General features: G+C 37.9%; 3 protein-coding genes and 1 long non-coding RNA gene across 9 annotated transcripts in view; 1 reads left to right on the top strand and 3 right to left on the bottom strand.

Moving 5' to 3' along the window:
• Positions 1–14,558, top strand: part of nbeaa (neurobeachin a) — a 270,715-nt gene extending 256,157 nt beyond the window's left edge. Inside the window, exons 40-45 of the mRNA XM_041260057.1 lie at positions 1–45; positions 610–780; positions 7,807–7,908; positions 8,898–9,094; positions 11,937–12,088; positions 13,926–14,558. The exon at positions 1–45 is cut by the window's left edge and continues 111 nt beyond it. Coding sequence (XP_041115991.1) covers positions 1–45; positions 610–780; positions 7,807–7,908; positions 8,898–9,094; positions 11,937–12,088; positions 13,926–14,016 — 758 coding nt within the window. The 3' untranslated portion in view covers positions 14,017–14,558. The remainder of the gene's footprint in view (positions 46–609; positions 781–7,806; positions 7,909–8,897; positions 9,095–11,936; positions 12,089–13,925) is intronic.
• Positions 14,559–26,187: 11,629 nt separating this feature from the next.
• Positions 26,188–120,981, bottom strand: dclk1a (doublecortin-like kinase 1a). 6 transcript variants are annotated; one of them, XM_041260296.1, is made up of 18 exons: positions 120,725–120,980; positions 119,266–119,661; positions 114,372–114,718; positions 71,228–71,327; positions 65,001–65,117; positions 48,577–48,671; positions 38,304–38,391; positions 37,880–37,991; positions 37,253–37,310; positions 36,906–37,025; positions 36,448–36,594; positions 34,835–34,968; positions 34,660–34,737; positions 34,030–34,126; positions 33,592–33,672; positions 33,027–33,140; positions 28,939–29,012; positions 26,934–27,076 (listed from the first exon to the last, which is right to left on the bottom strand). In XM_041260296.1, exons 2-18 carry the CDS (start codon positions 119,642–119,644, stop codon positions 27,019–27,021), a joined length of 2,199 nt encoding a protein of 732 aa, XP_041116230.1. In that variant the 5' UTR covers positions 119,645–119,661; positions 120,725–120,980; the 3' UTR covers positions 26,934–27,018. The 6 variants fall into 6 exon arrangements, with proteins under 6 accessions (XP_041116229.1, XP_041116228.1, XP_041116231.1 ...); XM_041260295.1 differs by lacking the exon at positions 28,939–29,012 and having other exon boundaries at positions 26,188–27,076; positions 37,880–37,988; positions 120,725–120,981; XM_041260294.1 differs by lacking the exon at positions 28,939–29,012 and having other exon boundaries at positions 26,188–27,076.
• A 6,519-nt stretch (positions 120,982–127,500) lies between these two features.
• On the bottom strand, positions 127,501–133,929 carry LOC121320448. The gene is made up of 5 exons (XR_005950849.1): positions 133,707–133,929; positions 132,961–133,025; positions 132,777–132,875; positions 127,801–132,279; positions 127,501–127,714 (listed from the first exon to the last, which is right to left on the bottom strand). It is a non-coding gene; the product is annotated as an uncharacterized LOC121320448 (long non-coding RNA).
• Positions 133,930–137,616: 3,687 nt separating this feature from the next.
• ccdc169 (coiled-coil domain containing 169) overlaps positions 137,617–144,179 on the bottom strand; it is a 9,967-nt gene continuing 3,404 nt past the window's right edge. The window contains exons 5-8 of the mRNA XM_041258908.1: positions 140,777–140,875; positions 140,424–140,477; positions 139,157–139,233; positions 137,617–138,630 (exon numbers count right to left, since the gene is read on the bottom strand). Coding sequence (XP_041114842.1) covers positions 138,528–138,630; positions 139,157–139,233; positions 140,424–140,477; positions 140,777–140,875 — 333 coding nt within the window. The 3' untranslated portion in view covers positions 137,617–138,527. The remainder of the gene's footprint in view (positions 138,631–139,156; positions 139,234–140,423; positions 140,478–140,776; positions 140,876–144,179) is intronic.

The raw sequence follows: 144,179 nt of genomic DNA, 5'->3' as shown, positions 1-144,179 counted from the left end.
GTGGCTTCTGGGACAAGAGCTTTAGAGTTTACTCCACAGAAACAGGTACAGTATCAATAGGGTTGATACTGTTTGTCTTGAGGGAGAAATCTATCTATAAGTTGAATACTGCTGAGATTTTTATTGGGACAAGGATGCTTAAAATTGTAAAGCACTTGTTGAAGAATGTAAAGATATTAGCCCTAGGCTCATTACCCTGTCCAATTTTAAGCATCATCTACCCACTGTCACTCCCCTGTATTAGCCCCTGTGCTTTTTGTTAATGTGTATGTACTCTATGCTGTTCTTTACATATTCAATTTACAATTATGCTACATACTTCCATATCGTAACAGAGAAAATAAACATGATTCCACTGTTAAGGTTCTTTACCTGTGAATATGTAGTTTAGAGTTTAAAATTATGGATAAAATAATAAACAACAAATCAGAAAATAATGAGGTTAGCTCAAGAACATTTCAGATATGCGTTAATTATGTAGGATGCTGAAAATTTGGTCACATAAATGTTATGTTACTAATACACTGGTATGCTTTAGAAATAATGCTTTCCCTAATACATAAATGGTAGTAGAGTTTTTACACAGTGAGACTCCTTTTTCTCCTGCAGGGAAACTGACTCAAATAGTGTTCGGTCACTGGGATGTAGTGACATGTCTGGCTCGGTCCGAGTCCTATATTGGGGGCGACTGCTACATAGTGTCGGGGTCCCGGGACGCCACCCTGCTGCTGTGGTACTGGAGCGGACGACACCACATCATCGGAGACAATCCCAATAACAGTGAGTGGGCAAAGCGCAAAGAATACCTGCAGCCTATACATACTGGTAATGCATGGGTCATGCATGGCTATTTTGCCAGCATTCTAAAGCAAATGCAGCTCAACATTGTATTCTCAGTGTTGCATAACAGTGAGGCAGAAATACAGCCCTCCACTAACTGGCAGATGCTTGTTTCCGCTGTATTTTTTAATATATATATATGCGCAGACGATTATTAAAGAAACATATTACTGAGGCAAGTGTTGTTAGGGCCCTCATTTAGTTTCTTTTCTATTGATGGATTTATTTACACATACGGTAAGTGTAGACGTCAAATCACAAATCTTGATCGTTATTATTTGTGTTCCTCAGCATTTGTTTGCTTCTGGTGTACCTTAGACATCCCAAGTAAGACCACAGTCAAATCTTGTGCATACGCAAAAACTTTAATGTCACATAGCTATAGATCCAGCTTCAAGGCTGACTTCCACTCTTATAGTAAACGATGGTAAGTAAAGCAGATGTCTGAGCAGCTTTTAACTTGGTTTTGTACTGGTTGACGAACCATCTACAAACATTTTCCCCTACAGCCCCCAATGCGATTGTCATGTACCTGATCATCTCAAAATGGTCCTGCATTTCTGACAAGAAATCCATAAACTGTATTTGTTTTGTTTATTTGATATTACTGCAAGCTGAGCAGGTTATGAATATAGTAGGACCTGTCATAACTGATTTAGTTGGATCCAGGGGACCATCAGATATGTAAAAATGATGCATCTCAGATGTCAGGCGCATCCGTGTGTCTAAAACACCAAAGTACGGTACTGTACTGCATTACTCTGTACAAAAGAAGAAACAATTAAAATTATTGCAAAGCAAAGCACTGTAATACAGTATTTGTCAATTTACAAAATTGCATTCCAGAAACAGTTCTTACCATGCTTTCGCAGTCTGTGCCAAAGCAACTGTGTGCGTGTTAACCCGAGATAAAAACAACAGGAAGAAAGTGTGCACACAATTACATACTGGCTTTGGAGGCTGGCAAAACAAATCTTGTTTCAGCGTTTTAACGGTACAGTTTGCCCTTGCCGCCTTGTTTTCTTTTATTTAACATGGTTAAACTGGGCTGTTACGTGAAGTGACAGCATGTAAGCAGTTAAACTGAATTCCCAAACGCTGTCTTTTTTTAATGTTTTTTTTTAATATTTTTTTTTTTTTTTTTTTTTTTATCTACAACTGAATCCGTTCCGTCCTGCTAAGAGCTGAATTTACTGTTTTAGACCCATAATAAATGTGCATTGATCAGTTTCCATCAGTTTCGTTCGGTTGGCAACAGCATGTGTAAATGACACCTGGCAGAGGTCTATCAGTTAATAGAGGGTATCGTATCTTACAGGATTGGATATGATAGGTTCTACTGTATCTTGATAAAAAAATATATATATATATATAGTACCCAAAGCGCAGGCTAAAGGAAAATATTGTATCAATTTAGGCAGAAACAAACTACTAGACTTGCTGCTCAGTCCAGCTAGTATTCTAAAAGCGTGCAGTTCTGAGGGGGAAAAAAACGGTGGTGGGGTGGAGGGTCCATGTGTCAGATATTACAAGTAAACCAGTTTAGTTGCGAGAATTTTATAATTAACTTTGAAGCCGCTAAGACAGTTAATTAAGAATTTCAGCTTGGTTGCACCCAATTAGCAAAGGGGAGATTCACTCTCGTTAGCAGTTGTGCAAAACAGAATCTCTTGATTTTCTCAGAGATACAGTCTATCACCCAGTTCAAGGAGACAAAGGATCCAAACATTCCGCACAACGAAAGAAAGCAGGGAAGTAGACTGATGGACAGGGGGCTTTCTTTCTATTACTGACTAAATCTCTGGAGCTGCAGCTTAGGTGAGCTGGTGTCTTGATCAGCCGCATCTAGTCTAAATTGAGTATTGCAGTTGCTAACCACAAAGAAGTATAAAGTTAGTCTAGTCTGTCTTTAAAAATGTCACTGAGCAAGCCTAGAATTTCCGATTTAAGTGGTTTCCACGCCTCATAGCTTGAGAGCCATACATATTAATTTAAGGTACTTTGTGAAAATCATACCACTCATTTTGTGCTAGAATATGGGTGTGATAGCTTCTTCTAAATTGCAACATCTGTTTCAGAGAAAAAATTTTTGGACGGGAGCAATACTGTATTTTGCAAAGCCAGCACACTCTAGTGGCCATTTATTGCAGCTTTTATATAAATCTACAGATGTTTCTGAATGATGTTGTCCTTATTTATTTGCTGTCTGTTTTAAATAGTATTTGCCAAATAATAGAAGACTGTGTGTGTGTGTGTGCGTGTGCGTGTGGGTGTGCGTGTGTGTGTGTGTATATATATATATATATATATATATATATACATTTTTTTTACTATTTAGATGTTTCAACTGACGCCTTAAGCTTCGCTTAGGTATGAGCGACAATCAGATACCAAATACAGTAAGTAATTGCATGATATCACAATATCATGTAACATGTTCAGAAGTAATTGTTCTCAATAACAAATTATTCCAAGACTTCTAAGGCTATTTATTTGCATTTACATGTAACTAAAGTTTTTGTTTAGACTATACAGTCTATCACAGAAGCTGAAAAAGAGCAATTCAAAGCAAATATGTGGTTAAACGCTTTAGCTGAGTAGATTGTTCCAGTAGATTATTAAAAGTATGATGTATTTATACTGAAGTGATGCTAGACAGATTGATCAGCAAGGTACATCTTTTTTTTGTTATTATTATTAATCTCTTTCCTAAGCCGTTAAAATTGGCTCAGAACCTTTAAACGAAAGGTTAAGGTAGATGTGATTGTATGATTTGAGTCGGGCGTACATTAGGTGGGTCTTTTTCAATATTTTATTACCTTTGATCCGTGTTTTTGTGTTCGCCAAAAATTCAGTGACTGTTAATGCAGAAGGCTTGCCCTTAACCAAAGCAATTCCCCTTCCACTAACTCTTCTTCGCATGTTAAAAAATGAATTTGCACAGTCTAATTAGAGTGGCTGGGCGAGGGGCCCCCTGGGGCCCGGACTGATTGAATCTTTTGTCAGATAGGTGAGCTGGTCTTGGCTGCCAATCCCCAGGAGGGCCTTGGTGCAATATATTCTATTCAGCACAGCGACTGGTGTTCTTTAAAGGTATCAGTGCTATTCAGGAGCTGTCTCTAGAGCCTGTAACTTCATTGATTGGGGACTTCACCTGACGTCTCTCGTTACTCAGCCTCCAGCAGGATGCAAGCCTGGGCCTGAGGGATCTCAGAGGTCTCTCTTCCACTGGGTTGTTCTTAATGTCCTGTTTAAGCAGTACGCCTGTTCAAGCCTGCGCCATGAACAAGCAATCCTTTGGGATATCAGCATATGCAGTGCTAGCCATGAATAGTGCCTCAATTAACATTTACCTTCAAAATACAGTTTCTCATTTCCCATTAAAAAGAGTGTGGACCCTTTGCATTCATTGCGTCAGTCTGTCAAACTCTATATAGTGAATCCAATAACAGCCTTGATTTTACTTCACTTTATCATACTTTGCCTTGTTTAGATGTTTCAGATTGCATTTGCCTATAACCCGATAAACTTGTTTTTATCCAAATATTTTTCACGTTTGAGATATTGTGCGATTATTATCCGATTTTTAATACAGTTCAAATCATTTCACTTCTTATCCCTTAAAGATCACTGTGCAATCAGGCTGAAATATAGTATCTAAAACCTGTTTGGTACACTTTCTTAAACAGTACAGAAAACGCGTGTACACTTTTGTCTAAACCTAAATAATAAAATCGTGAACTCTGTAATCTAATAGATCTAATCTAATCTCTTAACATGTGAGCGAAATCAGCCTTTTAACATTTGAAAATACGTTCAACAAGTGTAGCAACTGAATTAACATTACCTCACCACTTGGGTGCAGAAAGAAGTCCACACCATGTGTTGCTGTACATGTGACATTTACAGTATGAACAGCAAGGGTTCCACTTTACAAAGCCTCACATCCTTAATGAAAATGTTCACATTTCGGTGGTTGAATGTCCAGGTTCATTTCCCTGCATATAACCTTTTAACCCTTACTTCATTCATCATGTGACAGTGAAGAAATAATCCATTTGGTTTGGACTAATTGCTGTGATTCCTGACATTTCCTTGACAGATACCTGGTTCTGCTGTGGACGTATATTACACAGTGTCCATACAGCATCCCACCCACTTCTAGCACAACTATATATCGGCACAGTTTTTGTTTCTGTGTAAAAACAATATATCTGGAATTCACTTCATGCATTTCACTTGGCATGTGTCTCTTCTGTGTGTCTATCCTAAGGTGTCACAAAGCTTATGTAGTAGTTCTGTTTTCTTCTTTGTTGAAAAATATTCATGAATCCAGTTTAAATCCCCAAAGCAATGCACAAAATATATGTAATTGGCTCTATATGTAACAAGTGAAATATTAACAAATATTCAACAAAAAAAAAAATCAATTAAAAGAATACTCCTGTGGTTTATATAAAGGGCATTTAAACAGTGTGGTGAAGACTTATACGATGTACTTCTGTTTTTGAAGGATTCTACCTTGGCCCTCTTCCCTTTTACAAATAGACATATGTACAAGACTGTTGTTGTCGCACTGTTTCATAAATAATAAGTAATGCACTTGTACTTTTAAACAAGATTGGTTTGAGACGGGTTAAAATATAAAAATAGTTGAGTTCCCTTTAGAACAGTACAAGAAATGGAACGCTTAGCGGTTGTTTCAGATGCATTCAGGTATTGAGCTCCAAATCCTTGACAAACAGGAAATCTTTTTTTTTTTTTTTTCGCCTGAAAGAAAAACAATGGGGCTACAAATTTTGTGCTGTTGCAAATACTTAAAAGACGCAGAAGTAGTTTAGAATCATTCGTTGGACTCAAAAAATGGGGCTGACAAACAGGAAATCTTTTTTTTTTTTTTTTTTTCGCCTGAAAGAAAAACAATGGGGCTGCAAATTTTGTGCTGTCGCAAATACTTAAAAGACGCAGAAGTAGTTTAGAATCATTCGTTGGACTCAAAAAATACAGTGCTACGTGTCATTTCTTTTTCCTAAGGTGACATTCAACAACACTTTCCAGTGGGGTGTTCACTCTATACTCTTTCTATTCCATTTGAAGCGTATGAAATGTTAAGACAGGGGAGTGTTTGGGCCATGTCCTGTCTGAAAGCATGATTGAATACCACAATAGAACAAGAATAACACGTGTCAGAAAGCAGCACTGTGTTTTTGATTGAATCCACAGCTCCGTAATGTTTACACAGACTGGTCCAAAACTACCGTTACTAAACGGTACTAAAAAGCCATGGCATGGATATATATATGTGTGTGTGTGTGTGTGTGTGTATATATATATATATATATATATATATATATATATATATATATATATATATATATATATATATAGACACAGTACCAGTACAAGTCTGCGAAACCGGCGATTAACTGGCCCTGAAATACAAGCTCAGCTAAATGCTACTAGAAGTACAGATGTATCAACATCAACTGTTCAGAGGAGATTGCGTGAAGCTGGCCTAACTGGAAGAATTGCTGTAAAGACATCATTGTTAAGAGTGCAGAATAATAGGAAGAGACATGCCTGGGCCAAAAATCACAGAAACTGGACATTTGAAGAGTGGAAGTCGGTCTTATGGACCGATGAATAAAAATTTGAAATATTTGGGTAAGGCACAGAGACGGTGAGCGCATGAGTTCTGCATGTGTGGTTCCCACTGTCAAGCATGGAGGAAGCAGTGTCATGGTCTGGGGTTGCTTTGCTGGTGACAGAGTTGGTGATCTTTACCAAGTCTATGGCAAGCTCAACCAGCACGGTTATCATAGCATAGTTCAGAGGCATGCCATTCAATCAAGATTACGGCTTGTTTGGCAGTGGATAATGACCCGAAACACACCTCAAAGTTGTGCAAGAACTATCTGGCGAAGAAGGAAAGTGAAGGACAACTCAATCAAATGACCTGGCCTGCCCAGTCTCCAGTCCTCAATCCCATAGAACTTGTATGGGACGAACTGGACAGAAGAGTCAAAACAAAGCTACCCACAAGTGCCCTACATCTCTGGGAATTGCTGCAGAAGAGCTGGGAAGAAATGTCGGGTGATTTCCTGCTGAAACTTGTTAACTGAATGCCTCGTGTTTGAGGCTGTTATTAAGGCAAAGGGTGGCTATTTTGAGGACTCCAAGATTTAGAGACAATTTTCAATTTTCTTGAACATTGCTTTGATACTTCTTATGTTTTGTATATTGTAACGTGTTTCCAGCAAGTGTACTCAGACTTTTGACTGACTGTGTGTGTGTGTGTGTGTGTGTGTGTGTGTGTGTCTATATATACATACGTGTAAACCTGCTTATACTGACCACTCAATGGGCTGTACAAGTGTCTTTGAATTAACCCAAGGAATATGTTACTTGGATGTTCACCAAATTTCTCACATTACAGAGGTGATTCTATTACAGTGGTGGTCTTCAAAAAAGGTTTGATTGTAGAGACCATTTAACATGGGGGATTATACTGCAGAGAGAGACAGCGATCCCTTCAGTACAAGTGGTTGTTATCCCTGAGGTCTAAAGGCTATTTTACAGTTTGACTTTTTTAAAGTGTAGAATTTTTTATGGGAGGTAGCTTTGGACCAATTGGGAAACAGAATCCGTGTCCGTAGAGGTATATAAGAAAACATTTAACCCTCGATGTACCCCCTCATCGGCGACTTTTGACGTTGCCAGGTAGCAACTTTTGCCATCCAACGCATCGACCCAGTTTTGACGCCACTGCCAGGCAGCCCAGAAAGATGACTTCTGACAGCCCTTATCTGTTCCGCCACTGTGAGTAGCTGTTATTTCTAGGGGAAAAGGCACTTTTTTGTTATTGTTGCAGCACTTTGTAAAGGGGAAAGGGCTTTTCCTCTGCCCCTCGGGTGGGTTTTATTGACTGCTTTAATCCTAAACTATTTCTCCTGCTTTGTGTTGCAGGTGACTACCCTGCACCGAGAGCCGTCCTGACAGGTCACGATCATGAGGTGGTCTGTGTGTCTGTTTGCGCAGAGCTGGGCCTGGTCATCAGCGGAGCCAAAGGTCAGGAGAGTTTCTCCCCAGAGCTTGTGATCCTGTAGCAATATTAACATGCTGCTTGAATGGGTGCTGCTTTTTATTTCCCAGAGTTCAATTGTAATTTTAATGTGTCATTCTTGAAGAAAAGGGCACCTTTTTAATTTTGTCCTGGTCTGGCCTCAACAGCTGTTCCACTTCAGAGGCATTCAGTCTTTATAAAAACAAATCATATTATTATAATTGCCAAATAAAATAAATGGTTCAATAAAAGGACATAATTTGCATCAATATACGGTATACAAAAAACGGATCATGTCCTGTCAAAGGCAATATTCTTTTCAAAGCCCCACAGCAATTTTGATCCAGTTCTTTCAAATGTGTTTATCACATTCTCGTCAGACTGATAACCTCTCTTCTCAGTTTTGGCCAAAATCCATTTTATGGCCCAGAGGTGGTGACAAGAGAAGTCTATCTGAAAGGACACCCATAAAGGCTGTTACCCCATCAATAAATAATGATGAAAACAGCAAGCATTACACAGCAGGCACTGCAACGCATGGCTGCGAAACCAGTTCAAAACAAGTGCTAGTACCACCCACATGATTTTTTATTGACATGTCCTTGTGTTTCCCTGCTAAGTGGTGGTTCTTTGAATGTAGGATACAAGTGTCGGGCCCTGCACAAACTCCATTACTGCTACTTAGAGACAAAACTGTAGGTTGTTGGGGAGCTTTGGAATGCTGTGCAATACACTGCTCAAAAATCTAAATTTTCCTTTAGAAATATTCCGCGTATGTCCCTTACTTCACATGTCCCTTTATATTATACTATACTAACAATCCTAAAAAAACATATTTGTAATGTATAACACCAGCAATAACTTAATTTAAAAGTCTGTAGTTATCATTCTTGATGCGATTTATAAGCAACCGTGTGTATGTAAGTGTGAGGCATCTTGCCAATGTCTAAGTTCTGCAGGGCTAAGAAAAGTGTTGCCTCTTTGTCATTCACAGAGGGGCCATGCTTGGTGCACACCATTACAGGAGACCTCCTCAGAGCCTTGGAGGGGCCAGAGAACTGCCTCTGCCCACGTCTCATTTCAGTGTCCAGCGAGGGCCACTGTATCATCTGCTATGAACGGGGAAGGTTCTGCAATTTCAGCATCAATGGAAAACTCTTGGCGCAGATGGAGATCAATGATTCCACCAGGGTAGGTGCCTCTCATTGGTCCCAGACAGTGTAGATGAGCGACTGTATTAAGGCAGAATGACAGTGACTTGCATTCATTAAGTTATTAAGAAATATTTCATTTATCTATCAATTAATCATTGTAATATCACTCAGTGGCAAATGTGTTTACCCAATATAATAATTCTATGTTAGTCCCTACTTTGCTATTCTAGTACGTACCTAAAAAATGATTTCCATTACATGAAAGTAGATGTTAAACTTCATGCTGATTTGAACTCAGCTCTCGCCAAGATAAGCACCAACTAAGACGTAGCTTTACAGTAAACTAATGTGATCCATCTGCATCTCCATCTATTTGCGTTGCTTTCCATCTGATGATGTAGATATCCTTTAGTTGGTGTTGTTTGCTGTAGTGTAATGCTGGCTCCAGGGATCAGCTCATTTTGCCTCCCCAGCGCATCAGCACACACAACGTCTGCGATGCTGGCTCCGGGGATCAACCCAATGCGGTCTCCCCAGCGCATCAGCATGACAACTGTCTGGATTGAGCTAAGTAGGGTACATCTCTGGGGTCTTCAAGTGGGCACCTTCCGTCCTTGGTATTTCGTCAGCTAGCACGACACCTCAAGAGGGCTCAACAGTGATTCTGGCATCCCAGCATCACCCCCCTTCATCCCCCACTGAGCTCAGCCCAGCTTACTTACTTAGTCCTTGGCTAAGACCCACCTTACATCATGTCAAAATGTGCCTTAATGTTGCAGGTGCTGAACACAAAGGACATGAGGGATCCTCACCCACCCAGAGGTTTAGGTTCTGTGGTGATGGGAGAACATCATATGTTGATCTGATGAGGAAACTGATCCTGCTCTGTTCCATTGTCCATAGGTCTTGCCAGCCGATCTTGTGTTGTTCCACACTTTCCCATCTCATCCATTCTTCCTGCTTGGCCTGGGACACTCTTGATCCTCTCCTCCTGCTTTTGCACCTCATTGACTACCAGCTTCCTCCGTAGAGCTGGGGTTGCCTTGTGCCACGTAGGAGGAGCTGAACTAAGACCAAGACCTCCTTTTCCATGTTGAACTTGCCCCATAATATCTCCGATTCGAAGGGCAGCCTTACCATCTTCCACAGCTTTCTTTGCCGCCCATTTTCTTCCAGTTTTCAACACAGGTGCTGCCTCCCTTACACATTTGTCGTGTGAATCTACTAATGTCATTTCCAGTCGGACTTTGGCGCACTTAAACTCATCGGTTAGAGCAGAGATTGGTAGCTGCAGTATTCCTTTACCATAGTCCCACTCTGATGAGGCAGCATGGAACTCCTAACCATTTCCTGACGTATGAACTGATTAAAGTTTCCAGCCTCTCAACTGTTGTCAAGGAAACCTCGTACTCAGTCAGTGGCCACAGCAGTCTTGGCAGTAGACCAAACTGAAAACACCAGAGTTTCAGTTTGCCCAGTAAAGCGCTGCTGTCTATGCTCTTCAACCCTTCCACTGCTTGTTGTCTAACTTCTCCCACACAAATTGTGTCCTTTAGATCCCCGTTGTACCATCTCCCTAGACTTTTCACTGACTTCTCGGACACTTGGTATTGCCTCCCCATTAATGTAGAACCAATTTACCTTTAATTAAAGAGATGCTCCTTGATTTAGTGAGCTTGAATTGCATTCATGCCCATTCAATGTTATTGTTTAATTTGCCCAATAACCAATAAGTGCAGGCTACTGTTGTAGTCAGTGTTATCATGTCATCCATGTATGCTCGAATTGGTGGTAGTCGCATTCCAGAAGCCAAGCGCTCTCCTCCCACTACCCATTTTGATGCCCTAAGAATTACTTCCATTGCCATGATAAAAGCCAGTGGAGAAATGGTACATCCTGCCATTATTCCAACTTCTAAACATTGCCATGTAGTGCTGAATTCTCAAGTTGAAAAACTAAATTGCAAATCTCCAAAGTAGGCTTTCACTAAATTTGTTATTGTTATCGATACACTAAAAAAATCAAATGCTGCCCAAAGAAGTTCATGTGGCACTGAACCATTTGCATTAGCCAAATCCAGGAATGTCACATGGAGCTGCTCCTTCTCCTTTTTTGCTGATATAAAATGTACTAAATAAAATGTTCAGTAACCCTCTGAAAGAAGAGCCAAGTCCTGCTGATTTACTAATTAATGCATTACGGGACCACACATACACAACTTTAAAACCTTTAGTCCCATTTACTAATGTAGGCTAATGCTGCTTTTAAAGTGGAGAAGCATTATAATACAGATGAAATGAGCTAGTTATCGGATTATTCTAATAATCGTTGCAGCAGTCATTTTGATATGTCTGGACTGCTGTAAGTTGCAAAGTTCTAGTGTAGCAGGATAGCGTCAGAAATAAGGCTCCGAGTCAAGGAAGTTGCAGTTCAAGTGCGTGTGCGCACTTTTAATCAGCAATGAACAAACACACATAAATAAACAGGCACAAGGGCCAAAATAAAATGTTAAACAAAACAGTATTATGTATTATAGTTTGGGCATGTGGTCACTCCCCAATTACCACTCAGTTACCTAATTGGGGAATGACCACACCTGTGATTGTTGGCAGAGACAGATTTAACCCCATCCTTGCCAGCCTTACATTCACACACACACACACACACACACACACACACACACACACACACACACACACACACACACACTATTTACATTAAGGGCTTTCACCCTGCCACATCTAGTCTAACAGTCAATTGCATACTAAAAGGACAGGGCAGTGCATTGTTACTGTGAGAACCCTAAACTTAACCTAAAGCATTATTATCATGTTGTGGTCAAGTGTTTAAAACGTGCTCTGGATGTGTTCTGTTGTCAGGCCATACTCCTAAGCAGTGATGGACAGAACCTGGTTACAGGAGGTGACAATGGAGTGGTGGAGGTGTGGCAAGCCTGTGACTTCAAACAGCTATATATATACCCTGGCTGCGACGCTGGCATCAGGGCAATGGACTTATCACATGATCAAAGGTAAGTCCTTCAGTAATTGTTGTCTGGCTCGTCAATGCAGTCACACTCACATGCATACTCAAAAACCCTTCCAACATCGTGTAGATTATATTCCCAGACATGCCTAACGTGTGTGTGTGTGTGTGTGTATGTATGTATGTATGTATATATATATATATTAGTTGGTTACCCAATGTGTTACTACTGCTAATGTGTTGGAAAAGCAGTGTATTTTGAATCACTGAAAACAATATGTGTATTGCTTAGGTGTGTTTATTTATAGAATTTGGCTGATACGTGACCCTGTTTTAATGTGATGGATGTCATTCATCAAGACATTGAACATAAGTTGTCATTAGTTTTAGTTTTAGCACCTAGAATGAAGCATGAAGCCCTTCTCTGACTGTGCTCTGTAAAGAAGTGTGGCTTTTTAATGTATTTTTTCTCACACAAATTGCACAGTAGTTAAAATAAATATGCAAGTTTAATGCAGCACTTAATTCGATTTGTAAGCCATCACTGTTCCCTTCCTACCCCAGTGAACTTTAGACTCTGTTGTTTCCCCTGATAGAATGTGTAATGCCGTGCAAACAGTACAGAAGCCATTTGTTTCTTTTCTCCACTGTCAGTCTCTGGTTGACCTCGGAAATGGTGACTTTCTGACACTGGCAAAAGCTTATGCTCCAAATCGCTTCAACCACTATAACAATCAGTCAGTGGTTTACAAATAAAATGCAGTTCTCACTTCATTCCTGATGGAGGGCGCATTATTTTTCTATTTATCAAAAAAAAAAAATGCGTATATACAGAAATACAAGAAGCTTTTGATTTAAGATGAGAGAAAGCAGTAACTATAGAATTATGCGTAATTGGGATATGTGACTTTCATGCAATTTGATTGGCTCTTGTAATGCTGGAGTTTGCATATTACATATTACGGTAAAATTCAACATTTTGGGAAATATTAAGATTTTCTGGTAAATGTCGACATTTACCAAGCAAAACGGTAAATATCCGAAGTAAACATGATAATGCTTTACTTCAGGAGTGACCAAGTGTTTTTGTGTAATGACCGAATGTCTCGCTTTCGCTCATTGTAAGACTTCAGGAGTCCTGTGTAACTACAAGTGCCACAAGTCTACCATGCTGTACATTTATTTAGACATAAGTACATTTATCTAAAAGTGTGCTTTTCTGTTGAAAAAAAAACAAAAACTAATGTCCTAAATGATTTCATTTGCATTTAACAGAATGTTCTTTTTCATCACACTGCTACATATTTGGAGTACAGTTTCCATCAACTCCATTGTGAACTGTTTTATATGCAAATTTACCAGAATGTTGGTTATTCTACATAAGTGTTATATTGTTCAGTATCATGTTGAACCTGTTTAAATTCTTCAATTGCGCATTACTGAAAGCTCATTCATGATTATTTTCTTAATGGAAAATGCTGTGCAGAAATACGTATATTCTTTGACATTAATGATTATTTTGTTAATTGGCAATTTATATGTAGGAATAAATACATTCTTCAATGACCTGACATACCTGCATTTATCAATAAACTTCCATAAATCATAAGAATAACCGGTCAGATTTTTCTTCATCATTTCAGACATTTACCACCTTACTTTGTAAATGTTGACAGTTTACTGTTTGTAAATTATATATATATATATATATATATATATATATATATATATATATATATATATATATATATATATATATATATTATATATATAGTGAACTGTTATTCACTTTTTTTGTCATTTTGTATTAATTTAATTTAATTGCATTGTTTATGAATTTGCCTCGAATTCATTTTCTCCTTCCTCTCTTGTGTCTTCTGCAGGACTCTGATAACTGGAATGGCTTCTGGGAGCATTGTCGCTTTTAACATTGATTTTAACCGATGGCACTATGAACATCAGAACAGATACTGAATGCAGACTAAAGACTGGCTGCCGTGGGAATGTGAGGTGCTGCAGGGAGCGTCCAGTCTAGACAAGAGAACAACATCATAGAGACTTCCTCGCCCTCTGATGTACATTCCATTACACTAGCAATAGCAGTCCACTGTAGTCAGAAACCTTTCTATTTTGTGTTTTCTTTCACGCCTGAGCACCAGCTGCTACCAAGCTAGCTTGTATCATGTAAATTCATGAAAATCGAAATGGATTCTGCAAGTCATATTTCATATTTCCAATGCCTTTTATATTGAGGAGGGGTGGAAACTTGCGTTGTAAAGACCTTGGAAGATAAAAAAAAAAAAAAAAGTGTCCAGTTAAAAAAGAAAGAAAATGAATACATGAATAAATAAATAAACAAAACGATAATTATTTTAGATTTAACTTTTCGTCGTAATTTCAGTCATATTTTTCAAGCTGTGAAAAAAAAATATCCCATTTGATACTTTGTACACCCGTTGCAAAGCTTACCTTAAAGGGATACTTTTGTAAAAGTAAAACCTTGTATAAAAAAAAAATGTTTCTTATCCAGATGTGGCGTTTCATTAGGCATGTATTGTACATCTGGTGTGTCAGTGGAACAGATGCATTTACAAAGCTTCAAAAAACATCTTGATGGTGGGTATGGAAGTTGGCTTGCTTTAAATGAATGAGCCACAAAGGGGTCTTACAAACAGTTCCACCATTTTCACCCAAGGGTATTGAGAAGTGATTTTTACTTCCATGTATATGCCTGTCCATTTCACACTTATCATTTAGGACTCAGTGTAAAGATGATTTATATTCAATTATGATCATATTTCTTTTTACCGGAAGTGTAGTTGGGAAAGCTCATTTCTGTGCTTTTATGGTAAAACAACAAACTTTTTGAACGCAGTTGGTTTCCTGATCAAATGATTTGAAAAGGAAACGAAGCTCATTGTGAAATTCCCATCACAGATATCCTCTTGGTCATACCGAGGCACAGGTTATTTCTTCATAATTGAATGTATTGTAAAGGTGGGTGGTTACTACAGGTTTTACCTGCACACTAATTGGTTCAGACAACACACCCAGAGGTGAACTATCTAAAGTCCTTCCTGTTTGTATATTTGGTGACTGTTTTGTCATAGATGTACATATTGTGTTGGTAGGGTTATGAGGCATGTAACAGGGATGTCATTTTCTCAAGACAAAAAAAAAAAATACACTTGCCGTCATTTATTTAAGATTAATTAATGGAATCTTTGTATTGGCACTTCTCACCAGAAACATATCATTATTTATTGCTGTGATTACTTATTTGTCACCCACCTTGTATTAGTAAATTTTAGCACTGAATTCTTTATTCATTGTTGTTTGTATTTAAAGACTATGAATCACGGGGGGGAGCCAGTGTAATGATTAAGTTGTACAACCACAAGTCAGTGAGCAATATCATGAGTTTGTAGTTTAGATTTGGGGGTATATTTAGGCATCTGGAACAAACAATTAAAAAAATTAAATCTTAAAAAAAGAAAAAACAGGTTCTGTCATCTGGAAATATTTTAGATATATACAGTCCTAAAGCTATTGTAATCATGTTTTATTGCAAAGATGTAAAATATGCCAGATGTGTGTGAGTTGGAATTTAAAAAGAGAAATAAAATATGCAAAGAATTCAGTGATTGGCCTTTTTCTTTGTCCATGCCATTTGCACAGGTTACATATCAAGTGTAGCTACTATCAGGTGCTGGAATTGGACATTTTGCATGCAATCAGTAGTGTGTTTCTAGAGGTGTATACTTGTACTGTATTCCTTGAATTTATTTTTCATAATGGTTTTACTTTTGTAATGTATTTATTTTTTAATCGTCAGCGTTTATAAGAGATTTAATTTAAAAGAAGGCAATTCTAGGTGAAAATCCTGCCATAATATTGAGTCAAATTGTGTTTTTTTTTCTGTTATATTGTTTTGTTTTGTTTTCTAAGCATTTCTATATGATTTTTAAGTTATCTGGACTGTTTTTTGTTTGTTTGTTTGTTTGTTTTTTCTGATGTGTTATGTGTTCGAAGTTTATAAAAAAAATTACGTTTCAGAACATCCTTGTTGGAAACAATTTAATTTATAATTTTGCAGATATAATCAACCTAGAACTGTAAAATAAAATAAAATGGTTTATTTTTCCTTTTTTTGTCATCTTTATGATAAAACCCTGTTGGTGAGGTTTTAGTTTTTTTGATTATTATTATTTTGTAATCTAAACACTGGTGTAACCTGAAACTATGTAAGATCTGTATATAACAAAACCAGAGACCCAGATTTAGCCTGCAACTCTGTTTACTGCAGGTGCAGAGTGGGATACGTTTGCTGTGGTTGCCAGGTCCTGGTCATCCTCTATCAGAAGCAGTGGACACATTGGATTAACCACTGCACATACGTTATTTCAAACCACATTTATCTACAGGTGACATATTTTTAAAGGTCACCATGACAGGATGGAGTTAAAGATACATATTTGTTTTTACACTCAACAGTCTATTTGGATGCAGTTGGATAGATAATTAGTAATCTAAGATACATTTTTTTAAGCAGTTATCTCACTCCCCATCTAGATTGTCACTGACAGACAGCCGGACATAAATTGAGCATTAAAAATTGTTTGTCGCCCTGTTAATCCACTGAATGTGAGTATGTACCATTCAGGTCTTCATTGCATCAAATCCTTGGCCTCTCTTTTTACAGACTGCATTTATTCTAAATCATGTTGTGGTTTTTGTGAGAGACTACACTAATCTACATAGTTCTGGTCTATTCTGCACAATTTAAGAATTAGGGGAGGGGTGCTGGGGGTGCGGCAGCACCCCTGGCTTTACATGGTTTCCACGGGTTACAGTTTAGTTCAATGGCTTTCATCACTTCCACTATAAAACTTGTTCCAGCGCTTCTGAATTAGGGTCAGAATATTTGTCATGGGGTAATAACTCCTGGGATTGTAGTTTAGCCTTGATGACTTGCAACAACCCTGCAATGTAACTAGTGAATACAGTGTACTTCAGGCGTATGAACGGGGGCAGGAACTACAGACTACTGTACAGCTCATTGGTAACCACTGCGGCCATAATTGGGGTTTTATCTACAACTGCATTAAATGATAACTCACAACACTAAAGAATGTGTTAAAATGCTTCATGTGTATTAATGATAATTGGATGCATGTTGTGATGCAGTAGGACTAGTCTAGGGTGACTAGTCCTATTTGTCTGTTTTCCATCAAAGGTGACGGTGTCCTGACATTTTGCTCAAAAATCTTTAGCCCAGACACAAGGCAGAGCAGCGAGAGGTTGCAAGCATCCAAATCCACCAGGTTAAACCACATCAACAATGTCCATCCTGACGCAGTAAGTTGAAAAAGAAAGAAAAAAAAAATACGAAAACATAAATGTATTTTTAATGATTTAATTGTGTATTATTATTGTTTATTCTTAGTAATAATAAACTCAATATAAAAGCAGCAATACGTATATAACACAATATGGCTACTTAAACTAATTATCCACAATTATTCCCCCCCCACTTAGGCAGGAAAAGCACTGCTTCCATACTTCACATGTAGAACATTCAACTGTTCTGCTCATATTAACCCATACAAATAAGCAAAGAATACAGTAACTGTAAGAAACCCTTGAGAGATAAATAATGAAAAAAGTTTGATATAGCTTGCCTGGTCTGGAACAACAGGTGTGAATAATGTAGAGATGTAAAGGGAACCTGTATTAACATGTGCACTACACTGCTGCCCAGGAATGTATTCAAATTAGCTAGTTGCCTGAAAAAGATACTAAGTAAGAGATTGGCTATTTAAATAAACATTAAAATAGCCAATATTTAAATGGTTTAATTAGTCTTATCAATTATTTAACAATGTGTCCTGAATTTGAGCTTTGAAAGCCTGGTCACCCTAATGACTCCCGTCAGGTTTATATAAAAGGTTAAGGCTCACCATTGGTTGCACATTATTTAGGTTGGGTGGATAGCAGATTTGGGACAAATATATTTATATTTGAGATTTCATTCATAAATATTTTGTCCACACTCAAATATTTATTAGAAAATATTTTAATATAAAACTAAATAGATGTTCATATAAAACTAATGTGTTCACATCATTGTTATTATTATTTGTTTATTTCCAGACGCCTTTATCAAAAGTGACTTCCAGAGACTAGGGTGTGTGAACTACGCATCAGCTGCAGAATCACTTAACAACGTCTAACCCTCATCATCTCATTGTAACACATTTATAAATATATTTGAAAAAAGTATATTTATAAATTCACAACAACAGTATTTTAAATATTAAATTATTTAGAATCATATCAAATAAATTTGAAATATTTAAATAAAATCACTATTTATCCTAGGTCTGGTGGATAGAGTACAGCTTCTCATAGTCTTTGTTGTGACTGCCTAACACAAATGACACTGGCCAGTGCTTTAATTTAGCAAGTGCTTTTTCTGCAAGCTTTGGTTAGAACACACAGCTGAGGGGACTCACAGTTTAAGTTATTCTCAAGTTATCCCCTTGCCTTAAGAGCCTTGCATACTCATTCAGTCTCATAAAGATAGTTAAAAATAAGATCAAGCTTGAAACGTGAACATAACCGTATTGCATTGTTATTTCCCTCAATGCCTACTGCATATTATAATGCCACATTTTAAATGGGGTTGTATTATTTCTCCTGAAGGGAATATATGCACACTACTTCACAGTTAGACATTTTGCAGATTGCATGTTTTTGCCCAGCTATTTTCTGACAGCATTGATTTTATACTTGTATATAGCATGGAATGCAAGACCAGCTCCAATTTTCGCAAGTCTCACCCCATGATACACAATATAGAAATGGCTCAGCCCCGTTAGCATAAACTACCAATGGTGATGAGTATGCTTAATAACAATCATGGTCAGCAGATGGCAGCAAGGAGCAATCATCGTTCTCAGAAAAAACAAAGCTATTCCTTTCAGTATATTCTTCCCCAAAGAATACAATTTCAGTGGATGTTTAGTTTTAATAAAGCATTTAAAATGACTCTATCTTGTTCAATGGCTGCTGCAACTTTATTAAGTCCAGAATGAAGAGCAGCTGCAGGTGCTGATAGTGCTCACTGAGATGCCTAGTTGACTGGTGCCAATCAAAGGTTCTCAAAGCATTTGCCCCACATGATTGCTTCCTGTCGGTTGCAGTGGGCGCATGTTTTAGCAAGATATCTTCATTGATTTAATTCTGAGTGAGGTATAATGGTGATTTGAAAGATTAAGTAGCTTCAAATGTCATGTGTGTTACTGTCCTCATACATGTTATGATGTTTGAGATCATTTTTATAGGTGTTCAGGTGATTTGCTTATGTTCAGTTCTAGTTGCTTGCCATAGACACATGTAACCAAGGCTAGATCAGCCCAGTTGTCTTTGTGTAAAGAGCCCCAGCACCTAGTGTGCGATAATACTGTATTCCTTATTGATCGTGTTGCTATAGCAATATAAACAGGGCTTCTGATTTTTGGTGTTTTCAACCAAGTGTTCTACTCTCCTTTAAAATTTCAGTTCATACCTGTTAAGCCATTCGTGTATCTCAATCACTTTATCGTAAAATTGATTTAATTTGTTGGGTTTTTTTCTGTGAAACAACTAAATGGGCTTTTAAATCACAAGTCTTCTCGTAAAGATCTGGCCACTCATCTGAAACAGGATCTGGATAGCCTTAGATTAGAACATACATCCCTGTTATTTCTCTTATCCTACAATAATATAGTGTGTGTGTGCTTCTCTGTTGTGTTTATGTGTATATTAATTACCGTGATTTATTCCAGAGTGTAAGCACTGTTTTTAATGAAGGTGCATTTGAGAAACATTGTGCTAGTGGTGTATGAGAGTGGATGAATGCATTCGCATTGGATGAAAAGATGATTAAATAAGTACCAGTACAGAATATCACACTCTTTACACAGAACACTTGTAATAATGTGTGTCCAGCATAAATACTTTATTTTTCATTACAGCGTTAATACAGATTTGTCACTTATTAACAATTGCAATCTCGTTTGTACATTCACCACATAAACACGCATTGCAACTGAGTAGATTCTCTAGCGTTCTGCACAGGCAGGCAAGGAAGAAGGGAGGCAACACACTGAAATCAGTTCCAAATCACTGCACATCACCCAGTCAATACTACCCTAACTGTCAAGCATGGTGGTGGCAGCATCATGTTATGGGGATGCTTCTCTTCAGCAGGGACTGGGGAGAATGGATGGTGCAAAGTACAGGTGAATCCTTGAGGAAAACCTGTTTGAGTCAGCCAAGACTCTGAAACTGGGGAGGAAATTCACATTTCAGCGGGACAATCACCCGAAGTACAAAGCCAAAGCCACACTGGAGTGGTTGAACAAGAAGAAAATTAAAGTTCTTGAGTGGCTCAGCAAAAGTTCTGACTTGAGTGCAATCTAAAATTTATGGTGAGACTTGAAGATCGCAGTTATAGGCATAACTGGGAACTTGCCTGTCAAATGAATTAAAAAAAGCAATACTGTTCTCACATATCTGGGGACTTCTCCAGGACGATAATCAATAGGATGGAGTTGACTTGGGAACTATAGGATTATATAAAAGGAATAGGTGATTTCTTTTTTAAATGTTTGTTTTTATGCAATATAGTATACAAGGGCATTTCCAGGCAAGATACTGATAGGACATGTCCAGCTGAACTCCGTGTGAAACTGAAGTGGTGACATCTATTGGTGAAAGGGAGATATTGCTTTTAATATGCACAGTATAAGTGAATAGGAAATACTGTGGGCTCTGGAACGATGTATTATTTGCTGCCTTAAAGCCAGTCCTTTACCAGCTACAACCTTACCAGAAAATGTTTTATTAGCATGGGCCATTTAAAATAATTAGATATCAGTCACAAATTACTATTGTGTGTGTGCACTGCAGAAAACACTTTTCAATTTTTACACATTTATGGTTTTCCTTTTCTTGTTCCATTGGTACATACCTGTGACGCATAACAAGTGTCGCATAACACAAAAGCATGTAAGTATATTGCATATAACTAGGTGCAGTTTGCATATTTGTACAGCCAGCTATCACCTGCTGCTTCCTATTCATGTCTGCAAGTCTGAAAATAACCTACTCAAAAACAAAACGAAATATACAGGGAGAAAAATATAGGTCACCCTTTATTTTAGGCTTACTAACATTAACAAATGTTCATTTTATAATAGAGACAAATAATAAACCCTGTCTTGATGTCTCCAAAACAGTCAAAAACAGAACCCATTGTTTTATAGCTTGGGCCTTGGGGCAGCCAACCAGAGCTGTCCCTTATTTTCCTATTGACATAGACGGGTGCTCTGCACCGCCACCTGCTGTTTTCGTCACATTGTTAACACAATTATGTTTTACGTTCATTATATCAATCTGGAAACATTTAGATCAATCATATCATTTTTCATACAAATTCCCCTTGAAAACAACAAAATATAGAACTTTAAACAGCAATAAACAAATAGCTGAATGACAGAATTGCAAACATTCATTGAAGAAGGAGTGTTTAATCCTTCAGCTATGTTGATAACGTGCTTACCTAATGGTCATATCGACCAAAAACATAATGTTTGTGTGCTTAATACTAAACATAGACAACATTTTACAAGCATCTACATTATATAGGTATATTTAGTCTATTATCGTCCTCAAGAATTATACATTCATTTTGGAATCAAAACCATTTACAGCAGATTCAAACCGATTTTACCTGTGTTAGAAACGGAGATGAAGGAACCGATTCCTTGGGCAATGGCTTCTATCTCTTAAATTGCAGGCAGTCTGAGAAATGTTCTGTAATCATAGTCTGTGGTATGGTTGAATGCCACATGTCCATCTGTACCATGAAAAACTCAACCTGCAGTCTTCAACCCAGTATGAAACCAGACATTACACAAGAATCAAAGCACCCCTGTATTTGTAAAATCACTATTTATGAATTATTTCATCAACCTCCATAATTTCTGTGGGTTTATTTTCTGCCTACACGCCTTCATGTGCTGCCTTTTTCTGTAGTGCAAAATGTAAAACCTGCCACTCCCATGCTTCGCAATAGAACCTCATTAAGTACATTTGCACCACCTGTGAAAGTTGAAGAGATTGACGAAGACACAGTTGTGACATAAATCCTAGATATACAACGTAAATAAGCACGACAATCGAATCAGAGGTTTCCCAATTGATTTGAAGTTAAGTGATGCATATAGTATGTGGTAGAGCTTTTGTGATTGTCATGATGCAGTTTGGCTTATGCCTTGTGTGGATATGGTATGCTGTCTTATTTTATTGAACTTTATTGATGTCAACTTAGATAATCGCTTTTTGAGTGAACACAGCTATGGGCTCCTTTGCTTAATGAGAATAAATAACTGTGAAGAGGATTTTAAACACCAGGCTCAAATTAATATATCGTCTGGCTCTGATACTGGTATTTCAGCCAATTAAACATTAAAGCGCCTGTGTGCAGCAACATCCCAATTAAGACTAAGACCAATCCCTTTAATGGATAGCCTGTGGAATATGTGTTTTCCTTGTATATATTGCCTCATGCAGGCATGACTGCTTATCATACAAATCGACATGCAAAGGATTTGCAGTTATCTAGTTGGAAAAGCACACAATGCCATTCCATGATCAAATGTTATTGTTCCATAGAACAGTACAAGCTATGCAGGAACCAGCAACCACGCACAACACAAAGGGGTAGCAGAACCACTGTACAAAAGAGCCAGAGCTACAGAGCATTTAACCTCAACTTACCTGCAGTGGTCTGAATCTGTACCCATTGCACTTGATAAACTTCAGTTGAGGAAAATGTAACACCCTTCTTAGTTAGTAAGGTCCTCGTCTGTCTCACCATTGTATTTTCACCTAGAGCTGCTCTTCAGTTTAAGTTGCCTGCCATAGGCTTAGCAGGCTAGATCAGCCAAAGTGTGTCACCCTTACCCTGAAGGGACCAAGCCCTTAGGGGGTAGTTCAGCTTTGATACATCCATCCAATTCTTGGCCTCTCTGAGAAACAGCAAAGCACCCCATCAGTGCCACCTGTGTTGATGGTTCTTATGATGTAGATTGTCCACTAGGAACTGGACTAAAGTCTTTGTCCTAATACTGTTGCCACCAGATTTACTTCTGATCATCACCTGGCTGGATGGTGATAAATATCCCAAAGCCAATCAGCTGGTGTTTAGTGTATATGCAAACTAGTTTTAAGCAACACTCTCACCTTGTGTAACCAAATAGGCTTTTACAGCTCAGAGCATGTACTGCAGCACGTTTAACAAACACAAAACACAATCATTTTGTTTTTGAATAAATTGTTTATTCACAGGTTTGGCTTGTTAACTGCTGAATGCACCACATGAAGTCCGATGATTGCTACTGAAAAGCAATGACTTTTTACATGACTGAACTTGCACTTTTCCCTCTAACACCATGTCGCTGGTTTTAACAATGAGACTATTTTGTTCTACAATGCCAACAACATTAAAAATCAAAGATGTTCAAATACATGAATCTCTCTTGACTTCAAAGGTGTTCACAATCAATATAAGTAGTCTAACATAACAATTTAGCATTGATAAACTAGGTGAATATCAAAGAGACAATCTATATCTTAGTATGCCCTTCGTCCAATACTGCTCGTTCCAGTGAATTGTGGGTAGACAGTCCACGTCACCTAAGCCACCAATGAAATCCTAATGTCAAGTATTGAAAAATGTTTTCTTCATAACATATTGAATTTATTAAACAGTATACCTATTGTCAAACACCATTACTGATAAATATTTTATTTAATAACATTCATTGAAAATGTAAGCCTGAAGTATTTTAATTTAAGAATTTGGTTAAGGAAATGTTGTAGACAATCACATAAAAAAAAGAGAAAAAAAAGATTTTTTAGAACTGATGCACATTAATAAAAGCATTTTGTGACTACAAGTAGCAAAGGCTGGCTATGTAGAGAAGCAGATAGATACACCAGGACTGTAATTACATGCTTTTGTGCTTTTCTGTTAACCCTTTGAGAACTGCAGTCACTTTATGCAAATTCTTTTGTATTTGGTTTATCCACAAGAAAGTCTTTAGTTCTGTAACACACACACACATATATATATATATATATATATATATATATATATATATATATATATATAATACACAGACTATATATTGCCAAGTACAGTAAATGTTATGCAACCTGATTTTCCTGGATACCACTGCAGTAGTAGTTGACGTTATCTGGGATACAGCACAGCGGTGTTCATAGTCTATAGACCTACTGTAACCTTTTGCAGTTTCTAATTCACCTTTGATAGTTCTACTCTAAGAGCTTGTGGGTTTACACTATCTTTGATACATATAACAAATTTGCACTAAAGACCAGTTTTTATACAATTTGTATAAAAACCAACAACAACCACAGGGGAATAACAGGATAAAGAGGGTTAAGGTTTCTACTGCTCTGATATGAAGCCACCTAGACCGTAATTCATTTTGAGCCATCAGTGTTTAAAAAGCATTTCACCTAAGTATTTGACCAGAGCCTTAATAATTCAGCGCCCTGTTAAGGTTTAGGAACATCTCTGGGTATGGGCTACATTTATTTCAGTGCATGTTTTACACTACAGAGCTACTTGAGTGGGCTATTTAAAAGCATCAGAAATTGACCCAGATATCCAGGATTGAGGTCTACACAGTAACACTACAGCTCTTCAGAATCAAGACATCAGCTCCAGAGTTGTATGTAAAATGAACGCACTCTACCTAAATAAATACATAAATTGAACACTGTGTACGCAATTATTTCCAGCACCTTAACTAAGGCACCCTCACTCTAGAGAGGGAGTCCTCATGAAGGCAGAGTTTGGCACAACGCGGTGTGAGTGTTGTATCTGGGCGTTTGAATGGTTTTTGAATTTTTGTTAAAAGATAACTGATCCGTTAAGTTCTGCTGAATACCCTCTGCCTAGTTTCATTCAGCAGCTGCAATCTGTGATGCAGAAAATAAATGAATTAATAGATAGGTAAATAAATACGGCTCAGTACTCAGAGGGTTAACTTGTGCTAGAACGAAATATTGTGCACATTCTGTACCATTGCAGCAATTCCCTAGCTTGAAGAACAAATAAATAAAAAGAAAAATCGAAAAAAATATTCACCATTTCCAATTTCTTTTCTCCAAATTGCCTCACCCTTTAAGGTTTGATTTAAACATAAAAAAAGCAATATACAGTACGGTACCACTAACACTTTATTAAAACAATAACAGTTCTACTTGTGCACAGATCTGCATTGTGCATAACCTTCTTTCATAAAAAATACAGCTATCCTACGACAATGCAGCATAAACCTGGCATCATCTTATCTAAATAAAAAATATCATACAAAAAGATGAAAAAACATTCTTACTTGTGCACTGATCTGCAGTTTACATAACCTCCTCATGTTGTTGTTGCATATATCCACTAACCATACAACATGAAGTTAATCCTTCCCTCTTAAATGTGAAAGAACAGTTGTAAACAGACATAGCAAAGTGCTACCAGAGTATACCTATGCAGATGTCCTTGCCAGTTAGAGAAAGGTATGACTACCAGGATTTAATTTGGGTAACTGCCAGTTTGCAGAGTGCAAATTGTTGGCTAATGTGGCTAGTTAACTTCTGTCTGAGATTTGGGTGTGTAGCAGTGTGGCAGGGTGGCAGTGTGACAGGGTGGTAGCCCTGCCGATGCACATGTGTTGGGGTGGGGAAATTTGGGCTGGCAGGGAGGAGGCTACATTTCTCCCTGTCAAAACATCCACAGGTGTATAAAACAGGTGTTCATGGGTGTTAGAGGAGGTTAGTAGGATTCATGTTGGTGATAGAGGTAGAGGTGGAGGTAGAGGTAGAGGTAGAGGTGGAGGTCTATGGTCTGTGTTCCGTGCTGTGCTGTCCCGTCTTGTGTGTGTGTCACTTTTGTGTTTCTGCACTCCAATCGAGAACAACGTTTTTACATCACATACTTTCTGTAGACTTTATCATTTACAGATTCGTGTTTCTGCAAAATCGGAACAATTCACATAAAAAAAAAAAAAAAAAAAAAAAACACATTAAAAAAGGCTACGTGATGATCATTATTGCATTATATTTTGTAAGCCAAAGCTGACGAATCTTTAGGAATTATACATGTATTTAATTCATTCAAGCTCATTTGCATAATTTACTTGCTTGGCATGCATTTTGAATGTCAAACAATTCATTTCGTCATCCATTTAGAATCCAATTTGAATACAAAAAATAAAGTAATTGTGTTTTTATTTTTATTTTATTTAATGCCGTCTTAAAATTCCAAATGCTGCTTAGCTCGGAACCAATTATCTCCTGGCATTCACACTGTCCATTAAATGATCTCTCCAATTGGTTATACCCAAAACTAACCATTTGTATTTATACAAACACCACCTGCTGGACATGTAATACATAACCACCTATTGAAATTAGTATGCTCAAGAGCATTTTACTACACAGACCATAATTGCAGATCTGCCAAGTCACATCTACAGATTGGTTTGAATGCATCCAATCTAACTGGAACGAGTAAAGGATTAACTTCTATTGGAACATTGCCTCTAGTCTCCACTGCAGATCATTCATTCAATACAGCAGCTCCAACCTGACCAATACATGTAATTAAGTATAAAGCTTTGCACAGCTGTAGCTGCTCAAACATAACTTAAAACATACATACACAAAAAAATAATAATAATTTAGTGCTCAAAGGGTCAGGCAACTGGGTTTGTTTAACAGGGGAGTGTTAAAAAGGTGAGTTCGGTGAGCGGACGGTCTCCGACGAGCTGGGGGAGTAGTCTTCCGATTCCGAGTTGAGCTCTGCTGTGGCGGTGGTGTGCTGTGCCCCGTACATCTTCCTCACATCCTGGTTGCGTCTTCGTCTGAAAACCTGCCCCTCCTTATCAAGAGCGGTGGTCTAGCAGGGGCATGAAATAAGAGACGTCAACATGTTAGTTTTGTGCTGTTTGCACGTGGAAGAGGGTGAAAGTGCTGGGGTAGGGTTAAGAGGATTGCTGCTTTTTCATGTATTATGCCTCTATTACAAAATGAGGAATGTGTGGGGATTAGATCAGTTCTTACCAGCTAGCTTCCAACCTATTGTGATAGTATGGGCATTTTACTATTATTATCATTACTGGAAGTAGTATTTAATACTTTGTACTTGGAAGCGCTGGATGGACAGCACTGGTCTACACCCTTTCCATTACACTTTTGTGGTCAACTTTCAAACCTGACTTTTTTGCTCTTTCAACCATCAAGAAATAAAATATAGCCTCCCTAAAATGTGCTTGAAAGAAACTATTTCTCACAGAGGGAACAGCTGCTGCACCTATGAATGAGCACTCAAATGAGAAGCAGTATAAAAGTGTTCACTCAGTGTCGAGCTCCCAAGCATTCTTGGTCTAAATTTTAAAGCTACGCTGAGGAACTCTTTAGCACGACTCTTAGATTATAAGAAAGAGTTCATATTTGTTAACGTCAGTATCAATTGAAAATTACATTACAGAAAAAGAAAGATAAGTTATGTACATTACAAACTCTGTAACATGCACCTCCCTCAGCAATGACTTAAGTTATATATTATGGTGTCAATACCATTTAAATGAAGTGTACCATGACCTACATCCACAGCAAGTGGAACTGTGTGTCACTGTTAGCATTTATTACATTAAGGCATTCACTTCTGAACAAGTAAACAGCTGGACCTGGCTACCACTATAGTGTGTAATTAGGAAGCTGGTGGTGTTTTTTTTTTTCTTTTCTTGTTTTTGTATAATTTTATCAAAGCCTAAAATTACCACTAAGAACTAAAACGACAGGACGTTTGGATACAAAGTTTTTACCTCAAAGATTGAAATGATTGCTGGAATCTACAATTTCTCTAAGCTGTGTTCACATGGTTGGGCCAATTTTAACTGAAATACAATACCTGAGCAGTACGTTAACATATAATCCAATGCACATTGGTAGTGAGAATGATATTAAATTCAAAGCAGTGCACAGCGGTGGAAAGCATTATAAGCTGAACATCACACAACAAGTATACGTGTTAGAAATAAGAAGTATGTTTCAGCTGCCTGTGAATTGTGAAGTTGTTGTACAATATGCCAAGTAGACACTGTGCTTTGAGAGTGTTGAGGTCCCGACAATAAATGTCAGTTTTGATTCATGTATCAGAACAGACGAGACAATAGCGAGGAACTGTTGTCTTCTCCTAGAAACATTTAGTACTGACCCTCAACACAAGAACAATGTAACAGTGTGGCAAAGCAAACCTACTGAAGGGAAGAGAGTGAAAAGGGGCAATAAAAACACAGCGTACCGGGTTCACAGGTGTTAAGAATACATCACCTTTGAAAGTAGCCACACTTGTTTCTTCAAGAAATTATACTGAGATAAATACTTTCCCTTTGGCTTCGAAAGACAGCATATACACCAGAAAATGTAAAAAATTTAAATATTGACAAACTGAATTCAGTACCGTAGAATGCATTTGTATACTATATTACATACATAACGCCCTTTTACATATAAAAGGAAATAAAAACATGAACTGAGCGTGTGAGATGAAGGAAGCTGGCAATGTCATAGTGAATAATGGGGTGAGGAGGGGAAATGAAGGGCGTCTCATTATGCTTTAAATGAAGCTGATCAAGCACCATATGGACTGGGTAACAAATCAAAAAGCATGTTTGTCCACTGAAGAAAATTGGTTAATGGAGACTGCCAGCACGTTGCCATGGAAACACTGACTGTTGGCACTGCACCATCTCATACCTTATCCAATACATTCCTGGTTGTTGGTAGTAGTCCAATGACCCTGATCTCTTGATGGTAAACCCGTGGTCCAGCTGAGCAGAGAGAAATGGGCAACTCAGTGGATCGCCTTTTCTTGTATTCAAGTAATTACCCCATTAAGACACATGAGCAATCTGTTACTAATTAATTGGAAGACGTTTTTGCAATCTAGAAAGGCAGTCTATCCTGTGTTCTTACAATGTGTAAAAAATCCTAATAAAATAAGTGATAAATGCAATTTATAAAACAATTACCAAACCAAGCATCCCTTACTGCTATCTGAGACCCACTAGTTCAAGGGTAGTTCAATGAAACTGTTGGGTTAGTAGTCTGGGTAGACAAGTAAATGTGTTTTAATGGAGGTTGTACTTTAATGGAGTGTTTAACTTAACAACTTTCCCAGCTAAAAACCTCTTATCTCATTAACAGTTTAAACCAGGGGTCTCCAACCCTGGTCCTGGAGAGCTACAGGGTCTTCTGGTTTTCATTTCAACCAAGCCCTCAGTTACTTAACTGAAACAATTATTGTTTTAATTAGTCAAAATGAACATGTCTTCCAGATCTTTAGCCACTGATGACGTAAAGACACCTATAAAACCTGCAGGATCGGGGCTGTCCAGGACCAAGATTGGAGACCCCTGGTGTAAACCATACTTCAAAAAAACATGCAGTTTTACGCTTTACAATCAAATCTGCTTTGAATAAGTTAAAGTTTTCTCAGAACACTCTGGCAGATGAGCTCTGAAGCTCAAAATTGATAAGCCCTGATTATATATATATAGAGAGAGATATATATAGAGAGACAGATAGATGTAGATAGATATATGCATCAACAAGCTGTTATAATTATGTATCACTGTCATCTTCCAGAATTATGTAAAGTTACTGAAGTTGTGGTACCTGGACTTCTGTTACTAAAGGATTCTGGTCAGAATAGTTTATGTCATGAGGTCATCTTCTAAAAAATGATGAGAATTCCTATGTAAACCAGATTAAAAAAGAATCTAGATCTCTTGTAGTGGAAGATATGTCTGATAATTTCACGAAGTCTGCCAAAACTGTTTGAATAGCATTTGGTTTTTCCTGGATTATGAATTTAAAAGTTGAACCGTGTCCATGGTGTCCTGTACCGTATTGGTTTCGTGACTTTGTACATTTGATCTACTGTTCATGTTAATGTTAAGGGCTTATACAGTATAAAGATTCCCTAACGTATCAAATCTCTCAAATGCTGTAGATATTCAGATATTCTGAAGACTGTACAGTACGTTAATTGACAGATAATCAATATATACTGTAGGTATGTTGTAACCATGAAATAGGAATAAAGTGACACAAATGTGATATCATTTGTAGTTAAACTATCAAGTTAGAGGTACATTTTACCTACAGCACATGCCAGTGGGTTTCTGTCGGTTTTACACAATTGCTACCATGTGCAGAAAACTGCAGTCCTCACTTCTTTTGAGAATGTGGTTCTAGAAAATGTGATAATAATACACTATGACATTTATGCCTGTGTTTTTTGATTGCTTAATACGGTATTCTTACTTAAACTAGCAAACATTTAATTACTAGAAAATCAATCCAAACCAAAAAACCCAGTGGAATTGAAAGCAAGCATTTGGTTTGTAATGTTGTCTGCTTTCCAAATGCTGTATTATTTAATTATTAATAGACTTCAGCTAATATTACCCGGAAAGGAAGAGGCATTTGTTTTAAAGCAACTGGCGTGTGCTGCATACTAATTTGTTAACAGTTCACAACTAGTGTTCAATTAGCATGCTTTACTTCAGGGAGAACATGACCCTTTGTTTTTTCTGCATCACTGAGTATCTTTTAGTTTTTCCACAGTGGAATTAACTGCTCAGAAGGATTCTTCTAAATAGAGGCTGAGCAGTCACTGACCCCCTGTTGTGATGGGCTGGGGTCATTTACAGGATGGATTTATTGGGGAAAAAAGCCTCTAATTTAAAAATAAACGCATTTCTTTCAAGTTTAATTCCAGGAATTACTGGAGTTTACTACTTATTTGTGGAAGCCAATGTGGATTTGTGTTGTACTTGCATATCCAATTGACAGTGTTATTTCTATAATCTGCACCCTTTCAACGGGGTTGCTTTCAACAATGTATTTTTTTAAATATGTATCTGGTGGTTTAGCTGGAAGTCATTAGTTATACTGCAATAACCCTAACATCTGCCCATGCAAGTGCCTGTGTGTCACATTTGAGAAAGCGAAACACAAAAAACACATATTCTAAACTCAAACAGATAAGTATCTATATTATTTTTTCCTACCAAAAAAAAAAAAAAAATCTAAAAGATGTTCTCTCTTCAGCTACTCACACAACTGTGTTACACTTTGCACAGCTCATTGGTGCCCCCTGGTGGCGGATGCTAAAATGACTTGCACTAATTAAATAGCACTGATATAACTGCATTAATTGGAGTGATATTTCTCACAGCATTCATTTGTTTAGAGGTGCAGTTTATTAATTTCTATTCAGACCGGGGTCTGGCTTTTTAATTGTACCTACAACAACTATAATACTAACTCTAAAAGACTAGTAGTGCTTTATTATTTTTGCTTCTGATGTTTCAGCTACTAAAAGGGTGTTCTGCTACTTAGGACTGAGGTTAAGTCATCTGTCAGTTAATTTTTTAATTAAGTATGATTTATTTGTTAACAAAATATGTTTCTCATTTGTAAACAGCGGTAATTTAATTCCACTAAACGTTATGAAGGTGTTTTGAAGTAGCTACCGAACCATCCATAGCATGATTCAATATTTATTTTCACTCCAAAAGCAATAAATATATGTTTAGAATTTATTTTAATAATCACAAGTGCTATTTTTATTCCACCTTTTGTTCAATACCAATGAAAAAAAAAACTGAAAAAGTGACACGTTTAAAAATGTAAATAGGCTGTTGTTTTTTTTTAAAAAAAAAAGTTTGTAGAGTTTGGATTTGCGATGAGTCCTAGACAACAGTGCTGACAGTCCTTTCAAAATAAAAATAATAATAATACAAAAAACAAACAAAGAAAGCGAAACTGTAGCATTCAAAAGGCAGTTCTTAAAAAGGAAGATGGCTGTATTGACAATGATGCTCAACTGGAGAGTGGTAAGGTCAACATGAATACGTAACTACTTGTAATGTTCAAGTCAATGGAATACTGAGCCCATCCTCTCATTTGCTTCATGATGTTGAGTAGAGATAGTTTGTATTTGAATGGGCGTGATAAATATTTTGTGATAAATTATTATGTAATACTTTTCAATAAAACAGCTGAGATGACATGTGAGTGTAGGTCGAGACGACTAATATTTGCATTCTTAATTCTTAAATCCGTACTTTCAATTGTGTAAACTCTGAATTCACTGTGAGGAATAAAAAAAACAACAAACAGTGCAGTGCACTTTAAATCCTCACTTAAAATACTTACCCATTGCCTTTAGGTGACTGAAACTCAAACAGTGATAACATACCCAGGCTGTCCTAATTCTAACCACTCACAACTTGAGAAAGACCTGTACATTTTTTAATGTATCCTTAGCAAGACTGCTATAATTTCATTGATAATAATATACCATAGCAACCACCAGCATAGTTATTTAACATTCCTCACTGTATTTAAGTTGCCAGTATGCTATAATACTGTCAAATTATGTGCATACAAATAACATTTGTTTTGTGCCATAGAAATAAAATGAACTTCTTTACATGAATAGCATGCAAATAAAATGCATGTAACCCACCATGTTAATGTGGGGTTTTGCTTAAAGTTGGAGTGATCTTCCGCCATATTTTATTTTAATCTTGTAATCTCAAAATTGTATTCTTCACTGAAAATAAGCGCAACATACTTTATGACCTATGTAATTTTTTTGTTCAGTGACAAAATTCAGCTAATCCAGACACAGGAGTTCACAACACACCATCTGCTTTGGCAAATTTTATGTATCCACCCATGTATATGGTAGTTAGAAACCACTGCCTTTTGATAGAGAGAGATGTATAACATCAATGGTGTTGCTTTCAGTAGATAGATCAGATGCTTACTGTTATAACAGATACTCCAGCTGTCGTGCTATTGGGTTTGGGGCCTGGGTTGAAGTGTTTCTTGATCTTTCCAGCTACTGAGAGTTGGTGTTCGTTCTCTGGCATCCCATCATCCTGAAAAGACACAAAACAAAGGCAAAGACACTTAGGATCTTCATTATTTTATTTTATTAGATTAAAAAAAACATTTTCAGATGTATTTGTGTTTTTTGCAAACAGGTGTCTATTTCCCTCTATTACTGAATGATAACCCCCAGGATATACCGTACTGTACCTCAACTTTTTTAACCACAACATTACAGTATGTGAACCTGCCTGATGCACTGAATGCATGCCTGCCATAGGACTCCCTTGGGTCTTAAACCCTGCCAGGTACAGACGGGGATTGCATTAATCACACACTGGTCATGAATTTTGGAGACATTAAAGGTTTGCTGACATAAGGGGGTTTAACAGTAGAATACAGGAGAAAATCTGTCCCAGGAGATGTCTGGGAGAAGGGTCCAAAATACGGGAGACTCCCAGTGAATAAGGGAGAGTTGACAGGTCTGATAATGCCACTTACATTGACCCAAGGATGGTCCAGAACCTGCAATGCAGAATACCGCTGGTCCACCTCCACCTGCAGCATCAAAGTGATTAGCTCCTGGAAAGTAAAACAATACAGGTTACAGCAGTTACTGCAGTTCACTTCAAGCACTTTAAAGCCTAGATCAGTAATTAGATCAGGTATTTGTTCCAAACACATTTTGAATTGTTTAATTGAATAAATTAAACCTGTCCCTTTGCTGGTCTAAATCATAATTTAAAAAAAAAATAAAACAGTTGCCCCAGCAACCAAAAACTGTTCATCTGCTGTTGAAATTATTTCCCAAATTGAAGAGTTGCTTGCAAAATTTTCACACAGGACCATCTTAAATGACATCGTCATAAGCAATACCATTTTCTATATAGTAAAACGTGGTGAGGTAACAAGGCAGTAAAATGAACGTAGTAAACTCACCTTGGCTGAGTCTGAAATGTGGTCCCAGTATGGAGAGGGAAAATCTAGCTGCCCCATTAAAATCTGGTCAAAGAGGACCTCCTGGTCCTCACTGCTCCTGTATAGCAATTGCACAAAACATGCAGCATTTGTTAATACATTATTATTATTATTATTATTATTATTATTATTATTATTATTATTATTTACTTTACTTTTATTTAATATTGCAACATAACACCATCTTATTGTATTAAAAAAAGTTACTGTGTCCAAAATACTGCATTAGTACTGTAGTTTCTTCATCTCCACCAAATGTACATATTAAACAGTGGCGACTGATCGAAAACGGAACTTGTTGACTCAATCAGACAGAAGTGCATTTTAATTTAGTATCCACACCACTACCATCATCTACTAGATGGAGACATGTGGCATTGTCCAGCAATAAAGACACAGATCATTAAAAAAAAAACGCTCTGCAGAAATGATATTAATATAAATCAGTATCTTCTTGTTTAAAGCCTGCCACTCAATGTACTGCACACTGTGCTCTATTCCCAAAGCTTTAACTTGTGACTTATTTAAAGTGTCTATTTCGACATTGGGATTCCTGTACTGAATACAGGCTCTAGGTGATTTGGTACATACCCCCGGAATGGAGGGAAGCCACAGAGCAGGATGTAGGAGATCACTCCTGCAGCCCAGAGGTCCACCTTCAGGCCGTACCTAACAGGAGAAGACAACCGGGAGTTTTGAGAAGGAGGCTGTTTTTCACATTACGATTCACGGTGTGACGCTATCTTTTAAAGCTTTCCTGACTTACCCAGTCTCTGCAATGATCTCTGGTGCTACATATGTTGGGGTTCCACAAACTGTGTACAGAGGTCCATCAACGAGTGTGGCCAGGCCAAAATCACCAAGCTTTAGGGATTTGCTACCGTCTTGGTGTTCATAAACCTGGAATACAGAAGCAGAACGCTTAGGGGGAGGAAAAAACATAAACCCTCAAGGAAATGCGAGCAGCAGGTTTTTTTAGACACCTTGCTCAGTTTAACATCAAATAACTATAGACATATATCATTGTAATTGGTAGGCTTTTTTGAACTGCCTCTGTAGCTGCAAAAAAGCTTGATTATTTTGTACAGTGGTTAAGATACTTGCTTGGAGTGTGTGGTCCCTAGCTGTGATTACCTCTCTAATATAGTAGGAGCCATAGCTAGTCTGCCTATTAGGGAAGGTTATAAAGTTGACAGTTGTCTGTCACCCCGAGATAATGCATATATTTGTAGAGGTTTAGCAGAAGGAAGGGTTGCTTGCAAGCAGTGCTTGTGTTATGGTAAAGGGTAAGGTAGGAGGAAGATACTGCTTTAATTAAACAAAAAGTACAATTTTGTGGTAATCAGGTAGAGGGCGCTAGACCTGGTTTTGCTGCTGCTAGATGCTAGAAGGTTCTGTTATGCAACCACTGCACAGTATAAAACCTTGTTTTTTGCCAGCTTGTGGTTTGAAAAATGTAATAGCAGTAAACAATGTATTTTGGGACAGCTGTGATGCCGTAGAGTGACAGAGTGATATGTATAAAAACAAACCAGGGGATGAAAAATTACAGAAAATTACTTCCAGAAAAGTTTTTGTGAATTCAAATTTCAGAAAAAATTAAAAAGCAGACATTTAAATCAAATGGTTAACCTTCTAGAGACATATGTACCAGTTTTATGTTTTCAATACTACAGGGATTGTGTTCACATGACCTGGTCTCATGCGTTTATTCACGTGTCCTATCCAGTCATATTGGAGAAGTGTATTGTTTCCTCCCTGCCTCTGCAATATGATTTGATGTGTGTGTGATTGCACAGTAAAATGTGGGAGCCAATGGAACGTGAGAAAATCCACTCTACTGTATTTGACATACACTTTAATCTTCACATAAATACACTGATTTCCATATACTGCCGATTTAAATATGCATTGCATTTTACGTTGTTGCGTGTAATATAATAACTCAGTCACAGCCATTCCATAGGACTAAAAGCAAACAAAAATTGGAATCATTTTTAGCATCTGCCCTTTGTGTGAACTCAAAACTCAAGCTTCCTAATGTGGCTTTATAATGAATACAGCAAGTTAGACAATCCAGATTAAAGCATTTCAGAAGGCTCTGTATTACTGTTGCTAAGGAGACAGTGAATAAGCACAAACTCCTAGGCGCCAGCTACACGGAGCATTTCGAATCAGAAATAGGCAGCTCTGTGTTTGCAGCTGGCATCAAACTTGCCCACCCAGCACAGCGGAACAGATAAAGCAAAAATGATACTGTTATGCAATAATGCAGTTTATGTCCTGGAAGAAGAGAAGACAAATTGCTTGTAGTCCAGATGGCAATTTGTTTAACAATTGGCTAGAACTTTTTGTTTTAATGAGCAACCCAGTACTTACCAGAAGGTTTTCAGGTTTGATGTCTCTGTGGACAATGTTAAGGCTGTGCAGGTATTTGATTGCGCTGACCAGATTGTACAGCATTCCACTGGCATCTCGCTCTGTGTATTTGTTAGTGGAAGTAATGGCATCGAAGAGATCGCCTCCCTGAGGAAAGAGAGACATCAAATCAACTCCCTCACGAGAAGTGCAGACCTAAAGGTGAAACTGATGATCTGTGTTTATGTACATCTACAGCTATGGCCAAAAGTTTTGCACCCTTTAGAATTAACACATTTTGTTTCAGAAAGTTGAATGAAATGTGCTAAATAGCACAGTACAATAGGAAAAAAAATTCTTATAGGATATTAGATGGCATTAGGCTGCTTGAAACTAACTTTCATGACCCTAACTATTTTTAGGACGACCAATGAGGTAAATAGCAATGCAAAATGAATGGTGTGTTATGGAATACTCACCTTGACAAGTTCCATGACGAGGTAAAGCTCAGTGTATGTGTCCATCTCCTCAATTAATAGAACAATATTTGGATGTTTTACCCTTCTGAGAATAGAAACTTCATTTTGTATCATGTGTTCCTGTCACAAACCAGAAAGAACAATTTTTAGAACAATATTGATTTAAGGGACTTAAGCATAAACCTGTCACAAACAAAGACTGAAACTCATTGGGTAGCACTACAGGACCAGTTACCATGGTTACAATATTGAACAAAGGGTTAAAGTACAGGTTTAAAACAAGTACATATTTAACTAATAAAGTGAATGTGCCACAATGGATATAGAGTGCATTTTAATCGACTTACTTTGCCTCTGCACTTGCTTTTGTTGATAATTTTCAAAGCATATTCTCTGCCAGTTGACCTGTTAAACAAATTAAATAAATTATATGTTTAAAAATACATTATATATATTTGAACTTTTTTCAATAATGAAACTTTTTTGAATAAATCTACCCTATTAACTTGAAATGTAATTAAACAATGAATCAGAAATATCTAAGGACTAGGGGGCTTGGTAGTGGCTTGGTAGCTGTTAACCTCAGACCCTTCCGACACACTTGGCCATGGTAAATTGACATCAGTGCAAGCACATGTCATCTTGAGTTATCAAAGAGGCACAGAATTGAAGTTTCCAAACCTCACTGAGCAGTTTTATGAAATGCAGTTGGAGCAGGAACCTGTTAGCTTTTATTACAATCACAGTCAAAAACATCCAGTTCCTGGTTTTAAAAAGTACTTGCTCTTTTTAATTCAATTTCTAGAAGACATCCCTACAATGTTTCTGGCAGGGAGGGGTAATAAAGAACAGCACGATTAAAATTCGGTCCCACCAAGGTAGGCATGAATTACAGGGGTGATTAGTATCTGGGAATGAAAATGTTGTACCTCCTCAGAACTTCTACAGGCCTTACAATTTCCTTTCAAACTCACCTCTCTACACATTCTCGTACTATTGCGAAATTGCCATCTCCTATTGTCCTTCCCACCTTGTATCTCTCTGCAATCGAGGCTGGAACTTGGGGACCTTCCTCCATCACTTCTACTGGAGAAAGCACAGATAATGTTACGATTCAATACCACCACAAGGGCTGTGAATTTATTCCATCTTTGAACAAATTGCCACATAAGGGTTAAAGTTAGTCTGCAATCTATACTTTGTAATAAATATTTCTCTTTTTTCTTTAGATACATTCTGACTCTTCCATGTGGAGAACAATGACCGGTCAATCTGATCTTGAACATCAATATCTCCTTACTGTTACTCTCCCCTGTGACTTGAAACTGACTCATAGATGATACTGTTGATCCGATCAGGGGAAAAGAAAGACTGCAGATGCATATCTGGTTGCCTTACCTTCACTCCCTGGTCCATCGTTTTCATCCATTGAGCTACAGACCTTCGTAGATGCTAAAGATATTGAGGAACCGCTGTGCTGAGAACTCTGGGTAAATTTAGGCAGATGGAATGGAAAGAAGGAGAGAGAGAGAGAGAGAGAGAGAGAGAGATTTTACTGGGTGGTCGAAAAAACATTATTTCCAAGGCCCATCACTTATTTTGTTTTAAAGTTGCAGTATTATGGTTGATTCTATATCATTTCACACCTTCCTGTATTACTGCTGAGTTTAGCTTTTCAGTTTTTCCAATTCCATTCCATGTTGGTCCACACATGTTTGAGTGTGCCGTCCTTCCACTTCTTTACTAAAACTGTGGGACAGGTGAGCGACCACGAGTTAAATGTACAAAAGAAATATTAAAAAAAAAAAAAAAAAAAACTGTTTCTGTTTTTTTAATTACAAACTTTAATTGCAACCCAAAGATGAGTTCTTACCAGAATTTAAACATGAGCCTACTTAAAAAGATGCAATGTCTTTGATTTGGCAGGTGCCTTTAATTACACTGTGCATGCTGAGTATTAGGAAATCTTGGTGTTGTTCAAACTCAGAGACAAGCCTTTGAAGTGACATCCATTACTAAGTAAGAAGGGTTGTTTTTTCTAAGGGACCTTCTTCTCTTGTTGCATTTACACTGCCACCTTGGACATAAGTCGTCCAACTGATCGCGGAGATTCTTATCATTTTTCACGTAGCATTGTGCCCTGAGCTGGCTTAGGTCTGAATGCGCATGCATACCATCTAAAGGGACCACTGAAGGGATGACTAGTTTTCCAAACTATAAAGGCGAAAGAGGCAGAGTGGTATTACAAACAAACAACAGTGTTGTGTTCATATTGCAGGGACTCTTCTTAAAAAATACATACTTGCTGTCTACGAGAAAAAAGGTTATTCGTTCAGACAGCGTTTGACACAGCATAGCGGTTCATGACCCATTTGTTATGTGAAGGATTTCACCTTGAGTAAGATAAGTAAATTTGCTGTTTATTACTGTAATAATAAATACCTTTTTGCTTTCAAAAGAACTCTATTCTGTTTCTTCACCAATATTATCTCACCTTGAACATATACAGTACTTTATTTTTAGTTAAAATAGGCTAAGCAGCCACGGGAATACTGGAGAAAAAACATTTACTGTATACAATTGCAGATAACAAATTTTATTTTTTCAAATTAGCCTTGTTACAAATACTATTACTACAAATGAATAAATACTACTACTACTACTACTACTACTAATAATAATAATAATAATAATAATAATAATAATAATAATAATAATAATAATAATAATAATAATGTTATATTAGTACACTATCTAAATTGTTTGTAATTACTAAAAACATATAGTTTCTTTTTTAAAAAACTAAATGACAGGGACCACAAATTATTTAAACAATCTATATTTAAAACTTAGAAACTAACATGTAAAATACAATTGTGTAAAAGATCAACTACAATCAAAAAGTTCAGAGGGGGTTGTACAGGTCTTTCTTTCTGTTTAGATTCCATGGGGGAGGAGCCAAGCGGCACTCACATCGTGCAAGAACCGTCCTAAAGTCGGGTGGGTTTTTTGGACGCATCTAAGCTGGTGCTGAGCCACGTCTTTAGTTGCCCACTTTTAGAACAGCTGAGAGTCGGTCGCGTGCGTTTACACTGCAGAAAAAAGACCTGAGATGGCCCAGAGCAGTCCTAAAAACGGCCAAAGTAAACACACCATCTCAAAACTAAACTGTCTGAGCTGAAAGATATTTTCAGCTTCATAAGTAGGGATATGTAGTGTGACAGCGGTGGCTTTCCAAACGTAGGTTTGGATATTATTGAAAAACAGAATGTGATCATTGATTTATGGCTGCCATTTTTATGTCTTATTCTCGAGAAATCAGCTACCCACTATCACATGATCTTCAACACGTGCTATGATTTTGTACTAGAAGTAAATGTTTTGTTTGGTAAAACTTGTACACAACGCTGCCAGGAATTGACTTTGATATATGTGTACAGGTATACAATATTACAGCAATTTGCATACAAGTGATGGTTTTTAAGGTAATGGAATTCAAAAATAGATAACTTTATATTTTCTGAAGAGCTTTATTTACCGAGTCAAAAAATGCAAAATATGTCCTTCCACTTATGAGGAAGTAACAGAAACAGTCATCTTCTGAGACTGAACTGCGGGGCTGTCAGAAATTTTAAATAAAGGATAACTTTTAAATTGTTAGAAGTGCCATTACAGACTGTTGCCTAGCAACATGAACAGAAAAGGAAAATTATCCCTATTTGAACTTTTGCCATCAGTTATCCTGATAAAATTTAATTAGGCAGTGTTGTCCCTGTTGTATAATTATACAGGTGCTGTTTTACTGTTTATCATTGCTTTCATTCTTCAGATAAATGATTCAGGTCCCTCCAGGCTCTTCGGGAATTGAGAGTATTCTTTGAAACGAGTGTAAAACCATATTACACAGCAAACTTTTGGAAACATTGTAAAAATGCTTTCAGTGGGGACCAGCTGCTTTCGTTATTAAATCAGGAGCAACGTCAATGAAGTAAGGTAGACCTACAGTATACAGGGGAATTTGAGAGGAAGAACATTAACTACAGGTTAACTACAGTACTGTTAACAAATGTTCTAATAACAGGCTCCCGAGTGGCGCATGCAATAAAGGCACTCTGCATGGAGTGCAGGATGTGATCTATATCGCAGGTTCAAATCCAGGCTATGTCACTGCCAACCGTGACCAGGGGTTCCTAGGGGGCAGCGCACAACTGGCCAAGCACCACCCAAGTAGGGAGGGCTTAGATCAGCAGGGGAATCCACAGCTTCACCGCAAACCAGCAACCCCTGTGGACAATAGGGCGCCTGTGGTTCTGCAGTGGAGCCACCAGATCTGAGTTGTCCTCTGGCACTATAGGTCTGGTGGCCTCACTGTGGATCCACAGTGTGAAAAATGACAGCTTGGCAGGAGCATGTTTCAGGGGTTGCTGTTGTGAACTGGGATAAAAATAACAATTGGGCATTCCAAATTGGGGAGAAAACCAGGGTTAAAAAAACATTGACGATGACTGAATTAAAAAACTATATATATATGTGGGTATTTGTGCCTTTTCTTTAACTCGCCTGTATGTATTAGCTGGTTTTAAGTAGGCCATGTATCATATTACATTCTCTCTTGTCTTTTACAAGAAGGTCAGTTCATACTCTGCATCTATAACTTTAAGCAAACTCTGAATCAGTATCCTGTCAAGCCCCTGGACCTTGTTTTTATTGTCCAGAACCTGGTGGAAACTGTTCTTGATGAAGCATGCTTTCAAAGGACTATCCTCACCCCTTTATTGCAAGAACTTTGGGAGAATGATTGATTCTCAATGTAGAGTGAGTGGGCACCCATGACTCCAAAGACAGCGTCACTGTCAAAGCGTTTTACCCCAGTGTGCAATTTGAACCAATTTGTGTCCAGCTTGTTTCTTACTTTGAAACAGCTTCAATAAACAGGGTTAACCTTTACGTAATGCTCTTCAATGGAAATTCTGTGGTGTTACAATGTCAATGCAACAGTTCCCTATTAGGGGTAACAATACCACACGTGGTATCGTCTGGCACTGTGTCAGAACCTGCAGTACTTGGTACGTATATATTTTTTTATATTAAACTGTTGAAAAGACTGAGAACCTGCCAAATTCAGGACTGTGGTAAATGTGGTGCATTCTTGAATGAAGGCCACAGCGCTGAAGTTCTTGAGACTGTGTGGGCCAATGTACAATATGCTTTTGCACATGCTTTTTATTTGACAGACAGAATGCAGATGATGATTAAGTGCAACAGTTTTTTCTACAACACAAATCTGGTTTATTACATTACATAATTTCATGTCCTTGCTCTAGTTCACATTCAACAGCGTTTTACTGTCACTGGGGGAGGTAAAATATTGTTTCCATGGAAACCATTTGATCCTGCATTTCTAGTAATATCTTTGCATAGGAGAGCACTGGTTCAGTTAGGCTTGATAGCATATTCATTGCAGAATATTTATTCCAAAAAACAAAAAAGGGGGACTGTGCATACTTGCCTTTCAATGTCAGTTGTGACCATTTTGGACCCAGAATGTGAATCTGGCTTGTTTAACATTGTTTACATGAAATTGATCATGTTGTGATACATTCAGCTCATAGGCAGTATTATTCTGTAACTTAGAGAAACAGTATTCAATACAGCATATTAACATAACCTCCACAATCACCAAACAAAGCTATTATAGTACCTAGGTCACGAGGCACTGAATAGCTCTAACCCAGTCAGAGAGTGATTCCAATGTGAAAGGAGATGCTGCAAAACTGTAATCAAATAGGCAATTACTAACACATTTGCTATCAGTCACTAAGCAAAGCAAAGCTTAGTATGGACATTGAACTTTCCTCAACAGAGGCTTGTGGCACCTAGGCAGGCAATACAGTGATTTACTCCTGTCCCAAACTTGAGGATTTTTTATTTCACTTGAACTGTATCAATACTCTCCACAAATTAAAATGCAGAAATAAGTAGACTGTTTTGTAGAATTTGTAGGTAGCTAAAGAAATCATGAACTGATTTAGTATATTCCTTTATACTGTATATATGAAATATATGAATGGTTCTTTGCTTGAATGAATGTGGTCTTTGAGGCATTTGAGAAGCTCAGGGAGGGTCTCACGAGATCACTCTGTTCTTTACTACAACATTTCTGTCAGAAAAACGCCTGCGCTCAAATAAATGACAGGAGTGTGTGAAATATGAAATCAAATCACTTTTTTTAAAAAGAAAGTTAGGAAATCTATGAAAAACAGCCTTTACGTGTAATACTTCACTTCAGTTTTTTTGTTTTGTTTTTTGTAACCACCAACAACCTGCTTTGACATGTTAGTGTAAAAGGCTTTGAAAATGACCTTCTATTCTCCATGGTTACTATTCCCAGACACAAGCTCCTCTATAACTTGATGACCCCAAATGGAGCTGATGGAGAGGGTGTGACACATTTAAAGTATGATAAGTAGGCGAATATTTAAGATGGGTGCAGCAAGGGAAGGAAATATGAGCTGGGTTTTAAAGTGGCTTTCATGGAAAAATTTAACCAAAAGGACACCTTCATATTAAAATAGACTATTGCAAAACAGACTAATATAGAAGGAGATAGTAAAATGTGTAATTTAGGAACATAGTTGGAAGGGATAATGACTGAGTCACCAGGTATAAAGAAATAGATTAATCCAAAATACCAAGAAACACTGGATTTGTTGCACCTTAATACACAAACTCTGGTAAATTATTTAGCCTTTATTACACGACAGTTCAGTGTAAAACGTAAACATTGCCAAAACATTTATGGTAAAAAAATGACATGACTTAATGTAAAATATGACCACTAAATAACACAATGAAATGTACATAATATGAAATGCATAGTTTTTTTTAGTTTTTTTATCACCGCTAAATTCATTAAAGAAGTTACAGTTTTCAAATTCTGAAAGTCATATAATACAATTACTTTTATAGAGATAAAAAGAAAAAGCAACCTACTGTATTGTTTTAACTGGGCAGATACTTGACACCGATCCTGCATTTATTTCAAATTAAAGTATATATCTGGGTCACATTGTACTTCGCGCAGCAAAGATTCAGGACAGCCTTCAACTGTGCCCAGCACCATTCAGTTTAGAGTTGTTCAATATTCAGATAATCTTGAAACCCTAAGCCTAAGGACGTATTATAAGATGGATGCTTACCATGATTCAGTGGCATTTGACAGAACCAGGTAGTACACCAAATTATGACTGCTGGGTATTTAGAAATCAACTAGGAAAGACTACAATAAAAATGGCTTCCATTTTCCTAGTGCACAGCGTTTTAAAATAATTTGTTGAAGCTGACTGTTCAAATCAGTTCATGACTATATTCAACATAGTCCAACCCATGTAAGCGGTTCCATGGTAGCACCAGCATAAAAAGGATACCACTGACCTAAGTGCCTGTAATCGGCCAGGAAAGCTGCTCTGTAGGCTCAAAACACTAGTAACTAGCTCACACTAAGTGACCCAATGCAAGTGAATCCCATGCATCCACATGGCCACTCTGCTGGAAAGCTTGGGATTTGACCAGTAAGGCAGCAAACAACAGGCCACAGTCACAAAACGCATGGGTCGAGGCTCAGCAGGAAATAAACAAATATTATATATAAATTGTAAATAAACTGTACAGAGTCTAAGCTTAAAATGGTTATTACATCAAATCTCAACTCTGCATTCAGTGCTGGACTCCCTAAAATATTTTTCAATGGCAATGGAATGACACAATGATGGCAATGCAATAGTTCCATACCAAGTGCAATGGGATAATAATTGTGTGAGCTGTTGGAGGAATGGTACCACAGTCAAACAGTTTGATTTTATTTTAACATTGGTACCACAATGGTAAGAAATACCAACACACACCTGTAATCTATTGCAGTACCATGGTAATACAATATTACCAGTGTGCTTCTTTATCAGGTACAAATCCATTGAGTTGATATAGCAGTTTAATGCTGAGGCCTTATTTTGGTCAAGGTGTAGCATAACTTTTAAAAGGTAAATTATAGGCTCTACTTTTAAAGTGCTCCGACTTGGCACCTTGGTTCATTTAGGAAACTTTAATCAATCACATTTGAAATGAAAAATGAACAAATACACAAGTTTAAAGAGCACGTCATGAAAACATTTAAGATAACTATGGTATACTCTTATATAGTCATATTTGTTTTAGATATTCATCGTAAATTCTATTGTATATTAATCAAAATAGGACACTGTATTAAACTTCTTATTGCTGCCTGATTCATGGCTTTACTATAGTAGCCATACACGAAATACTGTGCAATATAAGAGGATGCCGTATTATGCCAATATTTTTTTTATAGACATATAATTGTCGATGCAGAAAATGAAAGCAGCAAACTAAGAAATTAGGAATGAAAAATAATAAAGATGTTTGAACACATTTTGAAAAATGTTGCTTATTATTGTTTTGTGCAGTGATGTATCCTGGGTATTGGAAGGTATAATGCATGCCTTTTGGGGCAATGCACTGCCTGCAGGGGTAGACAGAATGAATTCAGTTCACTCAGGCACTTGCTGTCACAGTTTTCAGTGTGCTGCTTTTACCAGTAATGAATGTTTAATAAACACAACAAACAAAGGGACATCTTGAGAAGATAGCACAGCACGCAAACCAACATGGAGAGAAGAAGCAAATGGATGCACACCAGGAAAAGAACAAATATATTCAAGGGACAATGAAGAAAGGATGCAAGCAAAATGGCAAATTTACAAAATAAATCTGTCCAGACTTTAAAATGGTGATGCAAATCTTACAAGCAAATTGCAGGTGAATGAATGGTCATTTATAGCTTGACATACAATGAACCAAATGTTTTTCAGTATCCTTGCTCAAAAATGCAACCACCAAGCTAATTCTAAGTGCATGAATACAGTGACAAAAGTAAAGTTATGAAACCTGTTGCAGTCAAAAGTCATTAATGAGAACTGAAAAGGCTGGACAGTGTTAATGATTTCATAAGGATAAGCGTCAAGTGTGAAACTGAATAAAGAAATCATACTTGAGTACCAAAGAAATGTGGTGTTGAAAATCAAACTATTCAGAATAGCAAAATTACTGTTAGTAGGACATTAAATTGAACGTAATGATAATTGTACGGTTTTTAATATTACCATTAGTACTTAATAACAAGCACAGCATCCACACAGGAAACTACAGCCTTGCTGGCTAGTGTATACTGAAAACTAATACAGGTTAGAGCTGTTAGCCTTGTAGCACGTCAACCATTTGTCATTAAACAAACCATCAACATTACTTCCGTTTTTCTTTTTTTTTATTTATTTATTTTTTATGTGGAGTCTCCTACTGAATCCAAACCATCCGCAGAAAGAGGGAGGTACAGGTCCTGTAAGATGAACTGCAGTAGTTTTGTTCACTCTTTTTTTCTCTAAAACAAAATCTACTTGGTTCTTATCATTTTGGTGACATTTTCTTAAATAAACCACGCGCCTAAATATAGGTTTTTTATCAAACCTTTGTTAGTCTATAGCTGATACAGTATTAGAAGTTTACAAACTAATATATATATACATATTTGTACTCAGGCAATAACATCTGTAAGCATCAATAATTACTACAGTGGGAAAAGCCCTACACATAATTAGAGGGGGCAGGGCCCCGCATGTAAATAAATGTGTTGTGTTTATTGTATTATTATTTAAAAGATAGGTATTGTTTAGATTAAGTGTGGTCTGGCAGAGGCTGTGTTATTAGTTTGTCTCTGCCAGACAGCTTGTGAGACTGTGTGTTCGACCAGACAGATATTAAAAAAACCATCTCCAGGTTAATTGCTTAATTGATTGCTAATCCGGAGATGGTTTTGCTGGTCAGGGTGGTGTTCAAGGAGGTGGAACGTGAGTGAGAGCGACAAAAACGAAACAGAAATTAAAAAAATTAAAGTCAGTAAAAGGATTATAGGATCAGTGAAGGCGACTGCCCAGCCTGACCTATGTTTTTGTTTTATGTGGTGCAAGATTTATTTTTGTTCAACCTTTTATTTTGCTCTGTGAGCAGTGTTTTTGTTTAAAATTATTCTGCCACAGTACTATACATTTGTTAGAATTTCTTTGGAACAATCAACACTAAAAATATGAGGATTTGATTTTACCTTATAGCATAAGGAATACATGTACACCGTACTTCAAATAGCACAGCTGTATTTCCAGAGAAAGTTTCTTATGACATGATAAACCATGGGGGTGAAGGTAGATGGAATTGAATAAAAATAATATTAATATTAATTAGAAGAAGAAGAAGAAGAAGAAGAAGAAGAAGAAGAAGAAGAAGAAGAAGAAGAAGAAGAAGAAGAAGAAGAAGAAGAATTCTGACTATACCTTTCCTTCCTCACTAAAGTACACAGCTATGTGGCCACTGTTATGAAGGGGGTGTAAAACTCCTACTCTGACCTTTATTTCCAATCCTTTGCCAAACACCATCATTGTTTGGAAAGGAGGTAGGCAGCTATTGCTGCAAGCTCTTCACTGATAATGAGTCGACTAACAATGTAGGAGAGTGTTTTGTGTCTGGGCCGCCCACACCAGTGCTGCTGTTAGGATCAATGAATGGCAGGATACACCTCTCTCTCTCTCTCTCTCTCTCTCTCTCTCTCTCTCTCTCTCTCTCTCTCTCTCTCTCTCTCTCTCTCTCTCTCTCTCTCTCTCTCTCTCTCTCTCTCTCTCTCTCTCTCTCTCTCTCTCTCTCTCTCTCTCTCTCTCTCTCTCTCTCTCTCTCTCTCTCTCTCTCTCTCTCTCTCATACCAAGAACACTGTCAAGGAATGCACTTCATTTACTACCCCTCCCACTCCCTGACTGCTGAAAACAATACCTGTGTTGGGGTTGGCATGTCCATATGACTCACTCAATACCTGAAATGTCTCTGCCTGTTACATGTTTGCAAGATGTCACGGTGTCGTATATAATAATTAAACCAACATTTTCCTTCAATATCTATGTAATCGATCTTTTAATATAATATACAGTGCTTTTAGTTAGCTAGATAACACACTGGGCTGACTGAGGCTGCAACTATGAGGATTACTTTACTGTTGCAGCTTTGTTTTTGTTTTGGCAAAGAAAAAAACACCATTTGCAATTAATTAGCAATTGTCATAATTAGTTCAACCCAATTTCAGCCTGTATCTTAATGTACTTCAGGAATAACTGTTGGTTTCTTTAACAGCAGTCTAGAAACCTATATATATACAGACACTATTATACATACAATTCCATCTCTACCACATTGCTGTAGTCTCAGATTCCACAATACCCTGGTAGTAATGACAAAATAATAAAATAAGTTAAAAAAAATAATAAAATAAATGTCAAACTGGGTAATGTAGTACTGGCGACAACTAACACTTTAAAATAGAAACCAATGGAGATGTACAATTGCATATGGAATAGTGAGGTAGTACAGGAGAGGTTAGCCCTGAAGCGACAGCATACCAAGCATGTTAAGATTGTGATGCCACCCCCTGCTTTTGCAAGATTGATGCTATCATGACAATTCTAAGACTTTCACCAAAGAGAATCTGAAAGTTAACAACAGTAGAATCTGCTCTAGGTTTTAAGGCGATTGTAAGACATGATTGAATATATCACTTACCCTGTGTTTGCGCAGGCTCCCCGGGCTGGTAGGTGATGGACTTGGGGACTTTCCAGACCGTGGGGTAGACAGCTGGCTGCCAGGAGTCCCATTGACTGGAAAAAGAAAGTCAAGACAACTTATTAAGGGTGTGCTTATATCATTCCAAATGACATTGCTGTTACTGTTATTATGTAGATCTCATCTTGAGAGAAAACACCCACATGCTTGTCTGCTGTACCTCAGCAAACGATCTTCAACAGCAATGCAGAGACACTGTAGTGTTAATGCAATGGATGTGTACTATGGAGGAAGGATAGCTATAACGGCATTATGGTTGTTAATGTATTTTTCAGTGGAATACACTAGAATTAAAGTATAATGGTATCCCCAATAGTATTTTCTAAACCTCTGTCACACACCTTTACAGAACATCTTCTGAATTGAAACCATATCACATTCAAATATAGTTTTATTTATTATGTAATGTATTTCTAATCAACTACAACCAAAAGATTGTCCAATTCTAACCAACTATAACTACATGACAAACAGGCACTTTCAAAATAAACTAACGATCACTTTATAAAGATAGGACAGTCTGTGATTAAATCTGAGTAGGGGGTTACATTACTAAGAATAATGAGGCATTTGTCACTAAAAATAAAACTATTCCAGTGTTGTAAACTACTGGAAATGGCTATCCTAGAAGCCTGTTACATTGGACATGTCTTCTAGTGATTTACAATTGCTCTCCCTTGTGATGCATATTGCACATTTGTAAAAGGAGGCTCGGTATACATAAACAAGTCTGATATCAATGGAACACTCAGCAGTGTTGAAGATAAATGTTTTTTTTTTTTTTTTTTTTTTTAACTACAGTTTCATTTCAGGGAATACAAATTCATTCACTTTAACGCCAGCTTCCAAACAGTGCAATCTGAATCATAGCTTTAAAAATGGTACAATAACATCTTTCAGTCTGTCAATACTAAACAGTGGCGGGCAATCTAGGATGCTGGAATGCTGTACAATTGAAATTAGATGCCCTGATACAATTAATTAAGGTTCTATTGGTAGACATATGCTCAATAATTTCTTTCAGTAACTAGTTATTTCAAAACAATACCACGTATTGCTAATTACTAGATACAATTCAGGAAATACACAATGCAAGAAATGTCTCCAACATAAATTATTTGGAAACAAGTAATAAATTATCACACACATAATCAACGCTAACACGGAGTGCTTATCAAACAACTGATTTCAGAACATGATTGAACTGAATAATACATATCCATCAATACATGATACACTATCCTAAGTATTCTTTTCTGTTTTGTCTACAAGATGAATGTAAATGCTTACCTTCTATGTATTGTAACATGTGAGCAGTGAAACCAAACACAGTCTCAGTAAAGCCCTGTTCCTTTTGAACTGCCAGCAGTGCTAGTACAGAATAGTGAATTAACAGAGAGAGATGAGCTGCTGGCAAGATGTAGTGAATGGTAGGCTGCTATCATAGGCAGAGGTCTTTTCTGCGTATGTTTGACGTGATAGGACTAGCAGTGGGAGGTGCAGGTGCAGTCTTTGGGTAACATCAAAAGGTGTCAAATAAATGTATTGCAGTTACTAGGGATTACTATGCAATGCAGCCCCCATTCCAATTAGAGGAAACAAAGCATTCTGAATAATTTCATATGCATAACTGGGATTCATAATTGGGTGCGATGGGGGACCAAATACCAAATGAGTCATGCAAAAATCAGGATGCCAATCATCCATAAAAAACTGAAAAATCCGAGCAAGCTGTCCCAATGCATGAAGCCACCCCCCAGCATAGCCCATTAACAAATATTTTTGAATTACTTTTCTATAGTAAAGGAACAGATGCGTTATTTAAATACATAAACATATCATTCAAACACCTATATAATACAGCCTCTTTGATCATAACACATTGATATACTGTGTAGATCATTCAATCTGTGTAACCTTTTCGAGTGTAATGTTTTGTCTGTGAAATAAGACGTGCCTAATTGACGAGTGGTTAGACTCTTGGCACATTCCGTTCCGACTTTATAGAAATCAGTCCAATTTAAATCTTTTTTAATAAAGTAAATAAACGTTTATACATCTTTTCAATAGAATGTGCAATCATTTGCAGATAGTAATGACTTGGTTGCTACAGTCTAAATCACAGGAACACTGTTTTTCACCATAAAGTTTTATTAACAGACAGATGGACAGATGTCGTCATATTCTGAAATGCAAGCTTATGCTAAATCATGTCTAATGTCAGAGCAAGTGTCACCAGCCTTAAAAAAGTAGATCAATTAGACCAATTGGCTTAATGTTAAGTGGCCTTCTACTGCTTTAAGATCGAAAGTTTTCACAATCATATTTGTGCAGTGCAAACCCCTGAACAGTTGCAAACCTGTGGTCTTCCTCATCTGACCATATTTATGTGCCCAGCAAGTGAGAGACACAAGTACCTAGTTATGTGCAACAGCTAAACTGCCCTACAGCACAAACATTATCAAAAGCAGTGCTTCTGTATCCAAGACTGCACAAATTACTGATGTTTCACAAGGAGCAGTTGAATTCTTGAAAACGCTAATCTACATATTGACAGAAATAGGAGTATATGGGACAGGCAGAGTTGAAACGTCAGATATCAAAGCTAGATCAAAGCCAGTAAAGGCAGATTAAGAGTATAATAGCTCAATAACGAGCAGCAGAACCTATAATATAAATAGTTGGAGCACAGCCTCATCCTTCGGAGCATCCCTGTGCCGCCTGTTAAAAAACTAAGAATAAAATCTGTGACGTGTTCATTCCAGTGAATAAAAAATATTAGGCAGACAAGCATCGTATACTCCCCTCCCTCTAGATGAGGCTAGGAGTGAGGTGGTAGTGGTTGGGGAGAGAGGTGGTAATTCGAAAGCAGGACTGAGTTTGCGACGTAGATTTATATACCTTATAGTTTGATGGAAACTTGCTGGTAATTGCCTTGTAGATTTGACCAATAAATGAATGATGTACTAGGAGCTTGTATTAATGATACTATAGATTTCCTGCCTGAAAGCCTTGCAAGCTTCATATTAATTATTTGTGTTGGGCAAAAATAAATAAATAAATAAAGAAAAGTTGTATGTGCCAGCTAAGAAGATAATTACACACAAGTACACTTCTGCTATTGTCTTTAAGGACACAAATGTTCTTTGTATTAACAACCTGTGGAATGAGTGAGAAGGGATTTGCTGTCAGAACTCCTGCAACCACTTTGCGACTTTCATTTATAAATCAAACAATTTATGATTCTTATATTATTTTCTATATAAAATTATCTACTTGCCATTCTTAAATGGCTATTTCACACACGGGAACCATTGCTTCCCCTCAAGCCACACTGGAGGGATAACGTGTGAAGAGGTCACTGGGCCCCCGATTATTGGGACATCCGCCTGGCAGAGGTTACACACACTTTCCATGGATCAGTTCAGGAATCAATTAACACGGCTTTATGGCTGGTGATTCAAAACGTAACCGAAACAGCTATTATCCTCGGCACTCTTAAACAGGAGGTCGCTGATATTGCTTCCTCCTTGAGAAAGCTAACTGCCAGGCAGGATATCACCAGAGCTGATCTTCGCCAACGCTCGTATCTTAAAGCTATGCAGGGTAAGATAGCGGACCCTGAGGACAGAAATTGTCGCTGTAACGTAAGACTGGTGGGGCTTCCTGAAAGGGCTAGAAGCGATGACCCCATCCATTTTCTTCAGCAGAAATTTCCATCTTGGTATCCGACCCTGAAATCCTCTGAGGCCACCCTTTTCTGGAGTTAAATAGAGTGCATCGCGTATTCGGAGGTGGCCCTCGGGATTCCAATAAACCAAGCACCATGATATTTAAGTGCCTTCGTTATACTGATCGATGACGACTCCTCCATGCTGCTCGGAAATCTGCTCCAATCATCATCAACTAACTTTGCTCCGGATTACTACTTTTCGTACCTTCATGGTATGGAAGAGGAAACATCTTACTCCTTCTGTGACTGGTGACCTTTCAGGTCTGCACATTTAGACTTGTTGTATCTTGACATTGATCTAGTCATTCTGGAAGGTCCTCAAAGGGGTAGCTACACTGCAGAGGGTTTGATAACCCCATTAAGAATACTACTGCTGTTCATTATTAATAATTTCGATACGTGGCTGTGTTACTTTCCACGATCTTTATTACTATCTCTGGCATTAATTTTATAGTTGGTGACAATCTCTACTCTAATTAGTTCCCTAAATATTAAATACATGGGTTACTAGATTATATGCATGTTGTTTACAAGATGGTTTAGCTCCCGACAAGCCCCATCAGGGTAGTCTGGTTCACAATGACAATTGTTCGATTATTTGGGGGGGTGGGGAGGGAGGCTGGGGAGGTGGAAGCAGGGAAGGGGAGATTTGGTGGTAGATAGGGAGTGGAATCCATGAATGAGAGGGAATACAGATGTTAACTTGAGATTTATGACATGCAGTGTGCCCCCTCTGGCTCTCTTCTTTATCATTCTAAATTTGTGTAACCCCGCTCCCTTCTCAGTTTATTTTGCTGTGTTTTTCTCATTACTATGCTGCTGTCCTATAGGATATTGCTATATGATGAGTGCTGAGTCAGTGGTCTTTCTCCATATGGTCTTTCTTTGTATTTGTGTGACACTTTTTTTTAAACTGTAATGTCTCCCCCATTTCCCTATTCCCAAAGGGTGGGGAAAAGAAAAGAAAAAAATCAATAAAAATAATTATTCACAATTTTTTTTTTTTTTAATTAAACAGTGCATATTAAAACATAGTTAAAAACACAAGGATTCTAGCTGATGAAAATGGGTTGTTAGCAGTACCAATTACAGAGAGAGATCAAAAAATACATAATGATATATTCAACAGAAAATATTATGAAAAAAAGTTGTTGCAAACCAAAGGTAACTGCATCTGTTCAGGTAATCTATTTCCTTGGGTTACAAGGTAACACATGGTGTTCCAGTACTGGAAATAACAAACAATGCGAAGGACATATTTCACATATTTCAGCTACCTCTGCATGAGTCATTTCTAAACAAATACATATTCTACCACGAAGGCTCTTCTGCAGTGCTATGGCATCTAGGGAAATTGATGTGTTAGTACTGCAAGTTTCCTTTATTGATTGCAATATTCAAAAGTTACATAAACACACACACACACACAGAGCCTAAACATTATCATTAGACACAATAATGTAGCACCTAGTTATAAATAGAAATCAGATAATGATCAGTTGCCTAATCTTCTGGGAGAAAGCTCGGGTACAGCGATGGTGTGTCGTCAGGAGAGGACTCAGGCTTTTCTCTTACATATCTTACATAAAACTGTGTGCGTGTGAAGTTAAACTTTGTGTGCTCTCTGTTTTCTTAACAATATTTTAACACTAGCAATTTCTTTGCATGTCAGCAATGTTGTTTCAGACACAGAACATCTCTCCCTTCTACACAAGGTCAAATGTACCCCACTTTATCAATTCCTTGTTCGTCTGGATAGTGAGTGACAAAATATCGTAAATTATAGTAAAAACATTATCACATGTGACTGTGTGGTTAATGAAGGTAAAATAAATATTGTGTCCACTTGAGGCCTTGAGCCCCCTGCAGAACACCTGGAAAAGGTCAGCTTTGCCTTTCTGACAGTTATTATTTTGGCAAATATTTCTCCCAACATCCAATTCTAAATGATGCACACATGTCATTTAACTTTTAATGCAATTTTCTTCTCCTTAAATTTACCTATGAAATGATGACAATATATATGGTAGGTAAGATTTGGTGCATTATTTTGTTAGCTAGAGTATTCCCAGCTGTGCCTCTGAGCCAACTTGTGCCCGTAGACCAGTGTTGTCCCTCTGATACAATACTTAAATACAAGCAGAGGAACCAGTCATTACAATCTACTGCTATGTGCCCTCTGGCTCTGCTTTTGTGCCAACTGACAAAACGATATTATAATTTCATTATGTCATTTTACTTTACATTTTGCAGTTAGTGAGCAAAGATGTAATTGCGTTGACATTATGAGAAATATACACGTGCCTGCGGACAGAAATCCTTGAGGTCCACTGTATTGGGCCATCATTGCTGAAATTCAACAACCCTACTGCAATAGCAGAATATGGAAAAGAGGCATGCTGATATTTCTGTTCCACTTTGACAAATGTTTAATGTTGCACAATGTTAGAGAATCTGAACTGCAGATAACAGAAACATGTTTCAGTCCAGTTCCAAAACATTAGCTGTGTTTGTACTGCTAGGACCACGTTTTGGGACTGTTCTCAGTAAAAGGCTGTTTCAGTAACTGCCCTCAATCAGGTTTCTGTGCATTAGTACAAGCTGTTTTTGCGCAGGGGTTTATAATGACAGCATTTCTGAGTCATTCTGCTGGTGGAACAGAAGTCATCTGTGCACCTCAGCACAAGCAGTGGAAAATAGCTTTCCCAGGTGGGAAATGGATACAGCTGTAAATTAGGATAAAATAGGATACAGCAAGGGAAGTAACAGCTAGGTAAGACTGACCCAGCACTGTGGATTTTCTGAGACTGTGCAAGAATGTTCCGTTTGATCAGATTTTGCTGTGCTCATTAAAGGTATCCACAGACCAGCAACAACAATGCGATTTAAAACTTTTCACCACTTGTGATGAATCTTGATAAGGATTTCCTTTACTTAAGTTATTGAGAAAAGCAGAATGTTTTTATTTCTGACGCTTTTACTTTTGTTTTGCAATTCTGTGCTTATATAAAAAAAATACATCATTAGCATAGCTGTTCAGTGTGAAGGATGTGCTTGCTTTTTTCCAGAAGTCTTTTCTTGGAATCGATGCTAGAGGGCCCTCAGATTAGTTGGTATGTCCATATAAAGAAAAAAAACGTATGCATGTATGTGACAGGACGGCTGAGATTGGTGACGTCAAGGCCAGAAGCAGGAATTTAAACACACAGGCAGTACTCCGGTGCAAGGCGCACTGCGGCGCTATGTTTAATTTAACAAAAATAAATAAAATATTTTAACAAAAAGAAAACACTACTCACAGAGCAAAAATAAATAAGATAAACAAAAACAGGTCTCGCACACAAAATCCAAACAAACAAAGACGATCTGGAGCTTCCAGCACTCGTAGCAGTTTTGTTTTTACTTTCGGTTTCGTTTTGTTTAGCTTTGGAGGTGGAAACAGCAGGTAATCTCCTTCTGCTGGTGGAGGTGGGAACAACAGGCAGTCTTCCTCTACCAGTGGATTGAGTCTGGTCTGTGGGCTTCCCATTCTTGGGCTGTGGACGCTTGCCCCCGCCCCCCCTTGAGCTTTGGCTGCACCGGCTCCCCCCTCTTGAGCTGTGGACGCACTGGCTCCCCCCTTCTGGGCGCTGGACGCTCGGGCTCCTCCCTTTGGAGTAGGACGTTCGGGCTCCTCCCACTTGGGCGAAGGACGGTCGGGCTTCCCCCTCTTGGGTTTTGATGGGAAAAACCAGCAGCCAAAACCATTCAGGTGCACCTGACACTGTCCCTTCCGAATAGGCCTCCCAGAAGTGTGGGACTTCATAGGGGCAGTCCTCCCGTTCATGACCGTGCTCTCTGCACACAACACACAGGGGGGCCCCTTCAGTCCTCCACTGCTCCTGTTGTGTTGCCCAGTTCGGTGGTCCCCGTCGGGTTGGATCCCGTGACCACCTCCTCCTCTTTCCCTGTTCCTTCCATCACACCTCCTGCAGCTGCTGCTTCTTTTGCTTCCTTCACATCCTCCAAAAAATAATTTCACCTTTAGTACATGCTCCGAGTCCAGGAGGCGCTGGCAATCCTACGCTGGACACCACGTGTGACAGGGTGGCTGAGTGGTAGTGACGTCAGGCCAGAAGCAGGAACTGAAACACAGGTAGGAACTGGGGTGCAAAACGCACTGCGGCACAAAAATCCAAAAAAACAAATACCGTTTGGAGCTTCCAGCACTTGTAGCAGTTTTGTTTTTACTTTCGGTTTCGTTTTGTTTAGCTTTGCTTTCCTTCTCCCGTCTCTCTCTCACACACAACACTCCTCCGATCAACCCACCCGGAAAACAGAGAGCAGCAGGCTTATATATTGGTGACCACCTCCCAATTAGCAACAAATTAATCACTTAATTAACTCGGGAGATGGTCACCTTCTGCACAAGGTTTTGTGTCATGCTGCCAAACAATAAATTAACACACAGTTTTGCCGTCACATTTATAAATACGATATTCCTAATAATACGAAATACATAGAAATTATACACTACACACGGGGGGGGGGGGGGGGGGGGGGGGGTGTGTAACCCGTTCTAAAACAAATAAACAAACATTTGTGCAGTGCTTTTCTCCTGCCCTGCCACAACGTATCTAATTAATTTCAAGAAATGTATGAATTTGCACCTTCTTTGTGTACAATAAACTGTTGTGTAAAAACAATAGGAAAATATTATTAAAAAGGTTATTTAAAGGACATTTCAAATGGATTAATTTTTCCCATATAGCAGGGCTACAAAATTCTTACCTTAAACTATATGGCTTATGCACTGCCGTTACAGATTCTGTCCCCTGTCGGTGAGATGAGGTTAAAAGCTCTATAACTATGAATGCAGAAAATCCCTTTTGCATAGTGGTTAAGAAGCTTGCAGTGTGCGGGTCGCCGTCGCACCCAGCCTCCGCCTTGTTACAAACACAGCCCATCAAACTTAGCGGATGTTAATATTTTTGATCTGAGAACTTAATTTGATTCATCTTGATTTGTATTCTTTGGCTATGCTACATGCTTTCATCTCATTCACTTTGATTACACAGTCTACAGTGGCTTGCAAAAGTATTGACCCCCCTTGGCATTTCTCCTATTTTGTTGCCTTACAACCTGGAATTAAAATGGATTTTTGGGGGGTTTGTATCATTTGATTTACACAACATGCCTACCACTTTGAAGATGCAAAATATTTTTTATTTTGAAACAAACAAGAAATAAGACAAAAAAACAGAAAACTTGAGTGTGCATAAGTATTCACCCCCCCCCAAAGTCAATACTTTGTAGAGCCACCTTTTGCAGCGATTACAGCTGCAAGTCTCTTGGGGTATGTATCTATAAGCTTGGCACATCTAGCCACTGGGATATTTGCCCATTCTTCAAGGCAAAACTGCTCCAGCTCCTTCAACTTGGATGGTTTCCGCTAGTGTACAGCAATCTTTAAGTCATACCACAGATTCTCAATTGGATTGAGGTCTGGGCTTTGACTAGGCCATTCCAAGACATTTAAATGTTTCCCCTTAAACCACTCAAGTGTTGCTTTAGCAGTATGCTTAGGGTCATTGTCCTGCTGGAAGGTGAACCTCCGTCCCAGTCTCAAATCTCTGGAAGACTGAAACAGGTTTCCCGCAAGAATTTCCCTGTATTTAGCGCCATCCATCACTCCTTCAACTCTGACCAGTTTCCCAGTCCCTGCCGATGAAAAACACCCCCAAAGCATGATGGTGCCACCACCATGCTTCACTGTGGGGATGGTGTTCTCGGGGTGATGAGAGGTGTTGGGTTTGCGCAAGACAAAGTGTTTTCCTTGATGGCCAAAAAGCTAAATTTTAGTCTCATCTGACCAGAGTACCTTCTTCCATATGTTTGGGGAGTCTCCCACCTGCCTTTTGGCGAACACCAAACGTGTTTGCTTATTTTTTTCTTTATGCAATGGCTTTTTTCTGGCCACTCTTCCGTAAAGCCCAGCTCTGTGGAGTGTACGGCTTAAAGTGGTCCTATGGACAGATACTTCAATCTCCGCTGTGGAGCTTTGCAGCTCCTTCTTGTTAACTTTGGTCTCTTTGTTGCCTCTCTGATTAATGCCCTCCTTGCCTGGTCCGTGAGTTTTGGTGGGCGTCCCTCTCTTGCCAGGTTTGTTGTGGTGCCATGTTCTTTCCATTTTTTAATAATGGCTTTAATGGTGCTCCGTGGGATGTTCAAAGTTTCAGATATTTTTTTATAACCCAACCCTGATCTGTACTTCTCCACAACTTTGTCCCTGACCTGTTTGGAGAGCTCCTTGGTCTTCATGGTGCCGCTTGCTTGGTGGCGCCCCTTGCTTAGTGGTGTTGCAGACTCTGGGGCCTTTCAGAACAGGTGTATATATACTGAGATCATGTGACAGATCATGTGACACTTAGATTGCACACAGGTGGACTTTATTTAACTAATTACGTGACTTCTGAAGGTAATTGGTTGCACCAGATCTTATTTAGAGGCTTAATAGCAAAGGGGGTGAATACATATGCACGCACCACTTTTCTGTTATTTATTTTTTAGAATTTTTTAAACAAGTCATTTTTTTCATTTCACTTCACCAATTTGAACTATTTTGTGTATGTCCATTACATGAAATCCAAATAAAAATCAATTTTAATTCCAGGTTGTAAGGCAACAATATAGGAAAAATGCCAAGGGGGGGTCAATACTTTCGCAAGCCACTGTAGATGCGTCCTCAGATACCCCATTACCAGATCTATCTGTCAACCTGTACTCTTTTCAATATGCTTAGAATTAAGCCTTTTGTTCATGGCCAGGAACTGCAGCACTTTTACCCTGGTAACTGGACCAGGGTTTGTTAACATCATTACTTTGTGTTCATATGTTTGTGTTCACATTAATCCTATCTACGTGACTTACAGTGAATTATCTTTTATGATTATTTTATGATAGCAATGAATAATTGGATCCTCTGCCACAGCTTGTAATTCCATCTAACAGCAAGCGCTAGATTACTAGAAATGTAATTAACAATATCCTTGAGATATTGAGAAAGTGTTGAAAAATGAGTTTTGTGAGGCCTAGTGGATTACAACTATAAAAAAATAAAAGTAATAACATGGATTTTCTCTCTGTTTCTTTAGCACTGAGTCATAGCATTTACTTCTTTTTTTTTTTTTTGGAAACTAAGAAACAAATACCCTGAGAGACCTTAAGGGAAGAGAAGTGATGAAAAAAGAGCAAAGGCACAAGGCTCAGCAATCACATAAAAGCAGTAAACCGTCTTAATGAAGCCCTACTATAGCAGTAGCAGGGGGTTTGGGCTATTGTACAGAATACCAAGTCCATGTGTTGACCGGTGCATGCAGATCCTCAAGTCATTGAAGAGGTAAGGTCACTCTCAGCAGCTGCCTTAGGGATCTTTAGACTGTCGCTTTTTGAATGTATCAGAGTGAAAAGAAAGACTGTCGTGGCCCCTCTATAGCTGTGTTGTTTAGGTCGAGGGGGAAGCTGCACTTAACACTAGTCCCAAAACCAGTACTTTGAGGATCCACGACATTCAGTCTCTAGAACCTAGTTAAGGTATGGGGAGTAGCCCACACTGCTGCATTGCATAAGTCCTTTACAGATGCACCCTGGAATAAACCCAATAAGTTGCAAGGCTCTTGGTAGAATGAGCAGTGACGCATTCCATAGGGCAGTTCATATGCAGTCCAAAACTGTCATCCTGTCAACATAGTACGCCAGGGCCTGAACATAGTATATAGAGACTGGTTGACAAGAAGGCAGGATTGGTGCGGAGTGTGACCATTGTCATGGCCTCTGTAACAATTAAGCAGGCTTTTGCAACAGAGAATGCCTGCATCTCACTCACCTGCTTTGATAGCAAACTAGAAAGCTGATTTAAATGATACACATTTCAGCTCAGCTAAATGTAGGGGTTCAAATGGAGGCTTTATGAGTGCATTAAGCACCATTTTTAGCCTCCAGTGAGGAACAATATCCTTCATAGGTGGCTGAAGCTGCCGAGCCCCTTTAAAAAATTGTCCCACCAGGAAGTGAGCTCAAAAGTGAGGGGGATTTCCCAATGTCAAACAGATCCTGCAAAAAATTGCAGTATTACTGCCATGGGACAAATTGTGGGGTTGAACCCACGAGGCAGACACCACGCCGGAAAGACACCCCACTTGTACCCATACTGGGAACGTGTGAACGCTGCTCTGACATTCTGCAGGGTGTCAATAACCGTTTGAAACCCCCAGATGGCTCAAATGCAGCCTTTCAGGGGTCATGGGTCGGGATGCCATAAGATCTCCTGTGCCTGACTGAGCAAGTCGTGGCATGTCGGCAGTCTCCACGACTGGCTGCTCAGGAGCTGCATCAGGGTTGAAAACCAGATCCTCCTGGGCCAATAGGGGGGCTACTAGGAGCACCTTGGCCCAGTCCTGCCTGATTTTCTACAGACACAGCAGGAGCAGTGTGAGCGGTGGGAAGGCATATAACGGATGCCTCGGCCACATAGCCGAAACTATGCACCCTGGGGGGAGAGCACAAAGTCAGCCAACCCTGGGAAGGAGCGATTCGAGCCACTGGCTTCATGCGGGGCACAGGGCCGCAGCTGGATAGAATTAGCAACAGGCTGTAGTGCACACAAATACACGTAAATAGAAAAAAGCTATTACAGTGATTCGCATAATATCACAAACAAAATGTGTAAAAAACACATAAACTGTGAAATATATTCAGATACTGTATAAGCAACAATTGTACTTATCTGAACAAGGCTCTCTGTCAGGTCAGTCTTGAAAGGAAAAAACGGCGCTGAGACCTGTGAGCACAGACCTGTTGTTCCCTTAGGGACGGGGCCACGACTGCGTCACAGGTTCAAAGAGCAGCTTTGGTATTCAGGATTCAGGATTCAGGACACTTGTTTTGCACACGTTTGTGTAAATAGTTCCTGAAATCCCTGATGCCTTTCTAATGCAAATATAATCTATATAAATATTCTACATAAAATCTGCACCTCCCTGCTGTCATGAAGTGCAACACATCAGATTCGACATACTTCAATAGAGACGGCACAGTAGTTGTTACATTAGGTTTGGTAGGTATTAATTAAATTACTGGTAAACAGGCTATTAATAACAACATATAAACAGATGTGCAGCTTCAGTTCCTAACAGGAATCAGAGAGAAAGGCACTTAACTTTGCTGTTCAAATGCCATTCGTTTAATACATCACTCAGAGATTCCGATGCTGTGTGACTGAGGCGTTTGCACTGTGACCTGTCTGCGGTTAATATGAGGCTATGCACCCAACGAAGTGGCCGGGATCGAGGAAAAAAAGTACCGGAGCGATGCTCTGGTCCCTCCGGCCTCACCACACCACTGGCCATAGACCCTCATCAATTCAAGTGTTTACAATGTCTGTAATAATCCTCATTCTCAAGTTGTTTTAGTCTGGATCAGATGCTATATAAAAATGAATCATGGATTTCTCTACAATTCTGGCGCAGATGATTCTGACGCAGATGCTTTATACGCTTGAGCCTAACTGGGATTAAACACAAAATTGATGACTGCTGCTGCTTGCTCCCTTTAGTGTTTCATTCCTACACTCTCAGTAGTGTGTGGTTTTCACACTATTAAATTCCAGAGCACGCAGGGCTAAACCTGTGATTGCGTGAGCAGCAATGTGGCTCTGAAACACCATGACTGCACAGTCTCCTTAAAACAGAAATGGCATGACATGTTTTAAAAATGGTACAACGTATATCTGAATGACAAACATTCTGAATGGATTTTTAAAATGCTATGAGTCCTATAGTTCGTGTATGTATATTTATTATAGCAAATCTACAACAGATAAAATTGAATTTAATTAAAACGCTGCAAGATATGTTCACTTCTCATCTAAAACAATCCCTCATATGTTCATAGCTTTATTTAATAAACCATGTATCTGTCAACCTTCCTAATCTGTTTATATACAGTATATATAACATTTTCAAACTGCCTTAAGCATATTAATGTTAGATATTTTATTATTGTACCACTGTTTGTAATTATGTGACTCTCATATCTTAGCTAATGTAACATAATAAAAGCTAATGTTAAAATAATTCTCATTGATTTCAAATCTATGATCTTACTGCATGTATATTTAGGGTGACCACATTTTCAATGCTCCAAACCAGGACACACTGTTAAATAACTGATAAGACTAATTAAATCATTCAAATATAGGCTATTTTAATGTTTGCTTAAATAGCCATCCTCTCACTTAGTAATATCTTTAAGCAGCTAGCTAATTTCAGTACATTACATGTATAATTTGTGGCTAATTTAGTTTAAGTAGCCATGTTGTGTTACACGTATTGCTTAATTTTATATTGAGTTCAATAATAATAATAATAATAATAATAATAATAATAATAATAATAATAATAATAATAATAATAATAAATCAGGCTCTATTTATTGATGTTGTTGGTGTGGTTTAACCTGGTGGATTGGGATGCTTGCAACCTCTCGCTGCTCTGCCTAGTGTCTGGGCTCAATCCAGACAGGACTGAAACTACCGTATTACACACAGATTCATAGCGAATATAAACTAAATGACAACGCCTGGCACACTGAGGAATAAGCACGTACACCTGTGTTAAACATTTTATAAAAATAACCCCGGTACCTTGTTTTTTTTAATTGTATTTTATTTTCCCTGCAGGTGCCATCAACTAAAAGCGGTTGTTTATGTTATTTTGACAAAAGCTGAGATATTTAGAGTGTGTTGAGCTACAAGAAGTGTCTGAAAACCGGAACTTTTATAGATTTTGAGCAAAATATCGGGACACCGGGACCTTTCATGGAAGAGCGGGACTGTCCCGGCTAAACCGGGACGTCTGGTCACCCAATGTATATTTTAATTACACACCGTTTGTATCAGAGAAACTAAAGGAAATGTGAGCGCAAATATACCAGTTAACATGTAGAGGTTAAAATAATAATCCATTTTCAATCTGTGCTGCAACTATACCCTTTGGGTTGTCTCTAGCCATATTTAAATCCAAATGCAAAGAAAGATGAAGCAGACATTATAGATAGTAAAGTACATATATTACCCCAGCTCAATAGGGTATATCTTTTTTTATTAATATTTTTCAGTGAAGTGGAGGAAAATAGCTGCTCATTTAAGCTCAAAATAAAAAAATATATATATATATTTACTGCAGAAGTAGGACGCACTTTCCATTTAGCAAAATGCTAATGGGTACCTGCATAACAAACATGGAATATTTGCAGCCATAATTTTGCAGCAGTATTACTTCTTGTACCACAGCTCAACTTCAATATGCTGCAACACAGATGAATGTGTGTACCATTCTGAATTAAACTATAGTTATTGTAGCAAATGTCATCTATACTAGATATGTCATGTGTCCATCGTGTCCGCAATCAAAGCCATTTTTTTATTCTATTCTGCAATAACAATGAAAATGTAACTCAATTGCACACAAGAGAATAAATGGGATTCTGTAAGGCAGAGCTTCTGGAACACAGCAGACACCAAACTTGTTAGGCCCAGCACTGTTTGATCAGGAAGTGACAACCATATATGGACACTATTTGAGCTTGTTCCATACAAAAGCACCTTCCTGGTTTCTATGACAACCATGATGTGTTTTTCTTGCATAAGTACTCAGCACTCCACTTCTTTTGACAGCAATTCTCACAGGGGGGCAAATACTTTTTTTTTTAAATTTAAAATGTAAAGCTTTTGCTCAGATTTGGGTTTTAGGGGGCTTGCTAATTAAAATGATTGAATTAAATATATTAATTTGGTGCTTACTATGAAACTGATATGGGTAAACTAGGTATACAAAAAAAAAGCCCCTGAACACTACACAGTTTCATTACATATTTGATTTTCAATAACAGTATTCTTCAAATGAGCCCTTCAGATTTTGGTTTACCAGATTTAGGTTAAACATGATTCTAATGTGTCTGTACTTGGTAAATGGTAGCAAAGGGACACGGGTATAATTACTTTGAACCAACATACAGTACACTACTACTGTATGCCAATGCATCAACATAGTAACAAGACACTGGTATTACAATGGTATTCCAAAGATATCACTTTTCTGACACTGTTAACATGTTTAGGGGCCTACACTTCGACAGGGTCTAAACAAACTTAATTGCGTTCGCTCTACTAAAACCTGCTGTTCAGGACACAGATAGAAGTAGGAGAAAACAGGCTGAAAAGCATTAAACCTGGGAAGAGGCTATTCAAAGTAGGCCATTAATTAATTCTGACTGAAAGGGCCGACTTCTGCCAATGGAAAATTACAGCACTTCCCCATCTGGAATGCATGGTATGGCACTTAAAGCTTAACAAGCTATGAAAGGAAATGAAACGTTTATTTAAATAACGCTTTTGTCATTCTTTAATGATATTTCAACACCAGGTGAATGCATTTCGCCGCAGCATTAACACTTTGTCTAAAGCTGTTTTTTTACATTTCTAATGAGATTCCTGGTGTTCATTAAACACACATTTTAAAAGTAGATTTATCATTTTTAAAAAAGGACAAAAAACTAAGACATTCATATAAGTCCAAGCGTTAATGTTTCTTACCTGAGCCAGTAGAAGCTGGGGACTTGCTACGTCTTGAGGAGCCCGGGCTCTTAGCAGTACTCCTGCCTGGCACCATCGCTATTTTATTGTATGAAGTAGATTTCACCACTCTACATTCTGTAAAAGAAGAAAGATAAATCATTTGAGTTTACCCTTGGGTAAGAACAGTAGAAGGACAAACCCTCCAAACCTCCAATGATGGGACCGGATAAGTGTGAGCTACTGCAATTCTTTGATTCAGATCAAACAGTCAACTTAACTCCTGATTGAATATTTCTGCCACACACCCGCGGCTAGTTAAAGCAATACCTTCACGGAACACTTTAAACTCTACACATGGCCGAAGTGAAGAGAACAGGTAAGATCAACAGCCCACATTCCAAAGCCTCCTGACACTGGATGCATTTCTTAGCTTGAGGAGTCACAGCGAAAGGCAACAAAAAAGAACTGCTGGTCTGGTGCCATTTCCACATGAAAGACGCGCTCCAAAGCGACTGGGCTGAGCCAGCGGAAAATTGAAACACATTTTATACAAATGCTTGCGGTGCTAGAAAGATTAGCAGGTTTTTTTTTTCATTTGGCAACAGTAGAGTTAGACTGATCCATGCTATATATATATATATTATTATATATATTATAGATATATATATATATATATATATATATATATATATATTTGGTGATCAATTGCGATCGATAACGGTAGTGTTTGCTATTGCAGTTTGGTGATCAATTGCGATCACTTTAGTTACACAGTTACAGTTAACTTCTAAGAGGCTGTCTGCTAGTTACGTCTTGTATTAGAAACAAATGCAGTGTTTTAAGCAAATATTTGTTGAAGCAAAACCCTGGACTGCTGGGGGTATGAAAAACCACTGCACTAAATCACAGCTCATAAAGAAAGATGAAACAAGATTCAGGTTCATCATTATACATTTCTTTCAGACTGGGAGAAGAGGAAACGCAAGGATGTGTTTCTTTATCCTGACAAATTTAAACATCTTTCATTTTCCTTTTTTTACAAAGACACAAAACAAATGGGTCTATTTTAATGGTCTAAACCATGTGGCTCAAAATACTGTCGCCACTGAACTCATGAACCTGACGAAGACACGCACGTCTATGTTGAAATATTGACCACCCTACCCTGTCAGAGGGTTCATTTGTTCAATGTTATAATTACCAGTAACCTGGCTGAAACAGAGGCCTGGACAGGAAGAACCAAGGTAACTTAATGTGCATTATTCATCTGTGCCAATTAACTCTCTACTATTTCTCATTTCATCATGAGTAAATCTGTTATTTTATGAGTAATGATCAATCAAGATCAAAGCAGAGATCAGATTTTTTGCAGTATCTGTACAAATTGTGCAGTCCATTAGTGTCTGTTTTTTTATATTTAGATTAATGAGGAAACTGCATCTTAAGTTAAGTCGTATCCTTCTATAAATTGGCTCCCTACTTTTCCAACTGCTGCAAGACTGGCTAGATGATTTAAGGGTTTAAGGGATTTAGGGATTTAAGGGTTACCTAGCAAAGTCTTTGCTGTGCACATGTAAAAATGTCAAGTACTGAATTGAAGCACAATGCTCTAAAATGTTGCCATCTTTACTGCTTCCAGGTAAGTCTACTGAACATGCAACAATCTTTGCAACGATTCCTTAAGAAATAGCAGACAGATCAAAACGGTAAACAAGCTGACTACAACCGTCATCTTTGTGGAAGAAGGTGTAGCCTTAGGAGTTGGGAACCAATCGAATCCCTCGACAACTCCTTGACCCAATTAGAGACCACCATTAATTATACTGAATTTTTTAAAGAAGCAATCCCCTGTTTACTACTGTACTCGGATCATTAAGCGCAGAACACGGTTTCATGCAACTGTCACTTAAGACAAGCAATTAACTTAAATTAGTGAACCACTGCTGTCAATGACATATTCAGGAGCACAGTGCCTCTGACAACTAAAGTAAAGCTGTGCATTGCAGGTTAATGGGAGTACACCAGGACACACAATAAATTAGGACAATTAAAATCGATTCTCAAAACATACAGCTAGCAGATCCAAAAGAAATGCATCAAGTAACTTTTTTCATTAAAATGCCAGGCCTAGAAAACACCAGCAATATACTTTATTTTCAGTAACATGGTCATACTTGAAAGCCATCTGATTATGAGGTATTTAATTTGTACCGCACACAAACTTCACAGGATTATCTGCACGTCAACTGTTGCTTCTGAATGATCAATGGAAACAAAGCATTTTAAATGCCTGCATTAGAAACAAACATTAACGTCACAGTGATCTGCCGTGCTAATTTATGTAGGCGGAATGATATTTTAAAGCTCTGCATAAAAACCAAAACATTTTGGAAGACTATTGTGGCTGTTCTTTCATGGCATGAAAGTATGCAAGCTTGGAAGATTTGTAGTTACGTAAATGTAAGATTAAAAAGGTATTGAACAACAGCAACATTAGTCCTAGAGCTAATTCAACCTGGAATAACTTTTGGATTGCTCTAAATAAAAAGTCCTAATACATTTATCTGTTTATTGCTGAACACATCATTAAAGAATGTGCTCTTCTAGAAAACATTGTGTTGCCTTTTTAGTGTAATATGGAAGTCTAATTTTTATATAACAGACTGGTTAACCCTAATGGAGTGTCCTTGTTCTCTTGCTTTTTTGACTCAAGGTCAGCAGTACTTCTTAGTGGCTCTTTTAATTAGCCCCAGGTTTTGTTGCAACTACGCCCTTAATTAATGAACTGAACCGTCCTTGTGCATCTACGCCCTTAATTACTGAACTGAACAATCCTAGTTCAATTACGCCCTTAATTACTGAACAGTCCTTGTGCAACTAATTGTTGAATTGAGAAGTCCTGGGCCTTATTCCAATATGTCAACAGTCCACGACTTTGTGTCCTTAACTATGACATTCGACCACCAACCCCCTGACCTACTGTAATCATAAATCAATAAATCATTTATTTCTACCTATTAGACCCAGAATGGTACTGCACTATAGGAACATATCTGCTAACCCCTTTTCTGGGTTGATGGTCACATTCTAAAAAGGTAAACCGCAATATTTCCTCTGTCTTACAACACACTGTTCTGTATCGGGCACACCATTCTGGCTTATATAAAAATATTAGGGCTTGCTTTCTTTTGGTGGTTATGAGTGTAGTGAAAATAGGGTCAACTGGGTCAAGTACTGTAGCCCACCAGTGGAGCTTCATAGATTCTATAAAAAAAGTAAATCAGTAATATATTTATTGATATTATGGCCTTCAGTTGCCATAATATCAATATCAATAAGGAAGAAAAAACTCATTTAACTTCCTTATGAGTGTTACAGAACACCAGGCAGTGGTTACAAAAAGCCCTGTCTGGTGTTGTATGTATCTTATCAATATATTTTTAAACACAATACCAGTTTTGACTCATGACTTTGATATTTGAAATCATGGGTCATTGTAACAGGGAGAGATCTGTGCTGACTCTGCTGGCGTGTTCACGGGCTGCAGGAAGAGGGCGGCAGTCGCCCAACAACCGCCTGTGAGTCATGGCAGTGAGACGGGGAGGTGGGAAAGTGTGTGTGTGGACTTTCCCCCTTTCTGAATGGCTGAGAGGCGGGTCTTTGATGATTGTTGGTCCTATAAAATAACGCTCTGTTGTTTCCTCAGGTCTGCCCACTTAGACGCGCTAAGAGTGCGGAAGCTTTGATTCGGGACCAGGAATCAGCCGGGAGAAAAATAAAGAATCACAGTGAGACAGAGAGAGAGAGCGGAGAATCCTTGGGCAGACCCCGGCGTGTTGTGAAAGAGCAGGCTAGATAGCCGATAGAGTAGGACGGTGATCCGGGTCGTGCGGGTAGCGACGACCGGGATAACGCTGCCGAGTGCAGCACCTTTTATTTGTAGTTTTATTACTGTTTTATTTTCCCTTGTTCTTTTCGCCTTCTGTTCCAGCTGTGGTATTTCTGTGGTGCTGTGGCCACGTGTGGAAGGGGTGTGGGTAATTCACTGACTAGGAGACAGACAGGTGTACTTGAAAACACCACACAGGTGCCCAGTTTTATTTTAGATCAGTTCTTGTTTTTCTCCGGTAGAGGGCACTGTTGACTGTGGGCTGCCTATCAACGATGATAGACAGCACCACGGAAATACCACAGCTGGTACACAAACAGCAAATGCACTCGCAGGTGCTCAAAGAAATAATAATGAAAACAGAAGGCGAAAAGAACAAGGGAAAATAAAACAGTAATAAAACTACAAATAAAAGGTGCTGCACTCGGCAGCGTTATCCCGGTCGCCGCTACCCGCACGACCCGGATCACCGTCCTACTCTATCGGCTATCTAGCCTGCTCTTTCACAACACGCCGGGGTCTGCCCAAGGATTCTCCGCTCTCTCTCTCTGTCTCACTGTGATTCTTTATTTTTCTCCCGGCTGATTCCTGGTCCCGAATCAAAGCTTCCGCACTCTTAGCGCGTCTAAGTGGGCAGACCTGAGGAAACAACAGAGCGTTATTTTATAGGACCGACAATCACCCAAGACCCGCCTCTCAGCCATTCAGAGAGGGGGAAAGTCCACACACACACTTTCCCACCTCCCCGTGTCACTGCCATGACTCACAGGCGGTTGTTGGGTGACTGCCGCCCTCTTCCTGCAGCCCGTGAACACGCCAGCAGAGTCAGCACAGATCTCTCCCTGTTACAGTCATCAATTGTCTAAGGAATATATTTCTCAACTTTTACTTGTGAGACTGTGCACCAGGAGAAAGAAAAGCATCATAGTGTATACATGAGTGCGTTCACTCTCTCCTGGACAAAGCTCTTGAGTAAAAAATTAGAAAGGTATTTCCAGCTGATTTGTAAACAGGATTATGTTTAAATATACAGCTGTGATATGGGCAACAATGGATGGAGCAAAGGTAAAGTAATGCATTTCTTTTAAAAACTTTAGGGTGGTCTGTAACACTTACTACAGAGTAAGGCGATGTCCCTTCCTTACTGATATAATAACACCATCACAATAATCAGTGCACTCACAGAAATGGTTTAGTTTCTCATAAGCCTTGCCATATATTTTGATTGAGAGTTTGAAGTTCTAGATGTTTTGTAACACTGTAATTTAAACTAAGCTGTATGCAGGACATGCATATCCACTGTTGCTACTGACAGGTGTAGTTGTTCAAGAGGAGGCAAGGTGAGAAGGTGAGGACGGATGAGAAAGAGCTTTAAGATGCTTTCTTCTAAAGAGCCATATGGTGCGAGAAAAGGGGGCGGACAAGAGCAAAGTTCTGAAGAACAAAGTGTCCCTCTGCAACATCGCTCAGTCATGAAGAATTCAGGCGTGGGAAGACAGCTGTTTGAGAGCTTGCCAATAAGTGTTTATTGCAGAGACAGCAGGTGTGCCCACTGTACTCTCAGGCCTGGTTACAGGAAGCAACTGAAACACACATTTATCAAAAAACTGAACTGAATTTATAATGAAACTATTACACCAATTTTTTTGAAAATTAGTTTTTTTTTTCTTTTTTAAAAATGTGGTAGTCGTAACGGTTTTCTCCCCAGTTTGGAATGCCCTGTTGTTATTTGTATCCCGGTTCACTGCTGCAACCCCCTGGCGACTTGGGAAACGGAGGCTAGAACACGCGTCCTCCGAAACGCGCTCCTGCCAATCCATCATTTTTCACGCTGCAGATCCAAAGCGAGGCCACCAGACCTATAGTGCCGGAGGACAACTCAGATCCGATGGCTCCACTGCAGAACAGCGGGTGCACTATCGGCCACAGGGGTCGCTGGTGCGCAGTGAACCGTGGATTCCCCTGCCGACCTAAGCACTACCTACCCGGGCGGTGCTAGGCCAATTGTGCCCGCCCCCGAGGAACCCTGGTCAGGGTTGGCAATAACATAGCCTCGATTCGAACCTGCGATCTCCAGGCTATAGGGTGCATCCTGCACTCCAAGCGAAGCGCCTTTACTGGATGTGCCACTCGGCAGCCCTACAACAAAATTAGATTTTAGTTTGAAAGAATGTGTTTTATATTGTAGGTTTCCCACCGAAACATTCCCAATTTTAAAATTGTCATCACTCCCAAATTCTAATTGTGGATTGCTCCCAATTTATAATTTTATATGCAAAAAATAATGTTATATAATTTGGGAGTGAGGAAAACTAATAATTTGGGAGCTCTCCCAGATGTATACAGACAGGCTTACCACTTTCATCAAGAAGGAAGTCATCCTGATAGCGGAACTTCTCTGGTCCGCACGCAATAAAAATATCGTCTTCTCCAAAGAAATCCTGAAGGCACAACACCTGGAGAAAGACAGAGATAGAGCCTGATCTATTAACAAGTTTTGTAACATACAGCAATGTGCAGGGTGGCTCACCTTTCCACCAGTAACAACACACAACTTTATCAAAAATGCAGTAAAGAGTAATTCTTACCACTCAAAAGAAAATAAAATCTAAAAACAAATCTAATCGAAGGGAATATATAAAACAGTGTTTACATACATAGACCCTGTGATCTATGACTTAAACTGGGTACAGCCTTGCTTTCAACAAAAGACGAACTCAGTTTTTTTTATTGTATTGATTTATTTGACAGACGCCTTTACAGGGCAGTAGAGGGTTACAATGCAAGACTAACATTTAAATACAGTACAGTTTACAATAAGGGCAAAGAATGCTACTAAAATACAATATGAAATATGATGCAACAAGTTAGGATAACAGCAAGTTACATCTACAATGACATATTGCTAGAGGACTAGTGCAACAGCTGAAGATCCAGTGAGGCAGTGCATAGGTCAGGCAAGTCCAGTGCACAGTAGGAGGGTTAGATCAAGATATAAAACAGACAGCAGTTTAAAAACTCATTGGAAAGGTGTTACTTGCAAGATCAAAATAAAATTATAGTGGACTGAGAGGTGGTGTGTACAAATATGTTATGCAGTTTCTGCCTGTGCTTTGTGGGTTCAAAATATATAATTGCTTTCTAGGTCAAGTATATAGTTGCAACCTAGTTTTCTCCACATCGCCAACCGCACTGGCTACATAGCTGGTTCAACACTGTTTCTGTATCGCTCTTGAACCACTGAACTCCAGCTGTGACGATAGTATGACAAGTGCCCCTGCCCTTCAAAAGCTAAAAGTGGATAATAAATCATTTTTTTAATCCGTTTAAATGTAGCTTTACATATTACATATTTTTACAGTTTTTGCATCTTTAAATTACGTAATGCATTTGAATTTACCAGGCAACAATTACCAGTAATTACCATGGTTAAAATATACATTAGAAACTGGATAAGAGATTTCCTTTAACCTGATTGGTCAATGAGGTCCCTAACCACTGGTAAAGTGTGGTACCTTGAATGTTATCATTCAATCTCTGTTCCAATTTATGTATTTTACCTTTTTTTCTGCTTGATGAAAGAAAATCTGTCTTCTACAGCAGGCACTGTGCGCTCTTCTGTAACAAAGCCAGAAGGCTTTGAATAAACTTCATGAGCACACTGTGAACAAGTTACTGAACAAACTGAACAATCAGCATTTAGGCTACTAGATACTTTTAAGTACTATTTTTTGTCGCTAATAAATTCTAGGCTCTAACGGTAATTTAAGTATTGAAACTTACACAAATACACGAACCTAAACCAATAGCCAATGCAGATACTAGTTATTTGCCAGTTTCCAGTGATACAGCCTGGAGCATCTCTTCAGCGCATGCTAGTCAAAAGTACCACCTGGTCAATGTCATGGACATCAACACATTTACAATGCATGGTTTATATAACCATGGAAATATGAACTCACTGCCACAAGGCAAGAGGTTTTCTTGTACCCATAATCAAACTTGATGAAGCCAATATCTCAAAGCATTAGGTCTTTATCATCAGCAAACCCAAATGTCACGTTACCCCCCAATATACTTTAGCAGCCAACTTAGGTCACAGGTGAAAGTGAAGGGTGCTATTAGATTTTGCCCAAGCAGTTTCTATAACACTGAAAATTTTAAGTTGCCAGCTAAAATTAATTTAGACGTAGTAGGTGTGCGGGCAGTCCTGGGGTTTGCAAATTCACAAAAACTCTCCTTACGGGATAAAACAGAGTCCTCTAGTTAATAACAGTGAGTTATGGGTAAATGCAATTCTGTAGCTTTATTTAATTACAGAATGAGCTATAATGCGTTGTATTTTCTGTGCTGTATATACACTATTTAATTAATTGTTTGAAAGTATAGATGAGGTAGTTCTATTGCAGCCTGGGTCTGTTACAAGATCCAGGTGCTGTACTCAGCTAAGCATTTGCTGAATGCAACAGGAAATAAACCTCAGAAAAATAAACTAGAAACTTAGAAACTGTCAAAGTACAATTAGTTTAGGGGACTTCTTATATTTGTTCTTTGTCAGGTCAATACATCTTCAGAACTGTAATTGTACATTGAAGGACAACAGCTTATCCCACGTTTGATGTCACACAGTAGCTTGTGGTCAGTTAGTCATTCAGAGGAACTGGAACAAGATTCCTGTCCTTTTCTGTGCATAAGCTTCATTTGTATGGAAAGACACATGCCTGGAGCAACAGTAGGAATGGCTCCAGTTCTTTTTAAGTTTCTGTGGTGAAGTGCTGTTCTTTTGTGCAAGACTAATATCTCCATGGCAATGCAGACATGAACAAAATTACTTTAATGCCTCTCTGTAAAAAAAAGTTATTTTGATAATGATTCTCTTTTAAAGCAGAGTGCTTAGGGGAAATGGAAAATGTTCTGATTTGAAGGATTCAGTTTTCTAAACTGTGCTGATGTCATTTTAGCAGTAGCATCCAATGGACACAAAACATCTTGATTCTCCCCAAGGGCTAGATTTTTTCTCAAGCTGCGTAAGAAGCTTCAGGTTTTGAAATTGACAAATTCTAACAATAACCAAGTAGTAAAGTTAACAGGATAGCACAGCATTTACTTGAGAAATAATAGAGGTATCACAACGCCTGAGAAGGTATTTGATTAGAACTGTACATTTACAAGTTTGTTGATCAACTACTTTGTTTTTCTTGACAGGATTCAGGTTTTAGTTTAACACTGAAATGTAAATTTGATATAGAGACTGGTGAATAGATACCACATTCGTGTACTCTAAATAAGCTTCATCACAGTTTCAGAAGCAGTAGTCTAGTCACTATGTGTAAAAACATGTGACAAGCCATATAGAAGTACAAAGGACAGAGCCTCTTTGTACCTCAGATTCTGATAATATATTAACTTCTGATAAAGAATTCCTTAGAGAGTTGAATCACAATAAGTGGTTCTTTACAGATAAAAAAGGTAGTGTGACATACCGATATACAGACATACAAAACTAGCACAACTTCGACAGATGTCTGTCATTAAAACAACCTTCTGGTTTGCGTATTACTTATTTTTTAACATTAGGACCTCAGTACATCTAGTTCTGCATATTACAGCACACCTGTCCTACTTAAAATGAGTAAAGACTTTGATAAATCTGTGCCTTACTGAAAGTGGCCAAGTTCATTCCTACAAGGTGAAAAGCAGGTGCGAGTGTTCACCACCTCCAGTACAACCCCGATTTCAGGGCCAGGGTGATCACTCAGGCACATAAAGGCACCTGCAATAATGGTCAATTGAGAGTCTGCAAAATGAGGTGCTTAATATGTCTTGGTGGGGACCAAGTGTTTCTGCAACGATAAGCACATAGAGTTGCTTCAGGGAACTTGAGCAGTGGGTTCAATATCTGCAGTAAAACCTGTTCAAGACTTTTATGGTAACGTTACTGTATAATGGAAAAAATATATATTTACAAACACACGTTTGAATTATTGAAGGATCAACCAACTCGTAACTTTGGTTTCAACTTAGACATACAAGGGATACAAACAAGTATAATAAAACGTTGTCTCTCTTGTATGTCTAATTAAAAAGATCCAAAGACATTTCTGCAGCAATCACTCATAGCAATAAATTGTTGGCCCAATGTTGTCAGGAGTGACGAGTGTGGCAAACAGCTATATTATTCAGTCGCTTCTGAGTCATGGAATTACGAAGCCATGACTTTAGTCTTCAAAGAGCCCTGAAGCTCCACTCAGATCACAGCCAGGATCTAGGATTGGACCCCTTTAGTACAATCAGCCCCTGATGTAGCGTTAAAAATATTTGGTAAAACGTTACAAACAGTGAGTTTTTGGAACATTGATAAAGTTTCATAATGAAATATGAATAGAGATGCAAGACCCCAGGTTTGATTTGTTTATTCTTTGTGGGAAATTAATAAAACAAAGACCTGATGTGCAACTGCATAACCTGCCTCCATCCTGTTTATGCTGTCACACTGTATCACGATATAAAAACCAGCAGCTTTTGCTGACTGGTGTTTTTGAAGGAAAGTGGAGAGAAGAGAGTGAGAGAGCAAAGAGACAGTATTAAAGAAAAGTAAACAATTGCTACTCCTGCTGGAGATACAGCAGCACAATGCTTGTTTTGTTTTATATATCAATATATTTGTTTTGGCCATCGTGCCTTTTGTTTTGTTTCTATAATTTAATAAAAACGAGTGCATTTGCATCTCAACCCACAGTACTGGTGCTTGTGTCTTCCTGGTCTGACATAATCACCCAGCCACCCAACTCACACGGCCCCAGATCAGACCCGTTTTTTGATCTCAATAGTTAATTGCTGTTTCCGCTGGGTCCTTATTGTGAAATCTGCATTGACTTGTGATTATACGAATACACTACTGAGAAATAAAGTTTTAGCACTCGGGCAATGTGAGGGGACAGTCCCTTGTCGTTGAGAAAGAGATGTCTGCCACGTCCCCTGTGTAAATTACTGAACGTCTATCTCTGAAACACCCCTAAAAGAAACTTTTTGTATATTGTGAGAGCAATAAATAAAACAGAACAACATTTCCCTTTTTATATAAATGTGTCATTATTATTGTTATTATTATTTATTATTATTATTATGGCTACAACATATAATAGCTGTCGCTTTGAGTAGCGTATGCACAGATTAAACACAATCTTTTATATTTTATTTTGCTTATATTTAAGTTGTTATTCTTCAGGACCTCATGTCTTGTAAACTTAACCTCTTACTAAATAATCAGCACATGCTTACATAAACATGATTCTAAGAACGTTTATCGTTACCTGTCATTTTAGAAAAAAGCTTGCCCATGTGTCTCCTCCACTGACATTTGGCAGTATCGGAACGACAGGTTAATTTTATTGCAGTGAGCAGGTAAATCTTGATTCTTGCAGTCCTTTGAAAACAAGTCAGTGTTATTTTTAGCACTTTGATGTTTGGAATTTATTTATTTATATTACACTGAAAATACATGAAGGATTCGCTCAGGTAACCCAACAGGAGGCGGGTCTCTCCAAAACGGGAAAACCAGAGGACAGCAAAGCACAGCACGGAAACTTCTTCAAGTACAATTTCATGCAGAACACTATGATACTGGATATTTAAATGCGGAAAAAACAGTTTAATGTTTCATATCCTTTTTGCTCTCAAGCCACTGACTATATTTTAAACAGTGGTAAAACAGTGGGGTTCAGCTCTGTGACAGGAAACATGTAGGTGCTACTTATGTAACCATCTGCAGCATACATTAATATTTTAACATCATTTACTGCAGATCTGTATCAGCTAATTGAAATTAACCACACACTCAGAATTCTAATTTAAATGAAAAAAATCTTGTGCCCAACAGAGAACCATAAAGTTTTTTTTTCAGATTAATAAGCAATAATCTTATAACAATACAGGAAATGAATGTTCTGTAAAGAAATTATTATTATCAATCTTCATTGTATGTAGTTTGGTTAATGAGCTGGCAATAGAGTTCACTGTTTTGGAGATTCTTATTCAACTGGTTCCACAATGTCTTCATTGTTTTTTAAATCCCCCTTTTTAAATTTGCTACTAGAGCTAAAACAGAGCTTCAAGATTGAATCGTCGATACTTTTTCACATTTTCTAATTTCTAATTTGTCTTACTAGCACCAAAGATACAGCACAGTTGGGCAGCCTTCAACTCCATTTTCACCCACAGGTATTAGAATACTCTCTGTGCTGGATAGAGGAAACAGTTAACTGCCCCACCATTTCACTGAAGCAAGTGTTTAAGTGGAGTTCTAAACTAGAAAATAACTATTAGGTAAGGACAAATGGAGGACTAGAAAAGATGTTTATAAGGCCCAGTTCTGATGCAAGTGTAAAAAAGGCATAATGAGACAAACAGTACAAAACAGTTTACTTGAAGGAAGAGCAAATGTTAACCTATTAAGTATGGTTCAGGGGGTGGAGCTAGGCCCCCTGCACCCTATCATCTTCTTCCATCAATTAAATCTACTCTAATGCTTAGCCACCTGCAAGTAGTTGTCCTGCATTTTTTCGTTTCCTCCTCCCTCCTCCTCCTCTTCTAGAATCTGAACCACCTTTGCGTCGGTCTCCTCTGGGGGGTTAGCGATTCCACCTCCTCCAACCCTTTGTTAAGCGTCGCTTCATTTACCTCATGGAGGAGGGTTCTCCATGAGTCAGAGGGGACCCCCAGCCAAACCCCTCCTTTATCATGCATGATCCCTTGTCTTCTTCTCTTTCAGGTTCTGATGCCTCTATCTATGTGAGGGCCCCCAAGTGGTGGAACCCCTCTTGTTTGTCAGGTCTCATCAAAGACGATGACCCCTCTCCTGTTTGTACGGTCTCCTCAGCGATGGAACCCCCCTTCTATAATGTTGGGCTTTTGAAGAGGCGGAACACCCCGCTCTATATGTTCTAACATCCACTTTGTTTTCTTTCCGGTTCGCGAGCCTCTTCGTATGTCTGGTAACCTCAAAGATGGTGCCCCCCTGTTTGTCAGGTGTCCTCAGCGATGGAACGCCCCCTACTGCATATGCTGGGCCGCTGAAGAGTCGGAAAGTCTTTTACATGTTAATATTACTAATCAATAATAATTATTTCTGGTTCACGAGCCTCTTTGTATGTCGGGTCATCTTAGAGACAGTGACCTCTCTTCGGATGTCGGGTCATCTCACAGACGGTGACCCCCCCCCCCCTCCTGTTTGTCGGGTCTCCTCAATGACGGAACCCCCTTTAAATGCGTAAGGACTTCAAAGGACAGAGCCTCTCTCTACATGTTCTATTTGTTACTAAACATTACAGCAGGTGGCCCCATGAATTACATTATTGTATTTGTAGTTTCTTGCCTGTACAGGTTTATACTATCAAAAAAGTGTTACACTTCAACATTTGCTTTTATTTTAAAATAGGGCTCTAGTGGTGTACTGTACTTACTACGGTGTAACTGATAATGTGGTCACAATCCGCCATGTTAATACATACCCAGATAGCAAACAACGTTGGGTCATTGTTATTGTGCTATCTGGGTAAATATGTGTAATGTTTTACTGAACCTTTTTACTACAGCAGATACAAAAAATAGACAATAGATGACAGATTGTGTATCCATAGAAACAAGCCTTTCCACTTTTGCGATTTCACAACTGGTGCAGGAAGAGCCCATATGGCAAGTCTGTGGAAGTCCAACGAAGGTATCAAAATAATATTACATTTCTGATAAAAATGTAAAAATTGGTACTGCTTACTACTGCTGTACTACCAACGAGACCTTGCTGTTGGAGCACAATGTCAAACATGCACAACAAGTCATGAACAGGCTGACATTTTAATGCAAATCACTGTTCCATGAGAAACTTTGCTAATACCTCATGTCAACACACGGTGGCGCTGTTACTCAATATCTGCCAGACTATTTTTCCACTTTGCAGTCTACATAACACAGCTGATTCTATACAAAGAACAGAATTGTATTATTTACTGTATTAAGTAGAAAGTCAAACACGATTTACCAATGCCCTTACTACTGTACAGTAGCTGCTAATGTGCAATCGTACAGATTCTATGCTTACGCAGCTAAACTTGCTTCAATAGGGCGTGTTATGTTTTTTTTTGGTGTTTACGGAACTGCAAATACCTCTCAAGAAGAATCCTCAATGGTTAAAGGATGTAGATAAGTAAGATTTTCCTCAGAGACCATAATTCCAGGCTATCGCCCACAGTACACACAGTTCTCAGTTACTTATTGAGCCATTAGCCCTCTGGCACATTATTTATAATTCGTTGGCTGTGAGTAGATGTGTGTAACTTACTAATATACTGCAGCAGGCTAGTAAACTGTGTCACAGCCGATGTTAAAAATAAAAAAGAAAGCAGAAGAAAACTCAAGGGAAAAAGATATTTCACAGCCTCAACTTTCCTGGTGGTAAGAGAAACACATTTCCATTTCCAAAAGAATTTATAGTCTGGCGTGCATTGTTATAGTTTCCTGGAGACATAAAATAAACTAACCAAGGAGACAGCTGGTTTCCAGCAGTCGTTATTTTTGATGTCGTACAGGTGCAGAGTTCAAAATTTACAAAGTATGTGTCAGATAACATTATTTTTGGAGCACCTGGCAACCAAACACACATTCAAAACAATTACATGTACTGTCCTCTTCTAAAGAAGCTCAGATATGTAAAAATCTAGCTAGTTACCAATCAACAAGGCTCTTCTTTGTGCTGCACTCTGTTTTGACACAGGGCCACTGTATATTTTACATGGTAATGTTAAGTTACCCAGTAGGATGGTGTCACATTGTTAGTCTCAGACACTACAGTGGGAAGGTGGCATATGCACAGTAGCACAAAAATAGGAGCAGCACCTTAACTGGCAAGATATACTCTGTTTTCCCCTATTTAAACATCCAACATACAGGCCTTTTATTCCCAGAACTTCAATATTCTTCATACTTTCAAACTCTGAAGATCTAAATGTTGGTGGGCCTGCTGAAAAATAACTGCTGGTGAGCCTGTCCAGCTAAGAGTTGGAAACTGGAACACCCAGCTGCTATTAAAAATCTCAGTCAAGGTTTACAGAAATAGATTTATGAGTTTGGAACTTGGTGATTTATTTTTAATTAACCTATTTTTGCTTAGGATTACGGTAGCTTTATCAGCTCTTCAACCAGCACAAAGTCTCCTTCCAGTGCTGGTCTTTCCAAGAGTTTCCATGAGAGGAACACCTTATTATACATACATGGCATTCGATTTTTGGAATTCCCTTTCGACACTTTTCTATAAAAATACAAAGATTCACTGTAGAGGACCCTGTGGATCAGTGTGGCTTAACAATAATGATGTTAGTAGTCTCAGTGGTTTGTTGACTGAATAATTGACAAATCTGCATTTTTTTCTTGGTTTATTTCCACAGTAACTCTGAGGTTTAGCAGACTTTCCCCATGCGGCATGCAGTTGTGTGTTTTTTGCAATTTACCACAGGTATTTGTTTCATCATACTAATCTGTGTGGTTCTTTACTAAACCTACATTATGCTTTCACTATTACTTAATTACACTTTTCAGTCTCTTTACAGTAACATAAAGGCATATGTGACAAAGACCGCTGTAGTGGGTGACGTCCGACCCGGAACAATAACACAAGACAGACAGAGACGTGGATGTTTGGTGAAGCTGAGCTGTGCTCAGCATTTAATAAACAAGAGATTTAAACAAAACAGCACACGGTACTTGACGGCAAACAAAACAGACAAACAAAACGACAAAACAGTAAACGAAACACACTAACAAACGGCAGACGTACAGACAAACACGGTGAGTGAAATTATGATCTATTTTACTTAATGCTTTTGCTTTCTCCTCTCCACACCCATTCTCCACTCACTGAACACACAACCCTGAGTGAGTGAAAACATGCAGCTTTTATGCAGCTGTACCGAGACTCGATTGCTAATCAATCATTCAATTGGAGTCTCGGTACAAATGCACATGAATTAATAAAGTGCAATTCCCCGTGCTCACATATTATTACATTTTACCTGCACGTGAAGTGCTGTGTAATCCTTGTGCCTAAATACAAATATACACTTTAAACATTTGTGTTACACAGACCCATTTATATCCTGTGTACCAATGACTATACACCATCATTAACACACTACACGTAAAATACAACACAAATAAATAGCCCAGGGGTGGGGCACTTTGCCACACATACTACAGTTAATTTGTATAAGGGAATGAAGTTTCAAAATGTATATAAGACAAAAGATATATAAACTATAGTAAAGTTAGCAGGTGGCAACTCAGTGTTTTTTATGGTAAATTTGACCCACTTTGAAACTTATCATCCAACTGCTTTTCAGCAGGGTTGTGGACACTTCTTCTGCTTTTCAACATATTTTGTGAAAGGCTTGATGACTCAGAGATGACTACATGGGCATTCGCTAGTATGCATGCCTATAAATGGTTTTCCTAATGTAGGTCTGACAAAAACAGTATAGAGAAAGAGCCACTGTAGCAACAGTTTACATGATGTGGGTACAGCTAGTTTGTTGGTTACAAGTTGATTCATTTACAGTAACAGTAATTTTCTCCTACTCTTCTGTTGCTAGTACAGTATGTCTTTAGAGGAAGTGAAGTCATTGTGCTTTGGAGCATGAGATCACTGTGTCCCTTTATCTTATTTCGCTTTTTTTGTTATTTTATAAGAGCTGGAAATATTACCTGCTACCAAGAGGTTAATGCATTCTCTATATCAGCTATATTTTTTAATTAAGACAACAGTATAATTACACACAGACCTAGCCATTATACTACCATATATTGCCAACTGATGGCTTATGCATACCCATGTACAGTATGTTATTTACATGTGGAAGTGTCTACATTCAATTTGTGTTCCCCCTCTTTCATTTTTGTGGTTAACTCATCTAAGGCTGTTATCCACTTTTTGCTCTATTTAGGCCACCTGGGGGGAGGGGGGGGGGTTTCAAAAGTTTGTAAATGATAACTCCAGTGTTAGTGAACAAATTGGTATGCAGCATTGATTTTGCCATTTTCAAGCGTTCGTCATGCCTGTTTCGTTATTAAATAATCGTGCTAATGTGATTTCTGAAATTATGTTCACTTACAAAATAATGTTAACATCTTAACAAACAGTGCTTCTTGCGACTGTTTCTTTTGTTTGCGTGGGAATTTAAAAGCAAATCCGTGTTAACTGTCATAATTTATTTAGTTAATTTATTAGATTTAGATGACGATCTAAAAACTCGTTTGCATTTGGACAGGGCAGGACCTTGAATTGCCTATGATAAGGGGCCGTGTCGTACAGCCGCACATGAAGGTGTAGGCAGCATTGTCCTTCGATGTCTCTGGGTCATTTCAAAGGGTCACAGGTGACTTGATAAACAGGGTTGAATATTACATCAGTGTCAGGAGCAGTTAAAAAATATCAAAAGCCATCGATTGCACACATGTTGCACTCAAATCACAGCAGCGTATGTGAACAGGAAGGGTTCCAACATTCACTAAAAACATTCAGGTGGTTTGTGATGCATTCTGTAAGTCTGGAACGCATGTGCACATTTCCCTGGCTCCAGTCATGACTCTTACATTTTGATACAATCCGCTGTGTTGAATCATTTCAGAGACCAAATACACCTGATGGAATGTTAGTAGGTCAGTATTGTAAGAGTATGTAGATATTTTGTATTGGGATGATCTTTAAAAACAATCAGTATTTAATATACTGGTGGAGATCAGCACTACTCAGAGGCACAATGCTACAGTTTTCCATGCTTTTTCAAAGCCACATGTTTTACTAGGCTTGCCTAGGTTTTATATGCTTGTATTATGGTTTACTAACTGTTGCTAAGCTTTCACTATGGTAAACCCCAGTATACCATAAATTATACATGTACAAAATGTATTAAACTTTGCCAGTAGTTTATTTACTTACACACATTTGGAAATGAAGTGATGCTCCAAACTAACATATAGAAAAGTCTAGTTAATCTTGCTCACAAATAAGAATATCCAGCAACTGTATTGTATTTCACACTTCTAACAAGGGTGGTGTTGCTAGCCACGGTAACAAAGTCGGAGGTGTTTTTATAATTCACGTTCACACATACAAACTGTAACAAAACACCTTTTAATTGAAGCACAGATGTGAGACACCATACACAGCACTTTTTTTTTTTTTTTACACCTTCAGCAAATTTCCAAAAATACCAATAATACATAAAACGCTTTATTGAATGAAGACAAGTTAAATGTATCCCTAATAGAGCTACTGCTAGGCTTTTACGTAGGAAACACCCACATGACCACGTTGCTGTGTTCTTTGTTTCAACTGTAGCTGTGGTTTTGAAATGGACTTTTACTTATTCAGAAGTGTCTGGAGTTGGGGGGAGTGATTAATGACTGAGGACATAAATATCAAAAGAACTTGGATATTGTCTTTAATGCATTCATTTGCTTCTGTCTGTTACATTAAACTTGCCCAAACCTGCGTGGCCAAACGGCTGATGTCTGGATATAGAAATCAAGACCACACTTCTGTTTAGGAAAATGACTTTGACCATGGGGCAGAAATGGGGGCGTGGGGTAGTGAACATACATGAATGCAATTAAATGTAAGCAACTGGTGTATTTAAAATGTTTACCTCCTTGCAACGGTTTTAAATATAAAATGTTTTTGAAACAATGCAGTTGAAAAGGCAGCAACAGTAACACGTTATGCAACTTACAGCAATCAATATAAGTAACTCAGATGTGCAGCTAATACAGAGATGAAAAAAAAAACAGAATCAGTTAAAAAAAAAAAAAACATAAGCACTGAGCTCTACATATGTAAAACATCTTTGGGGAACCATGTCCCTCTCCACTGAAAGAAGCTCTTAGAAAAAGACTTCAGCACTGAACTAAAAGCAATTCCACAGATACAGACACGCAGCCCTTGATTAGGAAATGCATCTTCCTGTCAGTTCATTCTGAGCTGACAATGTTCCTCTGCACTGTATTGCCTCCACAGATATTACTCATCTATTTCATTATAGAAAGGGCACAGGAGCTTTCAAACCCATTCTTAATCCCCCCCTTACAGAAGCATGCTTTTCACCTGTCATGATCAATTGGAGAGAAATACAACCTGTCCATGCTATTATTGAAACACAGTAATCACTAACCAAGCTGGAAAACGCTACATCTGCCCTGCTATCGCCGATTTTATAACGACTGCTGTTACAAAGGATTCAGCTCATTTAAATGTGTTCTCGCAATCTGAGACTGACTCCCAGTTAGTATATTTTAATTATAATTTGATTGGACCTTCTTTGGGTTTCTCACAGCTTCCAGATGGCATGTTCTAGTAAGGCTTTGACACTGCTTTCAACAGATTAGGTTCAACTGCTCAATAATTGCAGACTATCTCTATTTCCCCAGCCTTTTCAACTCAACCCAGCAATCCTCAATTGGATTCAGAACATAGTCCAAGAACCTTAGATATTTTGTTTTAAAATGCTTTAGCACTGAATGTTGCATATGCCAAGTTTTGCTAGACATTTTGAAATCCTAATAATAACAAAAAAATACAATTCCTTGATCATCATAGTCAGACTTTTATATAACATTTGTTGATAAAATGCCCCCTAATTAAAACTTGATATTGAGTAAAACTCACGTTTCATGCACAATAATGGAAGGCTGTGTACAAAAACAAACTTCTAAATGTTATTGGATCATATAAGGATTCATTTTATACTTCAATTTACAATATTCTATTATTTCAGTGCTACACTGTAGATGAAAAGTTTTTGTTTTTTATTTTTGAAATATTTGCATATTCCGAAATGATCTTTTAAAAAAATGAGCACAACAAAAGGGGGACCAGCAATATCTTAATACCAATCATATAAAGTAGCCCATCAGAACAATCACGTGTATCACAATGCGTGTCTTATTGTAACTCCCACATTGTATTTTGTCTCTTGTGTATCTTTATGCGCCTACAAATCATACAGTGTATGTTTAAATCAGCCCTTGTTATTCTTGGCCACAGTATGCAGCCTATTAAAATGAAACATTACTATATGTCTATCCTCTGTCAGGTTTGGGATCTTCATCCTATTAGCATTCTATTTATGGTAATGGTTGATTCTATGTTTTTTTTCTGGTAAATATATGACGGACTTGGAATGAGGTATTTCAATCACTGCTGATGCCAGACAGAGACATTGTAGTGATCCTGCAGCCCGGACCTTGTAACCTGAGGATACACAGTTGAATGCCCCACCCCTCAGGTTTAATTGATAAGCTCTTTACTAAGATTTTGAGACATGACAAGCCGGAGCAAGGGTTGAGTTTTTCTGTATCTAATGGGTTCAGGTTCTAAATCTCCATGTTCTGTAAAAGGAGTTGGGGGAAAACACTTGTCATAACACAGTACTGTAAGTTCTACCATTGGGTGACACGATAGGGCGATACCATGGGAAACCAGAACGCCCCATCTTGATAAGGTATACAAGGTGATTACCAGTGATAGGGATGATACAGTATCCCTCGCGGCTGAACTACTTCACGTAGATATCTATGACTAACACATCAATTTTGACTGCTCATTGTGAAAACCTGGTTATTTGTGGAGTATTGGCTACAGCAGCACCATGTCCCACCTATCATCCCTTTATCAGACTCCAGTAAGGGCTTCTCACTCAATACCCCCTGGCAGTAAGAACTTTAATCACAACATGTATGCATTCAGTCAATAAAGTGTGAAAGTATTATTAAAAAAAAGGGTTGGTTAATCTTACAATAGGGAGAGTTGTTATGGGAATTTGTGTACAAGTATTAGTGGTTAAATGATTTTGATATTATCATGACAATTGTAGAAGACAAATGGATGTTTAAACCTTTTTTGTACACATCTTGTGTGGCTAAATGCAACATGGCGATGCAGCTCTATATAGAATTATAAACCTGCCATTATAGATAGATATAGCCTGTTGTGTGCTCTGCTGCATTTCTTTTTATTTATTTTTATCAATGGTGAAAAATATTGTAAAGTTTTGTGAACTGCATGCAGCCCTTAATCCACTGCATACAGAATGCTGCTTGAATTCAAGGTTCTTAGAGTGTTTTCCTTTCCACTGCAGTCCTTTAGGAAATCCATCACTGCGCTGAAATCTGGGTCAATAATTAGGTTTTGAAATCTTCATCACTTCCCCATGACCCCAAGAAAAAAAATAACCCTGCATCCCACACAATTTGCAGAAAGCCTGTCAGGTGTAACCATGAAGTGTTAACAATACATGGAGTCTCATATTAATTGAATCTGCCTGCTACTGAGTAATTAATAAGCCTTCAGGCAGAATGGCACAGAAACCCAATTGCATTCCAAAGCTGTGCAGTAAAAGCAATTCCTTCATGAATTATGCATGAATGTATCTAAAACCAATGCATTGTACAGAGAGGTCTGCTGTTCACGACGTCAAGCTCAGTATTTGGACAAAAAGAAATGCCTTTAATTAAGTGATGTATTCGGCAAAAAACAGGAACATCCACTCCATTTCAATTACTGTGGATGTCTATCCCTGTGAAAGGCAAACGCCTTGAGCTTTTTTGTATGACAAAAAATCCAGGTCAGCCATTAACTGATTTTAACAGAGCAGAGCTGTTTTAGAATACTGCAGGATTCTGCATACACATTTATCACTGGACTGAAAGGAAAAGCACACTTCATCTGAGAGCTGGATAGAAAAGCTGCCTTTGAAAGACTTTAGAGGGGTTCTCAGAAATGCCATGCTCGCTCTGGTTAGGGATCTAAAACTGCTTTGGGTCTAGTAGTAACTTTTACCAGCAATGCACAGTATGTACAATACATACATACCCCCTGTGAAGGCATAAAATAGAACAAGGGTTGACTGGCAACAAGTCTTTGGGAGTGTATTGTTTAAATAAATCCTAGTTTTGGTTGCTGCTTACCAAGGCCACTGCAATAGCATGCTACAATGGGCTAGAACATGCTTGTCTGATGCTTCTCACAAAGCTAACATAAAGGGATATTAACTCAGTAAGAAATGACAGAGGAAGAAGTTACACAGTGGAACTTTATTCTTTAACTCCAGCAATATTCTCACTGGGATAACTCGTTTCAAAGCAATTGTTCAGACAATGCACTTTAGTGCAGTTAGGCCTGCCTGGAACTGTATCAGCTCAAAAGCAGTTCAAAGATAAATTTAGAGATTACTATAAAAACTGGGTCACGTGACTGGAATTAAAACTCAGAAGGCATGTAAGGGGAGGACTGAATTCCAAATGAAAGTCATTCTTTTGATGTTTTGGGGGAAGTAAAATAGGCAAATGTATTTAATTGCAATGTGTTACTGGTGCAAAATTACGAATTTATACAAACATGCCCTTTCCATGGCTGTAAATACAAAATTAGTTATCAGTATCAAAGAAATGAGCACTATCACCTTCATCTACTTCTATTTACCCCCAGATTCAATAAAGAATGACAATAGCAAGTTTCACCACAAATAAATAACTAGTTATTTAGATACAACACTCAAGTACAACTGGATGAGCAGTTCTTTGGTTATGGGCCCCGTTACTGTACTGTATGTCTGTTGCCGGGGATAATAAACCACTTTGCGGCAGGTACTCTCAATTATTGTTTACTGTTGTTTTTTGCATAGAGGAAAATGATTGAGGGCAAAATCTGCAACAGCTTTAAAATTGTACCTTAGAGTAATATGCCTCCTTTGAAATACTATAGATAAAAGTGTTTATGCATGATTTATTCCAACCCCAAAGTGACAGATTAGATTAACATCAATGCAATACTAACTGACAGGCTTCACTGGCTGTCTCTGACTCACGGACACCTCCAAGCTTAAACACTCAAATATTGTCAGGCATATCTCAAGATGCTGCAAGCTTGCACATACCTGATTAATCGCAAATCATGTGGAAATGTTAGCAAAATGCAAAATCTATGTGAAAGATTACTATTCAAACCATTTGTTTCAAAGAGGTAACAACATTGACACACATTTCCAAGGCTCCCCAGATTTGTTGGTAAACCACAATAATAAACGATGTTAAATATTAACACGTTTTGGGGAAATTAATTGTTGATAGAGGGATTAGGCATATTTTTCATTAAATACACCAGCGTATAAACAGCATACACATACTGTCCAAAGGCATATATTTAGAATTTCAGTCACAGAAACGTTTAATTTATTATAATTAGGGCTTCTATTTTTATTAATTGCATTTTTCTATGCTTATTTTTAGCTATTTTCGAGTTTGATGTAAATCGTTTTTTTTTTCAGGGCTTTTGTTTTTGATATACTGTATGAAATTAGTGTTTTCGGTTACTTTCCAAAATGCTTGTGCTTTTTTTTCTGTCAAAATATGTATAGTAATAACTGGACAGTACCTGCACACTTAAATTGTAAGTTCTTTCCTTTGCTGTCTTCCACAATGAAATCCCTATGATCACGGGCACATTCTTCTGGGGTTTTTGTGTGGAGGCATTTTTTTTACATTTCACCACAGTTCTGCTTTAAATCCTCCGTATCCTAACTGTTGTACAGCTTTAAATCCTGCTAACAGGCCTCCATTCCTGATTGTAATCTTGCAAGCAGAGTCTCCAATAGAAATGTAGGAATGTGCTGTCACTCAGTAGTTGGGCCTGTTTAAAGTAGTCAGAAGGAATCAATGACAGATACCAGTCAGGAAGGCAGGACATTGCCCAGAAGCACTGGGAAATGTATTTATTATTATTTTTGTAGTAGGTTTTATTTTTTTTAATTGGAAAGGGGTCAAGTCAACGTGAATTGATTAACCATTTCCACAGGCTATCCAGCGTTTTCATTTTTTTTGTATCAGGGGTGTTTTATTGGGTTTTATCTGTTAAAACCGAAAATCAGAAGCCCTAGTTTAGCTGTAACTTTACAGAGTTACATTATTATCTCACACTGAATCACAAAAGGCTGAGTTTTTTACTTTACTTTAATACCAAAGCTGCGTAAACACTCAATAAACCCACCACAACGCCAAACTCCCATCACTACAGTTCATAAGTTAACTTATAAATGAACATTTTATAAAGGAAATATTAGAAGTTAATCCGCCTTCTAGTCGAATCATTGGCTTAGAAGATAAGAGTACTTTTAGAGAGTATTGCATTCGATAAGCCACATGCTGGAAAGTAAAGGCTATTTTTAGATAAACTGATATCTCTGTCTTCAGTTCAACATGAACGCCTACAAATTTGCAAGAAACCTGAAAATGTTTCAAAGAGGAATTTGTTTTTTAGCCAACTTTTTTCAAAGACTGGCATCTTGCAGAATAGGGGTATGATGACACTCATATTTACCAAGTAATGTACATATAATTGGCAAGCATTAAATAAATCAAAACACACCTATTTATTAATGAGTTGACTTCAAAAAACAAGAAAAACCACCTGTGACAGACTGGCTTTGTGGTAATGTCAGGCCAGACGCAGGAAGAACACAAACAGACCAGGTAACTGCGCTGCAAAGGTGCAGTGGCGCTGTTTATTTTTCAAAACAAAAACAAATTAAACATTTAAACAAAACACTTCTCACAGAGCACAATAAAGTCATAAACAAAACAAAATCATGAATACAAAATACATAGGTTATGGTGGGCAGATTGCTTTCACTGATTCTATGTTTATTTTTCTTTCTTATCGTTTTCTCATCGCTTTCTCTCGTTCACTCCTCCGAACACCTGCCCGGAAAATGGAGAGCTCCAGGCTTTTTAAACAGATAACCATCTCCCAATTAGCAACAAATGAATCAATTAATTCGAGAGATGGCCACCTTCTACACAAGGTTTTTTTAATTGTGGATAGGGCTTCCCATCCACGCTGCCAAATCAAAAACACACGGCTCTTCACCATCACATTTAACAAAACAAAATAATAACAAAACACTGAAGGACGGCACCTCTCTCGTCCTATATAATAATACATAAATCATAAAACACAAATACAAAGTAACTCAAATGAGACACAGGGGTGGAGGGGGAGACCCTGTTCTAAAAATAAATAAACAATAATCATGTACAAGGCTCCTCACCCTTTACACCGCCCTTCTCACCATTACAATTGAAGACCAATCAGTGGCAAAGAACTTCCACAGTGAGTGTTTCAAAATCTGATTGGAAGTGAATTTCCCTCTCATCCAGGGCGTTGACATTTTTAGAGCTGTAATGCCGTACTGTGTGCGTCAACTGACAAAGAAAACGTGCTGCAAAACTCAGCTATCGCTGTGGAAACTGTGACATATATATTTCTTTGTCGAGTTTAAATCAGAGATATAACACTTTGCCCACAACTACAATCCCACAATTCACTGCAGAGATTACATGTTTCTGAAGACGTTAAGGAGTCAGCGCCATTACTGCACTGTATATGCCCTCACTGCAGTAAACCCACAACAGCACAGGAGAACTAAAGGCTAGTGGGTGTCCTCCAATCCCACAGCCAAAACAACTGCCTCTTTGCAAACAGGAGTTCTGCAGTGGATGTCAGTGATACCATCCCCAGAAGGACAAGGGACAGCCCCGCAGGTGTCACTGAGGCAAATGGGTCATGTGTTTCCTTGTGGATAATGCATTCAGTTCCATACCGAGTGTGTGCATTGCAGTAGGTCAGCCAAGGTGCACAACAGGTTGAGAAAGGTCACAAATAAGTAGGACTTCATAGAAGAAGCGATTAAGAGTGGTTTCATACCTTGAGATATCTGTTAGCTACTGCCTTAAACTGTATGTGCTTTTCCAAGAAGAACTAGTTAGTGTCTTCTGAAAATAGCTTGACAGATATAATCAAATGACACTAGTTCGGATAGACAATAGTCCAAAGAGCACTTGATACTGGTACGTAAGCAGTGACAATCACCCTCCTTTCCTCATCCCATGCTTGCCTCCAAAGCACTTGCAATGCACAATGACAGCCTACACATATATATCATCTCCAGGCTGCAAGGAAATGGATCCACACTCTTAATCTTGGTAACCTAATGACTCTTTTACTCTATGTGACACATTTATGGACAGCCAGGTCAAGAAGGTCCAGGTAAGGTCCTGTGACTCATGAACTGTGTTGTTTCTGGAATGGGGCTGGCAGCCGCCATCTTGAAAAGGTCTCTTGTGTATTAGGTTGCATTTCAAAAGTGAGTGATAACTTTTAATTCATATTTTAAGTCATATTTTAAACCAGTAGATTTAAAACCAACTACAATTTCTGTCACATCCCTAATATTAATAACTTTAGATTACCAGTACACAGAGTTCTTGTAAGTTCTGTATGTATCCTTTATTTCTCTTTCTGTTTTTTGTTGTTACTCTGCTGCTGCTTTTTCTAAACTCTCTGGACCCTCAGGGTCTTTTTTTATCTTGAATTCAGTGTGATTCGGCTTCAGAGGCAACTTATTTTCAAGTACAGCACTTTAGTTTGCCATTCTAAATAAGTGATGATCAAAAACAAAGAACAACAATTCTTTCTTTCCACTTTTTGGCCTGAACCCGACACATGAACGATGCAAGCCTGTGAGCTGAGATAGCTAGTTAATGGACTCTACTTTATACAAAGGGTGATGGGATCGTTCCCAAAGTCTTTTTTTTTCTTTCTAGTGCATAATGGTTCATTCACATACTCTCTGTGTCTCTCAGGAGACATATGGAAAGAAAACAAAAGGTTTGAATCAGCTAAGCTCAGGTAGCCAGAATCTGAGGTCCTCTGCATTGGAACACTCATCATCTGACTTAAAATGGCTGGTGATAAGTATTTACTTACAAACTGGCACTGACTTCACTGTGGGATGCAATGTCAGTGAAGTCACACGGTTAAGAGTCAGTTCAACAAAAAAACAAACAACAAAAAAAACACAGCATAGAGTAAGCTTAGGGTGTGTCCTAGTAGGGTATAACCTTCGAGAGACAGCAGTTTAATATATATCTGGGTTTGTGATGAATATTCTATGAAATGAAAGTGCATTTTAATATCTCCATAATGGGAATTACAGTTAATTAGAGTAAGTACTTTCAAATTACATTTTCATATATTTTTTTTTTTTTTTTACTGTACCCATTTTATGATGTTACTGTTATTCTGAATGATTAATATTGCAGATATTTAAATATTGTGGGTTGTTTATTTTTCTCTGTCTGTGTTTACATTACTATGGCCCCAGTTTAGAAGTTATTCTTCAGTTCTAGTTACTGTACCAGCTACAGACCTATTTAACATAGGCTAGATAAGCCATAGTGTTTCCAGCATTATAAAAGGAAACTATCCACAGTTGGTGCTCACTAGATGTGGCTGTTAACACTCCAGTTAATCTACAACTGACACCTAAACTGAACATCTTACTTACAACTCATTCACACGTTTCCTCCGTGGTGATTTTAGTTTTATTTTATTATACTGTAATACGGGTTTTGTCTGGTAAAATATTGAAAAACACAAATCATTTTAGCAGTATATCTTCACCCAAGGTCTGCATTGCTTTCATGTGCAAATACAACGCATTGCTCTAATCGATGAGGCTTTAGAAAGCATGCTCTTAATGTTCTGTTCATATCAGACTGCCATAAAACAAACTCAAATTATTTTCAGAGCTTTGGTGGAAAAGCAATATATACAGCACGGCAACATGTGTGAATCAAGGCATAATCTAAGGAACTAAGGCTTAATCCCCTTTGCGCCCCATGAGGGCTACATTTGGATATGCTTTAGTTGTGACAGTTGTTTTGACTGGAATTCACAATGGGCTTCTACTCTAACAGTCTCTGTGTCTGGCCTAGTGTTTACTTTCCTGTGTGTTTAATGAAGCACAGTGCATTCCCCTCTGCTCTGTGGTCTTATTCCTTTTGGACTGGTATACTGTAAAATACTTTGACAGTTAGAACATAAGAAGAAAGAACATAGGAAAGTTTACAAACGGGAGGAGCGGCCCATCTTGCTCGTTTGGTTGTTAGTAGCTTATTGATCCCAGAATCTCATCAAGCAGCTTCTTGAAGGATCCCAGAGTGTCAGTTGTAGAGAAGCGAAGCCTCGTTGACTGGCTCATAAAGCAACTCCAGTTAGTTCTGGTACGGTACACTTGTTACAGTTTTTTTCTTTTTTAAAATGTTTCCACGAAGGATACTGACAAGGCAGTGCAACTTCATTTGGAGAGGGAGGCTAGTCTAAATTATATAACTTCCTGTCAATGAAACTGACAACATGCAATTTGTAATACTACTTCTGACAGGCAGAAGTTACAGAGGAGATAACGGTACAACAATACTTCTCATTGACTTTATTACTTCTTTTTAATACTGTATGAAATTCAACAAGCTCTCAATTTACAATGCTTACAGGCTGTGTCTTGTATCAAAACCAACACACAGCACACTGTGTAAAAACTAATACCTGTGCAATTTGTATATACAGCACTTTAGAGCAAAATAAAACAGACATTCCAAAAATGTGTAAAAAATTCTTACAAAGGAATAAAATACTAATGTTGTGTGCTATTTTTTTTTCTGAATACTTAAGCAGTTAATAGAAGGCTTCTTGGCAACCATGCAGTATAAATGAAATCAGGCAAGAAATGATAACAATAAGAGAAATCATATTACCTGGGTATGTACTGCAATGGCTGTGGCTAACAAACAAACGTGCATTGGGATTCATTATAAATGGCCGTCATTGCATTCCATTTTTATTGCAAACAATGAATATTTCAAAGAGGGTGTTTATATTTAAACATTACTGCACAGTGTTTGGTCTGACGGACCGCGTGTATGTGTGTCAGTTTTATAATGTTGTATTGTTGCAATTAATTCCTTAAATAGATATGCTAATTTCTACAGCAAAGCCAGATAGCTATCATACATTAAAAATTGAATACTGTTTAGTAAAACTAACTGAACAGGTCAAGGGATTTAGTAGACTTGCAGGTGGTATAGGGGTATACAGTATTCCTTTGGCTCAGCAAAGAAGGGAGTAGGGAGTTCTACTGTATCAATGGCAACTCACTTGAAACTTTACTGCCTCACTACAGTATGTAGTACTTTTTTTCAGAATGGCTTTGTTTATCTTTCAACCACAAGTATTACCCAAATTATGAGGGAAGTAACAAACAGACCATCTACCCTAATTCTCTCATGCTGGGGACCAATCTAAGACCTGGAATAATCAGAAAGAGCAGTAGGCGGACAGGTTCTAAACCAATTTAAGAACAGTAAATACCATATGCTCACTTAGATAATCCTCAAGAGGGAACTGACTCATACCTCCATGTTGTAAATAGAAGCACAGATGTGCAAATTCAAGTTATTGTTCTTTGAAGCAGTGCCAGCAGCCCACTATGCTTTCTCTTCAATCTGTCAGCTTCTAAGAAAGTCTCTTAACAGCTTCTTTACTTTCTGACATGTTGAAATAAGGGCCAAAGTATTTTACAATTAAAATACAATTGTAATATATTATACACAACAAAATAATTTAAATTTATACAGAGTAATGAAAAATGTTCTAATGAAGTTAGATACTGGATTATGCAAGTGTAAATCAAACTTAACCCTTTACCACAGGATCATTCATTTTTCCTTGCTCTCTGCCCCACAGTTTCAGTGAAGCACAGTGTGCACATGTTAAGAGGAATTCTCACGGGAAAGGGAATGTTTCTGTCCAGCAAAGAAACCACAATGATTCCAATAGATCCTGAGGAGAAGGCTGCTCTGTAGTGTTGTTTCTTTTTAAAATAGTTTAATTAAGTCAAATGTTTTAGAAATACAAATTCAACTGGGCTTTTATTCCAAAATATAAAAAAAGAGTGACTGTTATAAAACTAAAAATATACAACTCCTGAATATCCAAGAGCTCCTGAATTAAATTGCTGAGTTGTTTACTTCAGGTTTTGTAACTTCAATGGTTTTCAGAAAAAATGGTGCTCCTGATATAGTGGAGTAAAAGCTTTCCCAAGGGTGTCCTAACACAGGAAAGTGAAGTACACTAAATGCCAGTCAGTACATTACTAAACATATTTTTGTTGACCTGTATTGTGTGCTTGTGATATGTCTAGTCATTGACTACTGTAGTAATTTATTTTGTGAGCTAAATAATAATGTGTAAGTATAGTATAAGAACATAAGAAAGTTTACAAACGAGAGGAGGCCATTCGGCCCATCTTGCTCGTTTGGTTGTTAGTAGCTTATTGATCCCAGAATCTCATCAAGCAGCTTCTTGAAGGATCCCAGGGTGTCAGCTTCAACAACATTACTGGGGAGTTGATTCCAGACCCTCACGATTCTCTGTGTAAAAAAGTGCCTCCTATTTTCTGTTCTGAATGCCCCTTTGTCTAATCTCCATTTGTGACCCCTGGTCCTTGTTTCTTTTTTCAGGTCGAAAAAGTCCCTTGGGTCGACATTGTCAATACCTTTTATTATTCTGAATGCTTGAATTAGGTAGCCGCGTAGTCTTCTTTGTTCAAGACTGAACAGATTCAATTCTTTTAGCCTGTCTACATATGACACGCCTTTTAAACCAGGAATAATTCTGGTCGCTCTTCTTTGCACTCTTTCCAGAGCAGCAATATCTTTTTTATAGCGACAGCAGTATGAGTGTATTTAACCCAGATTCTGTAGTGCCTCTGCAGTACAGGTTAGCAGGAGTCGGTACAAGAATGACCCCTGTGGTGTAATGAGGTAGTGCTCATGGAAAGAAACCAGGTCGAAACAGCTCATAAAACAGATCCCTGGATCTCTTGTACGGTGGTTAATGTCTGGTGTGGAAGAGTGTGAGGTACCGGGTTCATCCATTGCCTTGTCTGTGTATTGCGTTGCTATGGAGAAACCATGGGCGTCTGCCAGAAATCCCTCTACATAACCAATACTACACATTGTACTAACAAGACTGTGATCTTTGGTATATACAGGGTGTCCCATAAATCAGGTAGACATATTTGTAAATATCGGTCTCAAATAAAGCAAAGAGGAACTATTTCAGATGAGACAGTCAGCTGGGTTTGGCTGCCTCACTTAACAGAGAACATCCAAATCAGCTTACTCTATGATACTGCACACGGCGCTGGACTTATGGGCACCCTGTAGACCTCTTATTATAGTTGGCTGTTTGACGGCTTTGGGTTCATTTACGTACTGTGGATAAAAAGATTTAAAATGCCTTATTAATTGCTTTATCAGTCTGCCTTAAAATGACACAATGGAAGTCATTAGGAAAACAATAAAGATATTTCACAGTGATAGTTAAATGCTAGCTGTTCTGTACAGAAGCAAGCAGAGTTGCCTTTTTTTGTAATGCAGAGCGCTAAATCACCCTCTTGAAGAAACAATGTTTTTGTGGGGCTCATCTGCTTTTGTGAATGCAGCAGCCTTTGGTCAAGGTCCCTGTATTGTGCAAGCAGGCTGCAGCAGTATTTTTTCATTTGGTTCTAAGGCCCCTGAACCTCAGCTGCTTGCAGGGTCAGCCCATCTGTCCAACCATTCCCTGCCACTCACTGTGGATTAGACAGCAGACTACAGCAGATTGAGAAACACAGCTGCAGGCTTTACTGTCTGTATCCTGGGTTATCTGGACTGTTTTCAATGTCATTAAAAACTTATTACATAACTCTTATATAAAACAAAGATGTCTTCCATTTTAACACGTGTAGTACAAAAGATAAGGATGTACTGTAATGCGCTTCAGCAGCCTCCTGTGGAACGCTGCCAAAAGTACCACACATGTCATTCAGGCTTTCTTACAGTCAGTTAAAAGCAGCTGTGGATTCCAAATGAAAACATGCAGGTATGCTTAATAAGTCAACATCTGTTGGTGTTACAGCTTAATATTTTAACTAGCGGCCAAGGTTACTGCACTTTTAAATAGTTTCAAGCTTAACACCTATTAGATCCCAATGTTCAAAAAAATGGTAATTAATCAAATTTCAGTTTGGATACATTTGTACTGTCATTCCAAAACAAACAGAAAGATAACAAATAATTTACTGAGGAGCATGCCAGTTATTGACAAACACATGTGTGTAACTAAATCACTTTAAGTGTAGACTGATGCCCTTGACCTTGATTAAACACTTTTACATCTGTTGTCTAGCCTTCTTCTGATACAACTTGTAGAGAACTAGTTTAGCTTTATCACCAGTCTCTCCTAATTTGTTAATCTATTCATTCATGTATTACCTTTCTACCCATCTACCTAAAAAATCTTTAAAATATATTGTTACCTTTGTTCTACTGGAATGGTAATGTTTTTAGATATAGTACTGTAAACCCTCTATTCAATTGAAACATATCTGTATCAAAGCAGTGAAGTTCTTTTTTTTTTCTTTAAAAGGGTACATAAGGACCTTTTATTTTATTGTGTTCCCATGAGTTGCTACAACTGTTTACAAAGGTGTGTGTATTGTTTTGTTTTATTTTTTAACATTTTGACCTCTTTTTTAAACTTTTAAATTGCTTTCCCTGCTTCAAGATGGCTTCCCATGTACCTGCACTGGACCTCTCAGAACTACATTTCCCATTATCCTCCTGTTCACATATGTAACTGAGATGGATTTACCAGTGATACAGTCATTCAGTAGTAAGTAATGTATTTAAATATGCAGTACTTATTCATAGTCTATACCATATACACATCAGTATTGCACACATGTAATCATAAACATTAATATTGTAGTCATTTATTTCACATGTAAAGTGCTTGTTGCTATGGGTTACTGAGTGGTTACCAACATTCCAAATACATTCAAGTCTACAGGAAATTAAATTAAATCTAAAACACCTAAAAGGAAGCCATTCTGCACATCGAGACTCGTCTGGATGATCTGAAACTTTGTTCCTAAAGACTCTCAGTAAGTCAGGTTAAAAGCATTCCAAAGTGTGCCTGACAAAGACACAAGTAAAAGCACAGCTCTCAGAGTGGAAGATGAGATTGTAATGAAAACTTCAGGGAAGGAAAAACTACAATTTTCTAATAGAATTTTAGAAATAATATATAAATAGATGCAAGGATTCAATACATAAGGGCATCACAATGTTTCACTGCTAACTGACAGCTTTGAAACACACACAAGAGGAATGATGTAGCTAATGCATTTATAGCAAAGTTGATCCTAAATTCATTATTTAAGGGTTTCAACCAGCATTAATGCAGAATGCCTTTGATCCTAATCTCATTTTCTTTTTTTCTGAATATACACTGCTCTTCAAAAGAGTCACTGTTACTCCTGTATTCACCGAACCCATTTACATCACTCATTTTTCTTAACGTGCTAACTTTGTTTATAAAATGATGGATGTTTGCCTTTAACAGCTTTGAAAGGCTGTGAGTTGGCTATAATTCCAACAAACGCATCTTACAGAAATAGTCCAAAATAAAACTGTGTTTAATAAAATGCATGTGTTTCGAAGTTTTTAAAGGCAAATATAAAAAATCTACATCCATTATTCTAGAGGGACAAGCATTGCTAGCAATGTCTTTCCATTTGGCATCACAAGCTTGATCCACATGTGCCACACATGCATGTACAGACTGGCAGTGCCATATATCGCGATTCTGATACTCTCAATATCTTCTAAGGAATGTCCTTATCAAGCATAATCACAATTGGATGAATGGCCCTGTAGATTTAAAACCCTACTGACAGGTGACTTCCAGTTATGCACGTAAGGAGGATGATAAAGAAACAATCAATATGAATATTGAACCCTTTTGCATATGTTAACATATGCCATCAGAAATCCCGCTGGAACATCACAGGACTCCAAGATCCCAGTATGAAATTTATAAAGATTTGTAAAAAAAATGTTTAATGTATACTCAACAAAGGTGTTCTAATTCCTCATTGTTCAGGTTGACAAAAATAATTCAGGACTGAAAGGGTTAAAGAGTATGACACAATCCAATCTGGAAAAATAACAACATACTGCACAGAACTCTGCACCATTTCAAGTGTCGAAGCAGCCTCTTAAACTGCCCAGGGTATTTTATCAGCAAGGACAGAATACTGTACTTTTGTGATGAGTTGAAAGAATGAGCCTCCTGGGTGATTTTTAGTTAGAAAGAGATTGATTTTAGAAAAGACTTGGCAAACTGTCCCAAAGAAATGGCCCAGCAAGGTCATATTAAGAGGAAGATGTTGCAGTCAAGTTTAGGTTGTATTTCTACCCTAACTGCATTTTCTATCTGAGAGAAATGTGGGTCACAGCATGTATTCCTGCTGTCTTTAAAGAAAGGTATGTTTGTTAGCCTTATTCTCAGGATATCTGTTCCATTTGGAGAATAGGCTAGTTGTAAAGGAAAGGAGTCATTAAAGGGGTAGGGACAATTCCACCCTCCATGTATTCATGCGTCATCAGGATCTGCATACATTTTCACACAGAACTCTACACAGACAAAAAGAAAACCAGCTCAGCTACATGGTGCTGTGTGAATTGGTAAGAAGATTAGCTTATTGGTAGTCAGTTAGAATACCTTTTTTCTGAAGAAGAAGAAGAAGAAGAAGAAGAAGAAGAAGAAGAAGAAGAAGAAGAAGATGGCATTAATAAATAAGAAAGACCACATTTTTTCTCTATGGTAGAGTTCTTCAACTTGTGGCCTGCGGGCCACACCCAGCCTGCAAGGGACAACCAAGTGGCCCGCCAACAGTCCGCAAAAATTATAACAAATAACTAAAAGAACTATGGAAAAAAAAACAATAACATTGTAAACCAATTTGTGATTTAGACTTGTCTTATTTTTATATCCGGCAATGCAGCAGGTGCATCACACCACCTCTTTCCAGTCACTAAGTCACTCAGACACTTTGTGGGGGATTTTACTTTTTCGTGTTGCTATTGAAAGGTTTTTTTTTCTGTCTTATTTGGAAAGTGATATAAACACGTCTCTCTCTACCAACTAGTAAGAAGAGAAAACAATGGTGAAAATCACAGATTCAACAAGGAGCGGACCAATAAATATAATTTATTTTACCAACTGTACCGAACACAAAGCTAATGTGTTTATTGTGCAATTCACTATACTATTAATATATCAGACCCATTGAAGAAGGGTGCTGATGCTGAGTGAATCTTGGTTTGAATAACACAGAGAGAGACAGTCACGCCTCAACCGCTGTGAGTCTATGATGAAGAAGCTTGTATTTTCTTTTGTTCTTACACTACTGTACTTCCTTTTGTTCATTTGCTGTGAAGTATATAAAAAAAAAACTAGTAGTTTTTCGTATTGTATACTCGCACTGACACTAAGCATTATTGTGGGTTGTATCTTAGACACAGTACTGTTTTAAACAAACACTTCTTCCTTTATTTGTTTATTGGAAAAATTTTAAGTATGCCTCGTTTTGAGTGATAAATTATTTATTTATTTATTTTATTTTTACTAAATTTAGGGAAAAGTGCATTTTACTTATTATAAATATATAAACTTAGTTAGCATTAATATCAAAAATATAATGTGTAAAACACACGCGCTCGAATTGGATACTGTAGCACATGTGAGTGTGTGCTGGGAAGCTTTTTTCTTTTAGTCTTCATAAATCACAATTCCCAGAATATCACAGACTGCATGAATATAATTAATGTAATATTATAGATTTCACTTTTTGGATAATTCCCTGTTAGCCTCCACTTTATTCTTATAATTTCAAATTTGCAAGTAAAAAGAAAGTTCAAAGGAGGTAATATTATGTTGACACGCAGAAATTGGCCCACAACACCATCTTATCCCCACTAGGCAGGAGCTACTAGTGTATACAATGCAATTGCTGCACAATTTCCCATGTAAGAAGATATGTTGCCGAAGGCAAAACCTTCATGTGGCTTCACTTAGCTGTATAAATATGTTTAGCAGAGCAAGACCAAAAAAGCATACAGCAAAGAAAAAAAATGACTGGCAAGAGTTTTATTAAATGTTCACATCCAAAGTATTCAATTAAACTAAGAATACAGTAATCCGTTGCATTTCCACCCTATTCGTTTATCCACCATGATCAACCTCTTCAGCATTGTTAGTTTATTACTGAACAAAGACACGTTCAGATATTGTAGATACTACCAAAGTTTTCGTACACTACAGTATGTTGTATATGCTCTGTGCACTGCCATTGCTGGTAGTGTCACGTGAGCTGTTCAGTGTGTTGATATGTAAATAAATCCTGTATCAACTTCAACTTCCATCTCAATCTCCTGCCTGTCACTCAGCAGTGAATGCACGCACCCACACAGCAGATGGCTACCCTGTCACAAGCATTAATACCCTGTATCTGTCTAAACAAGAGATCTAAGGGAGCTCCCTAATAAAAGCTGAATCGCAAGACAAAAACTGTGTGAATATAGTAATTGTTACAGCTGTGTATACTGGTATTTAAAACAGGACTCTGACTTTGTACATATCCGCCCTTACTCTGGTCCCACCTCAGTCGATTATGCGATGGACTACTTACATGATTAATTTGGGAATTTTACCTTTATAGTAACTTTCAATCATTCATTTTAATGGATTAGTAACGGAGTGCCACATTGTCTTGTAGTATTAAAAGAAAACCCTGCAGTGGCCTGAAAATGTGAAAATCCTCCAGCACATCCAAGCAGTCAGTGCAGGTCAAAGGATGTTGATTTGTCTCAGTACAGCCGCTGAGCTATTTCCTGCTGAGGTTGCTTGCTGGATGACTCAGCACCCAATATGGCTACAGTATAATGAAAAAAAAAAAAAAAAAAAAAAACAGGCAGTAACAAGTACTATTTTACTTGTCTCTCCTTAACAAGCTTGTTGCTCTGCAAGGTAGCTGAGTTGACCATCTCACTGCACTAAATTGATGGGATTTTAATTTGCTATATAATTGCTGACTTTACTCAAGATGATTAACCTCAAATTAAACTATCACCCACACCAAAAATAGGTTTACATGTTTAGTGTCTAATGAGTACAGGTGAATCAAAGGTCACCTGACCAGTTAACTGGGGGAAAGTATGCATCATAGAGCTTGACAGAAAGTAACAGCTAACCATAATAATAATGATAATAATAGCAACAGCTGATTTATTCAGCACACAGTGTATTCTGTAAGTATTTTGTCACCCTAGCTCATATTTGACACATAATATTAATATCTACACTACAAAGGTACCTGCTTGCCTGTTTCGGTGATGCTTCTGAAAGGTGTGAATTTGTGAAAGCACTGCATACCAAGTGGAAGCTAGTCTAGCTCTTGAGCAATGCACCAGGTTTTATATCTGCTTTCAATCTCACAGCTAGAATGGACAGCTTCGTACTGCATTTCAATGGAAACAGCAATAATCTCAGTCCAGCTCAACTCCACAGTGTGTTTTAATATAAAGAAGGAACCAAAAATTGGTGCATATTTTAATGCAATTTAACAATACGTAAATGCCATTCATACACCAACTTTCCCTGATTTTTTGGGAAACCTCTGTTATTTTGAGCCTGAGGATATTTTCTTCCATGTTTCTCCAGTTTGTTTTTGGTGAAAATATATACAGTAGTAAAGGCCCAATCATGACTGAGGTAAAGCAAAGAGGTGTGCGAGTACCTGAAACTTGAATGAAAACTAAAACTGAAAAGTACTATGACCTCACATTCAGAATGCAAACCTTAGTTACGTGGCTTGGCATGAGAAATCACAGAAACATCAACAGGGGAAAATAGTGACAATTTGTTTTATTTTTGTAACATCTTAAAAGTACAACAACAAGGAAGTCAGATCATGCTGCAGCTACAGCAACTGCAAGTTCAGCACCATGGACAGAGTTAATGACAATACCTATGTAGCTCAAATGGGGAGCACTCACATTATTCAATAATTTGTTATGAAACTGTAACTCCGGATTCTTTAATATATAATCAATCTATTACTTCTCTCTCTCTCTCTCTCTCTCTCTCTCTCTCTCTCTCTCTCTCTCTCTCTCTCTCTCTCTCTCTCTCTCTCATCACTTTGATTACACGGCTGGCTACTTGCACATGGTTGGAGAGTGCTTCTGTATCCAAGGCTGCACAAATTACTGACATTTCACAGGTACAATACAATTTAAACACCTTGGGCAGACTCAGTGTTGAAACACCCTACTGACAGTGTTTTGCCAGGTGTTTCTAATTGGCTTCAGAGATGCTGGAATCAGTGAAGTTGCAGCTCTATTCGTTTTTGAATTTCTACTAGTTATTAAACACAGTAAATTGTTATTGAAGTTATACTAAGTTATACTAAGGCTTTTTATTACCCTGACTTAAACTGTTTTTAACTGTTTGGGATGCTTATGAAAAGCGCTTTTTATCAATTCAATGTTACTGTTAAATAAACTGAAGCGAATGCAACCGAGCTATGCTTGTGCCTCCGCAAATATAAAGTCTGCCAATATCAACCACATTTCTGGTACCGCTAAAATTTTTGGCCGTGAAAATAAAGGGGTTTACAGTATGCATATGTTTTTGCTAATGAATTCTGGGATGATCTTGCATTAATTTCAGGAATGCTGTGTTGGTGAGGCGCATGGTTTCCTCGTGGGGGAGGGCCGTTGTTATTATCAGAATTAGGTTACTGTTTTTTCATGAAGAGAATTTTTTTTTTCTCTTCAACAAATGTGCAATCTGCAAACAGAATCCTGCTTGATAAAAGGTTATTCTGCGTTACTGTTTTATGCACAAAAATCGACACTCACAACAATATAAACCGTTCCACAACAAATTAATTCTAGATGGTAGATGATTAGAGGATTTTTTTTTTGCAGAATAACTGATGTCTAATTCACAGGTCGATCTAAATTTTTCAACCATGATTCATTTATATAACAGGTGCTCACTGTATTTAATTTCAAATATAACATTCAGCTATAAACAAAGCTTTTCATCAGACACTGATGTTCATTCCGTTCCACATGCCAGCCTTCTCTAAATGTCACACAGCCAACTCTTCAAGATCAAGAACAATTCTGGAAAAGCCACAGGCTTGTATGAATTTATCAGAAGGGAATTACACAATAATAATAATAATAATAATAATAATAATAATAATAATAATAATAATAATAATAATTTATGGCGAGACTGGGTTCAAGATGTTCAGAGGAGGAACTTCTACCATGTGGTACTTCAGTTAAGTTCATTTCTACACATTTTTACAAAAGCTGCTTGTCATCTTAGAATCTATTATACTTGCTACTCTCATTTATTGCTTCTAATCCCAATAAACTGGATGTCCCATCACTCGCTCATACACCAATCCTCCAGATCAACAAACCATCTCAATGGATCTGGTGTGTCATGTACCATGTATTCCGTACATTCAAAGCATGTAAAGTATCACACTAATTGTATTTGCCACTTTTCTGCACCCTCCAGCCACCTATCGAGGTGCTGCTACAGTTTAAGGGGTGTTTTCTTTTTAAACAAAGTAAATCTGATAAATTAAGGGAAGGAGTAACTGTTCACATGCTCGCACTATTTCTGTTTTCTGGCCTCCAGACCCTGATCCATTATTTCTAGCTGCGCAGAACCTGCCAGTCTCCAGATCCTGGTTTTCTGTAAGCATCCAAGATCTCCAAAAAGGCGGCCTTTCTTCATCAAATTATTCGTGTCATTCCTTCAGGATTGGAGCTGCAACCACAGCTGCTCAGTGAACATTCCTGCACATGCCATCAAAAAGCTTGGTCGGTCGTCTTCCGATGCTTATGAGATTTACAAAAGAAGCAATATTAAAGACATTCTTGCTGCCCAACAACACCTGGAACCTGCATCCTAATGAAAGACTTTATTCCAGGATCCAACCCTACCATATACTTTGTTATATATGATGCCATCTATTAATAGGTAGAATTCTACTGTTTTTAGGCATGGTGTGGAGGCGGTTGAAGGTTTAGGGCCCCCAGAGATTTTTCCCTTTTAGGTTTTTTTCTTCCCTCTGTTACAAAATTTTTTTATATCACATTATGTTTTGTTTTTTTTATGGGAAGGGGGCTTTTTATTTTTGATATGTTTTGTGCATTCAACAAAATGTGTGAGGTGGTATAGGTGGCCATAATTATATATGTTTAGTAAATACTGTCCATGAATCTCTCAGGCTCTCTTTCCTGGGAGGGGGGGGTATACGATTCTCCTCTGCCTAATATTTTTTTTAGCAGGCAGCACAGTAGCACTGGAATGCTCCGAGGGATGAGGCTGCGCTCCAACTATTTGTATTCTACTTTTTATTTTTTTTTCACCATTGTTTGGGTTCAGTGTTTTTGGAAATCATTTTGTATCATAATAAAAGGTGGTTATTTAACTCAACATTGTCCTGACTGAAAGTGACTTTTAGCACAATCACTTCATGCAAGGCCAGATTTAAACAAGCCTGATAGTCATCAAAGGTCTCTAATAGGAGGCTCACAGTGTCTGGTGTATCTGTGTTGTGGAATAACTGCTCCATTGAGGTTTAGGTTTAGTCCACTTAAGTAATTTTATTTTCAAATTGGATTGTAACCCAGAGCCAGAGAGGTCAAAGGCTATTACATGATCCCTAGCCTGGACCTGACTTCATGATTCCCAACTGGCTTAAAGGAAAAGTAGTTAATTATTACTGTCAGCAAGGCCATTGAGAACCAGTTAACCCCTCAGCCTCAAGGGAATTATTTATGAATCATCTAGTAGAGTAAGCCACTCAAAACAAAGCAGAGCTAGGCTTTAACTTGAATCAATATGCTGTCCCTTAACATGCATGCAACATTGTAATTAAGTAGTGTAACTATTAAAAGTCTAGCAACAAAAGTGGTAAAAAAAAAAAAAAACTCTCTTCATAAAGGAAAATAAGCTGCATCTACACAAACACTTCTTTATGGTGGTTTGAGAATAACCAAGATAAGTCAACTCAACTTAATTATTGCTAGCAAGAATATTCTTAAGGCACAATAATTATTTCATTCACAGCCTAATGTTGTTTGACTGCCATGGCATAAAGACAGAGAAACTATCAACTGTCTATAGATGAAGTGAAGATACTTGTCCCAGGAAAGACTCTTTGCAAAGTAGATTTATGCTGTTTTTATATATTTGGTAGATGCATTAAGCCCTGAGTTATTATAATTGCGGATCATCAAGTTATGGCCAACTCCCAGGCAACTGCACTAATTGCAGATCATTACCAATACCTACAATTCTGCAGACAGTGTAATAAAAATGGTTTGCATTACAAAAGTGCCTCAGAAGAATTGCATATGCTGGCAAATGATCTTCTTTGAAACTTCATATGCTAATTTTTAAATCACATCAGGAGAACTAGAGAGGAGTATTATTTATTTATTTATTTGTTTGTTTGTTTGTTTTAAAAACACAGCCATTTTGTTAACACAGGCAACCAGCATCTGCTACTATGTTGTTAGTAAACAGCCACTTACAGGATAATAATACTAACCCTAACCCTACGTTACTAAACCCACAGTAATGCTTTCTTTCCCTTGTGATCAGTAAGAGACCCAGCACTAAAGAACTCAGGCTTTCGATGTCCATTGTGGCCAATAATGACATCACTGGGCTCCACAGATCCATTGCTTTGTGCTGCAGAGCCTGTTCCTAAGCAACCAGCTCAGGCAACTGCATCGCCATAGGAACTGAAGACCAGACTAATCCATAATTTTAAATAAATACTGTGACCGTGATGGGACAGGGCTAAAGAAAGAAATAGAGGTCATGCAAAAAAAAACAAACCCAAATGTGTATTGAGTGGTCTGCAATCCGTTGCAAGGTGGTTTTCATGCTGCAAGCTGAATTCTGTTTTCTTAATGACCCTGAAATCATGATCAGATTTAGTTGTCTAATGTAACAAGGCACGCTGTTGTTTTACAAAAGTTCGTTTACAGCTTTTGGAAAGAGAAGGAAGGCCGTAGACATGGGGGTGGTGTGGGGGGGGGGGGACTCAAAGTCCCAAATTCATACACACTCCAAGACATAAACATGAACAAAGTCTATCTATTTGACCAATATAATTTGTGTAAAGTAGGAATGGTGGGCAATATGAGATTGATATTTAAATGTATTGTTTACTAGTCCCTCCTGTGCATTTACTAGGGGCTCCTACTAACACTTGAGTTCATAGCAGTTAAAATTGTAATATAGTATGCCTACACAATTCCCTTACATAATTTGGTGAGTTATGTTCTGAAATGTTTGCAAGGAATCGCACCAGAGTACTAAAATAATGACTCAGTCTGCAGTAGCTACAACTATATACCTAAGTAGCTGAAACGCTGGTCTACTTGTTTCCTGTATAAAATTGAGGGTTGACGTTATGGAGGAGTTACAATAGCTTGTGAGAAGGAGAAAAGCGAATATAACTTGTCACAGTTTCTGACCTCATTTAAGAATGTACAATGCCAGGAAGTCACTGCAGTGTTGTACTGACACTGCAACCTTCAGTAGTAAAATGTTAATTGATTTGTAGTGCTTCATTATTTTAAAAGGTTTCAACTTCTAAACAAACAAAAGCTGGAAGCACTTTGAAACACAATAAAACTAAAATGACCAACAAAACAATATTGGAACTGCACCTGTCTATTGGAAAGAGTGTAATCGATGGCCTAACAGCAGACCAGTCAGACTAGTCTGTAGACTTAGTCATTCAGTAGTGTTTGTAAAGTTATTTTTGCAACAGTGGCATTTGCTTTCTGCTACGAAATATATAAATAAAAAATATATTGCCTCAGATTTAAAAAAGACACCTATTTTTTTTTTTTTTTTTTTTTTTTATAAATTTAGTAGTAACCAATTATTTTTTGTATTTTCTCCCAATTTAGAATATCCAATTATTTTTATTTTATTTAGAATATCCAATTATTTTTAGGCTCAGCTCACCACCACTACCCCCTGACTCGGGAGAAGAGAAGACGAACACATGCTGCCCTCCAAAGCATGTTGTCTGTTGACTGCTTCTTTTCACACTGCAGACTAACCATGCAGCCACCTCAGAGCTAAGGTGTAGGAAGACAACAAAGCTCTGGGCAGCTTACAGGCAAGCCCACAGGTGCCCAGCCAGACTACAGGGGTCGCTGGTGCACAGTGAGTCAAGGACACCTTGGCCAACCTAAGCCCCCTCCCTCCCCGGGGGGCGCGCGGCCAATTGTGCGCCACCCCCTGGGAGCTCCTGTCCACGGTAGGCAGCGGAATATCCTGAACTCAAACAGGCGACGTCCAGGCTATAGGGCGCATCTTTACCGGATAAGCCACTTGGGAGCCCCAGTGATCCTATTTTTAATGAGATTTCAGCTATTTCTACCTAAGCTCTAAGGATATGACCTATATAAATGTATCCTAAATCTACCCTTCTTCTCTGTTCTTTAAACAAAGTTGTATCTAATTTAGAAGCAGTCAAGAAAAAACCTTATATAACACAAACGAATAAGTGGACTACTGTGCGAATTCAGTACAGTAAGGCTAGCTTGCAAAAGAATGAATGCTAAAAATATCCTAATGAAATTAAATTCTGTTGAGGAACATGAAAAAAAAAAAAAAACAGCAGCTGCAGAATTATAAAAGAAATAAATCAATCAGAATAGTGCAAGAAAGACCTCTCCTCTTTTTCGCATTTGTGTTCACTGACAGCTTTCCTGCAGGGCAAGACAGTATTTGCTATTAATACCTTGTTAGGATCTAGTGAAAGTTTTCTTCCTGACAGTGACATCATCCTTCTCATACATGCTATTCCTTGGTTTGACATGGCAGTGTGACAGGCCGGAAGCCCTGTATGTAAATAGTGTGTTTTGGTGTATATATTGTAAATTAAATTTAAAGTATTTTGAATATGGATTAATTCCATCCCTGCCAGACCCATGTGTGGAATGACTAATTGATGGTCCTCCTACTCTGGGACGTAATCCCTCCTCTGGCTCTCTAGACGACAGGTACTCCTACTGTGGCCGGGGACGGCAGTTCCTCCTCAGGCTGTCAGGATGGCAGCTACTCCTTCTTGGACCATAGCTCCTCTGGCTCTTCAAACAGGCAGGTAGCCACTCCTACTCTGGCCTTTGAGAATGCAGCCAACTCCTTTTTGCCTATCTGCCTTCACTCAGCAGGACCAATGACGCTCACTGCTGCCACTATATGTAACACTGTTACGTGTGTGGGTCACCACTGAATAATAACGAGTCAGATACAGAGTGCTGGGTGTTAACACGCCACACAGGTGCTGCCACTAGAGTACCAGCAATGGTAGCCCTAGTGTCAGATTTAATAAAGAAAATGAAAAAAACTAAACTAAAAAAAAAGGCGAGGAACCTACTACACTATGTTACCCTCTCTATACTGGTTGGGATCAACATCCACAAAACTAACCTATTACTGTTGCTCCCAAAGATCTGGCCTCCCGGCGATTCCGGGTCTCTACAACAGGCCTGGCTGTGCAGAGCCTTCACGGGTTTCATAGTAGCTCTCCTCCTTGATGTAAACAAAGCAGCCCTCTGTGTAGTATGGTGGAGCAGTAGACGATTCTTGAGCTGTGTGCATGCTCCCCAGGCATGGCACCCAGCCAATCCAGACCTACAGAACAGCTCAGTGCCGGATGAGCCTATCTGATCAATTGGTTGCCTAGCAACACATCTCCTGTTACGAAACCCAGCTGCACACATCCGCGCAAGAACCAGCGACAGGGTTCTCCCTGTCACAGTCTCCTTGTGTTTGTTTCATAGTAAAATAATTACTGTTGTCTGTATATTGCACTGTGTTTGTGAATGAATTATATATATATATATATATATATATATATATATATATATATATATATATATATAGATATAGATATATATATATAGATATAGATATAGATATATAAAATTGACCTTGCTGAATGTCACAAAGGGCTCAGGCAATTATTTAAATGCCAAGCAATATTGTGCTGAAGTCACACACTGAATTTTAGTTATATATGTTTCCTGCCCGGACAAGTGTCTACTGCATCTTGGGAAGATTGATAATGAATATATAATTTTACACTTTGATATATTTACGTAGCTTGACCTGGAGCAATGAAGAGAATGCAAGTGATGGCATGTACTACTTGCAGGTTGGCATAGGTTGGGCCTACTCCAGCAGGCTTCGTTGGTACACATGCCTACTCTACATTAGGGTTATTTCAGCACTCTTAATAGTGTAATGCATTGAACGCCTCAGGAATGGTTTTGTGTATGGCAAAGAGAATTGCTTGTTTTCCTTCACTCAGGAACAGAAAAAGGTGCCCATAGGAGAAATCTGTAACTATCAGCATTATTATCAAAATGTTAACTTGCATGCAAAACACAGGGCAGAAGTGCAGGTGCAGTCGTATTAACCATGTGTAGAATGTACCACAGTGGTAAACAGGGGCTTTCATATTGTTGACTTTGTTGCAGATTTCAACTCCCAATATCCCTGAAATACAGGCAGAATGGTGATATAACATTTGAACACTTCTAAGTTGAATCAGTGCCATTCTGGTTGCCCATGGCGTCTCTTTACCATATTTACTGTGTTATGGCAGGTGATTTTAATTCCAACCCCTTGTGATTGGAATGTAACCATTCTAATCACAAGACTTCAAGAGAGGTTAAGAAAACGAGAGAGACAGATTTCTTGTTATCTCCTTACTGACTTTTTGAATAGATTATTGTGACCTTGTTTCTGGCGGCATTGCCCTTTACAAAAACAAAGGCATGCATTCCAATTTAACTTTCCTTCTGATCAGTGTAGCTCACTGTGGAAAGGATAAAGAACGATTGTGTGGTTTCTGAATAGCTCTGTAAGCTCCATCAAATCTACATTAAAACTCCACACACAACAGCTGAGAAAAAAACACATATTTTTAGGTCTTCCATCACTGCCAAAGAAGTAAATTAAGAAGAGCTTCAGTGGGACATGTAGGGTTAGATATAAATTCAGAAAATAGAGTGGGTGGAATACTAACAAACTGAAGATGCTATTTCAGTCTACCGTCAGTGACTGCATAGTTGTTATTATGCTAATGACATCTGGGGAGGCTGCAATCAGACTGCAGCAGTCTTTCCTTCACACGCTTTTCGCTTGCTGGGTAAAAAATAGCTGACTATCAGATTGTTCAAAGTACATCAATTCTAGCTTCAGGGTTCAGACCAAGTCTGTTTTCACCGGTAAAAGGATTCTTTACACCATTTACATTTTCATATGTTTTTTATTCCTTACCTGTTTAATAGCCTATTCTGCATGCTTCTGCATTATTGTTGCAGGTTAAACAGTATTTGTATTGCTTACTGACTATTCTTACAAAGACGTTATGGCTATGGCTTATTTTAATGTCAACCCCCCAATCTTTATAAAATGGGACCATTTATCACTGTGAACAAGATATTACACATATGGAAGTGTTGGATTAACACTACTCACCTGTGGTATTCAGTAAGGGAATAACATTAGTAGGACGGCTTTCATATCATAGATAGTTCTTTTTGCCAGCAACAATAAACAGAAATTCAATCATGCTCCTGACTAACCACCAACAGGAACCAATCTGGGAATTAAATTAGCCTTATATGTGACTGGAGTTATCTGACTAAGTGCAATACAATATTCTCTGGTTAAGAGAACACCCCTCAGTAAGCAAAGTGTTCTTACAGCTGAAGTGTTCTCTAAGACGGAGTTAGCCACCAGACACAGTGTGAATCAATAAATAAAAATGTACTACTTGTGATAACGCACGTGCATCAATATATGAAATTAACTGAATAAATAAAAGAAAAGCAATATGCAAGTGTATGTTAATAAACAATAATAATAATAATAAAGTAACAGACAAACTGACATTAATAAAATGCCAAACTAAATACAGCACCCCTACACACGCTAAAAAATGCAGCAGCCATATACTAGACATGCATATTATTTAACAGAACTCATTAGAACGGGAAACAACAAATTGCTCGGCGACTTGTGTCTGATTCAGGTTTTTTTCAAGAGTTCAAACAATTTCCAAATTTTTGTAGCAAGAGAAACAGCTGTTCATTTCACGTTTGTTTACATGCCATTCTGTAGCGATGAGATGCATTCGTGGAAATCAGAATACAAAACGAATCAATGATATGACGGAGGTTCTTGAAAGATTTAATAAACCAATCAGTGTGCCTCAAGACACTCTCTCGATGACAAGTCGCTTTTGAAAGTTTGATGATGATAGGTTATCAGGTTACAAAAAATTCCATTTCAGAACAGAATAGTCCAGAATGGCACCCAGAGAAAAAAAAAATAGAACACTCAGTCCTATGTTTCCTAATCTCCCTCCAGAGACATTGGTTTAATGAATTTTCTTGTCTGCACATTCTCTGAAAGACTGCCTTGCACAGTGCCTACTTGTGCCAAGTGTGTGTTTTTGTGATTTGTGTAGAACTGTCCCCCAACAGCCATCAAAGTGATACGAATTTCAGCCAATACTGACTTAGTCCAGATCTCAACCAGTGGCAAACGAAATGTGAAAGATTTCATATCCCACCCCACTGAGCCTCCAAGCTCCTGTTACAGCTTTTGAGAAACATTCTGTGTGTGACTTTTTGCTCCCCTACAACCCCTTTCAAAAGACACACATTTTAGTTTACAATGGCTTTGAGTATATCTGGAGGACCACAAAAGGGTTCCTCTTTAAAAATTTTGCTTTAGGAGAACTGTTGTCCATTTTAGGTTCATAGTGATTACTGCACTAGCTGAATGATATACTGTGTTTCTCAAAGGTATTTTCCAGACCAAATAATTACGGTTTACCAGTCTGCTGAGACGGATGATGATAGTACTTGGCACCACTTTCTAAAGAGTGACCGTTTCATCTACTTTGAATGTCAGAATGTCAGAATCTCCCAGGCAACCCCAAATGGTGCAAAGTCACTGCTTAGACCCTATATAGCAATCAGGCAATACAGTGAGGCAATACATCCAACAGATTATTAAAAGGTGAGAAAATACCACAATGACATCAAATGCAGCTCAGATAAAAACCTTCTTTGTGCTGTTCTGGACAGTATTTTCATCAGACGATTGAGTTAGCCGTGTCTTTGGGCCAAGTAAAGAGCTGCCAGCATACACAAACACTGACCAAAAAGCAATGTTTTAGTTTTCTTCTTTTTGTGTCTTCTAGATATCCATCATAATAATTTAGATGTTATCCAGGCTTAATAAGGCTCTAGAAATAATACAAATTCGGTATTTTTTTGTGAGCAATAACAAAGCACCCATGGTGGGGCAGTGTAATTGAAATGGCATCTTTGGATATAGAAAAATAAGTAATGGTTGTAAATTGGAAGAAGTATATATGATGATTTCTGAGATATGATGATGCCCTAACTTGATTACGAATACAGCAGTGCACCAAATGGGAAGACACTATCTGAAAGCTTGTGGTCTCTTGTCATTGTTACAGAGGTTAAAACAATATGGCAGTAAAAACATCTCAAATGGTGAATGCATGGTGAATCACACTAAATGTAGAAAGAGTCACATTTACAAACACTTCTTAGCAGATAAAACGCCAGGCTTCAGACAGATACTGCTAAGGAGATACCACTTTGTAGCAAATCAGGTACACTGTATTATTTGGCCAATTAGTTATATTTACTAACATTTAGTAAATAATGGATGAAGAAAAAGCTTGAGTGTTCATGATTCAAATTCAGAATCCAGAAAATGTAACTTATACATTAGAAATGAGTTGAACATCCTGAGATGGATATCAAACTAGATGACAATTTAATGGTTTTTCCCCCCAAACTGCACCTTGCTTAGAATAAGCTACTGCTCATTCATCTTGAGAAATAATCAGTTGTGCCTTCCATTGCAAAACAAGATAAGACCCTGTTGACAGCCACTTCTTTGCAGAACAAATTCTCTTCACTGCAGTGTCTTGACCTACGGAGACCTAAATTGGATTCTGAAAAAGACTCCTTTACTAAATGATCTGCCACGGCTATGCAGTGGCATGACTTTGATAATGTAATAATTATTTATGTAGGTGTAATGGCAGCACAAGGACAGCAACTGTTCCATACTAGAACAGCTTGATATGTTCACATTTGACAGTACAATACACTGATCAGTCAGCATATACAGTAAGTACCAGTATGCTACAGTACAAACACTAAACTTGTTTCAGTATAAAATGGAAATTAAAACCAACGTGGACCATCATACTGGAATTTCTATTTAACTGAAACCAGTATAATCACCTCTCGAACCAGGAAGACCATTTTAAATAACCAAACATCTGCTAGCTCTATCTAGCTAACTAATCTTTAGAAGTTGTCAACAACTGAGTTTCTACTTTGGGGACCTTCAAAGCCTTTTGAAAGCAAAACATGCAAAAAAAATTTTATAAAAATTGAGAAAACTTTCAGATACCTGGCTTCAAAGGACACCCAGTTTTAAAGCCCTTCTCCACAGTGATTACAATGGAGGAAGAGTTTACCTGTTTCCCATCCAGTGTGTAGATTCGTTTCACCACCCCACTGTCCAGCTTGATGGCTTCCGTGATGTCTGTGAGGACTTGATCAAAGGAGTGGGCCGTCTTCTTGTTAAGGAGAATCCGGACGGCTTTGCGGGGCTTCACTCCACTGCGGATGATAGTGACCAGCTTGGGCCGGATGAAGTCTTTGCTCTCTCTGGCCTCGACAGGGCTGGCCTTGGAGCCACCCAGTGAAGGCGAGGTGCGGACGCCGGCCAGCGTCTTGACATTCACTGACCAGTTCGGGTTTACATTCTTTGTGTACTCTAGTTTCTTGAAGGATTCTATTGAGCCGCAAACATAGCTTTCACCTGTAGACGAGAACAGAAATACAGCATTAGGCCCTGAACATGTTTTGGTGTAAAGCTCTATTACATTCTCTTACCAGCATGACGTGCACCGAATAATTACTGCACAGATACAACATGAGCCTGATGTTTTGTTTCTTTGTTTACTAAGGAGGATTGTTACACACAGGGGTTACCATTATCCATAAATGCAGTAAGTGTTATTTATTTCCCCTTGTATTATTTCCTAATATTATCATTTCATTCTGGCCTCATTACAGAAACCTTGCTCATGAATATCAGGCTCATCCCAACAGTACATAACACTGGTAACTATTAAACATGTCAAATAACATCCACAACAATGATAAAATACAATTGAGGGCACCAGTCATGAGATAATAAACTGATGTGTAAGTTTCAGACAGCTATTAAGGTACTGACTTTGCCAGCTCAAGTAATGAGCAAGACATTGGTTAGTCATCAATTTTAAAATAAGAAAATAATGAACAATTGATTTTTACAACGCATGTTTGTAATCAGAGGTTCTACCAGATCGCACCGGATCCGAGATCCAGTACCTGTTTCGTCTGACAGGAGAGAATTAAACAGTTTTCTAATGATGAACCGTATGAAAAAGAAAAAGAAAACTGTCTATATGCATAACACATACAATACATTCCATGAATTGAAAGATAAATATACTGTAACAATATATTTTAGAACGCTACAAGCAGCGGAACGCCAAACAAAACTAGCACTCTTAAAATCAGTGCCGTCCCTCCTGTTCATCAGATTTGGCCCACCTCTGGTATTGTTCAAACCTCAAGACTATGTTAAAAAGTGGCTAGGCAAAGGTCAGCATGCAGCTACCATCACCAACAATAAGGCATGAAACCACAAGCAGACATGAACATGAAGCTTATATGGGAAGCGACTGTCAATCAAGGTCAGTACATTAGATCTAGAATCAAAAATTCTATCCCTTAATTATAAGATCTGATAGCTTTGTTTACAAATAAAACCATGCTTGTAGTATGTATAGTCCTCATATAACTTCTGTGACTCATGACACAGACTTACAGCACTCTACAGCCTGACTCAATTGCATTAGGAAGTGTGGGTGGGGAATCACTGCTCTATAACAAATAACTACCTTTACATACAGTAAGTGCTTCTACACTTACAGTACAAAACATAGGACTTTAGAAAGACTTGCATACCAAGTGATCATTTTAACATGTTCTTTATTTGCCTGCTCTTACTGCATTTTTAAAGTAGACTGGCAGCATAATGTAATCCGTTATCTGTTGCTTAAGGGAAAGCTCTATAATTACTGTTACAAAAATAACACTTGTTTTATACATTTTGCATATTTGTATGCCATATTTCATTTTCCCAAGCTGCTTTTGAGACCTATGAGAGTTTACATAACATTTTAAAATGGAAACAAAACAAAAAGATCTGTATTGTGTATGCTTTGCTATTTAAAAGTGAGTACAGAGCAGTTGCATATCTAGGGTATACTGAATTATTACCGACTTTAAAATAGCTCACTCAAGCCAAAGTGAAAATAAAATAATTTGAAACAAAAAGATAAAATTGAAAAATAAAGGACAAGAGAGAATGTTGTTAAGCTAATGAGAGAATATATAAAAGTGTTGTTCCAAGCAGTGGAGAATTAAATTAAACCAGCAAACTTTGTGTGCTAAACGAATATATTATCCATAGGCCGCCTCTTCGTTTTCATTCTTTTTTTGGACAATTATTTTTATTCATTTTTCAATGATGCAGCCATTATGGCCTTTTACAGAACAATGGAACCTTTAATTAACAACATATTATTAAATCCAACATAATAAACATCATTTGTTTTTTGTATATTTGGAAAGCCATTGAACCATTTTATATTGATATGAACGTTATTTGTCTGCTTCCCAAAGGTGTACCATAGTAAAAGCTTATCAAAGTGTAATAAAGTATAGTGAAAATATGGTAAAGTATAGGCAAGCATTGTGAGGTATAGTAAAGCATATTAATAAATATTGCACACCAGGGTACACTATGGTAAAGAGAACTATACCTCTATCATAGTGTACCCTGGTTTACCATATTTATTAATATGTTTTACTATACCTTGCCATGCATAACCATGGGAAAAGCATGTGAAAACTACAAATATACAAAGCAATAATACTGTGGTAAACTTTTAAAAATATAAGGGAATAAATAAGAGAAACAAATTGGCACTCAACTGTAAAATTATATAAAATATGCAATAAACAGCTTAATAATGATGACCAGGTTGTATGACTGACACCACTTTTTAATTTTCCTGTCATACCAAAGCATAAACGTTACTTTGCCGAAGACCAACAATAAGATACAGCTTACAGAACATGCAGAAGCCTGCAGTCTAGCTGTTAATTTTTCATCAGTGAAATGCCCCAGTTACTGCCAGTAATGTCTCCATGGGTTCTTTTATATTTTTAAAACACCTTACTTCAAGGTCAGGAAACATTTGCTAAGTCAAATGTAGGGTGCTGCTTCTACAGCAAGAGTTTCCTTGGTGGCATTTCAAGAAGACACAGTCATTTGTAGCACTGGGGATTGTTTTGCTTACGCATGAATTCAAAGTCTTTATGGTAAGAATGTTCAGAAAGTCTTTGCATTGAGCTACGTATACAGAGATGTATAATTCCCTGTGGAAAAACAGAAACACCTGCTAACTGTCATCTGGATCTAGCGTCACCTGCAAGGTGTTTAAATTGTTAAGGAGGTATACATGACCAATCCACAATCAACACTTTTATTCATTTCAGGTGGATTTAAATCTGTAGCAAAGCGTTGTTTGGAATGTCCCACAGAGCCATCACTTTTGAGACTGTTCCTCGTGAAACATCATTATGCAGTTTTGGATACAGATACACTGTTGAAGGTACTAGCCTTGTTTAAGTCTACTTGACATAGTTTCATAGACGCTTTACCTTGGATAAACTTGCCAATCAAGCACGTACTATCAGTGCTGTCTTGCTCATTCAAACTGACCTGGAACACGTACAAGCATCCTTTATGCAGCTATTTGCATGAAAAATTAATCACTTATGTGAGAGACAGCTCATTAACACCAAAGTGTGCGCTAGATTGCAGGTACACAGTCATTAAATGTTTTAGAAGCCACTAGTTAACTACCTTACAAATAACATGAGATTGTGTGCATATATTTTGCTGTAATGGGGACACTAAAGATTGTTCTCATAGCTATAAATGTATTTCTTTGTTTAAATGTAAATTACTGTACCCCATGGGTCATGCTTAAACGTGTAAGCTGCTGTAAACAACGACAAACAGGGTTTAAAAAACATGCTTTCAAGAACACAATGAGAAAACTACCTGATGATTGGTGTTAAGATGCAAGCTATTGCATCTCTGCTGTACGTCCACAAAGAATAAGGTTACTCTAGTCTAACAATTCTCTTCAAATATTTAAATACATTTTAAATCACAGCAAAGTTCTTGTGATTTCTGGCCAGGTTTCACAAGGCTTCTACAGGTAAGAGAAATGCTTGCAATGGATGGTTCTTCTTTCCTAGCAGCCCTTCCCTACAGAACACTATTATTGTGCCTGGAAAAATCTCTAGACAGGCTCCTTTTCTGCAAAGCACTAAAATGCATTTAAACTTTTAACTGCGTGCAATTAAACATCTTTTTAGAACAGAATCCCATTTCCTAATATTACATACAGCAGCGATTCATAAACAACACAGCTTAGGAAAGAAAACATGCATAACAGAACATGCCATTTTCGTTTTACTTTAAGTCACTGTGTAAGCAACACATACCGTACAGTGTTGAAGAACATGTGAACTTAGTGTCCGTGTATTCAAGTCATGGGCAAAGTGCTGGGAACGCAGCAGAGGCCTTTCACAGAAGCATCCCGACAGGCTACAGCCAAGTGAAATCTGTTCATCATTATTGTGTGTTCCTGTCTATCATAACTGTCTACTTGTAAACCGGAAACAAAAAAGTTCTGTAATAATTTTTGATTTCCCAAGGTGCATTGTTTATGTATTACCCTTTCTATAATATAATGTTGAACCAGACTTACAGTCTTGATGGGTCATGTGTGGGTCATATTGTGTCACTGGAAGCACTGCTTTTCAAAAATCCATATCATTGCATAATTTATTGTCACTTACTTTCACAGACCTTTTAGTTCTACAAATGCCCAGTTAGTGCATTGCTGTGGAGTACAATAGAAATGTTGTGCAATGGTTCTGATATAATTGGTCCCATCCAATATTTTGAGCAATTAAATAATATTTGGGGTACCCGGGCTCTTTTGAAAAAAACAATATTTCTCAAGTATTTAAAAATGGAATGATTGTCTATTCAGGACCATGTATCCATGTATCTATTCTTTGTAATTTGTTTAGCAATCTTTCGGGGAACAAAATGTGCATTCTTTACAAACCAAAGAAAGGGGCTGGAATTATTCTCAGAGCTACATTGACTGACTTCAATGCGTTATATAAATGTAACGTTTATTTTGTGACCTCATCTGCACTTACCTTCCATTAGCTGATCCAAGGAGGAGATTTTTCTGTTGCCATCAATTGTATAGATGGTCCTCACTCCCTGTGGTAAGTTTACATTATCAGACAGAGCCCTGGTTAGATCAGCCAGCAGGGCACCGAAAGACCTAAACCTGTCTGGAGAGATGGCGTATACGATCCCTTTGAAGTAACGGTCTCCGTTGCGGTAAAAGCGAACTTTCTTCGCCTTCTTCTCAGAGCTGAGTGCTTGCAGGGTGCGGGTTCGGTACAGGCTGCAATGGGCACTATGGGTGGGGCTTTGCAAACCATTCGCCCGCGAGCTTCCACGGTTATACCTCTGTGCTTTATCTCGCTCGTCAAAGTGCTCAAACTCCATGTCTCTCTCAAAGGACATCTTCAATGATTTATAACCTGGAGACAGACAGCAACATGTATATACAGTATATAGCCTACATATCTATTTGTTAAGATGACCAACATCACCTTGGGGTGACAATGCAGCAGGTGTTCACCGGCTAGGATGGATGGTACCGTATACCAACCAGTAAGTGAAGTTTAAATAATGATCACCAAAACCAATTATGCAATTATGCATAAGCCAAAGTACTTTGAAAATAACTTGTTCATTACAGATTAAGCAGATTCCTGGTGTGAACACGAGTCCCGTGTTAAACAGCAGCCTATGCACAATAATGCCAATCAACGGTCACGTTTTCACGTATGCATCCTATCTCCATTCAACTGCAGCTTTGATATTTCAATGTGATTAAAAGAAGCGTCATTGGGCTATTGAAATTACAATAGCTACTAATAATTCTAATATTTTTAAGTGTCGTTACATAGTACACATAAATGTAGCCATTCGGCTAACATAAAATGCAAATGAATGAATGACAGCTCACTTGATTTCTCATATATATATATATATATATATATATATATAATATATATATATATATATATATATATATATATCATACAGGTCATACAGGTAGGTTATGGTTATAAACTTATTCTGAGACTGGACGCAAAAATCTCATTTTTAAAAAAAAAAAAAAAAACATGCATAAGTATTACCACAAAATATTTTAATGTATATGATCAATTACGAAAGCACGCCTGATTAACAACAAAAGGTTCTAATTGCCATTGTATAGGTATATCTTTAAAAAAAAAAAAAAAAAAAAAAAAAATGTTTTAATACAATTTCAAACAGCAAAGACAATTTAAAAAAGACATAGGATAGCGTTTCATCTAACATACAATACCGCATGTAGGAGCAGTTGTGATACTGGCCTAAGCCAACTAATACAATGATAATGACATAATAATAATAATAATAATAATAATAATAATAATAATAATAATAATAATAATAATAATAATAATACGGACATTGGTGTATTGCATTATACAGATCAAAGAACTAAAGTCAGTAAAGACAATGTATTTAGTTCTCTAAATATTTGCTTACCTAAGACTCCGGGTATTGTACTGCGTTTTCTGGGCTAATATGTATTTGCCAGATTCACTGATCAAACAGTTTTCAAAGCGTCCTTGTCTTTATTTTATTTTTTTTGCGTTGATACTGCAGCGTAAACCCGGACGTCTTTGTAGTGTTCAGTCTCTGATACCCTGCTCGTGTGTCTGATGGTGAGCCCGGGTTGCACAGATGCTTTCTTCTGCTGCCGTGTTCAGTGATTTGCATTAGCCCCGTCCCTCATTGACATGCAGCTCTTCAACGCAGACTTCAACCATGCATATACCCTCCCCATCTCCCGTGAGACGCGCTCCTTTTACAGAGCAGAATATGTTCGTCGTGCTTTTACAGTTTACCAACATCATATAATAAGCACTGTCAATACAGTATTTTTTTAATTTTATTTTATGCACATTTGTCTTACGTTCCCAAGTCCTAAATAAAGTAATGTCCAGGTGTATTAAGAAGGGGACAATGATATAATATAAGCACGTCATAAGGTCTGCGGTTGTGTTTTTAATACCAGAAAACATGGTGATACATGGGGAATTATCCTAAATGTAGATGTATAGTTGTAAAATTGTAAAATTGTTCAGTACTAAAGGAAGAGTAGACACGGATTCTGATTGATGGGCTGAACATGCTAATGCATGTTGAAGAGAAATGTTTACAGTTCCATAAGTTAAAGTAATTAGAGATAACAAATAGCTCCATTAATTTTCTCTGCCATGCACACCCACTCATTATATTGGCCTCAAGTGTGCAGTTTTGAAAGAAACACATGTTTTAGTAACATGTATTTTCATTATGAAACATGCTACCTGGTGCTGCACTAGGTTAAAAAATCTCTGTATACAAGCCATGCTTTCACACTGTGCTGCACTTCCTTTCAGGGTGAAATTCTCCTCCTATTGACTGACCTGTAAAATGCTATCACCTATAAGACACTGCTCTGGGGAAATGAGAGGAAGTATAATGCATTTCCTGCAAAAAGGCAGAGCAAGCTGAAACCTAAACATATCTGTAACCTAAAGTAGAAATTCTTTTCTAGTCTTATTCTTTCAAAACTGCACATTCAATACCAAACGAATGGAAATGTAAAATAGATGAGATTTATATATTATTCTGTGTAAATAATAATTGTAATAATAGTAACAATGGTCAATAATGCTTCTCCACTACTACTACACTATGTGCTTCATGTAACTGTATTGGCAACACCTTCATTGACTAAAACACTCCCAACAGTAAATTAATGTGTAATGTTTTCTTTTAGGGACTAATTGAATAGCAATGTGATCTATTTTATGTAACGGCGTATAAATATGTTTTAATGAGATGTACATGTACTTTAGCCCCAGTCAAATTAATTCTCATATATTTACACTGATGTTTCCCAGTTATTCAAGCAGGACTGGAATAATGAGTAGCCGAGCAGTCAATATAATCAGGCAATGAATTAGCCTGAAATGTCAGCCCTGAACTTAGCACTCACAAGCTGAAGATTTATGATAGCTTGTGGGTTGCTGCAAGGTGTACATTTTCACACTGTCACAGTACTTAAACCAAGCAATCACTTGTTTCATTTTTAGAATCTAGAGGGAGTGGTGAAAGAAGGCATGATGTTCTTTCTCAGCGGCCACTGCTGCTTCACATTTGCGTCATGAGTACAGGCTAACCTCTTTTTTTAAGGAGCCCAAAGGGATCACCAGAAACTGATCATCTTGTGCAAAACTAGTAATCATAAAACTTTCCTTCTGTTCCATAAGCATAAAACTATGTTTTGAAGACAAACTGATTTAATTCTGAAAAGGAAAGATTGTACTAGCAATGTTATTATTAAAACACAAATGATAGAAAACTCAGTTAGCCATCTCTCAATTCTGGTTCTAGCTATTGCTTATCTAATGTTCTAGATCACCGGAGCTTCTTTATGCCAAGAATACAAAGCAGTTTCCTTTGAACTAAACACAGGGTTTGGGCGTCTATATTCATTATCCAAGCAGTGGTGGATCATCCTATCATTGCTCTTTAACTAATCCTTTAACTAACCCATTTATTACTAAATAAACAACCTACTGATGTCCTTTAGATAGGCAGATATTACATTAAAAACATACTAATGAACTGTAGTATCATAATTTGTATATATTGTATGTTGTATTTAGTGAACTATTCTGCCATCACATTTTGTAGTGCCTATTGCTGTTTTAAAAAACCCAATCATCCATTGATCCAACAGTCAATTTGATTGGTATTTAACACTATTAGGGATTATGATCCAATCAGTAAAGACCAGTACCGTACCTACTAGTATACTGGTAATAGATTGAAATCCACATATAGATAATCATCGTAGAACAGTTATCGTGAAGTGAAATCTTAAGTGCAACTCCGTCAACCTCTATTTTACAATCCTAAATTCCTTATTGGTAAAAAAGGGCACATTGTATATTGTATTAAAAACCACGTTTTCATACGATGCTGTCTGATACGATTATAATCAGGCCATTTAAAATGTTGACAGTGACCAACTTCTATTATCAGGTATAACAATGAATGATAATGTTTCATTGAAAGTGCTGCTAACAATCAGAATGAGTGCATGCAGATGCACCAGATTTGCTACTCTTAAGATGGGCTTGCATTTACATTTACAAGCTGTGCATTTAAATTTCCTCATCAATTAAGAGTCTACCATGAAGATTGCAGTAATCGCTAGTCAGTCAAAAAAGGATGAGAGCAGGGTCTCATCCCAGCAGGAGATCACAAAAATTAATTATATTAAAATAATTCACATTAATTATTTAATAATAATAATAATAATAAATAATAATAATAATAATAATAATAATACTGAATAAGATGAGGGGCTGCTCTCACGCACCAGAGCTCAAGGACAACAGCTGTGATTTCAAGCTAGGCAAGGCTAGTTTTGGAAAAATGAAAGCAGGTTCCTATTCACAGCAAAGCATGAAATCATTAAATCAAAAATCCTGGGGAATAAGAATTTTAAAAAGTTAGTTCGCCACTCTGACAAAACTTGTCTCTTAACTCTGTGCTGTCTGGGCAAGACAATTGGAATAGTTCACTTTTAAAAACAGCATTGTGCATTAAATCATCCAAATCTTTTAATGCCATTCTCTTTTTGTGTACTAAATTGTGAACTTCAACAGGCTTCTACACAGCTTTTACAAAGGTGGTTTTGAGAAAGTGCCTGCCAGGGCAGACTCTTAGAGGAATGATTCATAGATGTACATTCTTATATTTCCCATTTATGCCTGCTGAAATTCTCACTTTAACTATTCAACTGGGATTCTCTATATACTTAGGCATTCTGGAGCCAATACCCATGATGGCTCTTCTCAACTAGCAAGTGCTGTGGAAAACAACTGTAACGCTTATGCTCAGTTACATTACCAGCATTTATGACACAGTTGCAAGAAGCAAGGAAAACATGGGAAAACCATCAGCAAAATCTTGCACTTTCTAGCACAGCTTCAGCAAGTTGCCTTTGATTCTTGTTGCCGATAGTAACGCTTTCTCATTAGCATACTATAAAACATTGACAGGCCACTCCCTGCTGGCAGCACTGTTTTAAGCTGGCAGTAAACGTGTGAATAGCTGAGATTTTACCCTGACCTAACACAGAGAACATTCCTTTAAATCACACAGTCACACATCTACAGTGTGCTAACCTCACCTAAAAATGAGAAGACTGAACTTAATCTTTTTTTTCCTTTTTTTTTTTTTTTTTTTTTAGGGGAAGCGGACTGTGGTGGGATATATAGGCTGATTTCCAAAGCTTTCTGCTCTTGTGCTTCCCCAGCTGTCCAACCAGACAGCAGAATATCTGAATCAGCTGACATTCTGTTGAATTGCACCCCTAAAGGTAATTGCATTTCCATATAAAACACATTAGACCAAAATCAAAAAAAAAAACAGCGCCATTACTGTTGCATAAACATAATACTGTATTTCCCTACTTATTAGGGCAAGCTAGTAGGCAGAAACTTTCATTTGAAAATGTATGTTATTGTATGAAAAGTCGCTACCGGAACTCTTTGGATTCCCATGATGCACCGCTTAGGCACGGACGGAAGTTCTAATGTTAGATCAGCAGGGTTGACCATCTTCTGAATATAGAAGATCTTCGGTCATTTCCAGTCTTTAATCAATCATCTGCTTCCTCTATTGGCTGACATGCTTTCAGCCAGTAACATGCTTTGACTCAGAAGAGACTGCTGAGGTGAAATGACGCAGGGAGTACAAGTGAAAACAGAGAAGCCAAGAGATACCAGGTTTTAAAAAATGAAATGCATGTGTGCTATAACTCGTGTTTCTTTTAAAAGTGCACATCGGAAGTGTTATCGGAAGTGCACAATGCCGAAGATTTATGGAACTGCTTTATCAACTGCAATTATTTTAACGGATGTGGATCTGTAGATGCACAAAAAGGGTGGTTACCCAAGTACTTTTCTGAAAGGGATGTGAAATTTTTATTTTATAAAAATACTAACACTAAAGATACCGTATATAACAAGATTTGTCAAATGACATTCACAAAAAAACCGATACAAACAAAAATACATTTTGAAACTATAATTATCCAACCTCTTGGCATAAATTGTTTTGCTTGCAAAGCTGATTGTTATAGAAACAGAATTTCACAAGCAGAATTTACGGTAGAAAGCAGTAACATGATATTAACTTTAAATAAATAATTTATAAAGAAATCAAGACATTTGTTTATAGAACAGTACATACAAACCCAAAACCAAACAAAAATGTTATGTCTCCAGTATAATGAAATCCCTAATACTTAAATTACCAGAAACAGTCAAGTAGTTATTTTACAGGAAAGGGGCAGTAACATTACTCGGCAACAGCTACACATTTTCTCTTGTTGCTATGTTTCTCCATTTAATATTTATTCAGCAAAAAGGCCCTTACAAATACAAAAACAGAAACTTAGGTATTATCTTTCACTTTCCAAAAAAAAAATTCCGACCGTGAAGCTGCCTACACCGCTACTGCGCAGAGTTTCATCAAACATCTTCACCGGAACAGCTGTGCATGGTGACACCTGAAGCCGTTTCTCCCACTTCAGTTATGCTCGGCTGCCTGCAAATAAAAGATAACTGAATGGATAATTTATCGGAATACTAAAATCAAGCAGTGTGATTCTTTAGAACCGTTAAACCTCCTGTAATTTACATTTGCATTTCAGATATCCGTTACAACCAATTATAAACAATAGTTTAAAAAAGGGCAAGTGTGTATAATAACTGTACAGCAAAAGCAAAGCAGCCCCATGCAACTGGTGAGACAGACATATAAAGACAGACAGACAGGTATAGAATGACAAATAGACCTACTATATCCATTCTAACGGGCAAGCGAATAAAAAAAAAAAAAATGCGATTCATCTTGCATTTAAAAATTGTAATCATTGTTGATCTTGGTTTTAATCGCATATTTAATTGATATAATTACTGCGTCCATCTCATTCAAGTTTTATTATTATTATTATTATTATTATTATTATTATTATTATTAAGTTCTTCTTATTAGCTATAAGGTATTACATGGTCTTCTTATCTTCAAGATCTGCTGACCCCATGTGTCTCCGGTCGTTCCAAGATCAGAAAATGCAATTTTTTTTTGACAGTCTCTAAAACTTGTTTGAACTCTGTCTGAACCATTTATAATGCCCCTTGTCTTTGGCACTTGCTTCCTGTTCATATCAAGAATGCTAACACAATTATATCTTAAATCCTGTTTGAAAACATACTTGTTTGGGTATGTTTATTTGTAGCTGGTTTTATATTTATTTACACAGAATTAGAGAAAAACTCCAGCATTTGCTGTTAAATGGTTTGAACCAACTGCTAAACCAAAAAGGAATCAGTTTATTACTCATCTTAATGCATTTCAAATTGTACTGTATTTCTGATCAGTTTCATTTAAAAGGGTATCCTTCGCTGATGTTTTTCATTGATGTAAACAAAAATTATATTTACATCAATCTCTCTTTCCTACTTTCACCTGAAGAGACCTTTGAGGTCTTGAAAGCTTGTGAATAATTATTATTTAGTTAGTCCAGTAAAAGATATCACTTCTCCTTCTCTTTGTCTATCATGTCTGGACTAATACGGCTACCATTTCATCTATATAAACATATTCTATAATTGTCAACAGCATAATTGATAACATTTTATAGATTGGATTTGGCTTATAACGGATACATAAACTGAAGTGTTACCTTGTGACATATGTAATGGCACTTCCTTATACCCCCAAATGTCCTAAACAAATTTCAGTATCAAGAAATACAAAAGTACCATTGGAATTCAGTTCCTTGAGCAGACCTTGACAGTTCCGTACAGACTGGGCTGCCGCTGTAACACTGCTCAAGTACACAGAAGTGTGTGCTCTCTTCTGGCAGGTGGCAGCTAGAACCAGCAGGAGAGGATCTGACCGCAGAAGATAGAGAGGGTAGCCAGGCACCAGCAAAAAGTGGCTCTTGTGGGTAAAGCATTGGGGGACCACAGGTATGGGAGCTTTCCAGACACCCTGTTGGAATGTGTCTGGGCCTGAAGGAAGAGTACTGCAAGCAAGGCCCTGGATTTGGAAGCAATGGGAGATTGAAGGCAGGGTACTGCAAGCAAGGCCCTGGATTCGGGAGCAATGGTTGATTGAAGGCAGTGTACTGCAAACAAGGCCCAGGATTCAGGAGCAATGGGAGTTGCTCTTTACCAGGTACATGTATAGGGAAATTTGCAGTGGTACCGAAGCTTTCAAAAGTGACATTATTTCCTTCAGGATATTGATGTGCTGGAAAATCCTGGTACAGCACTTCTGCAGAGTTTGGGTTGGAATCAGGAATTATGACAGCAGCAGGCTGGCCAGTCGGCCTCCATTTGGTGCTTTTGTCTACTGCAGGAAGTATGCATTTTCCCAAGGAGTTTGCTAACAGGTAATCTGAAAAACAAGATTTTTTTTGCATTAAAATAGAAAGAATGAGAGACTATTTCCATGTGAAATGTTTAGAAGATGATGGTGTATACCGGCTTTGGGTTTCTTTGCTTTAAATCTTCCAGCTTTGGGGTTTTTGTCTTTTTTGCATTTACTTTTCTTTACGTTACGTTCTTTCCTATAAAATAACAAGGAAATGCAATCAAAATGAACTTAAATGCATCTTTATAGGTGACAAATGTTTGCAGAAGAATAATGACCAAAATTTCAGAAGAGTTTGTACCTTTGATTGATTTAGACAGTTTGAAAAATGTTGCATACAGTACAATGTTTGAATAAAATGCATCTAGTTCAGTATTAATTTCACTGATGCCTTTCACCTGATGAAGGGAGATACATGTTCTTCATGGGTTTTTATGTAGTCTAAAAGGTTACATTAAACTTCTTTGCTTAAATCCAAGAAACTACAGAAAGTAAACAATTTACCCTTCTGATTTTTATTGAAAAAAAATAGGAGAGAAAAGGGTGTTCTGTACTGCAGCAAAAATAAAGCTGGGAACGCATAATCAAATGCATGCCACATCTTGTACACCATATGGCCATTCTGGTTTCTGATACTGTCTTTTTATATACTACAAAGTACTATTGTCAGAAATGCTCTAAACAGATGTGCTTTATTGGGAATGGTTAGATTGGTTTATTGCTTTTAAAAATGTTTTTATATTGCAAGCAGGTAACAGTACTACATATCAGTCAACGATAGCAATACATGATATACGGTACTACGTTTAACAATAGCATTGACTAATACACTGACTAATGACTATTTCTAATATGTGGCATGAGTACTGTGTAAACGGCAGGTGTAGAACAGCGCCACTGTGGCAGAAATCCGACATATACTGATGATCCAAACACACAAATAACTCATTTGTGTGCACAAAACTCAAATCAATAATTACCCTTTCAGTGGGGGTTTAGTTGGTTTTAATGGGATTTTAGTTTTTTTCGACCATCGTCCAAGCCTGTTTTCTCCCATTAATTTAGCCACCTGAAAAAGAGGTGCAGACTGAATATAGAAATGACATATGCTGTTATTACTTAAGGTGCTGGTAACCAATATCAAAATTAGGCTTGTTTATGCAAAATATGCATTCAAAACATTAAAATACATTCTATATTGGTTGCTGCTTGCTATTACCTCTTAGAAGCCTTTGCAGTTCACTATCCCATGTAAATCATCCCAAGAAGCCAGGAATTAGAAATGTTAAGATAAAAAAAAAAAAAAAAAAAAAAAAAAAAAGAAAACAAGCACACCAGCTCCAATATTTTGGAAAGGGTGGCAACGCTGCTATCCTTCAAAACAAATCCCATAAGATCTTCCCTGGGACAACTGTGAATGAGGTGACCCTCCAATTAACAAAAAATAATAAAATAAATGACACCCACAGGGAGAGCACTTCAAAACACCCATTAACACTCTTACACAAACACCGTGTGATTGTCTGAGTTTAAATTCAGTATAAAGGGATTTAATAAACAATGCAATGTAACTGGATCCAGCAGCACCTGTGACAAAACTTCCTCCGGAGCGCTGTTCTGAAGGTACCTCATATACTCCACAGTCATCTCAAGAACAGACGCAGTATCAATCCAATTGTCCTTTACGTTTGGAAGGAGAGCCCGCAGACGGTCACAACACTCTTTAATTTGCAGCCTATTTTAAATTTAAAAAATGTATTAATCTAGGCAATAACACTAAAATGCCCTTTTATTATAAAGCTCAAAACTAGAAAATGATCAACAATTCAAATCACATGCTCTGCTTTGCACTAATTTTGGGCTACCTAATGCTTCCAATGGATTCTGGATAGGAAGAAAAAAAAGACAGTACAGTACAGGAATACAGTCGTACCAGTAATGTTGCTGTGAGCATCCCTGGCATAGAATAGCAAGTTTATAAACCTACAGTCCAATGAGTTCCAAGACAACCTAGACCTCCACAGGTGAAAGCCCCATGCATTAACCCGCTGTGCCACCAAGACCCCTACCTTGGTTCCAAGTGTATTTCTCTTACCTCCTTGTGTGCTCTTTTCTAGAATGAAGAACAGCTTCTGCCATGCAAGTGATCTCTTCAGAGAACGAAGGCTGGCTTCCACAGGCCATACCAGTGTCTGACCACTCCGAGCTACACACACATTTTTTTGTTTTAAATTTACAATTGTGGTTCCAAAGAATTTAAATACATTGTGCATATCCGAATTGCTTAATGTGACTTAACGTGAGTGATAATATTTACGTGAATATATAAGGGTCACTATTTCAAGTGGATGTTCCTGGCAGGGTATGTGGACTCTGTGTAACAATTACCTTCATGACCTACAGAGCAAGAGTGCCGAACAGACAGCATCACACATTGTGTTGCAAAAACATGTTGAAATAACTTTTTACATGTAGACTATTTAAACGTTGATAGATTGTCTAATAGATCAATCTTTACAGAACAGAACACATTTTTAAATTGCACAGCCATTTCAAAAATTTTCTGACAATTCAGCAGGAGATTTTTTATTGATTTTTCTTTTCTTACTACAAATTGCAAGTTTCAGAACGCAAGCAGCTGCTGAGGCATATATGAAGCTAAAAAGTGTTTCACAATCAACTGAAAACAATCAATAGCACCAAACACAGAAAGCACTGTTCAAATCAATACTTTCAGTCCAGAAGTAACAAACAAACTTGATATACTGGATAAAGACTCCATCGATTTACATTAAAATAATGCACTGCTGAGGCATCTCTTAAAAACTTGAAATGCTTCCTTCATAAAAAAGCACATAGCAACTAGAAATGCATTTATGTGTCATTGGTAAGTTCGGGCAAAGAAATGGAGTGATTTGTCTGTGTTATTTAGTCACTAGCAATCTAACTTTACAGTTCATGGTGAACTAGTGACAAAGTACCTAAAGGTGGTAAAAATGCCCACCTTTTTCATCTATTATTCTTTTCATACGGGGTACGACCCATATTTTTTCATATTAAAAGTTAATGTAAGAGGTCACGTAACCCTTGCTGGTCCACCAAAGGTGGAAGCGTAAGATAGCTGATTCCAGGCTACTATGAAATATAGATAATAAATGGTGTCAGCACAAATACACTCTTGTTAATTAATTTAATTTGGTTTATTGTGTAGAAAGCAGTTATGATTAACTGTAACCTAGCAAACACCCACGGTTCTTACTGATGGGTGGGAGTGGGGCAAGAAAGTTTCACAGAAGGATCTCGAAAGAAGGAGGAGCAAGTGCTAAAGCATCCCAGCCACACAAATCAAAGTTTACATCCATTGCTATTTTTTTCTTAAATTGGAAAATAGTATTAAAGCAATTCTCCTTGTCAGTGTTTTATGATGTGGTTCTTGTTCTCTTGCAAGGAGGTGTCACTTTGTGTACCATATTCATCATTTTTGTTGTAACATCACATTTATTGTATTCTAAGGGCAGTATATCACTGACTGTCTCTGCAGACCAGGTAGAAAGGGTTTTAAATACTATTTGATTGTTCCCAAAAGCCATTAATCATGTAACTGGATTGCTTTTTCTACAGCAGGCACTACCAAAAACACAGTTTTCAGAAAGTGGGACAGAAAGCACTATTGACATTACAACTGCAAAATACATAAGTGTCAGTAATTTAATGCAAATAGCATATGGTAGCAGAAAAAGGGGATTTTAATAAAATGCAACATATGAAAATGTTCTTTGCCTACAAATATACACAGCCGTCCAGAAGTGGGACAGATGAACACAAGCAGAATGACTGTGGGGAGGGCATTTGCTGCCTGGGTTCTGAAATGGTGATCTCCAAAACTGGCACTGTACAATATTAAAGTGTATATTAGTTTTGTCATTTATTATTCTTGGGGTTAAGTTGAAGAACACATTTAAGTAAATAAGGAATGCTTGCAAAGCAGTTTGTGTGAAAGATTACAGCTGCCACTGCCACCTTTATTATTCAAAGAAACATACGATGTTAATAACTAGAGGTGTTAAAACCTTACACCACCTACAGTGCAATACATTCCTTGTTTAATATTGTGTACAATCTGTATAAGTTTATATTGCTGTTCTACTTAGATCCTGATCCAACTAAAAATATAAAAAGATTCCCCAAGGCTGATGGTGGGGAAGCATATCAGTGTCAGTGCCTTGCTTATGGGCTTCCCCCACAGCATTGATTAGTCTTTTCAGAAGATTGTTTTTAAATTAGTTAATATGCATGATAAATAATGACCTAAGCAGAACCAATATAAACTCACACAGAACATGCATTATACAGTATTAAGTAGGTACACATTTTAATATTAGAACAGATTATAAAAATAATACTTTAAAACAAGAGCTGAATTAACCATCACATAATAGGGGAAAGAAAGTGCAAGGAAACACCTGCAAGAGGTAAAACTAACCTTTTAAAGACAGATGGCACAAGACCACCTTGGAAGCTGGGTAGGTCCAAACCTCCCTGCACTGGTTCAGTAGAAGAAACCCGAGTTACACCTGAGTCACTTTGGCCTGTCAAAACAGAACATTTAAAGTTTAATTAATAACTTACTTGGGTTCCCAACTTCACATATTTGGAGTTTTAACCAGGAAAACATTTTTCTGTTTCATAAACAGTTTCTACATAAAGCTACAATAAAAAAAAAATGTATAGGCTATTACAAGTCAAGCTTGTGTATAAAATGATACTTCTTCATTTCCTGTCAGAGAATAGGGAAGTATGAGCTGAGTAACTCCACAGTGTCTGTGGTTATTACAAGTCATTAAACAATATTTGAGAAGTCCATATGACAAAACAGCTATCAGACAGGCATTTAAAAAGTGACCAATGACTGGCTAGGAATTGAGACTGAACTACTCTCTCACTCCCTAAAAAGACTGCTCTTTCTGGACAGGCTAGTAGGGAAACTTCGCTCAAGCAGGAACTAGCATGGCTCTGTACATTAACTTGCTCTCATTCCAGAACCATTTCTGCTCATAAAAATGCAACTTTAATACAAGTTATATACCTCTGGTAAGAAACTGGCAGTCAATAAGGACTCTCGCCAGCTTGTCCTGAGATAGCGGCTCCATTAGGATAAACTCTGCTGTGTCGCTTGAGACATCCTCTAAAAGAGAGATCTTCAGTTAAAACCCACCGCCTATTCAGCAAGTCTAGATAAATCTATGTTTAATACATTTTGCATTACCTACCAGCATACAATTCAGGAATAATAAGTATTGAAATCATTTTGTCAGTGTTCTGGTTGCATTTTGTCCTGTGGGATAGAACACAGCACTTAGATATGCACCCACATTTTAGTATGTATTTGAACCATATTCAGCACGTAACACTGTATATGGTTTAAACTTAAATATCTATGTATTTTAAGCGAGGTACTGAGCATAAATGGTGGCAATCAGATGGGCTGATTTTTATCAGGAGTTTATGTATAACCTGGGAAAATAAGCATTCAAATACTGCAGAACTAAGTTTTCTCAATACTGCACAGCAATTACTTGCAAACCTTCTAATCTTAAGTGGCATTATGTGCGCGTCTATTGTGATATACAAGTTTGTCTCCGTTTACTCTTATTATATTCTGGCAGAGGCATTTTAAAGTTTTGATAATAAACAGGAACACTAGCAGAGTTAATATTAAATATGTTTGACTGCACATATTTTTTATAGTGGATTAACATACCCAGAGCATCACCTTTCCCCACTTCAAACCTATACCAAAATCCCTTTCATTCAATATATTGTGATGTTTCTTGTATAGTAACAATTTTAAACTTTAATGTGTCAATGAGGGTGTGATGTTCTGTGCAAAAAGGGCAAAGCCTTTGAGACAGGAGAGTGTTTAGTACCAGTACATGAAATTGCAATGAATACAATTACCGGTATCTTCGCTTGCCAGTTAATTACTGAGCAGAAAACACTTGTATAACATTTATACCTGATGAGTTTGAGGGTTTCTGCTTCTGCTGAAGACAGCGTTGAACTCAAGTGGAAAACAACGAAATGAAAGGAATAGCTATTGAGATGCGTGGCAGCGTGGCTCACGTCACTTGTCATGATGGTTGAACGGCCGAATTTCAAAAGGCTTTCTTGAAGAATAAGGGCAGCGTCATGAACAGTGTCCTCTTCCCCAATAAGTAAGGCTTTAATTTCAACCTGAAAGAAATTGTATGTATCATTTCTTATTTGTTGTTGGACAAAAAAAAAAAAGTGTTGATAAACACACTTTTGTAATAATGTGTCATCTTTACATTACTAATTTATTTGTTATGCGAGTCACGGGCATGTATTATCAATCAATCGTCTCGTACGGAGAGCAGAATTTTCTAGACTTCCAACCCTACCCCCCAGTTTACAGATATACCCAGCTATTCCCCTTCTCTTACTGAAAATGTATTTACTAAGTTTCACCGCTAGGATAAGGTTCTCTGTCAAGTACGTGTGGTGTACGTACTTATGGAAGGATGGGACGCCCAACACTGCATATTAAATTATGTTGTGTTAAATGCGAAATTGGGGGAATCCTCGGAGATACATATTTTACTACTGCTATGAAAAACGTATATATCATATGATATATTAATAACCTAGTTTCTTCCAAGTACATATGGTATTGTTGAGATGCTTTTCATGCTGTTCACTGTTAGAGTATCCCGAGAATGAGGTTTTAATAGAGAGAAGACGGTAAACATTAACCTTAACAGTTACGATGTACAAATGTAATGCTGTGCAAGTAGCCTATGCACGTTAATATTCGTAAATAAAATGTCACATCACCGTGCTTCGTTAAATACGCTCCGTAAAGAAGACAAATTGGGTATGTATATAAATAATTCACAAATTAGCACGAAAAAAAATATTTAAAAAAATTAACACGTGAAAGTTCAAATAATTTAAAATTCCGTACCATTTTTGGTGCCGTATTTTGAAACTGGTGGAACATAGAAACGCCGTAATCCAACAATCCACGCTGAAATGTGTTTCCATGAGAATCCGAATCTCCATAGGAAAACCACGTGGAATTCCAATTAAACAATTTATATGTCAGTTTGAAATGACCTAATTAACGCCTTGCAAACGTATGTCACCTGAATAGTTGAAGGCAGAGCAATCCACAATCCATCAAAAGATCAGCATTTACTCATTTCTTTTATAGGACTGAGTATCTTTGTGTACCTATCATTTTGATTACTCTTATTCCAAATCCCCTAAAGCCCACGTGGTATGCATCTAGTACATTGTACATTATGCACAGCTCCTTGAAGTAATGAAAATCCACACAGGCACTTCTCAGTTAGCACTGACCCATTAAGAAAGGGAGGCCCTGTCCTAGATACAGTTTTTAGGAGTAAAGTATCAACTTCCAGTTGTAAAGTTACATGTACTGTAAACTTTCCAGTCATTCAGAACAACCCCCACAAACTCACAATTAGAAATCATTTTGCTGAATGTGTTATATTTAGCCTTAAACCAGGTTAGCTCAGAGGCTGGCAATTTGAAAAAGGCAACTGAGGCCCTCTTGTTTTGGAGAATTACAGTTCTCTGAAGAGGTAGCTGCAAAGGCAGAGATAAAAATAAATGAAGGCAGTAGCCAACTGTTTATGGGAAGAGTGCTGTGTTGCGTGCCTGGGGCTGTCATAAAATTAAGAGTCATATGGAGTCCTCTAATGCACATTCAATTGTGTGCTGTACTTCTCTACACTCCTGCTCACTTACTGAAAGGTTCACTTGCTTGTGTTTATGTAAAGATTTTCTAGATTTCTACCATTTTCATTTCTCTCCCAGTCATCCCTCTCCCAGTCACCTCTCTCCCAGTCACCCTTATCCCAGGGATTTTCTAGATTTCTACCGTTTTCATTTCTCTCCCAGTCACCCCCCTCTCCCAGTCAATCCACTCCAAGTCATCCTTCTCCCAGTCAACCCTCTCCCAATTACCTCTCCCATTAACCTCTCTCCCAGTCACCCCTCTCTGTCACCGCTCTCCCAGTCATTCCTCTGCCAGTAACCCCTCTCTCAGTCACCCTTCTCCCAATCACCCCTCTCCCAGTCAACCTTTTCCCAGTCATCCCTCTCTCAGTCACCCCTCTCTCACACCCATCTCCCAGTCACCTCTCCCAGTCATTCATCTAGAGGTCACCCATCTCTCAGTCATCCCTATCACAGTCACCCCTCTCCCAGCCAACCTTTTCTCAGTCATCCCTCTCAGTCACCCCTCTCTCACACCCCTCTCCCAGTCACCTCTCCCAGTCATTCATCTAGCAGTCATCCATCTCTCAGTCATCCCTATCACAGTCACCCCTCTCCCAGTCATTCCTCTCCCAGTCACCCCTATCCCAGTCATCCCTCTCCCAGTAACCCCTCTACCAGTCATTCCTTAGTCATCCCTCTTCCAGTCATCCCTCTTTCACACCCCTCTCCCAGTAACCACTCTCAGTCACCCCCCCTCCCAGTCATCCCCCTCCCAGTCACCCCTATATCAGTCATCCCTCTCCCAATCACCCCACTCCCAGTGAACCTTCTCCCAGTTATCCCTCTCCAAGTCACCCCTCTCTCACACTACTCCCCCAGTTACCTCCCAGTCATTCCTCTCTGTCATCCCTCTCCCAGTCATTCCTCTCCCAGTCACCCCTCTCCCAGTTACCCCTCTCCCAGTCACCCCTCTCCCAGTCACCCCTCTCCCAGTCACCCCTCTCCCAGTCATTCCTCTCCCAGTCATTTCTCTCCCAGTCACCCCTCTCCCAGTCATCCCTCTCCCAGTCATTTCTCTCCCAGTCACCCCTCTCCCAGTCACCCCTCTCCCAGTCATCCCTCTCCCAGTCATCCCTCTCCCAGTCATCCCTCTCCCAGTCATCCCTCTCCCAGTCATCCCTCTCCCAGTCACCCCTCTCCCAGTCACCCCTATCTCAGTCATCTCTCTCCCAGTCACCCCTCTCCCAGTCACCCCTCGCCCAGTCAACCTTCTCCCAGTCATTCCTCTCCCAGTCACCCCTCTCCCAGTCATTACTCTCTCAGTCATCCCTCTCCCAGTCACCCCTCTCCCAGCCATCCCTCGCCCAGTCACCCCTCTCCCAGTCAACCTTCTCCCAGTCATTCCTCTCCCAGTCACCCCTCTCCCAGTCATTACTCTCCCAGTCACCCCTCTCCCAGTCACCCCTCTCCCAGTCATCCCTCTCCCAGTCACCCCTCTCCCAGTCACCCCTCTCCCAGTCACCCCTCTCCCAGTCATCCCTCTCCCAGTCACCCCTCTCACCCCTCTCAGTCATCCCTCTCCCAGTCACCCCTCTCCCAGTCACCCCTCTCCCAGTCATCCCTCTCCCAGTCATCCCTCTCCCAGTCACCCCTCTCCCAGTCACCCCTCTCCCAGTCACCCCTCTCCCAGTCACCCCTCTCCCAGTCATCCCTCTCCCAGTAACCCCTCTCCCAGTCATCCCTCTCCCAGTCAACCCTCTCCCAGTCATTCCTCTCCCAGTTATCCCTCTCTCAGTCATCCCTATCCCAGTCATCCCTCTCTCAGTCATTGTGTGTAACTGCAATATGAATGAGAGGATGAAAAACTCTTAATAAAAAAATTCCAATTCAAAACAACGCAATTACATCCTTACCTATCCTGTCTACTGAATGCAAGAAGCAAGGTCTGGCACAGTTTCAGCAATGTTGTGAGATTGTTAAACCTGCTAGTTACTTCCCTGGTCCGGTCTAGAGTCAGTAGGTACCAGTAATATAGCACAGCCGTTTGAGAGGTGCTTTCAGTTCTGAAACAGGAACAGAGCAGCATGATAATCCATTTCCTCAAAGAAAGAAAACTGGATGCTTGTTTCATGTTCAGTTTTCCTCATCTACTGTATTTTAGAATCCAAATATATATGGTGGGTGTCTAATTTGCATAATACTGTACATAAAACATGCTGTTCTTCCTAACAACCAAAGCATTAGTATAACATTTCCAAATAACAATATTTTGGGTTGCAGAGATAATTCCTCATTTTGGTTACTTACAGATGTACGTGCAGCTGCATATGTCCCTAGGTTGTGTTACTCAATAATCCATCCTACGGAATGTGTGTTTCATTAAAATTTGATAAGCGGTCCTCAAGATACATGTAGAAATGTAAGTGTGACCTACAGTACAGACAGACACCTGTAATAATCCCCATAATCTGACACTACCAGTACTTTGTGATGAATAACGTTAATACCAATTTTCATCCCAGTTTAATTTTGACATGTTTAGGAACACAAGTTGTAATTGTGGCAAGGTCAAAACAAAATCCAAACCGACAAACTACAAAATCATGTGAAATAAAGCGTGTAACAAAATCACTCCATGTTTACTCAAAATTTCACAAAACGTACATTTAAAAAAGTTTATATAGTTTATAAAAATCTGATTACACTGTTAAAATTGCAGAAATAGATTTTAGGTGTGTTATAACAAAAATCACACACAATACAGATTTTAGCATGCGGTATCCTGTAACTAATTGTATATAGCATATTCTAAAGTATTTTATTGTTATATCTGTGTTTGTGTACTGTGTTTTATTGTGTTGCTGCTGTCTTTCTTGGCTTGGTTGCAGAAAAGAGATTTTAATCTCAATGTGCTTACCTAGTAAAATAAAGGTTTTTATATCTATACACGTACATATATTCTATAAGCAAAGAATACTTGGATAATTACCAACTATTAAAAAACATCATTTAAATCACATAATCCATGATCCTGTAATAGTATTTAACAATGGTAACAGTTTGTCTTGAATCAGCACTTTAACTTGGGAAGTCGTGTCACTGCAGCTGTCTTCTTAATCGCTCCTTTATTGGGATGTAAAACTCTCTTATTGTTTGCCACGTTGAAGTTCCCTCTAGAGAAATAAGTGAGTTAGTAAATTTTATAATAAACCAATATGACCATTTAAACAGCTTGATGCCACACTCCACTGCTTCTGTGAATCATTTACACATCAAATAAAAGTACAGAATATGTCTTGTATATAACCTGTGTTAATAATAAAATCCCTTTGCTCATAATGTAAAGGTTGGCTTTTCTTGCATGCTACTGCACTATTACTGAATGGTTAAATATACAAAATTGGAAAAAAGTAGCTTGAAGGTATAATAAATATTGTGTACAAAATTACTTAAGTCTCAAAATTACTTAAGTGATAAAAAAGAGAAATAAACAAAAATTGGAAACCAAATGACATGATACAAGGATTATTTAATTTTGTACACCCTATTTATTCTATGTTTAAAGAAAGGGTTTCTATATGTATGAATGCCAAGAAACAATATTTTTAAAAACCATAATCAACAACAAGCCTCTCAAACAGTGTTCTGCTACAGCAGCTATATTGAGAAAGCGTTTGATTTAGAAATGTAAATACATACTTCATCATCTGATGTCCTTGTGTCCCTTGGGCCTGAGCCACCTGCTGCTTTTTGGTTGCATCCGTTCCTGTCGATGCCTGAAAAAAGACCAAGATTTTAACAAGAGACAAAGATATAACAAGCGTCAATTTAAAAATAATTTGTACCAAATTTAAAAGTATGATCAGATTTTTTCAGCCGGTTTAAAATGTTTTATTTATATTCCCAAACTCATGGAAAGATTCTCAAAGTGGTTATAGCTAATGAAACAATTCCATAAATGCTACCTCCTGTTCGCTATGTGTATGTCACATGTGCTGTTTTTAAAGAAGCTTTTACACTAAAGAAAGCTGAGTGTATGTATGAGGTGTTCATTTTCAGACTGGCTGTTTTTTTTTTTTTATCTGCCTCTGTTAAGACCAATTGAAAAGATCATATGTACAGTTGTAGGCAAAAGTTTACATTCCCCAATGGAAATTTCTAGAAAAAAAATAATTACAGTTAAAAATCTTTTGTAAAATACTTTACTATAGCTGAAAGGAATAAGAATGCCACTGTATAATTGATGCCAACGTAATCTTTGCACTTCAGCGACTAAGAATAAGAAAGAAAACAAAAGTGCCAATTGCTATGTGTTAGGAACCGGAGATGTTAAAATATCAGTTTAATTAAGATTACAGAGATGCATACAGCATGTGCACAAATAAAAGATGTTCAGACTATTGCACATTAGAAAGGCTGCCAACTCAAGTGGAAATTGAGTGATTTTTATCACTGTTATAAAACTTCTAAAATATGGTATTGAGAGCCAATGTATGACATGTTATGTCAAGCATTTACAATTGAGCATTGATACAGTACGTAAACTGTTGGAACATGACTGAAATTATTAACCCACAAGAAGAAGCAATTAATTGTATTAGTATTCAATACTTATTTATATTGAGAAACAGGTTTTCTGAATTTTAATACCATGTTTTGTCATTGATATAAATTAAAATAAGTAGGGCAGTTCAGCAAGTTTTAGTGTGTAGTACCTGGACGCCAAGGAGAGCAAATAGAATGAGTTACCACAGGATGGCGCCACCAATGCCAGCTAGGGTCACATGTATCGGTGGTGCCTCTCCCATACCTGCCTGTAGTACTCTTTGGGTCCATAGTTCATCACCATATCCCTCTGGATATACTATTAACAGGAGATTGTTATCCTTCTGGTCACCAAAAAGACCAAGTGTCCTTCCACAAGATTGTATAGCTGAATGGGAGGTCAGGTATTTTAATTTCGCACCTTTGATATTTCTGTAAGGTATGTGCGGCGCTCATCGTTCGTTTTATGGTATGCCTATGAAAAGAAATGAAACTGGTTAAATGAATAACTTGAAAACTTTACCCTTATTTTCAATTAACCACAATATGTGTGACATGCAGAGAGGCATCTGGACATACAGATATCCAGCCTCCAGAGATCACCAGATTATAATAAACTCATCAACTTGTTAAAAAGAAGGTCCTTAGACAGTTTTATCAAAATGGACAAACATTTCTGTGCAAGCTCTCTAGTGTGAACACCCCTCCGCTTTATCCCAACACCCCCACACACTGTTACAGTAAGTGTACAGTTGTAAATAAATGGTGACAAACCTTTGCCTCTTGCTCTATTCTCAGTGTATAGTCCTTCAGCTGGTTTTGTAGACTGTTCTTGTCCATTTCTAATTGTTTAAGAATCTGTTTTAGTGCACCCTGTCAAAAAATCAAATGTTAACATAACTTTTACTGTACCTGGTCTTTCTAACTGTATAAACACCTGGTCAAAGCTTACTTACTGTACTAACTGTAAACTCGCTGTATAAGAATCACACTGGTGTAAAATGTTTGTACATTTATATGATACAGTGAACCCAATGCTGGATGAAGAAAACCAAACAAATATATTACAAATTGCTAGACTGGAGTTGAATACAAGCCTACAGAAATCCCTGAGGCGTCATTGAGTGGTACATACAGTATGCAATAAAGACAGGGGCATAGAGTCTATGAGGAGATAAGTCTTCCAGGTGGTAAAAATCCCATACAGGGTTAAAAATGTACACTAAGGAGATGGGTGTCTTTAAGTACACTGTGTTTGGTCTTTCTTTTTTAAAGGTCTTGAGTTTTAATTTTAAAAAAGGGCAGTTATGCGCTGTTATGAGTCTGACTCATTTGGCATGGCTAAGTTTTCAATGGGACCCTTTGTGACACTTTTGAAAAATCATAATAGAATTGAATGGCAGAGAGATACCACTTGTGATACAATGTGAGATACCCACCCATTCTTGCTCTCAAGAGGTGGTTAAGCGCTGCTAATCCCCTAAAGGCATGGATATCTTATTGTAATATAGTTCCTGGAAATATCATTGCTAACTATTTAAAAATATACTGTATCGATACTTTTTATTCAAATCTATTAAAATCTATTGTTCATGCTTTTTCATTTTTCTGCAAAAAAAAAAAAAAAAAAACTTAAATGTGTACACCTTGTGACTGCAACATGGACAGACTAACATTCAGAAATGCTGAGATAGAAAAGTACTATATAAAATATATTGGAGGAAGCATGCTTAGTGCTGATACTGGTTACGCACTGTGTGGGAAGAAACAGAATGAATGAAGTCAAGCCCTTTAAGAACAGCCATAATCCTGATTAAACACGATGCTTCATGAAAAAAGAGGCGCACTACATAACAGGTTTAACAAGCCTTCAAATGTAAAAGCTACATTTTATGTATTTTTTTTAGGGCTTTCAAGCGATTAAAAAAATTAATCACAATTAACTTGTGATCAATAAAATGTATCTTAGTTAATTTTTGTTTTAATTGCATATTTAATTGATATATTTACTGCATCCATCTCATGTGTTTGTTTTATTACTGATGCTATTATTATTATTATTATTATTATTATTATTATTATTATTATTATTACTATTATTATTATTATTTTAAAGTTCTTATTACCTATAATCCCTTAAATGGTCTTGGGCCTTCTTATCTTCAAAATCAGCTGACCCCATATGTCCCTGGTCGTTCTGAGATCGGAAAATACTAATCTTCTGACAGTCCCTAAAATTAGTTTGAACTCTGTTAGAGCCATGGCATTTTGTTATAATGCCTCTTGTCTTTGGAACTTGCTCTTGCTTCATATCGGGAATGCTAGCACAATTTAATCTTTTATATCCTGTTTGAAAACAGAACGCTTGCATGAAGAGCGCTATATAAGTGAAATTTGTATTGTATTATTATTATTATTATTATCACCCAAAAAACAACCCATCATAACTTGTTGTCCTATTTCTGGGTTAATATTGTTGCCCCTTTGTAGTTTTACACTTATTTATACAGAATTTTACAGAAAAATTCTAGCGTCTGCTGTTAAATTGTTTGAACCAACTGCTAAATCACAATGGAGTCAGCTTATTACTCACCTTAATGCATTTCAAATTGATCTGTACATGTTCTTATCATTTTTCTTTTATTTATGTTTGGCGCAAGCCTAACACCGCACATCATCCTGAGAACACCATCCCTGCCGTGAAGCACGGTGGTGGCAGCATCATGCTATGGGGATGCTTCTCGGCGTCAGGGCAGGGAAAGCTCGTGAAGATAGAGGGCAAAATGGATGCAGCAAAGTACAGAGAAATCCTGGAGGAAAACCTGCTGAAGTCTGCAAGAGACCTGGGACTTGGGAGAAGATTCATCTTCCAGCAGGACAATTACCCCAAACATACAGCCAAAGCCAAACTGAAGTGGCTTAAAAACAAAAAGGTCAATGTCCTGGAGTGGCTCAGTCAAAGCCCAGAACTCAATCTAATTGAGAATATGTGGAAAGAGTTTAAAATTGCTGTTCACCAAAGGTCTCCATCCAACTTGAGCTGGAGCTTGAGCAATTCTGCCAAGAAGAATGGGCAAAAATTGCAGTGTCCAGATGTGCAAAGCTGGTAGAGACTTATCCAAATAGATTCATGGCTGTAATTGCTGCCAAAGGTGCCTCTACCAAATATTGACTCAAGGGGGTGAATACTTATGCAATCAATTATTTTATATTTGTATTGTATTTGTAATTTAGGACAATTTGTAGATTTTATTTTTCACTTTGACATTATGGACTTTTTTGTGTTGATCAGTGGCAAAAACTCCTAATTAAATCCATTTTGATTCCATGTTGTAACATAATAAAATGTGGAAAGGGGGGTGGATACTTTTGAGAGCCACTGTAAATCCTGAGAAAGTTGCAAACATTCTGTCAATATGATGCCACCTTGTGGTGCTTTTTAAAAACAAAACAAAAAACATGTTAATCAGATTGGAAAATGTACCAGAGGGAGCACATACAATAATCAGTCATACCAGCTTGTACATACAGTGCCAAGAACAAGTATTTGGCCCCTTCTGATTTTCTGCATTTTTGCACATTTTTCACATTGAATTTGGTCCGATTTTTTGGATATACAGTAGCTATAGAGTGAGTCTGAGAGAAAAAAATGACACCAAAGTTTGGTGCTTCTTTCATTTGTTTGGTGTGCAAGGTACTCAAACATGCAATCTTCAAGTGTGGAAAAGTTATTGCCCCCCCTAGTTAACCCAACTCAATTAAAGGGTTAGTTAGGGTCAACTGTTTGAATACTTTGGTTAACAATCAGGCCTGATTTGGGCTAGCCCTGCCCAATACAAATCTGACTAACTTTGGCCCTTACCATCAGAGTGAAGTTGTCAGCACACAGGTTCTAGAGGCACATCATGCCACAATCAAAGGATATTCCTGAAGACCTCTGGAAAAAAGTTGTTGATGCCTATCAGTCTGGAAAGGGTTACAAAGCCATTTCTAAGGCTCTGGGGCTCCACCAAACCAGTCAGAGCCATATTGTCCAAATGGAGAAAGTTTGGGACAGTATTGAATCTTATCAGGAGTGGTCGTCCTGCCAAAATCTCTTCAAGAGCAAGGCGAAAAATAGTCCAGGAAGTCACATAGAACCCTAGAACAACATTCAGGGATCTGCAGGCCTCTCTCG

Source organism: Polyodon spathula, chromosome 9 (assembly GCF_017654505.1).
Source record: "Polyodon spathula isolate WHYD16114869_AA chromosome 9, ASM1765450v1, whole genome shotgun sequence".
NCBI lineage: Eukaryota > Metazoa > Chordata > Actinopteri > Acipenseriformes > Polyodontidae > Polyodon > Polyodon spathula.
The sequence above is the reverse complement of the archived record's forward strand: the minus strand, read 5'-3'. Positions and strand labels throughout refer to the sequence as shown.

Bases quoted from the DNA above. Each gene is read 5' to 3' on its own strand.
- dclk1a (XM_041260294.1), bottom strand. From the start codon at position 119,644: ATGTCCTTTGAGAGAGACATGGAGTTTGAGCACTTTGACGAGCGAGAT. The intron at 71,328-114,371 runs GTAAACTCTTCC...GTCTTTCTCCAG, and splicing joins ACACACTGGATGGGAAACAG to GTGTTGTGCCTTCAGGATTT. The intron at 65,118-71,227 runs GTAAGCCTGTCT...CTTCTTTTACAG, and splicing joins CTTCCTTCTTGATGAAAGTG to AATGTAGAGTGGTGAAATCT.